Raw genomic sequence first — 106,367 nt, 5'->3', positions numbered from 1 at the left:
AAAGATGCATGATTAGCAAAGCTGATAATCACATCTATTCCTTGAAAACTCAAAACCCCATCCTCTGAGTGACTGGGGTACAATCTCTTCCAGTTGTGTTCCATTAATTGCATATTCTCTCTTTCCTGCTGGTTCTTTCTCTCTCTGATGTACGAGAGAGATTCTCTCTCTCATTGCTCAGGCATGTAATTTAAGACTACCCCCCAAGTGTTTTCTGTGCAAAACCGGGAATTGTATGCTCCAATTTCTAAGACTTTGATTTTTAATTAGTTCCAATGTGTTATTCCCAATGAATTCTCCCTCCTTCCCTTGTGGCTCTCCTAATTGTTACAACCCAGCTGGATGAATATTGATTTCTCTAACTTCAAGTTACCCTTGCATCCCCCCTCTCTCTCTCTCTCTCTCTCTCTCTGTCCCTCCCCATCCTAGTTGTACTAGTTTCACTGTTGTGTTTGTATTACTCATGATCACCTTTCCCACAACCAACAATGGTCCATTATGGTCTCCACCTTTCCTTGATCATACTGGCTTTTTTCATATCTTTCACTCATATGTTCTATTTACCTTCTTTTTCTCTTGCTAACCTCTGCCCTGACTCTCAGTCTGAAGAAGGAACTGGACCCGAAAAGTCACCCATTCCTTTTCTCCAGAGATGCTGACTGTCCCCCTGAGTTACTCCAGTATTTTGTGCCTAATTTTACATAGTCCTGTATCATCGGAACAATTAGGTAGCCCGAAGAGATTATTTGCTTATCCAAGTAATGTGGGAGTTGTTTCAGGCCAAGACCCTTCTTCAAACTGAGAGTCGGAGAAGAGGGAAACTAGAGATAAGGAAGGGTAAGGTGTGAATACAAGACATCAAAAGAGATGCTGTCCAAGGAATGGAAGAATGGTCTCAACCTTAAACGCTCCCCATTCCTTTTCTCCAGAGATGCTGCCTGTCCCGCTGAGTTACTCCAGCATTTGTGTCTATCTTCAGTATAAACTAGTTTCTGCAGTTCTTTCCTACACAGGGGAACCAGCGGCCTGGTATAGGTGAGTGGAAACCAGAGCACATAGAAACATAGAAAAATAGGTGCAGGAGTAGGCCATTTGGCCCTTCGAGCCAGCATCTCCATTCAATATACCCAATTGTAGGTAGGAAGGCAGGAACGGGGTACTGATTGTGGATGATCAGACATGATCACAGTGAATGGTGCGAAGGGCCGAATGGCCTACTCCTGCACCTTTTGTCTATTGTCATGGCTGATCGTCTAAAATTAGTACCTCGTTCCTGCTTTTTCCCCCATATCCCTCGACTCCCTTAGCTCTGAGCTAAATCTAACTCTAACTCTCTCTTGAAACTCTGTCGTGCAGCGTCTGTGGAGGGAAATGGAGAGTCTGAAGAAGGGTGTACGTGTAGGACGTAGCAGATGCTGGTTTACACCGAAGATAGACAAAATGCTGGGAGTAACTCAGTGGGTCAGGCAGCATCTCTGGAGAATAGGAATGGGCCTGTTCATCTCCCTGCACAGTCGCTTCCCGAACCGCTCAGTTCCTCCAGCACTTTGGTTTTCACTCACGAGTCGAGCACCTGCAGGTTCGAGTATTTAATTGGCAGCATCTCTTTTACCGGACAGGACTCTGGAGGTCACTCAGCAATCTCCCTGTAACACGAGGAATGAACGGCTTGTCAAGGACGTGTTGCTAAATCATACATTGTAGTGTGTGTTTTTGTATTGATTCTGTGTGTTTGCGTGAACGGACAGTATGGGTTTTTTTTCCACAAACAGCACCAACCAGTGGCAAGGAAGGATCTGTGGCATTTAAAAGCGTGCATTGCCTGATTTGCAGCGGCTGTGAGCAGATCTGACCGGAAAGTTGAAGGAGTTGGATAAAGCGACGGGGAATGTTGCACTCAAGTCTAAGGGATTGCAAGGTAAAGCGCAAATAATTATCTTTAAACTCAATTACAATCCCTTGAGCGGAGTTGTTTTGTAACACCAGCACAGAAAACCAACGTGGATGTGCTGGCGTCAGCAAAGTAACACCGCGAACTCGCGCGGTGGGTATTAAACCAAATGTGTGTTTTTCTAAGGCAGCGTCTCTGGATCGAGACCCTTCTTTAGACTTTTCTTTTGTTTCCGTCATGTTCCAGAGCAGAGTTTTTTTCCTTGTGTGGGTCGATTCTTATAAAGTGCAGTCCTGAGATAGCGCGTTGTTTCTGACTGGATCGGGCTCCAGATTCCCTAAACGTGGCAGGCAGTTTGTAGAAACAAGAGGTCTCAGATGCGGGGGAATCTAAAGTAACAGCACAAAAAACATAACAAACAGCTGCAGAGACTCAACCATGTTTTGCCAATCAGAAAACAAACATTCCGTTGGCAAACGAACTGGTTGGCAAGGGTACATCATGTTCCCACCAATAACGAGTTGTGCTGGCTTTCATCCAGACTGCACACATGTTGACAAATCATTGATGGGGCAGGTAGGAATTCGGCTCATCGAGTCTACTCCGCCATTCAATCATGGCTGTTTCTCTGCCTCCTAATCCCATTTTCCTGCCTTCTCCCCATAACTCTTGACACCCATTCTAATCAAGAATTTGTCTACCTCTGCCTTAAAAATATCCACTGACTTGGCCTCCACATCCCTCTGTGGCAATGGGTTCCACAGATTAACCACCCTCTGACTAAAGAAGTTCCTCCTCACTTTTCTAAAATGTGCCCTTTAATTCTGAGGCTATGACCTCTGGTCCTAGACTCCCCCACCAGGGAAAACATCCTTTCCACATCCATTTTATCTATGCCTTTCATTATTCAATGAGGTTCCCTTTTAACCTCCAGTGAGTAGAAGCTCAGTGAGTAGAAGCTCCAGTGAGTAGAAGCCCAGTGATGTCAAACAATCATCATATGCTAACCTCATTCCTGGAATCATTCTTCTAAACCTCCTCTGGACCCTCTCCAGAGACAGCACATCCTTCCTCAGATATGTGGCCCAAATTTGCTCACACTACTCCAAATGTGCACTTAAAAAGGACGCCACAGGGACGTTGGCAGGCATTCAGTGAAGCGCATACCTCCAAGCTCATCAGTGGAATGCAGGATAGGAGTGAGTGCAGGGATTAGCTGAGCAATTAAATTAGAAGTTTGGTCAATTTGTCCAATTAGTCAATTTAGTAACTGATATCTTCGGGTGTCGTCTTCTTGGGACGCCCACTTCGCGGCCTGTCTCTGACATCCCCCGCTAAATGGAACTTGGCCTTCACTTTGGAGATGGTACTAGGGCTCACTCCAAATAATGCCGCAACTTGGTTTTGCGGAACACCAGCTTGAAGTTGCCCTATCGCACGGGCCCTATCCAAATCAGTCAAACGTGGCATGCCGATTCTTGGAGCAGACACCTACTGACCACTGTAGCAGGGCCCATGCTCACAGATGCTGCCAATCAGGTGCCAATCAGGCACCTGATTGTCAGCACCTGGGGGTACCAGAAGCTCAAAACAAGAGTCAATAGCAACAGCAGAATAAGCTGTTTGGCATTGGCAGAGAAGATTTGGCAAATTTTTCATGGGCGCAACCCATATACTCAGCTCTGCTGCTCATCCCACAAATGCATGTTCCTTACAAATGTGACACCATTTAAAAGGGAAATAAACAGGCTTTCCAACGGTATAAGATTTATTGCCAAGAAGCATTGTTACAACAAAGAAATAATCTACCAAACACAAATTTCCTTACTTTTTGTGCTATGTTTAGATAAGCTAGGAGAGTGGGCAGCAACTTGGCAGATGAAATTTAATACTGATAAATGTGAAGTTATGCATTTTGGAGAAAAAAAATCATAAAGAAAGTTATTTTCTAAATGGGGAGGAGCTGCGTGGTAATACAACACAAAGGGACCTGGGGGTACTAGTACAGGAATCACAAAAAGTTAGTATGCATGTGCAGCAAGTGATTAGGAAGGCCAATGGAGTCTTAGCCTTTATTGCCAGGGGGATAGAGTATAAAAGTAGGGAGGTGTTGCTGCAGCTGTATACAGTATTGGTAAGACCGCATTTGGAATACTGTGTGCAGTTTCGGTGTCCATATTTAAGAAAGGATGTACTTTCTCTGGAGGCAGTGCAGAGAAGGTTTACACGGTTAATTCCAGGGATGAGGGGGTTGACATATGAGGAAAGGTTAAGTAGGTTGGGACTTTTCTCATTGGAGTTCAGAAGAATGAGAGGCGATCTTATTGAAACGTATAAGATCGTGAGGGGCCTTGATCGGGTGGATGCGCTAAAGATGTTTCCGATGATCGGGGAGACCAGAACTAGAGGGCATAGTCTTAGAATAAGAGGGGGCTCGTTTAAAACTGAGATGAGGAGAAACTTCTTCACTCAGAGGGTGGTTAGTCTGTGGAATTCGCTGCCTCAGGGAGCTGTGGATGCAGGAACGTTAAATAAATTAAAAACAGAAATAGATTGTTTTTTAATAGACAAGGGAATTAGGGGTTACGGGAAGCGGGCAGGGAAGTGGACATGAGCTATGGTTAGTATAGTAAGACCCGAGTAATCTCCTGGACGTTTCGATCGCCTAGCTTGGGGTCGGAGAGAAATTTCCCAGATTTTTTTCCCAAATTGGCCTGGGTTTTTGTCCGGTTTTTCGCCTCTCCCAGGAGATCACACGGTTCTTTTGGGTGGGAAGAAGGGCGATAGTGGGAAGGGGGTTGGGGTAGGATCAGCCATGATCGTATTGAATGGCGGAGCGGGCTCGAGGGGCCGGTTGGCCTGCTCCTGCTCCTATTTTCTTGTGTTCTTGTGAACAAAAGACCACACAGTGTAAGCTGAGCCGCTGAGTTACTCCAGCAATTTGTGTTTACCTTTGATGTAAACCAGCATCCGTGGTTCCTTCCTACACAGTGTGTGCTGCCCCTTGTGATCAGCAGAGGGATCAGCAGGCACGGTGGCATTCGTCATTCTTTACAGCAAAAGCAAATGCAGTAGCGCTGCACTCTGATTTATTGACAGGCTTGGCGGGATGCAGGACTTCCCCTCTCCACAGCCAGCAACGAGGCTTGCAAAATGTACGATGCTTTTCTAACTCAGGTAAGGCTTCATTCTAATGAAATGAATAAAATCCGTTGACTAATATTTTCCGCCTGCTGTCTTATTGCATCGTTATCATAATTCGGATGGCAAAAGTTTACCAAGGTAGGTCATCTTCTGGACTATTTCTTTACAGAAAGATTTGGCTTGTGCTTTAAACTTTATGGAAACATTATTTTTAATTCAAATACTTCGTGATGGCTCAGTTTATTGAAACACTGGTTTGGGAATGTAGGGCCAAGATGGCCAATGCCTGTGTTAGAAATGGTAGAACAGGTAAAGGAAGGATTTGGAAAAGCCCCAATCCTCCAGATTCTACAAATGCATCATGTATTGTCTTTCTGTTTAGTGCAAAGTAAAGCCAGCAAAGTCCGATCAAGGATAGTTCAAGAGTCACCAAAGTGGTAGTTAGTAGTTCAGCACTGCTCTCCGGTTGTGGTAGGATGAATCAGTTGCCTGATAACAGCTGGGAAGAAACTGTCCCTGAATCTGGAGGTGTCTGTTTTCACACTTCTGTACCTTTTGCCTGATGGAAGAGGGAGTGACCAGGGTGCGACTCGTCCTTGATTATGCTGCTGGCCCTGCTGAGGCAGCTTGAGGTATAAATGGAGTCAATAGAAGGGAGATTGGTCTGGGCTGCGTCCACAATTCGCTGCAATTTCTTGCGGAGAGCCTCAATCCATTCAAGGCAGTCATTGGAAGTGTTTTCTGACATAAACTCCGAAGAAGAATTGAATATGAAAATCCGAGTAATTCCCTGGTTTCTGGTTAGTCAATCCTGAACAAAAAAGGGCCAATTCTACTGGTTGTTCTCTTGCTTCACACAAAAAGAGTATTTCGCTGCTTATTCCACAGTGGGTGAGTTGGACCAACGATGCGAGTCTTGGAGGGATTGAGGGTTGCCAGTCTCGGCTAAAGGCCACAGATCCAGACTTTGGTGAGTCTATTTATCAGTTGAAGTCCAAACATATCGTGAGATTGAAGCAGTGCAACTGATGCTTTAAATTAAAAGTAAACTTGATGTATATTGTAAATAACTGGGGTCCCAGCACCGAGCCTTGCAGCACCCCACCAGTCACTGCCTGTTAATTCCTAATCTTTGCTTCCTGTCTGCCAACCAGTTCTCTATCCATGTCAATACCCAACCCCCAATACCATCTGCTCTAATTTTGCACACTAATCTCTTGAGTGGGACCTTGTCAAATGCTTTTTGAAAGTCCAGATACACCACATCCACTGGCTCTCCTTTATCCATTCTACTTGTTACTCCCTTAAAAAATTCCAGACTAGTCAAGCATGATTTTCCCTTCATAAATCCATGCTGACTTTGACCGATCCTGTCACTGCTTTCCAAATGCGCTGCGATAACATCTTTAACAATCGACTCCAGCATCTTCCCCACCACTGATGTAAGGCTGACTGGTCTATAATTCTCCGTTTTCACACTCCCTCTTTTCTTAAAAAGTGGGATTACTTTGGCTACCCTCCAGTCCACAGGAACTGATCCAGAGTCGAGAACATTGGAAAATGATCACCAATGCACCCATGATTTCTAGGGCCACCTCTTTGAGTACAAACAATCTTCCAGAAATACTAGGGGACCGAGGATTTAATGAGAGGGAGGAACTGAAGGAATCCACATTAGTCAGGAAATGGTGTTAGGTAAACTGTTGGGACTGAAGGCAGATAGGCCCTGGGGATTTATCTGCCTTCAGTCCCAACAGTTTACCTAACACCGTTTCCTGACTAATGTGGATTCCTTCAGTTCCTCCCTCCCATTAAATCCTCGGTCCCCTAGTATTTCTGGAAAATTGTTTGTGTTTCCTTAGTGAAGACAGAACCAAAGTACTCGTTTAACTGTTCTGCCATTTCCTTGTTTCCCATTATAAATTCAGCTGTCTCTGATTGTAAGGGACCTACATTTGTCTTCACTATTCTTTTCCTTTTTACATATCTGAAGAAGCTTTTAGAGTCAGTTTTTATATTCCCCGCAAGCTTTCTTTCATGCTCTTTTTACCCCCTCTTAATTAACCCCTTTGTCCTCCTCTGAATTCTAAATTTCTCCCAGTCCTCTGGTTTGCTGCTTCCTCTGGCCAATTTATATGCCTTTCCTTTGCCATTGCATCTCCACTGTCAACCCCTTAAGTATAATTTTCCAGTCTATTCCAGCCAATTCCCATCTCACACCTTCAAAGTCTCCTTTATTCAAGTTCAGGACCCTATTCTCTGAATTAACCGTGTCACTCTCCACCCTTTGTGTACAGGGGGAGGATGGCCTGCACGAAAGTCCTTTGAGAGATCTACTCAGGATAGCTGAAGATAGACACAACAAGCTGGAGTAACTCAGCGTGGCAGGCAGCATCTCTGGAGAAAAGGATACTGTCTGACCCGCTGAGTTACTCCAGCATTTTGTGTCCATCTTCGGTTTAAACCAACATCTGCATTTCCTTCCTACACTACTCAAGATAGCTGTCCACCCGAAACCTCCCCAGCCTGACTTCAACCCACAAAGTCTCCATTAAACCTGATGAAATGTTACCACAGTATTTGGAACAGAAGGAATAAACTGCCAGCAAAGATCAGGGATTTCTTCAGACATTTTCTCGAAGCTGGGCACCACATAATCAGATTGTTGCATATTTCCCACAGATTGAACACTTCCACTGTGTCTATTGCTCTGCTTTTCTTAACTAGTTCATTACTGATTGCCTTTTAGACTTTAGAGGCACATCAGGTCTACGCCAACCAGCGATCACCCCGTACACTATCATATCATATATATACAGCGCGGAAACAGGCCTTTTCGGCCCACCAAGTCCGCGCCGCCCAGTGATCCCCGCACACTAACACTATTAACACTATCTTACACACACTAGGGACAATTTTTTTTAACATTTACCCAGCCAATTAACCTACATACCTGTACGTCTTTGGAGTGTGGGAGGAAACCGAAGATCTCGGAGAAAACCCACGTCCCACTAGCACCGTCCCACACTCTAGGAGCAATTTATAATTGACCAAAGCCAATTAATCCACAAACCTGTTCATGTTTGGAGTGTGGGAGGAAACTGGAGCACCCAGAGAAAACCTACGCAGGTCACAGGGAGAACGTACAAAACTCTGTACAGCCAGCACCCATAGTCAGGTTTAAACCAGGGTCTCTGACACTCTAAGGCAGCAAGCAATTCCACCGCTGTGCCGTTATATTCAAAAGTATTGAATACAATATTTTTCACCTTCCTTTTCTCTCTCAGTGATGGGGCATGTCATCATCAACGGGCTGGAGCTGATTGGAACAGGGCGGTCGGTTTTACTGGATAAGGACCTGGCTGCCTCAGTCAAGAGGATGGTTGAACTCGCAAACACACAAGAGGTCACCGAGCGGGAACGTTTGCATGTGAGAGCACTGGAGATGTTTGCAAAGGGGTAGGAAGAGTTACTTTACCATTGTGAAATCATCAACAAATGTATTTAAGCACTCAATCAAGGTTCGCACTGGAATTCATTTGAATGTTTTGTTCAGGTCTCTTCTAAAAGCGTGTGATATCTGGGAACAGATCCTTCTGGACAAACCAACCGATCTGCTGGCGTTGAAATTAGCACACGACTCCTACTTCTATATGGGATACCAGCCGCAACTGAGAGACTCCATTGCCCGAGTCCTTCCTCACTGGACCCCAACAATCCCTCTCTATGGGTAGGTCATTGGTCTCCACGTCAAAAAACACCAAGACATGATCTTTTTAATAGTCTTTCATTTGTGGCTGTTATTAAACTGTGGGAAATGATAGAAATACATCTCCTAATGTTGCATTTCAATTTCAATTATTTGGGTTTTTGGGAAAATATTTGTAAATGTAAACTCCTCAAATCTGAGGAAAGAAATGTTTGAGATATGATTACAGCTGGGAGCAATTTCTGACGTACTGAAGAGGTTATTAAAGAGCTGATACACCAGAATTAAACATCATTGTTCTATATCAATGGCCTTGTGTTCTTTGTGTAGGAAGGAACTGCAGATGCGGGTTTACACCAAAGGTAGACACAAATTCCTCGAGTAACTAAGCGGGGTCAGGCAGCATCTCTGGAGAAAAGGAATAGGTGCTGTTTTGAGACGAGACCCTTCTTTAGGCTGAGAGTCAGGGGAGAGGGAAACTATATATATACTGTAGATATCTCTACAAACTACCTAGAGCGGCACGGTGGCGCAGCAAGAGTTGCTGCCTTACAGTAAATGCAGCGCCGGAGACCTGGGTTCGATCCCGAATATGGGTGCTGTCTGTACGGAGTTTGGACATTCTCCCCTTGACCTGCTTGGGTTTGCTCCGGGATCTTCAATTTCCTCCCACACTCCAAAGACGTACAGGTATGTAGGTTAATTGGATTGGTATTAATATAAATTGTCCCTAGTGGATGTAGGATATTGTTAATGTGCGGGGATCCGGTCGGCACAGACCCGCTGGGCCGAAAGGGCCTGTTTCCGCGCCATATATCTAAACTAAACTAAGATATTTGTGTTTTTTTCTCCGTGCAGTTACTTGAAAGGCATGTATTCGTTTGGATTGGTGGAGACAAACTTTTATGATCTGGCAGAAAAAGCAGCCAATGAGGTAAGTGATAACTAATTGCCAAACGTGAGATGGCATGGTGTAAAACTCGTGAGTTTTGTTCATCAACTCGTGAGTTTCTGTTGTGGTGCAACTGCCTGGTTGTTCTGCCTTCATGGTTCTGGCCACCACCATCTCACAGGGAGAGACCGTACGACCGGTAGTGATATATAGGAGAGGTTACTCGGTGAGTTGAAACGTCGGCTTAACGCCATCGGCTTAGTTCCTTCTTGCAATCCCCCTTTAGGTGGGGTGGAAGTTTTAAGATTATGTGATATAAAGTAGGCCACCTGGTGGCACTGTGGTAGAGCTGATGCCTCACAGCGCCAGAGACTCTGGTTCGATCCTGACTACGGGTGCTGTCTGTACGGAGTTTGTACGTTCTCCCTGTGACCATGTGGGTTGTCTCCGGTTGTTCCAGTTTCCTCCCACATTACAAAGACGTGCAGGTTTGATGGTTAATTGGTTTTGGTAAAATTGTAAATTGCCCCTAGTGTGTGTAGGATAATGCTCGTGCATGGGGATGATCGCTGGTCGGCACTGACTCGGTGGGCCGAAGGGCCTGTTTCCATGCTGTATCCATGCTGTATCTCTAAAGTCTAAAGTGATGACTTGTGCTGAAAGGCATGACGGTGTATTGATCAGATCCCGTTACTGAGAACTGAGTAGAAACGAGAGCTGCATCTTTGGGAATAAATCACCAGGATAACGTGTGTTTCTCCCTTCAAAGGGCTTGGCTTTGAACCCAGCCGATGCCTGGTCTGTCCACTCCCTGGCACACATACACGAGATGCGCGCAGACATGAAGGCTGGATTAAAGTTTATGAGGCAGACGGAGAAGAACTGGGTGGTAAGCATTAGAAAGCCGGGGGAAAAAACGTGAATCCTGATCCCGCTCATAAATATCACCTGGGCAACAAACAGTTGCGTCAGTACACGTCCATGCGAATGGGGGGTTGAAACTGGACACTGCTCTTGGTTGGTTGCTTCATTTGTCCGATCTTCCCAGTGATCGGGGACCTGAGGGAAAAACTGTCACCACTTCATCCCTGTAATAGACTTTCCAACACGTAGATTGGAAAAGGAGATTTGTCGGGAGAGAACTGCAGATGCTGGTTTAAACCGAAGATAGACACAAGAAGCTGGAGTATCTCAGCGGGCCAGGCAGCATCTCTGGAGAGAAGAAATGGGTGACGTATGGGGTCGAGACATCCCATCTGAAGAAGGGTCTCGACCCAAAACGTCACCTATTCCTTTTCTCCAGAGATGCTGTCTGACCCGCTGAGTTACTCCAGCTTTTTGTGTCCATCTTTGGAAAGGAGATGCCAGAGTCATGTTCTTGCTTTCCTTTATAACCAAATTGCTGATATTTTCAGCAACTGCTGCAATGAAAATCAAGAAGCAGGAATAAATTGTTATAATTTTAAGCAGCTACCCCTTTTCATTTGTATTAGTAAAAGGTTATTGTCATGATATCCTGACTCTCTTGTCAATATAATTACTAATAACGCTCAAATCTGAAAGTAAATAAAGCAGTGGCAATATTGTATTAGTGCTGGTTCAAGATGAAATCCTCCCACAAATGGGGACCGATGGCATTTATGTGATCATGTGGCAAATGGTGAAACAAAAAAGGTAGAAAATAGGTTTAATTTATGGACATGGCTTATCAGTTACTGTCTTTTCAATCTGTTCACAGAACTCTGACATGCTTGCCTGTCACAATTACTGGCACTGGGCACTCTACCATATTGAAAAGGTTTGTATGTGACTTGGACTTCTGATTCGTTTGAACGCTTGTTTCATCAGAAAAGAGGGATGTTTCTAAAACTCTGCTGACAAGAGTTCAAGTGTTAGAGTGAAGGGCAAGGCAGGCAAACTTAAGGAAGCCTGGATAACGACGGAAATTGAGGCTTTGGGCAGGTGTGGGACAGGTATGTATGTGATTTAAGGCAGTGGAGGCCAGTTCGTTGGATGCTTTCAAGAGAGAGCTGGATAAAGCTCTTAAGGATAGCGGAGTGAGGGGGTATGGGGAGAAGGCAGGAACGGGGTACTGATTGAGAGTGATCAGCCATGATCGCATTGAATGGCGGTGCTGGCTCGAAGGGCTGAATGGCCTACTCCTGCACCTATTCTCTATTGATTTGGACTCTTGCTTCTCAGGTTTGATTTTGCTTGTTTATCATAACCTTACAGCAACATCCACCTGAAAAAGAGAGAGAGAGAGAGAGAGAGACTTGCTTTATTTGTCGCCGAACGAAACTACATAGCAGTCATAGAAAAAAAAAGAAGAACACAAGACACATAACCCCAACACAAACGTCCATCACAGTGACTCCAAACACCCCCTCACTGTGATGGAGGCAACAAAACTTCCCCTCTCTTCCCCACGCCCACGGACAGACAGCTCGTCCCCGACCGACCCGCACAGTCCCCGCACCGGGCGCTGAAACGTCTCGCGGCCGAACCGGGCGATGAAAGGCCCGCGACCAAGCCTTGCGCAGCTAAGTCCCGCAGCCGAGCCGCACCAGCGGTGAAAAGTCCCGCAGCCGAGCCGCACCGGGCGGTGTTAAGCCCCGCAGCCGAGCTGCACCGGGCGGTGTTAAGCCCCGCAGCCGAGCCGCACCGGCCGGTGTAAAGTAAAGTCCCGCAGCCGAGTTGCACCGGGCGGTGTTAAGCCCCGCAGCCGAGCTGCACCGGGTGATGTAAAGTCCAGCGGCCGAGCCGCACCGGGGGATGTTAGGCCCCGCAGCCGAGCCGCACCCCGCGCCGTGAGGAAGAGAAAAGTTCCCCACACCCACCCCCCACACACCACCACCCCCTCCCACACATACACAACCAAAAAAATATATATAAAAATCATCCCAACACCGACACTCAACAAAAAAAAGACGGACAGACTGCTAGTCAGCCGCTGCCGTTAGGCGCCGCCACATTCATTCATTCATTCACTCACTCACTGACTCTGTCTGTCTGTCTGTCTGTCTGTCTGTCCGTCCGTCCTTGGTGGAATGACCATCCGTCCAGTTTTTCTTTGCTGCCCTTCCAGCTCAGCAACAGAGCCAGTGCGAGATTGATGTTGTTCATTGCTTATTGCAGTAGCTGGGTTTAAAGACAACACAAATTGGCAACAGGGAAAGCACAGGATGTGGGTTTGTTTCATCTCAAAGTCGGTTGTAATGCACATGAACTTATTTGGCCAAGATTATCCCACAATTATACCACAGCTGGGGAACAGTTCCATCGCAGCTGTTTTCAGGCCACTGAACCATCCTATCACCAGCCAGAGAGTGGTCCTGAGCTGCTATCTACATCATTGAAGACCCTTGGACTATCTTCAATCGGACTATACTGGACTTTATCTTGCTCTAAATGTTATTCCCTTTATCCTGTATCTGTACACTGTGGGCAGCTTGATTGTAATCCTGTTTGTCTTTCCACTGACTGGTTTGCAGGCCATAAAAAGCTTTTCACTGTACCTCAGTACACGTGACAATAAACTAAACCATATTAGTATGTGGGTGCGTAAACAGAGGTATACTTGGTGAGGAACAGATTATTCAATGTGAGATGCAGGGTAATGTTGAGCAACGGCTGCAAGTGCAGCATCTCACATACATAGAAGGTCTAGGAGGAGGCCATTCGGCCCTTTGAGCCAGCATTCAATATGATCATGGCTGATCATCCAAAATTAGTACCCCATTCCTGCTTTCTCCCTAAATCCCTTGATTCTGTTAGCCCGAAGAGCTATATCTAACTCTCTCTTGAATACATCCAGTAAATTGGCCACCACTGCCTTCTGTGACAGAGAATTTCACAGATTCACAACTTCTCTGGGTGAAAAAGGGTTTTCCTCATCTCAAGTCCTAAAAAAAGGTTTCACTCTGCCACAACACTATCTCGCTCTGCTGTTCTGGGACATGGTGGTTCAGGCTGTTAAGTGAGAGATCACTGGGTTAAGAGGTTCAACCATTAAGTCTCCACCCCAGCACTCCACCTGCCCAAGCCCATGGTCAGTGTCCCTGTTTGGACAGGCAGGACTTTGAGAACCAAGGGGATGGAGTTTGATTTGCTAGCCACATGGGCCCCTTGTTGCCCTGTGTAATACATGGTCTCCTGCTCTTGTGTTTCTTGTTCGTTTTGTTCTTCTGCACACCTCATTTGTGTTGTTCCCATAATCTGCAGTAACATTGATCTGCTCCTCCCACAGGGGGAATATGAAGCTGCACTCACCATCTATGATGATTACGTGAGTACAAACTAAAAGATGTGTCAAAATACTCCAGTATTGGTTTGTTTTTACATGGTGTACAGGTTTTATCATCGTTTTAATTTAATGTTTAACTGTGGCTCTCTCCCATGGTACACGTGACAATAATCTGAACTAAACGTTGAATATTTCAGCAGTTAGTGTGTAGTTTGGAGTTCAGGACTGTTCTATTATCAGTGGAAACCGCGATGAATTAAACTTGTCTGCCATTTTCATCCTCTTGTTATTTACGTGAGAACATATCATTACGTGAATGACGGTTCTCTCTGTGTTACCTGCATCTTTGTGTGTACTTGGTGCTGCCACTGGGGTCGGGTGGTGGGGTCCTGCAGGGAAGAGGAATGGGATAGAGGGGGTAACACATCCCTATGTGCCCTCCTCCCTTCACCTGGTTGTCCCAATTGAGCTGTTTCCTTTGTCTTTCCTTCCACAATGATTAACTTTTTTGAAGCATCTAAGTGACATTTGTTGCAACTTTTGATTTCCAAGCTGATTCCCAAATTACCATTGTTGGTATTCATTCAGCATTTCCCAGATTTTGTTTGGATGAGAATCATCTGAAAATCTGCCCCCAAAAGTTAATCAATCTGAAATGATAATCCAGCTTCTTTCTCCACTGATGTTGCCTATTATGCCAGTATTTCCTGCATGTCTGTTTGATTCAAAAACTTAAAATTAACCAAGAAGGTCAAGGTGGATTCAAGTACTTGAGCAATAATTTACCATGTTCAGTGCTCTAAATCTCTATATGTGTAAAAGTTATGAAACTATACCTGATTAAATATATTCACTGGAGGCACAAGGAACTGCAGATGTTGGGTGACAAAACAATAAGTGCTGGAATAACTCAGCGGGTCAGGCAGCATCTCCAGAGAGTGTGGATAGGAGACGTTTTGGGATTGGGACCCTTCTTCAGATATTCACTGCCTTTTCCAGTTTCTCGAATGGGCTTTAGCAGAATGATTGGGATGTGGATGAGATTTATCAACAATGGTGCTAGTGACGCACACACAAGTCAAATAATAATAATAATAATAATATGCCTTTATTGTCATTGTACGAACAGTACAACGAAATTAGAAGTGCTACATCTGAAACAGTGCGACAGTGCAAATCTTCCAAAAACAATTGCACAAACATAGGAACCAACACAATAAGTATCAATAAAAACCAATAAAAACTAATATAATAAATGAGTTTTGCACCTAAGATGCTGTATATATTTTAAAAAGTGCAAAGAAAGTGAGAGTCACATCAAGTCAAGTATTTCCATTCACAGTTCTTATGGCCCAGGGAAAGAAACAGTTTTTAATTGGGTTTGTTCTGGCCCTTAGGCTCCTGTAGCGCCTCCCAGAGGGCAGGAGAGCAAACAGTTCATATTCAACAGTTCAACAGTTCAACAGAGCTTTATTTGTCATTCGGTACCAAGGTACCGAACGAAACTACATAGCAGTCACACACAAAAAAGAACACAAGACACATGACCCCAACACATAACGTCCATCACAGTGACTCCAAACACCCCCTCACTGTGATGGAGGCAACAAAACTTCCACTCTCTTCCCCACGCCCACGGACAGACAGCTCGTCCCCGACCGACCCGCACAGTCCCCGCAAGGGGATGGAAGTCCCCGCGGCCGAGTCGCACTGGGCGCTGAGACGTCTCGCGGCCGAACTGGGCGGTGGAAGGCCCCGCGACCGAGCCGTACGCAGCTAAGTCCCGCGGCCGAGCCGCGCCGGGCAATGTTAGGCCCCGCGGCCCGGGCACTGTTAAGTCCAGCGGCCGAGCCGCACCAGCGATGTTAGGCCCCGCGGCCGAGCCGCACCGGGCACTGTTAAGTCCAGCGGCCGAGCCGCACCAGCGATGTTAGGCCCCGCGGCCGAGCCGCACCGGGCACTGTTAAGTCCCGCGGCCGAGCCGCACCGGGCGATGTTAAGTCCAGCGGCCGAGCCGCACCGGGCGATGTTAGGCCCCGCGGCCGAGCCGCACCGGGCGATGGAAGGCCCCGCGGCCAAGCCGCACCGGGCGATGTTAAGTCCAGCGGCCGAGCCGCACCAGCGATGAAAAGTCCCGCGGCCGAGCCGCGCCGGGCGATGTTAGACCCCGCGGCCGAGCCGCACCAGCGATGTTAGGCCCCGCGGCCGAGCCGCACCGGGCACTGTTAAGTCCAGCGGCCGAGCCGCACCAGCGATGTTAGGCCCCGCGGCCGAGTCGCACCGGGCACTGTTAAGTCCCGCGGCCGAGCCTCACCAGCGATGTTAGGCCCCGCGGCCGAGCCGCATCGGGCGATGGAAGGCCCCGCGGCCAAGCCGCACCGGGCACTGTTAAGTCCAGCGGCCGAGCAGCGCCGGGCGATGTTAAGTCCAGCGGCCGAGCCGCGCCGGGCGATGTTAGGCCCCGCAGCCGAGCCGCACCGGGCACTGTTAAGTCCCGCGGCCGAGCCGCACCAGCGATGTTAGGCCCCGCGGCCGAGCCGCACCCCGCGCCGTGAGGAAGAGACCTAAAAGAGAAAGGTTTCCCCCACCCCACACCACCACCACCCCCCACACATACACAACCAAAAAAAAAAAAAAACCATCCCAACACTGACACACAACAAAAAAAAAAGGAAAAAAGACGAACAGACTGCTAGCGAGCCGCAGCCGTTAGGCGCCGCCACTTCCACTTTCTGGGTGTGTGCTGTCCTTAATTATATTTCTGGCCCTGTTTAGACAACGCGACTAAGGTCCCACATAGGAGATTAGTGGGCAAAATTAGAGCACATGGTATTGGGGGTAGGGTACTGACATGGATAGAAAATTGGTTGACAGACAGAAAGCAAAGAGTGGGGATAAATGGGTCCCTTTCGGAATGGCAGGCAGTGACCAGTGAGTGGGGTACCGCAAGGTTCGGTGCTGGGACCCCAGCTATTTACGATATACATTAATGACTTAGATGAAGGGATGAAAAGTACCATTAGCAAATTTGCAGATGATACTAAGCTGGGGGGTAGTGTGAATTGTGAGGAAGATGCAATAAGGCTGCAGGGTGACTTGGACAGGTTGTGTGAGTGGGCGGATACATGGCAGATGCAGTTTAATGTAGATAAGTGTGAGGTTATTCACTTTGGAAGTAAGAATAGAAAGGCAGATTATTATCTGAATGGTGTCAAGTTAGGAAGAGGGGATGTTCAACGAGATCTGGGTGTCCTAGTGCATCAGTCACTGAAAGGAAGCATGCAGGTACAGCAGGCAGTGAAGAAAGCCAATGGAATGTTGGCCTTCGTAACAAGAGGAGTTGAGTATAGGAGCAAAGAGGTCCTTCTACAGTTGTACCGGGCCCTGGTGAGACTGCACCTGGAGTACTGTGTGCAGTTTTGGTCTCCAAATTTGAGGAAGGATATTCTTCCTATTGAGGGCGTGCAGCGTAGGTTCACTAGGTTGATTCCCGGAATGGCGGGACTGTCGTATGTTGAAAGGCTGGAGCAATTAGGCTTGTATACACTGGAATTTAGAAGGATGAGGGGGGATCTTATTGAAACATATAAGATAATTAGGGGATTGGACACATTAGAGGCAGGAAACATGTTCCCAATGTTGGGGGAGTCCAGAACAAGGGGCCACAGTTTAAGAATAAGGGGTAGGCCATTTAGAACGGAGATGAAGAAGAACTTTTTCAGGCAGAGAGTGGTGAAGGTGTGGAATTCTCTGCCTCAGAAGGCAGTGGAGGCCAGTTCGTTGGATGCTTTCAAGAGAGAGCTGGATAGAGCTCTTAAGGATAGCGGAATGTGGGGGTATGGGGAGAAGGCAGGAACGGGGTACTGATTGAGAGTGATCAGCCATGATCGCATTGAATGGCGGTGCTGGCTCGAAGGGCTGAATGGCCTACTCCTGCACCTATTGTCTATTGTCTATTGCGAGCTAATCCTATGTTTGCTTTCCTTACTTTCTCTCTTGCTTCACTCTTGTTCATCTCTTCATTTTTCTCTGCCTGAATCATTGTATGGGATACTCTGATGCAGATTTACAAAAAGTGCTTCACAGTTGGAACAATGCTGGATTTGGTGGATGCATCTTCTATGCTGTTTCGTCTCCAAATGGAAGGTACGTTCTTATTCTTATCAGCAACACAAAATTAAAAACATTTCTTCATGTGTACAAACTGTTCATAATATCAACCCCTTCCCACCTCCTGTAAACCCATCCAGTGTTCCAACCTCCCTTGTGGGACTATCAATCCTCTACCATAACCATGTGCCTTGTTACATTGTGAATAGCTGGGGCCCTGGCACTGAGTGTTTAGGGCACCTCACCTGCCACCAGCTGCCACCCAGAGAAAGATCCATTTGTTCTACGTAAAGGGGCAAGGTCATGGGTGTGATGTGGGGGGGAGGTGTGAACGGTCGGGAAAAGGAGATGGAAAAGGTGTCAGAGGGTGAACTTTAAAGTCAGGTAACATTGCAAGATTTTAGGAAATCTCAACATGAGAACTACTGTTCGGAGTTGCTGACTACAGAAAAGGATACTCTGTCAGCATCTGTTTTTTTAATTATCCACATGCAAAGGCATTACCGGGTCATGTAATGAAATGCTTAGAGAGAATCAAAGAATGAGTTGAATCGTAAGATTGGAGCAAAATTAGGCCCCTCAGCCCATCGAGTCTGCTATGCCATTCGATCATGGCTAATCTACTTTTCCCTCTCAACCCCATTCTCCTGCCTTCTCCCCATAACCTTCACTGCCCTTTCTAATCAAGAACCTATAATTCTCCACTTTAAAAATGCCCTTTATTTTACTGACGGCGCTCTCTCCCACAGGTATTAATGTTGATGATCGCTGGAAAGAAGTTGTCAGAGTTACAAAAAATCACTCCAAGGATCACATTCTCATCTTCAATGATGCCCACATATTGATGTCCCTCTGTGGAGCTAAAGACACGGAGACGGCAGCTCAGTTCATGGCATCACTGCAGGAACTCTCCCAGTAAGTAGCCTGATCAATCTGACAAAAATAACCCAGTGAGGGAGACACTCAGCGGGCCAGGCAGCATCTGTGGAGGGAAATGGGCAGATGGCATTTCAGGTCAGGATCCTTCTTCAAATTGATGAAGTCGGGGACAGAAAGCTGGTGAAGAAAGGTGAGGGGAAGGGGTGGGGCAAGGAGTTAGCAAGTGATGATTGGATTGGCGATTGGCAGATGGGTGGAGAAAGTGACATGAGTGAGAGGTTAAATGGAGATAAAAGGGAGCAGATGTGGAATCAGACAAGGAAGGAAATGGAGGAGTGAAGGTGTGATACCAGAGGGAGGGATATTGGGTGAAAGGGAAGTAGGAGGGGGAAAGAGAGGTGAGTAGAGAGGTGGGCAATGAGTGGAAGAGGAAGGGAAAGGAACGGGGTAATGGAGCAAAGGGAGAAAGGTATGCTCATGAGAGAGGGTGCAAACATGGTGGATGGGAAGGGTCATGGTGGATGAGAATGTTGTGTCAACCCCACCACAAACCCTGCCTTCTGATCCACACTGGTTTTCCTTCCCCCACACTCCAGAGATGTACATGTTTGCATCTGTAAAATTGTAAATTGTGGCAAGTGTGTACTAGTGTATGCGGTGATTACTAAATGGTTGGGACTTGGTCAAAGGCCTGTTTCTGCGCTGTATCTCTAAAGTCTAAAGAAGCACTCCAATAGTTCAAGAAGGTGAGGGTACACTTCCCTCTTTGTCAGGGTTGGGATTAGGGTTCCCACTGCCATCTTCCCCAGGAGTGCAGGGGTTGAGCAATCGGGGTTGGTCTTGTCAGTGATGCCCATATCTCAAAACAAAATAAAATTCTTGTGACAGATTTAAAACTTGCTCCTCCAGAAAATCTTTCTGGAAGAAAAAAGCATGTCAGCATTTTAGAAAGTAAATTGTTTTCAATTTCCTCAGTCATTATTAGGCAGTGAAGTGAACAGATACAAGCTCAGACATGAGAAAAGACTGATTGTGTTATTTTTAATTGCCAGAGCTCCTGGTGAGAATTATCAACACCAGCACTTTCAGGAGCTGGGAATCCCGATCTGTCAAGCTGTGGTGGAATTTGCAAATGGGAATTACAGCCAGGCTGTGGATCTGTTACATCCAGTTCGTTACCAGATCCAGAAGATTGGTGGAAGTAATGCACAGGTATTTCAGGAGAACTTTCAGAATGGCTCAGGTCAGCAGAAACCAAACTCTGCTGACAAAACTAAAGCAGGGTGACACTGAGCATGGTCTTCTCAAAGGAGACCAACGTGGCCTTGTGAGGAGGGAGTGGGCCAATGGGGTTGTTCCAACATTTGAAGCTTCACATCTACTCTGGAGCCATTCCTTTAAAATGATCTTGTTTCTTGCAGAGAGATCTCTTTAACCTGTTGCTGATCAATGCTGCTTTGAAATCAGACAACAAATCTCACCAGAAGCTGGCTCGGTAGGTGCCACTATGCATTGTATTTTTACATGGGGGGGGAAAGATGAAAATACACTCCAATTATGAAAAGAGACTGTTATAATTACTTGTCACCATTTTAGTTTCTGCATTTATACCAGGTAACTGGAATGAACGTTTATTAATTATTTATTAATTCGCATCGTTTATTAATTCTCATCAAGTACATATTGCATTCAGAAATTGGAATCCAATTTCCTTTTTAAAGTTACCATTGACACTGTTTCTACCAGCCTGTCTTCTCAAGTGAAACCAGCTGGGACAGGCTCTCACTGGCCTCTGCCACACGATACTTTCTTTGAAATAATTCTTTGGTCAGATAATTCTGTAATCTTTTACCCCAATATTATACCTCGGAGAATAGGATTGGAGATTCTGTGAGTGAGGGTGACTACATCCTTGACTTCCCGTGCATTTGAATATCCTTGAACTCGTCTGTTTAAGTTGTATTAGGTTGCCTAATTTCATTAAATTGGAGCACTATTCTAGTGAGGAAAATGGAGGCTTTATGATCAGACAGTTTCCCTGCTGACATTCTAAAATGTTTTACAAGGATGTTACCAGAATTTGAGGGCCTGAGCTAGAGGGAGAGGTTGGGCAGGCTAGGACTTTATTCCTTGGAGCGCAGGAGGTTGAGAACCTTATCTGAGAGGACATGGGGTTAAGGGGAAAGATTTAACAGGAACCTGATGGCACACATGGCAATTTGGGGCAGCACAGTGTCACAGCGGTAGAGTTATATAAGAAAATAACTGCAGATGCTGGTACAAATCGAAGGTATTTATTCACAAAATGCTGGAGTAACTCAGCAGGTCAGGCAGCATCTCGGGAGAGAAGGAATGGGTGACGTTTTGGGTCGAGACCCTTCTTCAGACTCACGCAGCGGTAGAGTTCCTGCCTTGCAGCACCAGAGACCCGGGTTCGATCCTGACTACAGGTGCTGTCAAAACAGAGTTTGTATGTTCTCCCTGTGACCGCGTGGGCTTTCTCCGGCTGCTCAAAACCATTTATAATTTTTAATTTAAATTGGAACATTTGAAACCCTCCATCCCAAAGATACAACTTCAAAAGTTATAATTTATAACGTAATTTCAAAGATTTTGCACATTGTATCTTTGCTAAGTAGAAGTTGTAGCTTCTGATTACCACTCGTCCCTGACCACCTACTGTGCAATCTACTGACCTTTATATTTTCCTTCTCACCACAGGTGCTTGCTGATAGAACGAGACGGTCTGAGACCAAACTCTCAAATGACTGAGAGACTGATCCGCAAAGCCATGTCGTTGCACAATATAGGGTAAATCAAGATAAAACACACACATTAATGTGAATAGATCCAGTCAAAATAATCCAATCTTGTTAGTAATTATTGATCACTGGGTGGCGCTGCGATGGCAGCCTCGCCTACAGTCTGTCTGTCCTTCTCGTTCTTTTTTTGTTATTTTTGGTGAGTTTTAAAAGTCTGTGTTAATGTTCTGTGGTTTGTTTTATTTGGGGTTGGGGGAAACTATTTCAATCTCTGGCCTTGCCGGAGATGCGATTGTTTTTCGGATCGTATCTCCGGTCGCTCTGCGGCCTAACATCATTGAACTGGAGGCCTTGCTCGAGACTGACTTTGAGCCCCTGCGGGGCATGGACTTACCATCTGAGCATGCAGTTCCTTGCCTGGGATCGACACTCCAACCGTGGCCTGCGGACTTTAACATCAAGGAGCTTGCAGTCTCCGGTTGAGACCGAAGTCGGGAATTCCATGCTGCATGAAGTTCGACAAGCCCTGACCCGGGGTAGATCGCCCAGCATGGGGGAGCTGAGATTCCCCCCCAATGCGGGAGCTTGATCGCCCCGACGAGGAAAGCCCACCGCCGGCTACGCGAGTCAAGATCATCCCGTCAACGGAAGGCTCGAGGCCCCCGACCAAGGGAGAACAAAGAAGGGAGAGATTGAACTTTTTTTTGCCTTCCATCACAGTGAGGAATGTGGAGGAGTCACTGTGGTGGATGTTCATGTTAAATTGTATTTTGTGTGTCCTGTTGCTTTTTACTGGTATGACTGTATGGCAAATGAAATTTCTCGTATGTTGCAAAACATACTTGACTAATAAACTATGATTGTGATTGATTATTGGGGGAGGTGGGGATGGGGAAGAAAACTCTTGGAAATTCTTTGGGATGAAGGGCAGGGGAGAAGTTTTGAATGTTCTTGTAGGAGAAGGGAATTATAGGGGACCAAATGAAAGTGTGCCTGGCAATTTCCATGTGGAGTTTTAACTTGGACCACAGACTGTTAGACTGGGCTGTTAATGCTTTCTGTGATTGGATTAGTGAAAGCAGAGGAGTGGGATGGGGTTGCCATTTGCCAAAGGCTTAATTTGATGAGTGATTTGCAAACCAAAATTTATGTACTGCCAAATGCCTTATAAAATCACTTGGTAGATATTTCATCCTGAAAAACACTTTGCTGCAAAGTGGAGGGGAGTAATACCTCTTTAAAATTATTTATATAGGTAAGCTCAGAAATTTGATAGGATCTAATTGTGGTGTTTTATAACATCATAATGTTCAGGACCAATGCCAAGTCAGAACACCCACACAAAAAACCTATCACAGAATTGGCCGAGCTTCTCCAGTCCCTGCCCAAACTATAACGCTCCATTCCACCTGTCTTACCTATCGACCGTGAGTTTAACAACATAATATTAAATTTGGACAATGCCATTAGCCGCGTGTGGTAGCATTGATTCTGGCAAATTTTAGACTTTAGAGAAACGGGCCCTTCGGCCCACCAAGTCCACGCCGACCAGTGATCCCCGTACACTAGCACTATCCTACACACTTGGGACAATTTGCAATTGTTACTGTAGCTAATTAAAGTGTAACTTTGTCAGTGCCCTTATGTGGTGACTATTTGCATTACTAGGGTATGCAAGCAAAGAATTTCCACTGTGACTTGTCAAATGTGACAATAATGCCATTCATAAATTGTTTAGAGGACTAGTAGATCTATTGGCTAACTCTGACTAGTCTTTCAGTGACTAATGGAAAGATACTGCACGAAAACAGACCCTTCAGTCAAGAAAGCTGACACGGACCACATCGACTACCTGTTCACACTAGTTCTATGTTATCCCACTTTCTTTTCCACTCCCTACACACTAAGGGCAATTAACCTACAAACCTGCACATCGTTGGGATGCGGGAGTAAACCTGAGCACCTGGAGGAGACCCACGCGGTCACAGGGAGAACGTGCAAACTCCACACAAACAGCACCCGAGGTCGGAATCAAACCCGGGTCTCTGGTGCTGTGAGGCAGCAGCTCTACCCGCTGCGCCACTATGTCGCCCGTTTGGAACGTATTGGGAAATCCACAGTAATGTGGTCGTCTTGTACTTTGTGCCTGATTTTAACAGTCTTTGTCCTTCTGATTCCCACTGCTCACGGGGTGCAAGAACTGCCTATTCTGCAATTACTAATAAATGCATGCGCATCGTTTTACTTGTTCTCTCGGGTTGCAGCTTCATGTTCAATTTACTTTTGCATTAAACGATGAAAGAAGAAAAACGTGCTTAAAATGTATCTTTTTTGTGCAGATACAATAATTCAAAAAGGCTATCTTTAAAAATAAAGACATTGTATGCAAAGCATCTCTTGTCAAGCAGTCTTTTATGCATTACATATCTTGAAGGGATCACAGTGATTAAAGAATCTGCCATTTATGGGGATTACTAGGTTTAAGTCTAACCTGCCACTAAATTGTACCCACTTTCGTTTCTCTGGATGTTCACTAAGTATTCAGTGTAATCTTTTGCAACCTAATGCGAGGCGATTGACCCGAAACATTCACTCTGCGCTTGCAACATGGATGCTGCCTGACCTGCAAATGTATTCTCAGCATTTTAGTCTGGACTTCCAGCGTTTGCACCTTTTCACTTTTGAATGAGAACGGTATTGAATTATTAAAAAAAATATTTACAATAAAAGAAAACAGAACCCACCACCATAGTACAAGACAAACAAATATACTAGATGAACTACTATACAACTGTTACAATCCTTGTCCAAGATGCATTCAACCCCCCACGGTACCCAGTAGTCCCAGAAATGCCCCCATCGTACCCGTGGACAGCGCGTAGTCCCTCTCTAACACCACCCGGGCACAGACGTAACCCCGGAAAACCAGCATTGCTTTGGCATGGTCTATCCTCTGTAAAATTTCCAGCAGTCTTACTCGTTCAAAAACAAAACTGTGGCAGCCAGGATTAGGGAGACGGACCAGGCTTAGACAATAGACAATAGGTGCAGGAGGAGGCCATTCGGTCCTTCGAGCCAGCACCAACATTCAATGTGATCATGGCTGAACATCCACAATCAGTACCCCGTTCCTGCCTTCTCCCCATACCCCCTGACTCCGCTATCTTTAAGAGCTCTATCTAGCTCTCTCTTGAAAGCATCCAGAGAATTGGCCTCCACTGCCTTCTGAGGCAGAGAATTCCACAGATTTACAACTCTCTGACTGAAAAAGTTTTTCCTCATTTCTGTTCTAAATGGCCTACCCCTTATTGTTAAACTGTGACCCCTGGTTCTGGACTCCCCCAACATTGGGAACATGTTTTCTGCCTCTAACGTGTCCAACCCCTTAATAATCTTATGTTTTGATAAGATCCCCTCTCATCCTTCTAAATTCCAGTGTATACAAGCCTAGTCGCTCCAGTCTTTCAACGTACGACAGTCCCGCCATTCCGGAAATTAACCTAGTAAACCTACGCTGCACGTGAACCTAGTGAACCTCCTCAAGTAGGACTGGAGAACTACGCTGGATGCCCTCAGGCCCTCTAGGCTTGTCTAGTTTGGGGAGATGCTGTCACAACCTGCAAATATAACACACAATGTTGTTTAGTATTCCGTCCTCCTAAAGAACTGTGGAAAATGTGGTCTAGTTTATTATTGTCAGTTCTGGACATAATAATAATATTCATAATAATATTCATTTATTGTCATTGCAACGAGTACAACGAAATTAAAAAATAGCCAATCCTGACGGTGCGTACAAACATATATGCAATAAATGCAAAAACAAATAAATACATAAATACAATTAAATACAATTATATTAAGTACAAGATTTTTTAACGGTGTTGCCTAGTGCAAAGGTAGTGTTCAGTTCTCGTATGGCCCTGGGGTAAAAACTGTTCTTAAGTCTGTTTGTTCGGGATTTGATCGACCTGAAACGTCGACCAGAGGGCAGATGAACAAACAGACGGTGGCCGGGGTGGGATGGATCTTTTATTATTTTGCCTGCTCTACTGAGGCAGCGTAGGCTGAACAGGTGCTCCAGGGAGGGCAGTGAGCAGCCGATGATCTTCTGGGCCGTCGTGATGACCCTCTGAAGGGCCTTCCTGTCCTTTTCTGAGCAGCTGGCATACCATGTGGTTATACAGTATGCCAGCACACTCTCGATGGAGCAGCGATAGAAGGACAACATGAGCTTCTCCTGCAGGTTGGTTTTCCTGAGGATCCTCAGGAAGTGGAGTCTCTGCTGTGCCTTCTTTACTGTGGTGATGGTGTTGGTAGACCAGGTAAGATCCTCTGCGATGTGCGTACCCAGGAACCTGAAAGCTGGTACCCTTTCCACACAGACCCCATTGATGTAGAGTGGGTCGTAATCTCCACTGGTTTTTCTAAAGTCAATTATAAGTTCCTTTGTTTTGGAGGAGTTCAGGACCAGATTGTTCACTGAACACCATGCTGCCAGCCTTTGGATTTCATCCCTATAGGCTGTCTCATCTCCTTCTGAGATGAGTCCAACCACAGTCGTGTCATCCGCGAACTTGATGATGGTGTTGGTGGGATGGGTGGGGGCGCAGTCGTGAGTGTAGAGGGAGTAAAGGATGGGGCTCAACACACAGCCCTGTGGTGAGCCGGTGCTCAGTGTAATGGTGGAGGAGAGGTGAGGGCCTATTTTGACGGTCTGGGGGCGGTTGGTCAGGAAGTCCTTGATCCATTGGCATATGGTTTGGGAAAATCCAAGGTCGGAAAGTTTGGTGAGCAGTCTGCTCGGGATGATCGTGTTAAAGGCAGAGCTGAAGTCGAGGAAGAGCATCCTCACATAGCTCCCCTGGTGTTCAAGGTGGGTCAGTGCAGTGTGAAGAGCAGTGTCGATGGCATCCCCTGTAGACCTATTTGCTCTGTAGGCAAACTGGTGTGGGTCGAAGGTGGGTGGGAGGCTGGCTTTGATGTGCTGCAGGACCAGTCTCTCGAAGCACTTTGTGATGACCGGTGTGAGTGCTACCGGACGGTAGTCGTTAAGACCGCTGATGACAGACTTTTTCGGCAGTGGGATGATTATGGCGGACTTCAGGCAGGGAGGGATGGTGGATTTTAAAAGGGACAGGTTGAAGATTTTTGTGAAGACCTCAGATAATTGGTCTGCACATTCCCTCAGCACTCTGCCCGTCACACCATCGGGGCCTGCAGCTTTCCTGGGATTCACTGCTCTGAGCACGCGCTTAACATCATACTCCTGCACAGTGAAGGTGTTGCTGTCAGGTGCTGGAGAGGGTGTTATGTCTGCCACTGTAGCTTTCACCTCGAAACGAGCAAAGAAACAGTTAAGTTCCTCTGTGTGTGCTGCATGTAAAAAGCTTTCCCCTCAATGGTTTCAGTAAAAGTAGCGAGCGCTTCACAATAGAAAGAAAGCAGAAGTGCTCAGTAGAAAGCCATTAAAATTCTAGCAATGGAATGGGAAGCAACAGGGAGTCTGCAAGCTCTGATCTCCCAAACTCACTAATCGACAGCAAAGTTACGCAAGAGCTGTAATTAATGTTTGCAAGTTTCTCGAAGAGAAGTGAGCAAGATTTTACAGATTTCAAACAAATTAAGACAATTTGGGATTGTGTGTGCTGAGAAAGAATGTATGTTTAAAGATACCTTATAATGGGTGAAAGCTTGTGTAATGCACACTTACTACCATCTGAGAAATGAATAAGGAACACTCAAAGATATACATGAGGCGATGACGCAGATTTTATATTGGCATGTTGCTACCAAAACTTACAACATACAAGTTCAGTATTTCATTATATTAACAAGAATGTGGCCAGGGTGCAAGGCTTTAGCTCATTTGGCATTGGTGAGAGAGTGGTGGGATGTGGGCATTGTATCCAGGTGACGGATTAAAGAGAACTCAATTTAGTCCAGTGAAAGTTTAGTTTATTGTCACGTGTACCGAGGTAGAATGAAAAGCTTTTTTTTTCGTGCTATCCAGTCAGCAGAAAGACTATACATAATTACAATCAAGCTATCCACAGTGTACAGATACAGGATAAAGGGAATAACATTTACTGCAAGATAAAGTCCAGTAAAGACAGTCCGAGGGTTTCAGGAGTCTGAGAATCGTCAGATCTGAGAGTTGATTAAGAAGAGCACGGTTAGAGTAAGAAATGCTGCTGTTGGAGTGGAGGTTTAAAAGAGTGGAGTGATTGTAATGAATGATTGCAGATCTGCTTCTGAGACCAGCACACAGAGTCGCCTGGGTTCAGCGCCATCTGTTTACTTGCAATAGTGTGTGATCAAGTCCACAGTTTATATGTCCAGTCAGAATCAGTAACTCGGGCTCTGTATCCACCTAGTCCTTGGCCATTCATTCCAGCCCTCAGTGATCTACATTTTGACCTTTTCTTGTCTTGGTCAATCACCAGTTTGTTCTTAATGTCACAGCATCACCACTCATAAGTGATAGGACCAGAATTAGGCCATTCGGCCCATCAAGTCTATTTCACCATTCAATCATGGCTGATCTATCTCTCCCTCCTAACTCAATTCTCCTGCCTTCTCCCCATAACCTCTGACACCTGTACTAATCAAGAATCTATCTATCTCTGCCTTGAAATATCCACTGACCTAACCTCCACAGCCTTCTGTGGCAAAGAATCCCACAGATTCACCACCCTCTGACCTTAGCTCAACAAGTGTAGCTTTCTGGTATTACCAGTTTCTTCAGTTTTCCCACACCCTTTATATATTTTCAAATATTTACCACTTTCCTTTTGCAAATTGTCATGCATTATTTATCTATCATTTTATGTATCTAAAAACTCTAAATGTTTTGTTTTCTCTTTTTCGGTTCTTTGCTTCCATGACATTTCTAAATTTTATTAATCAAATCACCTAATATGGAAAATAGATTACCCTCAACGGTTTCATCAAACTCTAAATCATTTTCCACAGCATTTTCAGCTCCTCTCTTAATCTTAAATTGGGATTCTTGGTTTCTCTTGCCAGTCCTCACAGAAATAAATTGGAATCTGAAGAATTCCTTGCCGCAGAAGCCTGTGGAAGCCAGGTCAATGGATATTTTTAAGGCAGAGTTTGATAGATTCTTGATTAGTGCGGGTGTCAGGGGTTATGGGGGGAAGGCAGGAGAATGGGGTTGAGCGGGAAAGATAGATCAGCCATGATTGAACAGCGGAGTAGACGAATGGCCTAATTCTGCTCCCATCAATTCTGAACATAAATCCTCAGGATATTACCGGCCTTGAAGGAATGTCTTTGTCACTCTTTCTGTGATGTGAACGGACACAAAATGCTGGAGTAACTCAGCGGGACAGGCATCATCTCTGGAGAAAAGGAAGAGGTGACTTTTCTGGTCGAGACCCTTCTTCAGACAGTTCTGCTCCAGCAAGTGTGTGTTATTAGATTAGTCGGGTCCTGGCCCAAGACGCCGCCTGTCCTTTCCCTCCACAGATGTTGCCTGACCTGCTGAGTTCCTCCAGCACTTGGTGCTTTGTGTTAGTCTATATTGCCTCTGTCGCCATCTGCGAGTGGGTGACTTGGGTAAAGCATTCACCTGGCTAACTTTCATGCGTTTCTCGAGATACGTCCCTCCGTCCTTTTACGCTTTGCACATCACACGGGAAATTAAAACAATGTGTTGTGTTAGACTCTTGGCTTCTCTCCACTGCCTCTCCCCCCTCTCTCTCTCTCTGGTGGGCCTCTTGCCAATCTCCTTCAGCCAGCTCCAGCAGACAGATGCACAGTGTGTGTGGGGGACAATCGCGGGCTCCGGCACTGGAAACAACAGTTTACATGGCAAAACACCCAGCTAACAGCTAACAGCACCCGCTCTCCACTCTGACCAGCGCACCCTCTGCCCAGTCGCTCTATTCGTGGGCAATAATGGAACACGCCGCAGAAAAGCAGAAAAGTCAACTCGAGCAGAAGCAAGAAGTGTTTCTGAGGAAGAAAGTAGGTTTGTTCCGAGCCATTTCCTTTTTAATTGGCACCATAATCGGCAGCGGGATATTCATCTCACCCAAGGGAGTGCTGGTCAATTCAGGCAGCGTCGGGGCATCGCTGGTAATCTGGTTGGCGTGCGGCATCCTCTCAATGCTGGGTATGTATATATTATTATTATTATTAAATTTTTATTAAGCAGACTCATGGTCCATTAGAATACACATACAGTACACAGTATATACATATAAAATTAAATTAAATTAGAAAAGGCAAGAATACCAATGTTTCCACACAGGTGCCAGGTATCTCACGGCACTGAAACCAGGATTTACCAGCAGCACAATGATGGAATTCTGAGAACCATTCAATCGGCATATAAATTTAAACATGAGATTCCTCAACAGGGCATGAAACGTATTGACTCCTGCACTACAAAACAGTTCACTTGCACTGCACCACCTTGGCTTTCTAAGCAATATGCGCATGCAGTCATTATAGGCAACCTTAAGTTTATGGATGCTTGACTTATTAAACTTTATCCACAAAGGAGCAGTGTAAAGAGGAGTACAGTACGCTCTAAACAGGTTTATCTTGACATTTCCTGAGCACCAGTGGAATTTCCTAACCAACATGTTAGCTTGTGCATACAACATGCAGCGCTGTCTTTTTTTCTTCAGAGAGACGTTCTATCTGGCAATGTTAGTGTTGAAACAGCTGGACAGCTGTTTTATTTGGGGAGAAGCCCTTGGTCATATTTAACGCCCTAACATTCCTTCTCCTTTAACAATGACTACATTTCAAAGGTTATAGAGGCATACAGCAGGGAAACAGGCCCTTCGGCCCCACTCGTCCATTCCTGCTAAGATGCCCCATTAGCCTGCGTGTGGCCCATATATATAACCTCTAAAGTTTAAAGTCTAAACCTTTCCTATCAGCCTCAGAAGGCAGTGGAGGCCTCAGAAGGCCTCTGTCTCAGAAGGCAGTGGAGGCCAATTCTCTGAATGCATTCAAGAGAGAGCTAGATAGAGCTCTTAAGGATAGTGGAGTCAGGGGGTATGGAGAGAAGGCAGGAACGGGGTACTGATTGAGAATGATCAGCCATGATCACATTGAATGGGGTTGCTGGCTCGAAGGGCCGAATGGCCTCCTCCTGCACCTATTGTCTATTGTCCATTGTCTCAACATGGTCTCAACTTCCACTGCTTCGCCGATGATATCCGATGATATCCAGCTCCTCATCTCCACCAAGTCAATCTCCACCACCACACACTCTACACTGACAAACTGCATCACTGAAATAAAATCTTGGCTTCAATCAAATTTCCTCAAACTCAACTGCAACAAATCTGAAATCATCATCATTGGTCCAAAAACGCTCACCAAATCCACCCAAAACTTCATCCTCAATATTGATGGTCTTCCAGTATCCACCTCCCCTCACATCCAGAATCTTGGAATCATCTTTGATCAAACCCTCTCCTTCGACAAACACATCAAACACATCACAAAGACAGCCTTCTTCCACCTCAAAAACATTGCCCGTCTCCGTCCATGCCTCTCCTCCACAGCTGCAGAAACCCTCATCCACGCCTTCATCACCTCCCGTCTGGACTACTGCAACAGCCTCCTCTATGGCGCACCCTCAAAAATCATCAGTAAACTTCAATACATTCAAAACTCCGCTGCCCGTCTACTCACCCACACCCCGATCCGTGACCATATCACCCCCGTCCTTTACAAACTCCACTGGCTCCCCATCCCCCAGAGAATCCAGTACAAAATCCTCCTCATGACCTACAAAGCCCTCCATAACCTGGCCCCATCCTACCTGACCGACCTCCTCCACAGGCACACTCCCACCTGCACCCTCCGCTCTGCTGCTGCCAATCTCCTATCCCCCCACATCCGGACCAAACTCAGATCCTGGGGGGACAGGGCTTTCTCCATCGCTGCTCCCACCCTATGGAACTCACTACCCCAAACCGTCAGAAACTCCTCCACACTCACCACATTCAAAACATCACTGAAGTCTCACCTGTTCAGTACTGCCTTCAACCACTGAAGGTCACCTCACCTTCTGTCTCCTTTCTCTGTTCGTTTACTTATTTATCTATTTATTCACTTCCCTATGTTCTCTAAATCCCTGTAAAGCGTCTTTGAGTATATGAAAAGCGCTATATAAATATAATGCATTATTATTATTATTATTATCAAAAATGCCCCTGTCCAAGTGTCTTTTAAATGTTGTTGTAGTACCTGACTCCACTACCTTCTCTGGCAGCTTCTTCCATATATCCACCACCCTCTGCTTGGAAAACGTTGCCTCTCAGGTTCCTACTACATCTCTCACCTTAAACCTGTGCCCTCTAGTTCTTGATTCCCCCACCCTGGGCAAAAATGAAACTTGTCCAAAATCAATCCTATCTTTGTCCTTGTTTTATAGAGGTTTTATTCACCTCTATAAGATCACCCCACAGGTTCCTGCACTCCAAGGGATAAATGTATCAGCTCATCACAGGAAAGGTATGAGGCTGAGGGAGTTTTAACTAGATCTGAAATGCCAAGTGTCGAGTAAACTTCAACACAATACCACAAAGTGCCAGGAGGTACCAAACGTACAATTTTTTATCAATGTGAAATAAAGAAATGTGTTGTGAAATATTAAAGCCAAGTAAACTCAGGCAGAGGAGATCGTAGAAGTTGATTTTGAGATATAAATGTTAAGCCAAAATGTCCTCAACGTTTAACTGAGATGGTTTGCAATAGGTGCTGTCTTCAGCTAAGTCGTATATTTGTACTCTGGACCTGAACTGCTAGTTCACTCACCCTTGTGTTCAGGTCCCATCCCAGAGACTCGGGGAAAATATTTAGCTGTATCTTTCATTCCACCCAAAGCATAAGAGAGCTGCTCTATTAGAAGGGTCTTTTGGACAGATTTCCAACTGTGAGCATCTCAAGGAGATGTAAAAGATGCCTTTCTGCTACTTTTGAAAACAAGCAATGTGTTAACCACTTTGGACTTGAGCAACATGCATCCACTGGCAACATCTCTAGAATATATCTGATAATTATCACATTGTGTCAGTGGAATCGACGGTTGCATTGGCTATTGCATTACCTCCCCTGCAACAATGACTGCACCTCAGTGGTCGCTGGCTCTAACGCACGTTGAAACAATATGAGGTGCTCAATGAGGGAACTCTCAGAACAACTTTCTGGGGCTCCCGTGGTCTGAAGCAAACAGTGAGACACATGGCATATTTTTTTTCAGAAGTCTGGTCTCCCCCTCTCATTCACTCATCAGTGCGATTGTGTTCAGCTGTTTGGAAATGATTATCTGTTGAGATTCAACTTCCCCAGCTGTTTCCAGTCCTCATGGTTTTATTTTACTCTGTCCTTTGAGTGTTTTATCCAGACTTTGAGGAACTGCACTGTGTTTAGTGTGCCGCATGCCCCATGTGTACAAGATTAGACTGGGTCCCTATGACAGTTGTAAATTCATGCAAAAAACATGAATTCAAGTCAAGTTTATTTGTCACATACACATACACGATGTGCAGTGAAATGAAAGTGGCAATGCCTGCGGATTGTGCACAAAAAAGAATTTCAGTTACAGTATATAAATAAAGTTAATAAAGTTACTATAGTGTAGACAAAATTTAGTCTCTGGAATAGTCCTCCGGTTGCGCTCGAGTTTAATTTTACGAGCGTTTCCCGGTCGTACATTGTTTGATGCTAGTGCTAGCGTGTTAGCACTTAGAGATAATTTTTAAGTAATCATACCAGTTTAAAAAACGCACAGTTCCCGCAGAGCTACCATGACGGCGACTGGACTGGACCGCGCCATCTTCCGGAATGGACCCAGCCTCTTGAAACCCAACAACCAGTCAAATTTAAACAGCCTCTTACACTGCCTTGAGGATATAAAATGTTGGATGGCACAGAACTTCCTCCAATTAAATGAGAGCAAGTCTGAGGTCATCCTATTCGGCCCCCCCCCGACTCCATCAAATTGATAACAGGCAGTCTTGGAAGTCTATCCTGCCAAGTCAAACCGCATGTCAAAAACCTCGGCATGATATTTGACTCTGCATTAAAATTTGATAAGCAAGTCAATGCTATGGTAAAAGCCAGCTTCTTCCAACTTCGAACCATAGCTAAAATCAAACCTTTCCTCCAATTCGACGACACAGAAAAAATCATTCATGCTTTCATTTCCTCCCGCCTAGACTACTGCAACTCCCTATACACTGGGATCAGCCAATCTTCCCTGTCCCGCCTGCAACTGGTCCAAAACACCGCAGCGAGACTCCTGACGGGTACCCGTAAAAGGGACCACATCACCCCGATTCTGGCCTCTCTCCACTGGCTCCCTGTACGGTACAGAATCAACTTCAAGCTCCTCCTATTCACGTATAAAGCCCTAAATGGACACTCCCCCCCCCACGTCAAAAATCTTCTAACCCCCCTCTCTAACTCCAGGTCCCTCAGGTCGGCCGACTTGGGGCTACTCACTATCCCGCGGTCTAGGCTTAAGCTCAGGGGTGACCGCGCTTTTGCGGTTGCAGCTCCTAGACTGTGGAACAGCATCCCTCTCCCAATCAGAACTGCCCCCTCCATCGACTCCTTTAAGTCCAGGCTCAAAACCTATTTCTACTCCCTAGCGTTTGAGGCTCATTGAGGAGGCGCTGTGAACTGTTTGCGTGCTACTGTATGTTTCATTTTTTTTCCATTGGAACCTAATCAGATGTACAGCACTTTGGTCAACGTGGGTTGTTTTTAAATGTGCTATACAAATAAAATTGACTTGACTTGACTTGACTTGACTTGTACATTTGGCACATGTATCAAACTAAATACGGTGCAGTATGTGTTGGAGATGCACATATGTGGCTTGAGAAGATGCCTCTCATGGGGAACATGAGGGAAAAGTGCTGCAAAATAGCCTGAATCACAACATTCGATATGAGTAAAACATTTGCATCCGCACATTGTCTGTATTGGAGAATGCTTGAGTAACTCAGCGGGACAGGCAGCATCTCTGGATAGAAGGAATGGGCGACGTTTCGAGTTGAGACCCTTCTTCAGACCTGAAGTCTTCATTCTCGAAACGTCGCCCATTCCTTCTCTCCAGAGATGCTACCTGTCCCGCTGAGTTATCCCAGCATTTTGTGTCTAGATTCGGCATAAACCAGCATCTGCAGTTCCTACCTACACATGTCTGTATTACAATATTCTTAACAAACAATGAAAAATGTAAGACCAAATTTACAGCAACGTAAACCTTCAATAGATTTATTGTGTTTTGGGATAACTCAATCATTTTACCATTAAAGAATTTGATCTTGAAATATATTAAAGTGTTACTTGAAGTTCAGATGAGCTAATTAAAGTGTGAAATTTGGATTGTGACCATGATTTAACAGTAAATGAATAGTCCCAAACAGAGGATTGGAAAATGGCAAGTTCACAACCTATTGGGATCTGGGAGGTTTACAAAGAGTGAAAAAAGGTGACAAGGTGCACAATAAAAGCTAAAAATCTGGATTATCAATGAATTTGCAAGGTCTACCACAAGAAACACAATTTCTCTACAATGGCATTGGAAACAAGAAGGTAATCACTTTGAAGAACAATGGCGTGACATGCAAAAGAAATGTAAGAAATGGTGAATATTTACTTTGCCTCTGTGTTGGCAGTGAAGGAAAATGATAACTTGCCAGATATTCGATGGGAAGAAATTTTGAATCAGGAATCATGGTCATCAAAGATAATGAAAACAAAATAGTAAAGTTGCAGAAAATGAATGCATGAAAGAGTGATTATTCCCAGGATAAAATGGATTCTAGCTCAGGGATGTTAATCTTTGTCTTTCATAATTCTCTCAATTTAGCAGCTACTTGGATTGTAAAAACTGCAAAATAAGACCAAATAATTCATTGTGTGTTGTTGGGAAATGAGCGGGGGCTGTGCGTGTCGGTTGCCTCGGTAGGGCTCGAGCTGCCTGTCCGTGGGCGCGGGGGGAAGAGAGTGGAAGTTTTGTTGCCTTCCATCACAGTGAGGGGGTGTTTGGAGTCACTGTGATGGATGTTTGTGTTGGGGTCGTGTGTCCTGTGTTCTTTTCTTTTTTGCTGTGTCTTGTGACTGCTGAAATTTCGTTCGGTATTTATACCGAATGACAATAAAGTTCTGTTATACTGTTATACTGTTATGTTATAGGCATGTTTGACACTGGTCAGGTGCCTGGATGACTGTAGCTGAATTGTGGGATGACTTGAACGCTAAGGTGGAAAGCAAAGCAGCAAATAATTCCCTCTGTTGGCCTTAATAAGTCCTCTTAATGTGTCCAAAACCTCACAAGTTAGCTGCCCCATCCCTAGGGTGGCTCCATCAATTTCTAGAATGAGATCCCAAGGTTAGCAAGTTACAAATAATGGGCCATTTAACAGATGTGTTGATAAAGAGGAGGCAATGTGATTATTTGGACAGGAGGCAGTCAGCAACTCATTCAATCATACCCAGACTGGAGGGGCTAAATTGCTAAATCCCCCTTCTTTATTCCTTTTAATCATATATGGTGGATGTGAAGAGGATGTTTCCACGAGTGGGAAAGTCTATGACCAGAGGCCACAGCTGCAGAACACAAGGACGTTCCTTTAGGAAGGAGATGAGGAGGAATTTCTTTAGTCAGAGGATGGTGAATCTGTGGAATCCATTGCCACAGAAGGCTGTGGAGGCCGAGTCAATGAATATTTTTTTACGGCAGAGATAGATTCTTGATTAGTACAGGTGTCTGGGGTTATGGGGAGAAGGCAGGAGAATGGGGTTAAGAGGGAGAGATAGATCAGCCATGATCGAATTATGGAGTAGACTTGATGGGCCGAATGGCCTAATTTTGCTCATGACATGAACATTTACTGACTCACAGCCATAGAAAATGGGAAAGATGGTGGGATGCTGGATATCATCAACCTCTCATCCCGTAAAGATTAGAACAAAAGTGTATGGGAATCCGAAGAACTGTAAATAAAGGGCAAAAGCAGGGGAAGAAGTGAATTAACCAAAGAGAAACACAAAAAGCTGGAGCAACTCAGCGGGACAGGTAGCATCTCTGGAAAGAAGGAATACGTGACGTTTCGGGTCGAGACCCTTCTTCAGACTGGTTAGGGATAAGGGAAATGGGAGATATAGACGATGATGTAGAGAGATAAAGAACAATGATGAAAGATATGGAAAAAAGTAACAATGTTAAAGGAAACAGGCCACTGTTAGCTGCTGTTGGGTGAAAACGAGAAGCTGGTGTGACTTGGGTGGGGAGGGAGAGAGAGAGAGAGGGAATGCCGGGGCTACCTGAAGTTAGAGAAATCAAAATCATACCACTGGGCTGTAAGCTGCCCAAGCGAAATATGAGATGCTGTTCCTCCAATTTGTGTTTAGCCTCACTCGGAAAATGGAGGAGACCTTGGACAGAAAGTGAATGGGAAGGAGAAATAGTGTTTAGTAAAGGGAGATCAGGTAAGTTCAGGCAGACTGAGCGAAGGTGTTCAGCGAAACGATCGCACAGCTTGTGATGGATTTGATGTGAGTCATGCTAACCGTGCTTGAAGACATTTTGTCTGTCTCCAGGAGCTCTCTCATACGCAGAGCTAGGGACAAGCATTAAGAAATCTGGTGGTCACTACACCTATCTTCTGGAGACTTTGGGCCCACTTCCAGCCTTCCTTCGATTATGGAGTGAAATCATCATCATCAGGTATGATCCAATGGTTACTGTTAATAAACTGAAAGTATACACTGGAATTTAGAAGGATGAGGGGGGATCTTATTGAAACGTATAAGATAATTAGGGGATTGGACACATTAGAGGCAGGAAACATGTTCCCAATGTTGGGGGAGTCCAGAACAAGGGGCCACAGTTTAAGAATAAGGGGTAGGCCATTTAGAACGGAGATGAAGAAGAACTTTTTCAGTCAGAGAGTGGTGAAGGTGTGGAATTCTCTGCCTCAGAAGGCAGTGGAGGCCAGTTCGTTGGATGCTTTCAAGAGAGAGCTGGATAGAGCTCTTAAGGATAGCGGAGTGAGGGGGTATGGGGAGAAGCCAGGAACGGGGTACTGATTGAGAGTGATCAGCCATGATCGCATTGAATGGCGGTGCTGGCTCGAAGGGCTGAATGGCCTACTCCTGCACCTATTGTCTATTGTCTATAGTACAGAGGGATCTTGATCAGCTGGGCAAGTGTGCTGAGGAATTGCTGGTGGAGTTTAATGCAGATAAGTGCGTGGTGTTGCATTTTGGGAGGTCAAACCAGGGCAGGACCTTTACAGTAAACCTGGGGGCCCTGGGGAGTGTTGTAGAGCACAGGCATCTAGGAGTGCAGGTACATCGTTCTATGAAAGTGTCGTCACAGGTAGATAGGGAGGTCAAAAAGACTTTCAGTGTATTGGCTTTCATCAGTCAGAATATTGAGTATAGAAGTTGGGATGTTATGTTACAGTTGAACAAGATGTTGGTGAGGCTGCATTTGGAGTATTGTGTTCAGTTTTGGTCACCCTGCTATGGGAAGGATGTCACGAAGCTGGAAAGTGTGCAGAGAAGACTTACAAGGATGTTGACAGGACTCGAGGGACTGAACCAGATTGAGCAGGCTAGGACTTTATTCCTTGGAGCGCAGGAGGATGATGGGTGATCTTATAGAGGTGTATAACATCATGAGAGGAATAGATAAGGTAAATGCACAGTCTTTTACCCATAGTAGGGCAATCAAGAGCCAGAGGACATAGGTTTAAGGTGAGGGGTGAAAGATTTAATAGGAACCCGAGGGGCAACTTTTTACAAAGAGTGGTGGGTGTATGGAACCAGCTGCCAGAGGAGGTAGTTGAGGTAGGTATTATCACAACGTTTAAGAAACATTTGGACAAGTGTATATATAGGATAGGTTTAGAGGGATGTGGGCCAAACGCAGGCAGGTGGGACTAGTATTCATGGGGAGTGTCAGTCAGCATGGGTAAGTTGGACTGAAGGGCTTGTTTGCATGCTGTATGATTCTATAAGTCCACAATAAGGCAGCGATAAGGCAGAGATACTGTAGACAGATTCTTGATTAGTACGGGTGTCAGGGATTATGGGGAGAAGGCAGGAGAATGGGGTTAGGAGAGACAGATCAGCCATGATTGAATGGCGGAGTAGACTTGATGGGCCGAATAGGCTAATTCTGCTCCTATCACTTATGACCTAATAACACGGCTGGACATATTATCCACGTGTCCTCTTTCCTTTGAGTAGACCAGCGATCACTTCCGTCGTTGGCCTGTCGTTCGGACGCTACATTGTTGAACCGTTCTTTGCCCCATGTCCCGCCCCGGCCCTGGCAGTGAAACTTCTCACAGCTGTTGGAGTCTGTAAGTAACATTGCTTTGCTTGAGTGTCGCGGAAAAGTGAATTGTTTGTCCCAAGGTGAAACACGCAGGGCTGCATTTCTCGTATTTCTATACCTTGTGAGCGGAGGTCCACAGTGTGGGTTGTACTGCTTATGTGGTGCAGCTGGGAGAGCTGCTGCCTCTCGACGCCAGAGACCCACGGTTTGGATTTACACCCAAAGTGATCATTCTTTAAGGCAATTATTCACAAAATGCTGGAGTAACTCAGCAGGTCAGGCAGCATCTCAGGGGAGAAGGAATGGGTGATGTTTCGGGTCGAGACCCTTCTTCAGACTGATGTCAGGGGGGTGGGACAAAGGAAGGATATAGGTGGAGACAGGAAGACAGTGGGAGATCTGGGAAGGGGAGGGGAAGAGAGGGACAGAGGAACTATCTAAAGTTGGAGAAGTCAACGTTCATACCACTGGGCTGTAAGGCAAAGCTGGGTAATGTGGAAACTCAGAGAGGAGCAAGGGAATGGAACTGATGGGAATTATTTGAAAGCTAGCATAGACGCAAGTGCCCGAATGGCCTTCCGTTAAATCATTAGGAAATATGAAAGGTGAGAACATTTTGGGGGTTCAGAAACAATATGTTTACAGCCATATTTCACTTGTCCTAGGCAGACACAAAATGCTGGAGTAACTTAGCGGGTCAGGCAGCATCTCGGGAGAGAAGGAATGGGTGACATTTTGGGTCGAGACCCTTCATCAGACTTATCCTATCCCACAGTCTAAGCTGGAGGCCTGTGATCTCACACTGAGGGACAGCTACAACTGGACAATAGATCTGGCTTTGACCTTTTGACGAAGGTCCTAAAAATAAAGACACAAGGAACTGCAGGTTCTGGTGTCCTGCGTAGAACTCAAAGCCTGAAGAAGGGTCAATAGACAATAAACAATAGACAATAGGTGCAGGAGGAGGCCATTCAGCCCTTCGAGCCAGCACCGCCATTCAATGCGATCATGGCTGATCACTCTCAATCAGTACCCCGTTCCTGCCTTCTCCCCATACCCCCTCACTCCGCTATCCTTAAGAGCTCTATCCAGCTCTCTCTTGAAAGCATCCAACGAACTGGCCTCCACTGCCTTCTGAGGCAGAGAATTCCACACCTTCACCACTCTCTGACTGAAAAAGTTCTTCCTCATCTCCGTTCTAAATGGCCTACCCCTTATTCTTAAACTGTGGCCCCTTGTTCTGGACTCCCCCAACATTGGGAACATGTTTCCTGCCTCTAATGTGTCCAATCCCCTAATTATCTTATATGTTTCAATAAGATCCCCCCTCATCCTTCTAAATTCCAGTGTATACAAGCCTAATTGCTCCAGCCTTTCAACATACGACAGTCCCGCCATTCCGGGAATCAACCTAGTGAACCTACGCTGCACGCCCTCAATAGCAAGAATATCCTTCCTCAAATTTGGAGACCAAAACTGCACACAGTACTCCAGGTGCGGTCTCACCAGGGCCCGGTACAACTGTAGAAGGTCCTCTTTGCTCCTATACTCAACTCCTCTTGTTACGAAGGCCAACATTCCATTGGCTTTCTTCACTGCCTGCTGTACCTGCATGCTTCCTTTCAGTGACTGATGCACTAGGACACCCAGATCTCGTTGAACATCCCCTCTTCCTAACTTGACACCATTCAGATAATAATCTGCCTTTCTATTCTTACTTCCAAAGTGAATAACCTCACACTTATCTACATTAAACTGCATCTGCCATGTATCCGCCCACTCACACAACCTGTCCAAGTCACCCTGCAGCCTTATTGCATCGTCCCGACATTAAAATGTCCCCTATCCATGTCCTCCAGAGATGCAGCCTGACCCGCTTAGTTACACCGGCACTCTGTGTCAATCTTTACAACACAAAGCGCTGGAGTAACTCAGCGGGTCAGGCAGCATCTCCGGCCATGTTTTAGGTCGGGATTAAACAGCTTATTCAAAATAAACTTGATTCCATTTGATTTGTAACACACACCTAACAAATGTTTTTGTGTTTTTTCACGCTCTGTAGCCTTGGTGGTGTTTATTAATTCTTGGAGTGTAAACTGGACTGCCCGCATTCAAATCATCCTGACGTTCTCCAAACTGGTGGCTCTGGGACTCATCATCATTCCCGGGATGATGGCTTTGGCCCAAGGTACCAATTATGGCCTTCCACACAAACTGTGTCCCTTCCAAGTCAGTCCCCCAGTCCCAACAGTTGCAGCTGGCTGCTTTATCCTTCTCTCCTTTTGAATGTAAGCGTTATCTTGCAATAACTTCCAAACTGTGGGATATCTCAAAGTTCCTGCCTTAGATTTAGATTTAGATTTAGAGATACAGCGCGGAAACAGGCCCTTCGGCCCACCGAGTCCGCGCCGGCCAGCGATCCCCGCACATTAACACTATCCTACACACACTAGGGACTATTTTTACATTTACCCAGTCAATTAACCTACATACCTGCACGTCTTTGGAGTGTGGGAGGAAACCGAAGATCTCGGAGAAAACCCACGCAGGTCATGGGGAGAACGTACAAACTCCATACAGACGGCGCCCGTAGTCAGGATCGAACCTGAGTCTCCGGCGCTGCATTCGCTGTAAGGCAGCAACTCTACTGCTGCGCCACCGTGCCACCTTGCACTTCATCCTCCAACACCTAGACCACAAGGGGACCTATGCCAGGATTCTGCTTGTGGACTTTAGCTCTGCTTTTAACACCATTGTGCCAGAGCTACTACACTACAAACTCTCCCAGCTGACTGTGCCTGAACCCCTCTGTCAGTGGATCATCTACTTCCTGACGGAGAGGAAGCAGCATGTGAGGCTGGGAAAGCACATCTCGGACCCGCAGACCCTCAGCATAGGAGCACCGCAAGGCTGCGTACTCTCCCCTCTCCTTTACTCTCTCTACACCAACGACTGCACCTCCACAGACTCCTCTGTCAAGCTCCTCAAGTTTGCAGACGGCACTACCCTGATTGGACTGATCCAGGATGGGGAGGAATCTGCCTACAGATGGGAAGTGACACAGCTGGCGTCCTGGTGCCATCGCAACAACCTGGAGCTCAATGCTCTCAAGACAGTGGAACTAATTGTAGACTTTCGAAGAGATCCCCCTCCCCTCCCCCCACTCAACAACACCATAGTCGCATCTGTGGAGTCATTTAAGTTCCTTGGAACCATCATCTCCAGGGACCTTAACTGGGGGCCACCATCGACTCCACAATCAAAAAGGTCCAACAGAGGATGTACTCCCTGGGGCAACTGAGGAAACACAATCTGCCACAGGCAATGATGGTCCAATTCTATACTGCTATCATTGAGTCCGTCCTCACCTTCTCCATCATGGTCTGGTTTGGCTCAGCCACCAAGCACCACATCCGGAGGCTGCAACGGATCGTTCGCACAGCTGAGAAGGTTGTTCGCTGCAACCTTCCCCCCCATTGACGAACTGTACACTGCAAGGGCCAGGAAGCGAGCGGGCAAGATCACCTCTGACCCCTCTCACCCTGGCCACAAACTCTTGGAAGCACTTCCCTCTGGAAGGTGACTCCGGACTGTCAAAACAGCCACAGCCAGACATAAAAACAGTGGATTTATCCAGGTGTTCCCAGCATTGCTGCACCACATCTAGCTCTTGGGGTGTATACAGTCTCCTGCCCGGCACTCTCATCTTCTCATGGAACAATCATCATTTTATTGTGCCATACCTTATTAGTAAATTTTGCCTTCCATTTCAGCTGAATTAATTCTTCTCTTTGATGCATTGTTGTCTTTCCAGTCATATTCATCGTGTGCGCCACTATTTCAAGGCCAATTATATAATTTGACACTTTAATACAGTCTACTTGGCCCATTTTATTACCGAGCAATAAATCACCTGAATATTTTCATGTGAGACTGTCACACAGGCAACATCATTGTTTGTACAAGAGGACAGTTTGTACAAGAGGACCTGTTTGTCCAAAGACGTACAGGTATGTAGGTTAATTGGCTGGGTAAATGTAAAAATTGTCCCTAGTGGGTGTAGGATAGTGTTAATGTACGGGGATCACTGGGCGGCACGGACTTGGAGGGCCGAAAAGGCCTGTTTCCGGCTGTATATATATGATATGATATGATATGAATAATTCTGTTCTGTACGCACATCTCACGATGTATTCCCCCCAAGAGCTAGATGTAATACGGCAATGTTGTGAACAAATTGATGAAGTCAGAGTTCATAACGGGCAGCACAGTGGCACAGCGGTACAGTTGCTGCCTTACAGAGCCAGAGACCCGGGTTCAATCCTGAATATGGGTGCTGTCTGTATGGAATTTGTACGTTCTCCCCGTGACCTGCGTGGGTTTTCTCCAGGATCTCCAGTTTCCTCCCACACTCCAAAGATGTACAGGTTTGTAGGCTGATTGGCTTGGTAAAATTGTACATTGTCCCTAGTATGTGTAGGATAGTGTTAGTGTGCAGGGATCGCTGGTCGGCACGGACTCAGTGCACCGAGGGGCCTGTTTCCGCACTGTAACTATAAACTAAACTAAACTAAATTACACATTTGTGCATGGGCCAATTCAATCGTGTCTGGTCAAATGCAGGGAGTTATAAATATAAAAGCAACACATGAGAGTTTTTTATTATATATAGTGGATTATTAGTTATTATATTGGTGATTACCTGAATGTTGGCACTGCCAAAGGACCAGCTGACTCCACTTATGGTACCTTCTATGAAAACTGAGGGCGGTGAATTTGAATTGAGTGCTGCTTCTCTTTTCACAGGTTGCAATGAAAACTTTCAAAATGCTTTTAACAGCAGTTCAGTCCCACTGGCCAAACTTCCACTGGCTTTTTATTCGGGCATGTTTGCTTATAGTGGCTGGTAAGTAAGCACTGATCATTTTCAACATGTGCAAGGCAAAGAGTTATTCAGAGTTAGATTTAGCTCTTAGGGCTAAGGGAATCAAGGGACATGGGGAAAAGCCGGAACAGGGTACTGATTTTGGATGATCAGCCATGATCATATTGAATGGCAGTGCTGGCTCGAAGGGCTGAATGGCCTACTCCTGCACCTATTTTCTATGTCTATGTTTCTATGTTTTGAAGGATAATTAAACTAAATGTGCTTTTTCTTCCTGCCGTTTCAAGTTAAACTTCACACAGTTCACCATCCCAGAGACATGTGGGTTTGCAGGTTAATTGGCCCTCTGTAAATTGACCCCAGTGTGTAGGGAGTGGATGAGAGAGTGGGATAACATAGATCTAGTATGAATGGGTGATCGGTGGTTGGCGTGGACTCAGTGGGCTGAAGGGCCTGTTTCCTTGTTGTATCTCTAAACAGTACGTGTGGGCCCTTAATGCACCAATATTGAAGGCATGGACAGCTGCCACTGACACATATTAAGGAAGGGTCCAGAGACCAGGGGATGGGGCAAATGTGGCTCAGGAACCCATGTGGGGACGCTGTTGTATGTTGTGTATCTACTGGAAGAACAAACCCATCTCACCCTCCATGCTCTCCCCCGACACAGTAGATGATGCCCAGTTTGAACTCACACCCACCTGTCCTTGTTCTGATCTGGGGAACATTATGGTTACTGTGTATTTACGTACAGTGAGATTCTGCACAAAGTACAGTGAAATTCTTAGTGTAGGAAAAAACTGCAGATGTGTAGGAAAGAACTGCAGAGGTGTAGGAAAGAACTGCAAATGCTGGTTTAAATCGAAGATAAAGACAAAATACTGGAGTAACTCAGCGGGGCAGGCAGCATCTCTGGAGAGAAAGAATGGGTGACGTTTCGGGTCAAGACTGAGGAAGGATCTCAACCCGTCACCCATTCCTTCTCTCCAGAGATGCTGCCTGTCTGACCGGATGAGTTACTCCAGCATTTTGCGTCTAACTACAGTGAAATTCTTTTTTTGCATACAGTTCAGTGCAATCCTACTATACATTTGGCACAATCATATTAAGAATAACAGGGTAAGACAATGGACCACACTAAGTCAGTACGCAAGAGAAGCCACATTTTAGGTTCCAGTCCATATCCGTCAAGTCCAAAATTTTAAATGTTGGAAACTTAACTTGGCCACAAAGACTGGTTGTCCTGAGGACGGCACTGGGTCGGCGTTGCAGGGGTGGTCCTGGCCAGGCGATGCATCCATGTCCTCCACCGCTGCTCCACCGCTCTGTGCCGCTGCAGGCTGCGTTACCCCAGTAATATCCCCAGGTCTAAACATTCCCAATCTCCTGGGGATCCAATAAGTGGAGTGGCCCAGCGCTAACTCCGAAGAAGGGTCCTGACCAGAAACATCGCCTGTCCACTCCCTTCACAGATGCTGCCCGACCAGCTAAGTTCCTCCAGCACTTTGTACTTTGCCTTACTTAAAGGACCTAATTAAAATTGTTAATGTAATTGGCTTCTCTTTGTTAATATGGGAAGAGCCAGCATTTGTAAATGTAAAAACTCTGAGTTGTGGCACATTTTAACATCCAAAGAACTTGAGAGTTGCAATCCGTATCGATGCGGGAGGTGCCTGTCTTTATACACATGGGATGTGTGAGTATTCTACATCATTTAACAAGGAACATGAGTTGGATGCATTTGTGAAAATTATGTTTGTCAATAGACAAGGGGTTCTGAAACGTTGCATGAAAAACAACTGGATTCAAATGCTTTCAGATCTGTATTTATTTGCCTTCTAGGTTTTATATGAACTTTGTCACAGAGGAGATTATTAACCCAGAAAGGTAAGCAATGGCATTGTGTCAGAATGTAAAACAATCGATTTAATATATAATCCTTTCCTCAGAAGGTCACGATCTTAAACTCGCACGAGGTACTTAAGTGTTTAATCTTCCCCCCATTGACGAACTGTACACTGCAAGGGCCAGGAAATGAGCGGGCAAGATCAACTCTGACCCCTCTCACCCTGGCCACAAACTCTTTGAAGCACTTCCCTCTGGAAGGTGACTCCAGACTGACATAAAACAGCCAGCCAGACATAAAAACAGCTATTTTCCACGAGTAGTAGCTCTACTCAATAACCAAAAGTCTGTAGTCTCTTTGTGCTCTGGTTTATTTCACTCACATGTTTAAACCGTAATGTTGTATTCTTAATGTTTTAATGTTTTATGCTTTATACTTAATTGCTTACTGTATGTTCGTGTTGTTACTTGCCAGCGGAGCACCAAGGCACATTCCTTGTATGCGCACATACTTGGCCAATAAACTTATTCATTCATAATTATCTTACTGTACTAATTCAGTAACTGAATTTAACGAATAATTTGTTAATGCTAAAGGCAACATTTAGCGTTTGATTCAGATTGAATGGGAAAAAAAATATTGACCCTGCTTTCAGTTACAGCTTCCTGTCGACACTGATTCCAAGATCCCTCCTTTCCTTTACACTTCCTAGAACCCTATTGTGTTTTGTACACACTGATGTAGAGTTTGCATGGCATTATTTGAAGAGCAGAGGATCAATCACTCTTCCTTTCAAATGAATTTTAAGCAAAACTAAATATATCAAGAAGACTGAGGCTACACATTGTTTTTTTTTTGTAGGACTATCCCTCTGGCAATTATCTCCACTCTGGTCATTATCACAGTCCTGTACCTGCTTGTAAATGTGGCTTACTACACTGTACTGACAGCAGAGGAGGTGATGGCATCTGGTGCAGTCGCTGTGGTAAGTCACCAACAACACCACGTCTATTGGTCTTCTCCAAACTGCTCTGCCTGTTGGAATTTTGGTCAACAACATGTTGAGATGTACAATTCAGAATGTTGGAAATGTAGCTCATGGTGTCTCTAATGCTCTCCCTGGAGGTCATGGTTTTCAGACTCTTTCTTCCCGATGGCAGGAGTGCAATGAGAGCGTAGCCAGGGTGGTGTGGGTCCTTGATGAAGCTATGATGAACATACAAGCAGGGAAGCTGCTGGCAAATACTGACACTATTCCTTCAATTAGACTTTTGCAGATCGGACTCTGGGAAGCTTTTCCTCGGTGATTCAAATCCTCGTGTCACTGTCGTGCCTTGGGGCATTGATGGGAGGACTATTTTCTGCTTCCAGGTAGTATTGGGGATGGGTAGTATTGGGGATGGGTAGTGTTGGGGATGGGTAGTATTGGGGAGGGGGAGTATTAGGAATGGGTAGTATTGGGGATGGGTAGTGTTGGGGATGGGTAGTATTGGGGAGAGGGAGTATTGGGGATGGGTAGTATTGGGGATGGGTAGTATTGGGGACAGGTAGTGGGGATGGGTAATATTGGGGATGGGTAGTATTGGGGATTGGTAGTATTGGGAACAGGTAGTGGGGATGGGTAGTGTTGGGGATGGGTATTGGGGATGGGAAGTATTGGGGATGGGTAGTATTGGGGATGGGTAGTGTTGGGGATGGGTAGTATTGGGGAGAGAGAGTATTGGGGATGGGTAGTATTGGGGATGGGTAGTATTGGGGACAGGTAGTGGGGATGGGTAATATTGGGGATGGGTAGTATTGGGGATTGGTAGTATTGGGAACAGGTAGTGGGGATGGGTAGTGTTGGGGATGGGTATTGGGGATGGGAAGTATTGGGGATGGGTAGTATTGGGGATGGGTAGTGTTGGGGATGGGTGGTATTGGGGAGAGGGAGTATTGGGGATGGGTAGTATTGGGGATGGGTAGTATTGGGGACAGGTAGTGGGGATGGGTAATATTGGGGATGGGTAGTATTGGGGGTTGGTAGTATTGGGAACAGGTAGTGGGGATGGGTAGTGTTGGAAATGGGTAGTGTTGGGGATGGGTATTTGGGATGGGAAGTATTGGGGATGGGTAGTATTGGAGATGGGTAGTGGGGATGGTTAGTATTGGGGATAGGTAGTATTGGGGATGGGTAGTATTGGGATGGGTAGTATTGGGGATGGGTAGTATTGGGGATGGGTAGTATTGGGGACAGGTAGTGTTGGGGATGGGTAGTAGTGGGGATGGGTATTGGGGATGGGTAGTATTGGGGATGGGTAGTGGGGATGGGTAGTATTGGGGATGGTATAGTATTGGGGATGGTATAGTATTGGGGATGGGTAATATTGGGGATGGGTAGTGTTGGGGATGGGTAGTATTGGGGATGGGTAGTGTTGGGGATGGGTAGTATTGGGGATGGGTAGTATTGGGTTTGGGTAGTGGGGATGGGTAGTATTGGGTTTGGGTAGTGGGGATGGGTAGTGTTGGGGATGGGTAGTATTGGGGATGGGTAATATTGGGGATGGGTAGTGTTGGGGATGGGTAGTATTGGGGATGGGTAGTTTTGGGGACAGGTAGTATTGGGCTATCTGACTGACTTGGTAAAGTCCTCTCTTTAAGATGTTAACCCCATCAAGCCAAAGGCAGCAAATACTGTGTTGATGAACTAAACTTCACATAATGGTTTGTGGCAAATACCAATATGGATTTAGCATCGCTAATAGAAGAAAATCCCAGACCTTGAATTATTTTTATATTTAACAAGGTAGAAAATAGTTGTTCTGTAATTAACTCGGCTGTGCTGAATTAATACGATTGTTATATTAATTTTTTTATAACTGGTGTCAGGTTTTATGCTCCATTCCATGCTGAAGAAATGTTTGTCCTTCCATTAACCGCAGATCAAACAGCACAGCACAGGAACAGGCCCTTCGGCCCACAATGTCCATTCTGCCCATGATGCCAAGTTAAACTAATCTCCTGTGCCTGCATATGATCCATCTCCCTCCATTCACTGCACATCCATGTGCCTATCTATAAGCCTCTCGAACACCACTATCGTATCTGCCTCCACCATCACATTCCAGGTACCCCACCAGCCTCTGTGTACAGAGGAAAATTGCCTCGCACGTCTCCTTTAAACTTTGCCCCTCTCACCTTATAGCAATGCCCTCTAATCTTTAACATTTCCACCCCGGCAGAAAAGATGGTGGCTGTCTACCCTTTCTATGACTCTCATAATTTTATATACTTCTATCAGGTCTCCCCTCAACCTCCGTTGTTCCAGAGAAAACAATCCAAGTTTGTCCAACCTATCCATGTAGCTAATACCCGCTAAAGAATGATCTAAATCACTGCAGTATAAATCAGAAGGAGACTCTGATAAGGGAGAAGGGAGGGAGAAGGGAGTAGGTCTTCTACTTTAGTTCCATCTGTCCACAATTGGCCCATAACCTCTTGGTGCTCTTTTGACGTGAATGCCAGCAGGATCACAGATATATTGTGCAATATTCTCCATAACGGTCTATTTTCTGTCCTTCCAAGAGTGTTCTTTGTGGCTTCGAGAGAAAACCAGTGGCCGGCGATCTTCTCCATGATCCACATCCGGCACCACACGCCACTTCCAGCGGTCATCCTGATAGTGAGTACCCACTACAGGTCTTGTCTGGACCTCTCTCACCACCGTCTCATCGGCGTGCTGACAAAATTCTTCTGCAACAAGTGACGATCTGCTCGTCCCCACTTGTGTAGATTTGCTTTACTATCTGTTGGATAAGTGGAACAGACTTCCTGCATTTTTATGTAGAGACAAGGATCTACAAATGCTGAAATCTTGAGTGTTGGAGGAACTCAACAGATCAGGGAGTTTCTGTGGAGGAAATGGACAGACGATGTTTCGGGTCCCGATCCAAACGTTGCCTGTCCATCCCACCCACAGATGCTGAGTTCCTCCAGCTCTTTGTGTTTTGCTCAAGATTCCAGCATCATGCAGTGTCTTCATTAAATAACTCACTCCAAATTATCAATTACTCTTCAAGTACTTTCCTCAAGGAATCTATTTAATTGTACGTGAACATTAACCTCTGGATACAGTTGTCAGTTTAGTTTATTGTCACGTGTACCGAGGTGCAGTGAAAAAGCTTTTATTGCGTGCTGACTGGTCAGTGGAAAGACAATACAAGGTTACAATCGAGCCATTTACTGTGTATGGATACATGACAAGGGAATAGCCCAATGGGGTGCCTGCAAGTTAAATATCCAGTGCATGTGGGGCACTGCTGGTAAACTGTTTCTGTGTCTTTCTCAGTATCCACTGGTCCTCCTGATGATTTGCATTGGCGATCTGTACGCTTTGCTGAATTTAAACAGCTTTCCCCGATGGTTGTTTATGGGGTTGGTAACCTTTGGACTCATCCGCCATCGATATAAAGAGCCTGACCTCCACCGTCCATTCAAGGTGCAGTATAATCCTCCAGCCCCAGCTCTCGCAATGTCATAAGGTCATAAGTGATAGGAGTAGAATTAGGCCATTCGACCCATCAAGTCTACTCCGCCATTCAATAATGGCTGATCTATCTCTCCCTCCTATCCCATTCTCCTGCCTTCTCCCCATAACACCTGTCCTCTGACACCTGTACTAATTGAAAATCTATTTATCTCTGCCTTAAAAATATCCAGTGACTTGATCTCTACAGCCTTCTGTGGCAAGGAATTCTACAGATTCACCACCCTCTGACTGAAGAAATTTCTCCTCATCGCAATAGATAATAGATAATAGACAATAGACAATAGGTGCAGGAGTAGGCCATTCGGCCCTTCGAGCCAGCACCACCATTCAATGTGATCAAGGCTGATCATTCACAATCAGTACCCTGTTCCTGTCCTCTCCCCATACCCCTTGACTCACCTATCATTAAGAGCTCTATCTAACTCTCTCTTGAAAGCATCCAGAGAATTAGCCTCCTTCCTAAAAGAACATCCTGTAAATCTGAGGCTATGACCTCTAGTCCCAGACTCTCCCACTAGTGGAAACATCCTCTCCACATCCACACTATCTTTCTTTCTTTCTTTCTTTCTATCATTTTATTTTGTACATGTTAAAAGACATCAATTAAAAAACAAAATAAACAAAAAAACAGAAGAAATACAAAGAATTTCATCCATTACTTAACGTCTTTACATGTGCGAAAAGGAGTAGGAAGAAGTGTGAACTTATTTAATCCTACCCCCATTCCCTAATCAATATTTATCAAGTATTATCTATAATAACTAATACCTAAAATACATATATAACTACATATATACTCACTCACCCCTACACTCATATGAATATACCTATTTACACAATAATGTCTATATTAACTACATCTGATATATATACATACATTAGGCCAATCATATATATACATATACCCGACCATTTACATACAAAATATAAATACAAATATAGTCACCCACCTGTATAATAAGTCAGATATTAATACAAAAATACTCATACACCCTTATATGTTCATATAGATATACTTATTTAAATAATGATGTGTTATTATATGTAGACTGTTAATCCCCCTCCTCACTGTACCTAGAAAAAATCATGTGTTTATATATTTTTTTATTAAACTGGATGATGTTTGAACATTGTTTTAATTCAAGATCAAATAGAATTTCTGCTTAGTGATCATTCATCCCAGAGAGATTAATCGTCCAATGTGCTTTGGGATGCCTTCTTATGTCAAAATAATGTGATCAAAAATGCCCTTCTATCTTTAGGTACCTATTATCATACCTGGACTCTTTAGTGCAATGTGCCTGTTCATCGTAGTCACGTCCCTTTATGCAGACCCTGTCAGCACTGGCATTGGCTGTGCTTTGACCCTCTCTGGTGTACCAGTCTACTACCTGATGATGAACAGAAACAGAGGGCCAGTCTGGTGCAGGAAAGCACTTTGTAAGTAACAAGACGCCATTTTACTTGCGTGACAAAGACAAAAAATAGGGATGCAAAGACCATGACTCATACAAAGTACAATAACAATTCAAAAACACAGGGCACTGGAAAATCTCAGCAGATCAAGTAGCATCTGTGGAGGCAAAAGATGCATGTTAACTTTTTGGGTTGAGACCCCGTGTCATGATTCTGATAGTTCCAGCAGGCTTCAACAATGAATGAGTTGACTTTATATACCAGTCCTGCAGCTTTCACTGTCATGTATTTCAGGTACAATCTCAAAATGGTTTAAGGTGAGAGGGGAAAGATTTAATAGGAAACTGTGGGGTAACTTTTTCACTCAGTGGGTGGTGGGTATATGGAATGAGCTGCCGGAGGAGGTAGTTGACACAGGTACTTTAACAGCATTTAAAAGATACTTGGACGGGTACATGAGTAGGAAACGTTTAGAGGGGATATGGACCAAATGGGACCAGTATAGATGGGGCATCTTGGTCGGTATGGATGAGTTGGGCCAAAAGGGCCTGTTTCCGTCCTGCATGACTCGACTAAGATTAATTAAACGAGTGGCTAATGTCAGCTATTCTGAATGAAACCGTCGTGTTTAACTGTTTAACAGTAGATGGCTTGGACTTGCAATACACTGTCAATGCTTAAGTCCCAGATTTGCAAACTCTTTGGAAGATGGAATTTGCAAATTTATTTTGTTGCTGGATTCTACAACTCCATCATCACTGAGAATAAATCTGATTATTTTTCCAGATCTCGTCACAGTCAAACTGCAAATTCTACTGGAAGTAGTGCAGCAGGAGATTGTAACCTACTGAAAATCTGCCAGAGAGCAAGCAACCTTTTCATCCTCTGTGTATTCACGATAGAATCACCGCAAGAGGTTTATCACAAAGCAGACGTCCCAAATGACGGCTGTAATCAGCATGTGAAAACTCCATCCTCACGAACCAAGTGTGTGAAATTGTTTTGTAAGAAAATCTATTAATCTCACTTGTTTAATCGATTCCTAACTACTCCCTTGAATTACAAATATAAATGCAAACTGGTGGTTAAACTATGTACACTGTCATGATTTGAATTTATAGATGTATTTCAACAAATTCAAGTGTGAGAACTAAAAATAAAATAAATGGGAAAACTTAAAGGTAGAGAAACAGCAGCTTATGTTTTTAATTTACATATACAGTAGTATGATAAATTTATCAGTGCTACCGTGACAGTAGTGTGTTTCAATTGATACACTGGTTGAAAATTGCCACAAAATTAGGAAACTTAATTTACACAAAGATTTATGAGTCCAGTAAAACAACTTCTAAAATCTCTCAATGCTCTTAATGGCATTGGACATTACTGGAGAATTTTACCAGTTAATATATATGACTAAAGTCACCAAGCATCTTACTAATCATGCCTATTGGGATGTGTAGTCAGAAATTAGCAATCAGGGCCAAATCAGTGAAACTTCTGTCATTCATGCGTTTTTAATAATATTTCACAAAGTAAAAAATGAACAGACCACAAGTATTATAGTGTGTAGGAAGGAACTGCAGATGTTTGTTTATACCGAAGATAGACACAAAGTGCTGGAGTAACTCAACAGATCAGATGGGTCAGCAGGTGAGATGAGTTACTTCGGCACTTTGTGTCTATCACAAATAATATAGATTACAATAATCACAAGTATTGTAGATTATTTTTCTGATGCCCTTGAGTCAATTCAAGAAAAGGTGATGCAGGATAGGGCAATAATGACTGGGAAACATACAGTAGAAACATAGGAAAATAGGTGCAGGAGGAGACCATTTAAAAACAGCTTTTTTCCACGAGTGATAGTTCTACTCAATAACCAAAGTCTGTAGTCTCTTTTTTGCCCTGGTTTATTTTCACCCACATGTTTAGACCGTAATGTTGTATCCTTATTGTGTTGATGTGGTTATGCATTATTCTTAATTGTTAACTGTATGTTTGTGTTGTCATTTGTGAGCGGAGCACCAAGGCACATTCCTTGTATATGTATACTTGGCCAATAAACTTATTCATTCATTCATTCATTCATTCATTCATTCATTCATTCATTTAGCCCTCCGAGCCAGCACCACCATTCATTGTGATCATGGCTGATTATCCACAATCAGTAACCTGTGCCTGCCTTCTCTCCATATCCCTTGAACTGTGTTGTGTTCTGCCATATTTCTGAGGTGTACTATATTAGTTACAAATTGTGAATGGAGGTACGTGTGTGTGAATAGTTTGTGTGTACATGATGAGAATGATTTGCGTGTACATGATTGTGTGTACATGATGAGATGCAGAGAGAGGCGTACACACTGGTGATTGAGAAACACAAAGATGAATTGTGTGGTAACATGCTCATTGTTTGTGGACCCATGCAGCTTCAAAGAACAAATCAAACGTCGAGAATAAAGATCTATGATCAGTACTAACAATGATACTCCAAGAGGCTTGTTAGAAACAAGGAACTGCAGGTGCTGGTTTACAAAAAAGGACACAAAGTGCTGGAGTTACTCAACAGCTCAGGCAGCATCGCTGGAGAAGAAGAGCCAACATTTCGGGTGTAAGCAGACAGTTGTAACAAAAGTTGCTAATTTATCGCAGGTCAGCTGCAATCTGTGGATTAACCTTCATTGGTTATCTGGTTGTCTCCATGTTATAGAATCACTTTTCTCATTCAACCCCAATTCTAGACACCACTCACCATGACTATTATTTGGTAATTTCATGCTGTTTGTGGATACAGGTTGGTCAAGTAGTGGCTCATGGAATTACTTAGAACAAGGCCTTTAATCCACAATGTCTGCTCCAAACTTGATGCTAAATGAAATTAGTCACCTCTGCCTGCATGTGATCCATATCCCTCCATTCCCAGCATATTTATGTGCCATTCTGAAAGCCTCCAAAATCCCATTAATGTATCTGCCCCCACCAACAACCCTGGCAGCATGTGCCAGGCACCCAAATTGTCACCTATCCATGTTCTCCAGGGACGCTGCCTGACCCACTGAGTTACTCCAGCATTTTGTGTCTATCTATGGTATGAACCAGCATCTGTAGTTCCTTTTTATTACATCAAAACCTCAGAACTGGTACAAAATTCACAATCCACCAGGCAGCAATGATCCCTTCTGAAACCTGGTCCACCAACAGCAAACAACTGAAGACATTGGAGAAATGCCAGTGGTGTCCCCACAACATAATAATCATAATAGTACTTTATTAGCCAAGTATGTTTTGCAACATACGAGGAATTTGATTTGCCATACAGTCATACCAATAAAGAGCAACAAGACACCCAAATAAGTTTTAAACATGAACATACACCATAGTGAGTCCCCCACATTCCTCACTGTGATGGAAGGCAAAAAAAGTTCAATCTTCATCCCTTCTTTGTTCTCCCGCGATCGGGGCACTCGAACCTTCCGTTGTCGGGGCGATCTTGGCTCCCGTAGCCGGCGGTCAAGCGCTCCACATCGAGGCGATCAAGCTCCCATATCGGGGGGGGAACTCAGCTCCCCCGCGCCGGGCGACCGGACCCCACGTCGGGGCTAGTCGAACCTCATGAGGCTTGGAGCCTCCCGACATCAGAAACGGCGAGCTCCTCGATGGTGAAATCCGCATGCCGCGGTTGGAGCATCGATCCCAGGCAAGGGATCGCAGGCTCCGATGGTAAGCCCACGGCCCTGCGGTGGGGCTCAAAGTCAGTCCTGAGCAAAGTCGCCAGCTCCATGATGTTAGGCCGCAGAGCGACCGGAGATACGATCCGGAAAACAATCGCATCTCCAGCAAGGTAAGAGATTGAAAAAAAGTTTTCCCCGACCCCCTCCCCCACATAAAACAAACCAGAGAACATTAACACGTACTTTTAAAACACACAAAAAAACAAAAAAAAAAGACAAAAAGACAGATAGACTGTTGGCGAGGCTGCCATTGCTGACCGTTGGCGAGGCTGCCATCCATCGCTGACCATTGGCGAGGCTGCCATCGCTGACCGTTGGTGAGGCTACCATCGCTGACAGTTGGCAAGGCTGCCCGTTGGCGAAGCTGCCATCGCTGACCGTTGGCGAGGCTGACTGTTGGCAAGGCTGCCTGCTGACAAGGCTGCCCTTTGGCGAGGCTGCCCGTTGGCGAGGCTGCCATCGCTGACTGTTGGCAAGGCTGCCCATTGGCGAGGCTGCCATCGCTGACTGTTGGCGAGGCTGCCATCGCTGACCGTTGGCAAAGCTGCCATCCATCGCTGACCATTGGCGAAGCTGCCCGTTGGCGAGGCTGCCATCGCTGACCATTGGCGAGGCTGCAATCGCTGACTGTTGGCGAGGCTGCCATCCATCGCTAACCATTGGCGAGGCTGCCATCGCTGACTGTTAGCAAGGCTGCCTTAGCTGACCCTTGGCAAGGCTGCCCATTGGCGAGGCTGCCATCGCTGACCTTTGGCGAGGCTGCCTTAGCTGACGGCGCCACCCGGTGGAATTGGCCTTTACATAGTTAAGACACTAAGAGACACATGGTTTGAGCACGCTTGGACAGCTGGCCAGTACAGAGTGTGTGCACCAGACGTTCAGCGACCTCTGCTGCAGGCACTTTCTACACTGCATGGCTGGGGAGGGGAACTTGATCGGATCAAAGTTCAGAGCCTGCATTTGGCGAGGCGTTAATAAGGTTGGTGTGGTGTGGTGGGGCGTGGCGGGGCAGTGCTTTGTGAAGGTGGGGTGGACATGGTGAGGGTGAGGAGTTGGGAGGGGGTCGGGTCGGGTCCCGGGCGGCGGCCGCACCCGCACCCGGCGACGGTCCATGTTAACGTCCCCGCTCCATGACTGACCTGCTGGGGGCACGGCTTTAAACCGTGGCGGCCGTGTGGGGTGGGCTAGTCCCAGGCACGACGGGCCGCAGGGAGTGGAGGGCGGGCGGGAGGAGTGGGGGAGAGGCGGCTGCTGGGCCCCGGGGATGGCGTGGGGAGTGTCCAGGCGCTGGGCCCTGGGCCCAGGATGTGGAGACGGGTGGGGTGCCGGGCCCGGGTGGAGCCGAGGCCTGGGGGTGGTGCGGGCGGTGTGTAGGCCCACAGGAGCCATGGTGTGAGGGGGTGGTATGTTCCGGGCCCCAGGGTGTGAGGGGGTGGTGTGTCCGGGCCCCAGGGTTGTGTCCAGGCCCCAGGGTGGGGTCCAGGCCCCAGGGTGGGGTCCAGGCCCCAGGGTGGTGTCCGGGCCCCAGGGTGTGAGGGGGTGGTGTGTGCTGGGCCCCAGGGAGATGTCCAGGCCCAGGATGGCGTCCGGGCCCCAGGGTGTGAGGGGGTGGTGTGTCCGGGCCCTAGAGTTGTGTCCAGGCCCCAGGGTGGTGTCCAGGCCCCAGGGTGGTGTCCAGGCCCCAGGGTGGTGTCCGGGCCCAGGATGGGGTCCGGGCCCAGGGTGGGGTCCAGGCCTCAAGGTGGTGTCCGGGCCCAGGTTGGGGTCCAGGCCCCAGGGTGGTGTCCGGGCACAGGGTGGTGTCTGGGCCCCTGGCCCTAGGTGTGGAGTGTGAGGGGAAAACAGGTGCTGGGCCCCGGGTGGAGACGGAGCCGGGCCGTGTCTCCCACATGGATGTCAGTGCCGTCAACTTCAGCTGAAGCTTCCACTCACCGCCCTCTGTCCCCCTCATCCGCCGCTAATGCCACCATCACTCTGTTCCACTCCTGGCTTCGCTCTCCCTGTCCCCCAGCACGGTCCTGGGTTACCTCACTAACCCAATACAACTTGTCTGGCATCTGCCCCCACTGAACCAGGCAGGTGGCAGGCATCACACCAGAGAACTGGGGCACTGTAGAAAATGGTGGCTAGGAAACTCTAAGATACCTGGGCACATGGTTTATTATTGTCACATATACCAAGGTACGCTCAAACCTTTTAGTTTGCCTCCTACCCACTCAAATCAGTTATTACTATACACAAATACTATCAAGCCAGGCACAAAGACTAACGGTAGAGCGAAGAGAAAGATAGTACAGTTAGAAATAAGGTCATAATGAATAGGAGTAGAATTAGGCTATTCGGCCCAACAAGTCTACTCCGCCATGCAGTCATGGCTGATCTATCTCTCCCTCCTAACCCCATTCTCCTGCCTTCCCCCCAGAACTTCTCACACATGTACTAATCAAGAATCTATCTATCTCTGCCTTAAAAATATCCACTGACTTGGCCTCCACTGCCTTCTGTGGCAAATAATTCCACAGATTCACCACACTCTGACTAAAGAAATTTCTCCTCATCTCCTTCCTAAAAGAAATCATTTTTTCAAATGCAGAGATTCAAAAGAGTGGGGTGATTATTTCAGATAATAGTAGATCCTCCTCAGAGACCAGTTGATACTGATTTATTATTGTCACCTAGACTGAGAGACTGACCTTTGGTTCCTGTGCTTTCCACTTAAGTCAAACCTTACTACAGATGGCTATAATCAAGCTAAACATAAATACAAGTGGTGGCGAAAAGAGAAAAATACCAGAGTGTAGAAGATAGTTTTTTTCAGAATTGTAGTAGAACAGTTCCAGAGAAAAATTGGATATCACTGATGATGCCTCTTGTCATCCTGGGATGGCAGGACTTTCATATGAAGAAAGACTGGATAGACTCGGCTTGTACTCGCTGGAATTTAGAAGATTGAGGGGGGATCTTACAGAAACTTACAAAATTCTTAAGGGGTTGGACAGGCTAGATGCAGGAAGATTGTTCCCGATGTTGGGGAAGTCCAGAACAAGGGGTCACAGTTTAAGGATAAGGGGGAAGTCTTTTAGGACCGAGATGAGAACGTTTTTTTTCACACAGAGAGTGGTGAATGTGGAATTCTCTGCCACAGAAGGTAGTTGAGGCCAGTTCATTGGCTATATTTAAGAGGGAGTTAGATGTGGCCCTTGTGGCTAAAGGGATCAGGGGGTATGGAGAGAAGGCAGGTACGGGATACTGAGTTGGATGATCAGCCATGATCATATTGAATGGCGGTGCAGGCTCGAAGAGCCGAATGGCCTACTCCTGCACCTATTTTCTATGTTTCTATCAATGTTCTTTAAAGTACTTTAACTCAGGAGTGAGTGGGATAGTGACCACTGCTTTGATTTTGTTTCCCCTTCAGTGTCTGTCTTCACCGGAGAATGTGGAGTCACATTTCCTTATTTCCACATGCCACGCACATGGAATGGGGCCGTGCCATTGCCCGAAGACTTCTCCATGGTTTGCAGTTTTCTCCACATAATTTTTCCTCTCCAGTTAAATTTCCTTCCATTGTACACAAGGAATGGGATGAGGCAAAGTCAATATAGCCCCTTGAACTGACTGTCAGTCACTGTGATCATGGAATATCTGTAATGTACCTCCATCTGCCTGCCTGCCTTTCCATAAGGTTATAGGTGATAGGAGCAGAATTAGGCCATTCGGCCCATCAAGTCTACTCCGCCATTCAATCATGGCCGATCTATCTCTCCTCACCCCATTCTCCTCCCTTCTCCCCATAACCCTTGATACCTCCTGCAATAATTTGACCAACCAAATATATTGGCTGCAAATTTAAAGTTACTATGTGACTCAGCACCAACTGTGGTTTGTGGGAGAAAGTTCTAAACTAACTCCTCCCTTTCCCTGTAGCTATGTCTCCTGTCTGTGCCTTTGAGTTCTGTTCCAAAACGTTACCAATCCATGTCCTCCAGAGATGCTGCCTGAGCTGCTGAGTTACTCCAGCACTTTGTTTTTTTCTCTTGCAAACAAGCATCTGCAGTTCCTTGTTTCTACCCCTGAGTTCTATATTCCTTTTATTTTAGTATTCTATTCAATCCTTTTATTTTACGTTTGCCTCTGCTTTCAGTATTTTGCAGGCTTTTTTTCCCTCTCAATTCCATTTATAATAATCAAACACTTTATTGTCTGAAGAAGGGTCTCGACCCGAAAAGTCACCCATTCCTTCTCTCCAAAGATGCTGCCTGCCTCGCTGAGTTACTCCTGCTTTTTGTGTCTATCTTCGGTTTAAACGAGCATCTGCAGTTCATTCCTACACATTTTATCGTTCAAGATGGAGCAGTTTTCTCAAGGGCACTGTACAATGTGACTGTGCAATTTTGCTCTGTGCTTTTTCACTCTCGTGCCTAATTATTTTTTAAGTTATGATACGATATGATAGAACTTTATTTATCCCAGGAGGGAAATTGATCTGCCAACAGTCATAAAAACACAAGATATATTAAACATGAAATTAAAGTGAGGAGTGGAAAGGATTGGGGATGTGCAAAGATTTGGGAGGGGGAGGGGAGTCAGTGTACCTCATGGCAGAAAGGGGAGGAGTTGTACCGTTTGATAATCATAGGGAAGAAGGATCTCCTGTGGCGTTGGTTCTGTGCTGCATCTTGGTGGGACCAGTCTGTTGCTGAAGGTGCTCCTCAGGTTGACCAGTGTGTCATGGAGGGGGTGAGTTGCTCCACAGTTTGAGGAGCACCCTTCCCTCTGACCACCTTTATCTTTATAACGTACAGGGAGAAAATTATGTGTTAAATACAAAATAGATTTGGGAGACAAGAGGAACGTGTTCCGATCCAAGAGCAACCCTTGCCAGATTTGAAGACCTAGACTTGACCTCTTCCCCCACTCACATGAATAAGACCTTAAAATCTCGTACAGCCCATAATTTACGTAGTTTATTCTCTCATTTTCTGGATGTGCTAAAGCATTTTAAGGAGAGCAGTTTTGCTTCTTTTTACACAACCCCCATTTTGCTGCTTTTTACACAAAAGGCTATTATTGGGTTATAGCTTGTGTGAATCACAAAATGGATCCTGAAAAAACTTAGAAGTCATAGATCTATACAGCATTGAAACAGGCCCTTCGGCCCACCTTGTGCATGCTGACCAAGTTGGCATTTTAGGCTTGACTCATCTGCCTGCATTTGATTCATATCCTTCTAAACCTTTCCTATCGATATATCTGTTTAAATGCCTTCTGTAAGTTGTAATTATTCAACTGGTAATTGTTCAGCATGTCGTAATTCTCAACTATTAACATTTTAATAACCAAATTAAGTAAACTTGCAGCTTAGCATTTGAGCTTCGTGGATCATTTGTGGTCATCTCTAGAGAGCAGGGGCTGATCATAGTAGGCCTGGGAGCAGGCTTCTGTTGTGTGAGGGGAATGGTCTAAATGACACTGAACAAAATACCGTGAATGAAGAATAAATGCTTGCTGTTCGCTTGTTGCAGATGGACTTCTTAAGCTGCACCCAGAGGTGACAAAAGCAATTGCCAGTCAGAAGGCGGTGGTGGCTTTGGAGAGCACCATCATCACACATGGCATGCCCTATCCTCAAAACCTGACGTAAGTGGATGGTGAGATGGAGACACAAAGAAATGCAGATGCTGGAATGTTGAGCAAAACACAAAGTGCTGGAGGAACTCAGCGAGTCAGGCAGCATCTGTGGCAGGAATGGACAGGCAACATTTAGGGACTGGACCCTTCTTCAGACTGATTGTAGTAGGGGGGGGGGGGAGAAAGCTGAAAGATAAGTGGGGGTAGGACAAGGCCTGGCAAGTGATAGGTGGATGCAGGTGAAGGGGGAGTAGATTGGAAGATGGGTGGAGTGAGTGACAAAGGCTGGAGACGTAAAAGGGTATCAGAAAAGAAAGAAGTGGAATGAAATGTAAAGCCAAAGAGAAGGATATAGGTGGAAGGGGGCAGGTGTGAGGGGGGGGGAAGAGGGGTAAAAAGGGGAGAGATGGGATGGGAGTGGTAGGGCACAGTAAAGAGAGAAGGGGCAGGGAGGGCTTACTTAAAATTGGCTAATTCAATTTTCATACCGTTGGGTCGTAAGCTACTCATGCAGAGTACGAGGTGCTATTCCTCCAGTTTGTGTGTGGCCTCACTCTGGCAATGGAGGAGGCCCAGGTCTGACAGCTTAGTATGGGGAGGGGGTTTAAAACGGTTAGCAACGGGGGAGATCCCACAGGCTCTGGTGGACTGAGCTCAAGTGTTTTCAACACAGTCGCCTAGTCTATGCTTGGATTGTGAGAAGGTACTGGATTGGGGAGTCTGAGAAGGCACTGATGTTCATGAACACAGTACAACCCAAACTCTCCTACAAAGAGGATCCCCCATCTGGAAAATGGGGTAGCTCAGTGCTATGAGGTTGCAGAGTGACCTGGACAGGTTGTGTGAGTGGGTGGATGCATGGCAGATGCAGTTTAATGTGGATAAGTGTGAGGTTATCCACTGATGGTAAGAATAGGAAGGCAGATTATTATCTAAATGGTGTCAAGTTAGGAAAAGGGGACGTACAACGGGAACTGGGAGTCCTAGTGCATCAGTCACTGAAAAGAAGCATGCTGGTACAGCAGGCAGTGAAGAAAGCCAATGGAATGTTGGCCTTCATAACAAGAGGAGTTGAGTATAGGAGCAAAGAGGTCCTTCTGCAGTTGTACAGGGCCCCAGTGAGACCGCACCTGGAGTACTATGTGCAGTTTTGGTCTCCAAATTTGAGGAAGGATATTCTTTCTATTGAGGGCGTGCAGCGTAGGTTTACTAGGTTAATTTCCGGAATGGCGGGACTATCGTATGTTGAAAGACTGGAGCGACTAGGCTTGTATACACTGGAATTTAGAAGGATGAGAGGGGATCTTATCGAAACATATAAGATTATTAAGGGGTTGGACATGTTAGAGGCAGGAAACATGTTCCCAATGTTGGGGGAGTCCAGAACCAGGGGCCACAGTTTAAGAATAAGGGGTAGGCCATTTAGAACAGAGATGAGGAAACACTTTTTCAGTCAGAGAGTTGTAAATCTGTGGAATTCTCTGCCTCATAAGGTAGTGGAGGCCAATTCTCTGAATGCATTCAAGAGAGAGCTAGATAGAGCTCTTAAGGATAGCGGAGTCAGGGGGTATGGGGAGAAGGCAGGAACGGGGTACTGATTGAGAATGATCAGCCATGTTCACATTGAATGGTGGTGCTGGCTCGAAGGGCTGAATGGCCTCCTCCTGCACCTATTGTCTATTGTCTATTGAAAAGCCAACTCCTGCCAAGAATTAAAACACCTTTTGTGAAATATGAACACTGGTTGTTGTGGTTACGAGGTAACTGATCGGAAGGGTTAGTGCCTTGTGCTAATATCCAAAGGTCATCACCATGGTTAGCCTGAAAAATAATGATTTGCAGAAAGTAATCCTACATTTCCAAATAAAGATTTTGGGAAATCCTATCTGATAAAAATGTAGTAGATGTTAGTCAGTTATTATAACCTGATGGAACTGGTTGGCACAGTAGTAGAGTTGCTGCCTTACAGCGCCAGTGACCTTGGATCCATCCTGACTATGAGTGCTGTCTGTAAGAAGTTTGCATGTTCTCCATGTGACCGTGAGGGTTTTCTCCGAGTGCTCTGGTTTCCTCCCACATTCCAAAGACGTGCAGGTTTGTAGGTTAATTGGCTTCTGTTCAAAAATGCTGCTCGAGCGCAGGCTCATTGAAATAAACACCGGCTATAGTTTGATCCACGGTTTCCCTAATCTGTTCCAGCACGGCGAAGGAGGTTGAACAGATAGTAAAAGAGCACGGTGTAGTTCCTGCAACTGTTGGCATCGTCAAAGGCAAGGTGCACGTGGGACTGTCGGAGAGTGACCTGGAGTACCTGGCAGAAAGCAAGGAAACTGTGAAAATATCTCGCAGGGACCTTCCCTATGTTCTTAGCAAGGTGAGAGCACGGTGGCACAGCGGTGGAGTTGCTGCCTTACAGCACTTGCAGCACCAAAGACCCGGGTTCCATCCCGACTAAGGGTGCTGTATGTACGGAGTTTGTACGTTCTCCCCGTGATCGTGTGGGTTTTCTCCGAGAACTTTGGTTTCCTCCCACACTCCAAAAACGTGCAGGTTTGTAGGTTAATTGGCTTGGTATAAGTGTCAATTGTCCCTAGCGTGTGTAGGGTAGTGTTAATGTGCGGGGATCGCTGGTCGGTGCGGACTCGCTGGGCCAAAGGGCCTGTTTCCAAGCTGTATCTCTGAAACAAAAAAAACTAAAATTAAAATTTAAAATAAATGTCTTCCGCGCAGTGGAGGAAGAGCGTGTACTGGGATACAGTGAGAAAGTTTGCGTACTATCCAGGCAGATCACACTATACATGATTACAATCAAGCCCTACACAACGACAGCATGTAGTCGTAACAAAGAGAAAAATAACCAGCATGCAGAATAAAGTGTTACAATGTTACAGCTACAGAGAAAGTGCAGACTGAAAAAATTGCAAGGGCTGCAATGAGGTAGATTGGGAGATCAGGAGGACTACTTCCTCAGCTGATGAGAGAGCCATTCAACAGCTCTTGACCATCTCCACTTCAGCACCATTGATGCTGACTAGGGAGTGGACACCACCTCGCGTCCTGGAGTCAATAACTAGCTCCTTCATCTTGATGACGTTGAGGAAGAGGTTGGACACAAAGTGCTGGAGTAGCTCAGCGGGTCAGGCAGCATCTCTGGAGAGAAGGAATAGGTAATGTTTTGGGCCTTCAGACTGAGAGTCAGGGGAAAGGGAAACAAGAGATACACATGGTGATGTAGAGAGATATCGAACAAATGAATGAAAGATATGCAAGAATGTAAGGATGATAAAGAAAACAGACCATTGTTAGCTGTTTGCTACGTGAGAATAAGCAGCTAATGCGACATGGGTGGGGGAGGGATGGAGAGAGAGGGAATGCCGGGGTTACTTGAAGTTAGAGAAATCAATATGTTCTTTTAACTCCATGTTGCCACACTCTCTCTCTCCTTCCTGCATTCTGTCTCGTCGTTGTTGGAGATCCAGCCCACAATGCCGGTGTCCACTGCAAACCTGTAAGTGGCGTTAGCACACAAGTGGACTGCCCTGTTGTGAGTGTATGGTAAGGGGCATTGTAGCAGTGCATTGGTGCTGGGAATTACCATGGAGGCTGTTGGCTCATATAAATGAGCAGAAATCTGTTTTAGTCACAAACACATGCAGAGAATACATTTTCCAGTGTTTGGATTTTATGCCAACTGTTTTGCACCTTATTGAGTTGTTAGAAATGTAAAGCGGAGGAGGCGGACTGATTGACCCCAGATGGATTATTCTCTGTCAGGGCCTGTCTGGTGGTGCGACCGTTTCTGCTACCATGGTAGCGGCTCACAAAGTCGGCATTCCTGTGCTCGTGACGGGCGGCATCGGGGGAGTCCATCGCGATGGACAAAACAGTAAGAACTTTGCAAGATCTTTCCCAAATATCCCAGGCATAATGAGTGATTAATTGGGTGAAATATTATGGCACAGATACAAGCAATCCAGGTGGGACGAGTGGTGAATCTGTGGGATTCTTTGCCACAGAAGTCTGTGGAGGTCAAGTCAGTGGATATTTTTAAGGCAGAGATAGATAGATTCTTGATTGGTCAGAGGTTATGGGGAAAAGGAAGGAGACTGGGGTTAGGAGGGAGAGATAGATCAGCCATGATTGAATGGCGGAGTAGACTTGATGGGCCGAAAGGCCCAATTCTACTCCTATCACTTATGACCTTTCGAGAGCTGGGGCTGGAGAATTACACTACATACTGTTTGCACTTGTTTCTTGAGACACATTAAAATTTAGGCTGGCGATGAAGTAACTGGCCGCGACCTGACAATTGCTGTTACCTTCTTATTTTTACAGCACTTGATATCAGTACGGATCTGACAGAATTGGGTCGCACTCCTATGGCCGTGGTTTCAGCCGGAGTCAAGTCCATCCTGGATATTGGACGAACATTGGAATACTTGGTAATATTCCTGAAGGCACATTGTCCCATTAACACCAACTTAGAGTTCTGCTGAAATTTATTGCAAGTATCTTTAATAAGATACATTAGAGGCAGATAACATGTTCCCAATGTTGGGGGAGTCCAGAACAAGGGGCCACAGTTTGAGAATAAGGGGTAGGCCATTTAGAACGGAGATGAGGAAGAACTTTTTCAGTCAGAGGGTGGTGAAGGTGTGGAATTCTCTGCCTCAGAAGGCAGTGGAGGCCAGTTCGTTGGATGCTTTCAAGAGAGAGCTGGATAGAGCTCTTAAGGATAGCGGAGTGAGGGGGTATGGGGAGAAGGCAGGAACGGGGTACTGATTGATAGTGATCAGCCATGATCGCATTGAATGGCGGTGCTGGCTCGAAGGGCTGAATGGCCTACTCCTGCACCTATTGTCTATTGTCTATTGTCTATAAACGTCTCGAAGGTACTTTCCTCAGAGCTAGGATTGGGAATGAAATTACAGTAGGATCGTTGGGTGGTGGTGGAACCTGGAAGAATACAGTTTAATCTGAAGAAGGTTCTCGACCCGAAACGTCACCCTTTCCTTCTCTCCAGAGATGCTGCCTGTCCCGCTGAGATACTCCAGCATTTTGTGTTTACCATCGATTTAAACCAGCATCTGCAGTTCTTTCCTACACATTCCAATTTGAACTTGCCCTGGGCAGCTAGTGATGGAGAAAGAAAAAAAGTTGTAGTAAACCAAAGAACACAAAGTGCTGGAGTAACTCAGCAGGTAAGGCAGCATCACCTGAGAACATGGACTAGGTGACGTTTCAGGTCGGGTCCCTTCTTCAGACCCCCTCCTTGTAGTGAACCACTCTCACTGTGGACAAACTAACATCCTATTTTGATTACTTTAGGAGACCAACGGGGTCTGTGTGGCCACATTTGGTGAAACGTGTGAATTCCCAGCGTTCTTTCTTCCAAAAAGTGGCTATCAATCTCCTTACAATGTCAAGGACGAAGAGGAAGCAGCCGAACTTATTGGTGAGGTTTGGTTTAGTTTAGAGGTACAGCACGGAAACAGGCTGTTCGGCCCACCGAGTCCGTGCCGACCAGTGATTCCCACACACTTGCACTATCCCACACACACTAGGGAAATTTTACAATTATACCAAGCCAATTAACCTACGTCATTGGAGTGTGGGAGGAAACCGGAGATCCCAGAGAAAACCCACACGGTCACAGGGAGAATATGTAAACTCCATATGGATACACCTACAGTGAGGACAGCACCTAATTTGAGGAAGGACATCCTTGCTATTGAGGCAGTGCAGCATAGGTTCACAAGGCTAATTACCGGGATGGCGGGACTGTCAAATGAGGAAAGATTGGAAAGACTGGGCATGTATTCACTGGAATTTAGAAGGATGAGAGGGGATCTTATAGAAATGTATAAAATTATAAAAGGACTGGGCAAGCTAGATGCAGGAAAAATGTTCCTAATGTTGGGGGAAGTCCAGAACCAGGGGCCACCGTGTAAGAATAAAGGGGAGGCCATTTAAAACTGAGGTGAGAAAAACCTTTTTCACCCAGAGAGATATGAATTTGTGGAATTCTCTACCACAGAAGGCAGTGGAGGCCAATTTACTGGATGAATTTAAAAGAGAGTTAGATCGAGCTCTAGGGGCTAGTGGAATCAAGGGATATGGGGAGAAGGCAGGCACGGGTTACTGATTGTGAATGATCAGCCATGATCACAATGAATGGCGGTGCTGGCTCGAAGGGCCAAATGGCCTCCTCCTGCACCTATTTTCTATGTTTCTATGTTAATGAGCACAGACAATGAGACTTAACAAGACGACTGAAGCTGGTACGACTTGGGTGAGGGAGGGATAGAGAGAGGGAATGCAAAGGTTAATTGAAGTTAGATAAATTAATATTCATATCACTGGGTTGTAAACTGCCCTAGCTGTTCCTCCAATTTGCATTTGGCCTCACTCTGACAATGGAGGAGACCCAGGACAGAAAGGTCAGTGTCGGAATGGGAAGGAGAATTAAAGTGTTTGGCAACCAGGAGATCAGGTAGGTCCAGGTGGACTGAGTGAAGGTGTTCAGAGAAACAATCGCCCAGTCTACGTTTGGTCTCACTGATGTATAAGAGTCCACATCTTGAACAACGGATGCAGCAGATGAGTTGAAGGAGGTGCAAGTGAACCACTGCCTCACCTGAAAGGGCTGTCGGGATCCCTGGACAATGTTGTTCTGTTTGTGGATATCTCAATGCAAAGAGGAGTCAAGAAATGCCTGTGTTGTCATGGCAATGATTACATATATAACCATATAACAATTACAGCACGGAAACAGGCCCATTCGGCCCTACCAGTCCACGCCGACCACTTTCTCTGACCTAGTCTCATCTACCTGCTCTCAGACCATAACCCCCCAATCCCCTCCCATCCATATACCTATCCAATTTACTCTTAAATAATATATGAATATATATTAATTTATTGATTTTGATCACAGTTATTTAAATCTTTCCATTAAGACCAAAACCCACAAACCATAGAACATATTGAACATGGAATAGTACAGGACAGGCATAGGCCCTTCGGCCCACAAAGTCTGTGCCGAAAATGATGCCATTAAACGAATCTCCTCTGTCGGCACCTGATCAATAGACCCTCTATTCCCTGCAAATCCAGGTGCCTATTTAAAAGCCTCTTAAATGCCACTATAGTATCTGCCTCCACCTCCACCCCTGGCAGTGTGTTATAGGCACCCACTATTCACAAAGTAGTCTATATATAAGACTGCCAACTTTAGAATCAGTTGTTTATTTGAAGATGTCACATTGTTTGGATCGTAAGGCATTCTGTTTCTATTTGTGCGGGCCAGTTCTCTCTCTTGATTCATAGATCTGCTCAGAACCTGGTCATCTTATTCTGCTCATCAGCTGTCACGGACACCTCCCCAGAGATTATTGGCAGATTGAGGATTCAGGTTTGAAAACCATGGATTTAATGAGTTTAGAATAGTGTGTGTCACATTATATCGAATCTTAGAAACAAGGAACTACAGATGCTGGCTTACAGAAAAAGGCACAAAGTGCTGGAGTAACTCAGCGGGTCTGGCAACGCCTCTGGAGAACATGATAGGCGATGTTTCGGGTCGGGGCCCCTCTTCAGTCTGAAGAAGGGTCCCGACCCAAAACATCACCTCCATGTTCTCCAGAGATGCTGCCTGACAAGCTGAGTTACTCCGGCACTTTGTATCTTTTTAGATGTAATCTTTCTCTACTTTAAATCAAGAGGAGTAGATGTAATTTGCATAACTAGATAGACACAAAGTGCTGAAGTAACTCAGCGGGTCAGGCAGCTTTCTCTTGAGATCCCACCTTCCCTGGCCAAAAATGGACCTACCAGGCCTGAGATCATTTGTGACCAGACCTGATTGGTCCTGGTTTCTTGCCACCAGGTCTTCACACCCACCCCCTACCATCCAACTGAAGAAGAGTCCCAACTCAAAACGTTGCCCTCTTTTATTATTCCAGAGATGCTGCCTGACTCACTGAGCTACCCCAGCACTTTGTGTCTACCTTTTTATATATACCAGCATCTGCAGTTCTTTGCTTCTACGTTTCTGTAATTCTGTATGACGGTTCCTTTTGGCTATGCAGACCAGCGATATGAAAGAGTTCCCCATGTCATCCATACCTGATGACTGGGACAATATAATCAATGTCAGGAGATGCAAATTGCTTGATATGAAGTGAAGGTCTTCGTTTTTATTTCCACAGCCAATGCCCAAGTAATTGGCCAGGACAGTGGAGTGCTGATTGCAGTCCCTATTCCAGAGGAACACGCAGCATCCAGCCTGGTTATTGACAACGCAATCCAGCAGGCCGTGACAGAGGCAAGGTAGGCCACATAGTGTAGCATCCAGCCTGGTTATTGACAACGCAATTCAGCAGGCCATGACAGGGGCAAGGTAGGCCACATAGTGTAGCATCCAGCCTGGTTATTGACAACACAATTCAGCAGGCCATGACAGGGGCAAGGTAGGCCACATAGTGTAGCATCCAGCCTGGTTATTGACAACGCAATTCAGCAGGCCATGACAGAGGCAAGGTAGGCCACATAACGATGCACGTGAGGAATAGTATTCTGGGTTGAAATTCCACGCTGATTTCCCAACTTAGCTGCGTCACCTCAGAGAAAGAGATACAGACGTAGGGCGGCACGGTGGCGCAGCGATAGAGTTGCTGCCTCACAGCGCCAGAGCCCCGGGTTCGATCCTGACTCGGGGTGCTGTCTGTACGGAGTTGGTACGTTCTCCCCGTGACCGCGTGGGTTTTTCCTGGGTGCTCCGGTTTGCTCCCACATTCCAAAGATATGCAGGTTTGTAGGTTAATTGACTTTAGTAAAGATTGTAAATTGTCCCTAGTGTGTAGGATGGTGTTAGTGTACGGGAAATGTTGGTCGGGGCAGACTCAGTGGGCCGAAAGGCCTGTTTCTGCGTTATTTCTCTAAACTAAACTAAAGATACGCGAGGACACAAGTACTGGAGTAACTCATTGGCTCAGGCAGTATCTCTGGTGACGTTTTGGGTCGGACACTTCCTTGTTTCCACAGAAATATCTGAGAACTTGTGTAAGTCATTTGTCCACGATTTATGCAGCCAAACCTACAGCAATCAGGGCATTTATCTCCTAAGTCGCACCTCTTGTCCAGATGGGTCTGTTGGTAAACGGCAAGCCAAGTGCTGATAGGTGAAGGTGCTGATCATGCAAGGAATCAAGGATTAACCTTGAGCAAAGCATCAGGATCAGTGAGCAAGTGAGGGTGGAGATAGGGTTGCCAACTGTCCCGTATTAGCCGGGACATCCCGTATTTTGGGCTAAATTAGTTTGACCCTATTAGTAGGGTTGCCAACTTCCTCACTCCCAAAGAAGGGACAAAGGGTGACGTCACTGCCCCGCGCCCCACGTGACCTCACCCAGCCAGCGGCCACATGCTCCCGCTCCACCAATGGCGGCCGCCCAGCCCGCTGGCTGGGTAAGGTCACGTGGGGCGCGGGGCGGTGACGTCACCTTGTCCCGTATTTGGGAGTGAGGAAGTTGGCAACCCTAGGTGGAAGTAAAGTACTGGAGGAACTCAGCTGGTCAGGCAGCATCTGTGGTGGGGCATGGACAGGTGACGATTCTTCAGACTAATTGAACCCACGGTAGGAATACACGGTGTGAGGCTGCCTGCTCTTACCAAACACCATCACCCATCCCTTCATAAGTTACAGGAGCAGAATTAGCCATTCGGCCCATCAAGACTACTCTGCAGAGTATGTATACAATCATGGCTGATCTACCTTACCCTCTCAACCCCATTCTCCTGCCTATACCCCATAACTCCTGACAGCCGTACTAATCACCGATCCCTCAGCATCTTTCCTGATGAGAATTAAAATGAGTGGTATGAGCTGCAACCTCAGTCTATAGTTCCAGGCCACTGAACAGATACAGCTGGTATCATCATAGCCATGATGTGAAACCCATCTGCAATGGAGGCAATGAGACTGCAATGGAGGCAACTCCCAAGGTGCATCGATCTGCCACAAAGCCCATGCATGCAAGACTCCCTTTTTTATATTTCTCATTCATTGGCTTGTCCTGATTAAATGGTCAGCCCGCTGGCTTTGAAAAAACTGCTGCCTCGTTGTTTGGTAAATCGTAAATTAGAGCGCTGGTATCTGTTTGAATTAGTGATTGAGAGAGAAGTTATTTAATGGGAGCATGAGGTTAATGTTCCACGTGTGGGACCAAGGGGCCACGTTTGGATTCATTGCACCATGCTGTCTTTGAGGCAAAGAGCTGCACATGTCGTGACTCTCCTTGTTTCTCCTCCACCAGGGATAAAGGGATCCGGGGCAAGGATGTCACGCCTTACATTCTTCAACGCATTTTTGAGATCACTGAAGGACTCTCCCTGGCCATGAGTATCCTTCCCATTTGGACCAATTTCCTACATGTAGCTTGTTGTAAACTGTGGTACGGTGAAAAGCTTTTGTTGCACTGACTGAATAGCACACAACAAAAGCTTTTCACTGTACCTCGGTACATATGACAATAAATCAAACTAAACTAAACAGGACTTATTTCAAACTGACAAGAATACGAGACCAGAGGAACTGAGCACATCCAGAGAGGCCAATTGAAGGTTTACAAGATAATAAATTCTGCTCTAGACCTCTGTTGCCAGAGACCGGGGGGGAGTATAGGTAGTACCGAAAACTCATGAGATCAAAGCACAATGAATTTAAACACGTTCTCTCTGGTGAAAACCTGTGTGGAGTTTGGTCACGGTGCCCATGTTGGTTTACTCCAGGTGCTCTGGTTTCCTCCGGGTGTTCCGGTTTCCTCCCACATCCCAAAGATGTGTGGATTTGTAGGTTAATTGGCCCTCTGTAAACTGCCCCGAGTGTGTAGCGAGTGGATATAAAAGCAGGACGGCAGAACTGGAGTGAACAGGTGATCGATGGTTGGTGTGGATTCGGTGGGCCGAGTTTAGATTTCCTTAATTCCACTTTAATCCTTAACTCCAATGAAGACATTGCTCTCATCAAGAACAATGCGAAGGTTGGCAGCCGGATAGCACGTGTACTAGCCAGGCAGAAAGCACCCAAATACAATCCCCTATCACAACTCTTTATGGGGAAGGACGGGGGTCCTACTAAGCCAGTGAGTGACTTTCATCGTGGGTTACTTTGGTTCTGATTGTGCATGTACAATACTGTAGCGAATACCATAATATCATGGTCTGGTCTGCATGATGGACTGGGCTCCATCCACAACTCTGCAATTTCTTGCAGTCTTTAGCAGAACTGTTGCCAAAACAAGCTCTGATGCACCTTGACAGGGTGCTTCCGACAGTGCATCTGGTGAAGTTGGTAAGTGCTGGTTTCTAACACAAGCTTCCTCTTGTGCCTGTCCCACCCATCCAGGGATCTCCAAATTTGCCAGCAACACTTTTGCCTCTTTGAGTTAAATAACCCACTTGAAGGGGGTAATTAAGCATTTTTTCTGTTATCATAGAGAGAACAAAAAAAACCCTAAACGTGTGAGGTTCTGGGGTGGTTTTTGCTGCTAATTTGGTATTGATTAGTATTATTGATTAGTATTATTGCAACAAAACATCTAATGTCACATAAAAATGTCAAAAACCGCAATATTGAAAATACAGCTGTTAGCAAACCAAGATCAAATTATTTTTATTTCCTGAATCAATCAATGACATTTAGCCCACCTGCTCACCATTTTGTATTTTCTGCTTCCACAGATAGTTATTGGCGGCTGCAATATTGATTTCATTGTAAAGTTGGAAAAAAGTGAAATGTTGGTATGTTTACATGGCAGTGCAATTGTATTAATGTTGAACAAACAGACTTTGTTATAGTTGGATAAGGCTCCATCTTTAAACCCAATGATCCTTTATAAAGTTTAAGAAAATAACTGCAGATGCTGGTACAAATCGAAGGTATTTACTCACAAAATGCTGGAGTAACTCAGCAGGTCAGGCAGCATCTCGGGAGAGAAGGAATGGGTTTAGTTCTTTAACCCAGGTTGATTACAATGGTTTTTAAAAGTAATGCTGAGATTACTGTGATATCTACCTCCTAAACCCCTTCCACAGATATATAATATGGGCAGATAGACATATACTTTTAATGGCAGAGTAAGATGCTCTCATAGCAAACCTTTTAAAGATACCAGCAAACGTTGTGCAGGATTAAAATATCTGCAAAGTTTCTCTGGAACATCAGAGGTTGCAGGGAGACCTGATAAAAGTGGATTCCATCGAGAGTGGCAGAGCGGTAGACTTGATGATTTCAGCGCCAGAGACCCAGGTTCGATCCTGACTACGGGTGCTGTCTGTACGGAGTTTGCACGTTCTCCCCGAGATCCCATGGGTTTTCTCCAACTTGTCTGCTTTCCTCCCACACTCTTTAAAACATACAGGTTAATTGGCTTCGGTAAAAATAGTAAATTGTCCCCAGTGTGTAGGATAGTGCTAGTGTACGGGGATCACTGGTCGACGTGGACTCTGTGGGCCAACTAAACTAAACTGAACTAGATAAAATGATGAGAGGCATAGATAGGGTGGAAAGTCCGAATATTTTACTCGGGGTGTAATACCAGAAAGCACAGCTTTAAGGTGAGAGGGGCAAAGTTTAAAGGAGTTGTGCTGGGCAAGTTTTTTTTTCACACAGAGGGTGATGGGTGCCTGGAATGCACTGCTGGGGATGGTGGAGGAGGCAGATACGCTAGTGGGTTTAAGAGATGTTTGGATGGGCACGTGGATATGTGGGGAATAGAGGGATATAGATAATGTGCAGGCATATAAGGGTTGTACGAAAAAGAACTGCAGATGCTGGTTTAAATCGAAGGTCGACACAAAATGCTGGAGTAACTCAGGGGGACAGGCAGCATCTCAGGAGAGAAGGAATGGGTGACATTTCGGGTCGTGACCCTTCTTCAGACTGATGTCAGGGGAGGGGGCGGGGCCCATTCCTCCTCTCCTGAGATGCTGCCTGACCCGCTGAGTTACTCCAGCATTGTATGTCTATCTTCCATATAAGGGTTGGCCTTGGCATGGTGTTGGGCACGGACATTGTGGGCTGAAGGGCCTGGGCTGTAATGCTCTGTATTCTGCGTTTTTAAAACAACTGAGAGCAAATTGCCCGTGACTACAAAGTGAGTGAATTCTGTAGCACCTTCCAAAGTTGGAGCCACACGGTGATAATTCCGTGTGTGGGGACTTGCCCAGAAAGCCACATGATGGACCTGGTGACCAATATATATATATATATATATAGCTACTTGAAATCAGTACCACCACTCACTCAAACTAAATACCTCACCACCAAATTAAAACATGGTCAGCCCCTGACCTGCTGAGTTACTCCAACATTTTGTGATACCTGAATGCAGCACAATATTGCCTCTGGAAATCAAATAAAAGTACTAAGTTTTCAGTGAATGGAATTTTGATTAATAGCTGCCCTAATCTTAATTGTTTTTAAATGAATCTAATCTGCACTCGAATTCTCTGGAGAGTTGATATCCACTCTGGGAAATGTGTGATTTCATCAGAGGGCGTGCAGGTTTAGGCTAAATCAGTCAGGCAGTCTAGCTGGCTGCAATGAGGAACAGGGTACAATCTCAAAATAGAGACTATCTAACTCGATGAACAGGATACAGTCTCACTCTGAATAAGGGGCAGGGTGTAATCTCATTGTTGTGTCATTGCTTATTCTCTTTAGATGAACAATAAAAGCAAGATAGAAACAAATAGCATCTAACTAGCAATTTTTCATCATGGCTTATAGCCAATGAAGTTCTTAATTATATAGTCCCTATCAGAAAATAACTTGATAATCCACCAGTAGTGTATTTTAAGTGATAAATATTGGTCGCTTCACTCAAAGATATCCTCTGCTCTTTGATGAACAATCAACTGAGTGATTTACTTTTGATACAGACACAAAATGCTGGAGTAACTCAGCGGGTCAGACAGCATCTATGGAAAGGCCCAAACCGAAACGTCTCGACCCTAAACGTCACCCATTCCTTTTCTCCAAAGATGCTGCCTGGCCCGCTGTGTTACTCCAGCATTTTGTGTCTGTCTATGGTGTAAACCAGCATCTGCAGTTCCTTCCTACAAATTATTTACTTCTGCTTGTTTTGGGATTCATCTACAAAGCCTCAGCTCGGGCAGTGTTGGTGCAGAGTTTGTGATGAGGTTGGGGAGCGGTGTGAGAGTTTAGTTTAGTTTAGAGAGACAGCGCAGAAACAGGCCCTTCAGCCCACTGAGTCTGCACCGACCAGTGATCCCCACACACTAACACTACCCTACACACACTAGGGACAATTTTCACAAAAACCAAGCCAATAAACCCACAAACCTGTACGTCTTTGGAGGAAACCGAAGATCTCGGAGAAAACCACGCAGGTCACGGAGAGATCGTACAAACGTGTAAAGACAGCGCCCGCAGTCAGGATGAAGTCTGGTCTCTGGTGCTGTAAGGCAGTAACTCTACCGCTGCGCATCATGCCACCAGAGTGTACAGACCACACTACCCCTGGGCGAGTTGTCACCCATGGAGCAAGAGATTGGTGTGACCTTTGTAAACGTGTCTGTGTTTCTCCCTTGTAGTTGGGTGGACCCACGAACAACAGCAACATGCGTCAGTCGATTGGGGGAGTTGGCAGAAACCTGGCTGGTATGTGGACTTTTCAGCACATGGTCATATAGGACTGGGAGCAATGAGACACAGAATGCAGCAGGTCTGATGTGCAGAGGGATCTTGTGGTCAAGTCCACAACACCCTGAAAGTGCAACACAAGGAGACACAAGGATTGGTAATGACTTCATTGGTCGGGGCATGAGTACAAGAGTCAGGAAGTCACAATGCAGCTTTATGTGGATTTGGTTAGGCCATATTTGGAGTATTGCCTGCAGTCCTGGGCGCCCCAGTACAGGAAGGATGGGGAGGCTTTGGAGAGGGTGCAGGTTTACTAGAATTGGGGGGTATTGAGTACAGGGAGAGATTGGGCAGACTTGGATTGTTTTCTCTGGAACGATGGAGGTTGAGGGGAGACCTGATAGAAATATATAAACTTATGAGAGGCATAGATAGGGTGGACAGTCAGAACAGGGTGGAAATATCAAATACCAGAGGGCATGGCTTTAAGTGAGAGGGGAAAAGATTAAAGGAGATGCCTGGGCAATTTTTTTATGCAGAGTGTGGTGGGAGTCTGGTGTTGGTAGTGGAGGCAGATATGATCAGAGAGTTAGAGGCTTTGGGATAGGGACATGGATACACAGGGAATGGAGACATATGGGTTATATGCAGGCGGATAGAGTGGTCTTGGACTCGTGTTCAGAGACATTGTGGGCCGAAGGGCCTGTTCTTGGGCTGCACTGTTCTATGTAAACATAATACATATAGATAATATACCACATCTAATGTTTCAGTGTATAGGTTTGCTGTACATTTACACGGGCGTGCGTGTTGATCTCTTCTACAGAATGCCTCAGCCGTCTGGGCATGAATCCGCTGTTCATCTCTGCCGTTGGGGCGGACCGAAACGGAGACGCAACACTACGCTACTGCTGCCACATGGTAGGCCATTGCCTTGTGTACTTAGCTCAAAGTGGGCATCCTCTGTCAATGTATGGCTCCAATAATCCGACTGTTCGGGGTTATCCTTTAAATGGAAAGTGTCCTGTTTGTTAAGGAGTCTTCCTCTACCTTCTACTTCACTTGTGCTTGGGCAAGACTCCACTGAGAAACTGGGCGGACAGTGGATTGAAATCACCAGCAGGTGGCGTGAAAGCACAGTGTTGTGTTCTGTGTGTGTATATGTGTGTGTGTGTACTGTAGTGTTGTGGCTCTGTGTGTGTGTGTGTGTGTACTGTAGTGTGGTGTGCGTGTATACTGCAGTGATGTGATTCTGTGTGTACTGTAGTGTTGTGGCTCTGTGTGTCTACTGTAGTGTTGTGTGAGTGTACTGTAGTGTGGTGTGCGTGTATACTGCAGTGATGTGATTCTGTGTGTGTACTGTAGTGTGTGTGTGTACTGTATTGTTGTGGCTCTGTGTGTGTGTACTGCAGTGATGTGATTCTGTGTGTGTACTGTAGAGTGGTGGCTCTGTGTGTGTACTGTAGAGTGGTGGCTCTGTGTGTATGTACTGTAGTGTGGCTCTGTGTGTATACTGTTGTGTTGTGGTTCTGTGTGTTTTGTTTAGTTTAGAGATTCTGCGTGGAACCGGGCCGTGCGGCCCACTGAGTCCGCACTGACCAGGGATCCCCGCACACTAGCACCATCCTGCACACACTAGGGAACATTTATAATTTTACTGAAGTCAATTAACCTACAAACCTATACGTCTTTGGAGTGTGGGAGGAAACCGGAGCACCCGGAGAAAATCCACACGGTCACAGGGAGAACGTACAAACTCCATACAGACAACGCGCATAGTCAGGATCGAACTCTGGTCTCTGGCGCTGCAATGCAGCTACTCTACTGCTGCGCCACCGTGCCACCCCAATATGATACCAACAAAAGGGGATATCGAGTAATGTGGAATGGCTGAGACGTGTGTTGTGGTTGTGTGTGTGTTGTGGTTGTGTGTGTGTTGTGGTTGTGTGTGTGTGTTGTGGTTGTGTGTGTTGTGGTTGTGTGTGTTGTGGTTGTGTGTGTGTTGTGGTTTGTGCGCGTGTGTGTTGCGGTGTGTGTGTTGTGGTTTGTGTGTTGTGGTTGTGTGTGTGTGTTGGTGTGTTGTGGTTGTGTGTGTTGTGGTTGTGTGTGTTGTGGGTATGTGTGTGTTGTGGTTGTGTGTGTGTTGGTGTGTGTTGTGGTTGTGGGTGTGTGTGTGTGTGTTGTGGTTTGTGCGCGTGTGTTGCGGTGTGTGTGTTGTGGTTGTGTGTGTTGTGGTTGTGTGTGTGTTGTGGTTGTGTGTGTGTTGTGGTTGTGTGTGTGTTGTGGTTGTGTGTGTGTGTTGTGGTTGTGTGTGTTGTGGTTGTGTGTGTGTTGGTGTTGTGTGTGTGTTGTGAGTGTGTGTGTGTGTGTTGTGGTTGTGTGTGTGTTGTGGTTGTGTGTGTGTTGTGGTTGTGTGTGTTGTGGAAATATCCCAGCAATGCTTTGGTAAACATTGTAGATTGTCCCTAGTATGCAGGATTGTGATGGCGTTCGTGGTGATTGCTGGTTGGCACGCCCTAGATGGGCTGCAGGGTCTGTTTGTACGCTGCATGTCTAAACTAAACTAAGACTGGAGTCTTGTGGCTGTTCCTAAGCAATAATTTATTTACCATTGTATTTAAAACAGGATCATTGCATAATGTGCATGTAATTGTTTATCGTGGAGTCACTGTATGTTGAATGCTGCTAGTTACCTGCTTTAAACCTCACTGAGCCATGGGGAAACGGGTACGTGAATAACTGCCCGATCTCTCCCTCGGAATTGATCAGTGATGGTCGTCCTGGCCACTGGTACCTCTGCTGGTCGGTACAGTACCAATGTGAACATAAAATAATGTGCAGGAAGGAACTGCAGATGCTGTTTAAACTGAAGATAAACACAAAGAGCTGGAGTAACTCAGCGAGACAGGCAGCATCTCTGGAGAAGGAATGGGTGACTCCATACAGAGTGAACCTTCACCTCCCCGACATCGAATTACCTCAAAAAAACATTGGCCACAAGTGCTGCCAATTGCCCATCGATGCGACCCTCATTCACACGGAGCTGTCTGAGACCCCTGCCCCATCCATTCACCACCCACTGAAGCTGCACCCGACCTGTGGACCCAACCCACACCCGACCTGTGGACCCACCCCACACCCGACCTGTGGACCCAACCCACACCCGACCTGTGGACCCAACCCACACCCGACCTGTGGACCCAACCCACACCCGACCTGTGGACCCACCCCACACCCGACCTGTGCCCTCTCCACCCACACCCGACCTGTGCCCTCTCCACCCACACCCGACCTGTGCCCTCTCCACCCACACCCGACCTGTGGACCCAACCCACACCCGACCTGTGCCCTCTCCACCCACACCCGACCTGTGCCCTCTCCACCCACACTTCACTCAGTGTGTCTTCACCATGATTCTCTCCCCCAGACCCACAGGGGTGGGGTTTGTGACAGGCCACTTGTGCCCACTGCCCACGGTGCCAGCTCTGAGTTACTGCCCACATCCAGCTTGCTGTTGAAGTTAGCCACAGGCTTTGCCCGCTGCACCAGGTTCACCCACCGGTGGCAACGTGGCAGACTGCTGCCGGCTCTGTTTGTAGAGAGGTGACAGACTGCTCTGTGATGAAGGAACTGCCTGCTTTTGCAGGACACCAGTGGGGTGGCGATGTTACGGGAGCAGCGCACAGCCATGTACTGTGCAGTGATCGCACGCACGGGAGAGCTCAACCTGGGGCTTGGAGACATGAACATTCACCTGCAGATCACAGCGCAGTATGTAAGCAAAACCGCACGCCTCACTCCCACTGCAGCCCCGCACCACAGCCCCGCACCCCCCCACCCCCGCATCCCCCCCCCCCGCATCCCCATCCCCACCCCCGCATCCCCCCACTGCAACGTGTAGATCACAGCGCAGTATGTAAGCAAAACCGCACGCCTCACTCCCACTGCAGCCCCGCACCACAGCCCCGCATCCCCCCCACCCCCGCATCCCCCCCCACTTCCCCCACCCCCCCCCCCCCGCATCCCCCCACTGCAACGTGTAGATCACAGCGCAGTATGTAAGCAAAACCGCACGCCTCGCTCCCACTGCAACCCCACACCACAGCCCTGCACCCCCCCACCCCGCATCCCCCCCCCAATCCCCACCCCGCTTCCCCCCCCCCGCATCCCCCCACTGCAACGTGTAGATCACAGCGCAGTATGTAAGCAAAACCGCACGCTACCACTGCAACCCCACACCACAGCCCTGCAATCCCCCCCGCCCGCATCCCCACACTGCAACCTGTAGATCACAGCGCAGTATATAAGCAAAACTGCACGCCTCACTCCCACTGTAACCGCCGCCCCACAACACCCCACCCCCCCGCATCCCCCACCCCCGCATCCCCGCCCCCCCCCCCCCCCCCCGCATCTCCACACTGCAACCTGTAGATCACAGCGCAGTATGTGAGCAAACCCACACGCCTTCATTTTCACTGCAGCCCTGCACTGAAACCTGACTCTTCAGCTGCCTATCCAGATAGAAAGAAAGGTGGGGTGTGAGGGACCTTTGCATAGGCATGTGGACATGCAGGGAATGGAGGGATATGAATCACATGCAGGCAGAGAAGAATTGATCTTGGCATGGTATTCAGCACAGATATTGTGGGCTGAAGGGCCTGTTCTCTTGCTGTACTGTTCTATGAAAATAATCGACCGAAGTGAGTGCTTAGTTAATGACACAGATGTGGTGTGGTATTGACCTGTAGAAGCTTAACGGACTTGATCTTGAGCAAACGCAAAGTTCTGCAACATCACAGCGGGTCAGGCAGCATCTGGCAGGGGCACACAAAGTGCTGGAGTAACTCAGCGGGTCAGGCAGCATCTGTGGAGAACACGGATAGGTGACGTTTCACAGAGTGCTGGAGTAACTCAGCGGGTCAGGCAGCATCTCTGGAGAACATGGACATGTGACGTTTCGGGCTGAGATTGTGCTTCAGACTGATGGAACTGGGAAGAGAAAGTTGGAAAAGAGAGGTAGTGGCGGGACAAAGGCTGGCAAGTGATGGGTGGATACAGGGAGGTTGATTGGCTGGTGGGGGAGTAGGAAGAGGCGAGAGGTGAATAGGAGACAAGAGGGTGTCAGATAGGGAGAGAAATGGAGGAGTGACATGTGAAGCTGGAGGGAGGGATATAGGGGAGAGAACATGTGCAGGAAGGAACTGCAGATGCTGGTTTAAATCGAAGATAGACACAAAGAGCTGGAGTAACTCAGCGGGACTGGCTGTTTCGGGTCGAGACCCTGCTATCATATCATATCATATATATACAGCCGGAAACAGGCCTTTTCGGCCCACCAAGTCCGTGCCGCCCAGTGATCCCCGTACATTAACACTATCCTACACCCACTAGGGACAATTTTTACATTTACCCAGCCAATTAACCTACATACCTGTACGTCTTTGGAGTGTGGGAGGAAACCGAAGATCTCGGAGAAAACCCACGCAGGTCACGGGGAGAACGTACAAACTCCTTACAGTGCAGCACCCGTAGTCAGGATCGAACCTGAGTCTCCGGCGCTGCATTCGCTGTAAAGCAGCAACTCTACCGCTGCGCTACCGTGCTATGTTCTATTGTTCTACCTGGGACAGATGGCAATAAAACACTCTTGAGTCTTGAGGGGGGGACGAGAGGGGAGATGAAAGGGAAATGGCAATCTCCAAGATGGGAGATGTGTGGGAAAGGGGAGAAGGAGCAGGTGGGAGATGGTGGATGATGGTGTGTACGGGGCGGGAGCAAGGGACAGAGAAGGGGGGGAGAGATGGTGGATGATGGTGTGTACAGGGTGGGAACAAGGGACAGAGAGCGGGGGGAGATGGTGGATGATGGTGTGTACAGGGTGGGAACAAGGGACAGAGAGGGGGGAGATGGTGGATGATAGTGTGTATGGGGCGGGAGCAAGGGACAGAGAGGGGGGGGAGGAACGGGAATACTTGAAATTGGAGAATTTCCATTCAAACATTGAGTGCTGCAATGTTCTGTGCCTCCAGCCTTGTTCTTGCTTGATTTTGTGCAATGAGGTCTGTTCAGTTAAGCAGAAAGTAATGAGGGTATCTGGCGTGATTCACCTTGTTACCACCAGTGGGGTTAGGGTAAAACCAGGAGCAGGGTGTGAGCTGTGGGCTTGGCCTCGTGATACATCGCGTAGCAGGTGGAACTGCAATGCTATGTGTGAGATTTCCATCCTTTCACCTTTCCCGTGTAGAGCCCCCTCCTATCACCCTGTGTACATCTCGGCTGCTTGTCCTTTGTTAGGTTTCCAGGTTTGAGGAGCAGATCCGATCAGCCTCCGTGATCTGTCTGGATGGGAACATTCCCGCGACCACCATCAATTACATCTGCAACTTTGCAAAAGAGCACCGCGTTCCAGGTAACGAACTGCGTCTGATTTTAGCCTCTGTGCAGGAAGGCTAACTCCCTGCTTGCAACAGGGGGACGAGGTATTCAAGGAAAGGTACTCACATACTTTGTCCTTTGGCTTCTCCGCAGTATTGTTCGAGCCCACAGATTCCAACAGCGCTCGCAAACCATTTGTGACGGATGGCTGGAAAGCCCTTGCCTACACGACCCCCAACCTGATGGAACTAAGGGCCATGAACCAGGCATTGGGACTCCCAGTAATGGCAGGTAATCCATGGACCAGGCATTGGGACTCCCAGTAATGGCAGGGAATCCCTGGACCAGGCACTGACGCTCCCAGTAATGGCAGGTAATCCATGGACCAGGCATTGGGACTCCCAGTAATGGCAGCTAATCCATGGACCAGACACTGACCCTCCCAGTAATGGCAGGTCATCCATGGACCATGCTAAATGTGCCATTACACTGGGAACTGAGCTCCATGTGTGTGCATTTTGAATGAAAGATTCAACATGGAAACAGGCCCTTCAGCCCACCGAGCCCCGTGACCACTCATTCACACTAGTTCCATGTTATCCAAAGATAGACACAGAATGCTGTGGTAACTCAGCGGATCAGGTAGCATTTCTGGAGAAAAGTAATAGGTGACGTTTCGGGTCGAGACCCTTCTTTCTCTAGAGATGCTGCCTGTCCCGCTGAGTTACTGCAGCATTTTGTGTCTATCTTCGCTGTAAACCAGCATCTGCAGTTCCTTCCTACATATTCTATGTTATCTACTTATTCTGAGCACCAGGGACAATTTACAGACGCCAATTTAACTACAAACCCACACATCTTTATAATGTGGGAGGAATCCGGAGCCCCCAGGGGAACCCACGTGGTTACAGGGAGAACATGCAAACTCCACACAGTTAGCACCCGGGGTCAGTATCCAACCCGGGTCTCTGGTACAGTGAAACAGCAGCTCTACCAGCTGCGCCTCTGTGCCACAGCGCTTTGTAAAATAAGGAGAACAATGTAGCAGCTCAGGAGGAACGAAGACTAATAAATTAACGATTATAGGTGAACCAAATGGACTGTAAAAGCTTGCACAGATATTTGTGTCTTGAATCCCCAACACCAACGCTGGCCCTCAGCAACCCCCTCCCCCCCCAACCCCCCCCCCCCCCACCCTGCCTCACCCCTGCCTCACTGGTGGCACTGCAGGTCGCACAGAGCAGATGAAGACAACCTTACCCTCAAAACCGGGAACGTTCTGCCTCATCATGTAATAACAAGCAACTGCAGATACTGGTTTACCAAAAAAAAACAAAGTGCTGGAGTAACCCAGTGGGTCAGGCAGCATCTCTAGAGAACGTTGTAGGAGCCATTTTGCAGTTATTAGTTATTTTTGCTTATTAATATCACTAGCTTGTATTCTGCTGTAGTTTGGACACTATAGAGTTAATGCAATGCTTACGTAGGGGCTGGGCGGAGCCAGAGTACGGGCAGTTGGGTACGTGCGGGCATAGTGTGTGAGCTGGGAGGTGCTGACAGAGGGTCAGCTAGAAGCTCCACCATAAGATTTATCAGCCATGATGTAATCGCCTGTAAGTTTTATTAACTAGTAGATTAATACAAACTGTGTCGAAGTTATATCTGGCAATTCGTAATGATCGCATAGACTGTGGTAAGATATGGGATTTTACCTAGCAATTAATAACCAGTCGATGACAAGAGATATGCCAATATGTTTATTGCACCTTCAAATAAAGAAGACTAACTATTAAACGTCTGGGAGGATCTCTGTTATTAGTTGTTCGAGTTATTACGCTTATCGCTGACCCGGTCTATGCAAGTGGCAGCTTGGGAGCTAATTGAGATAGACGAGAAGCTGGCCGCTACCAACGTGGATAAGTGATGTTTCAAGGTGGCTCTGAGGAAGTGTCCGACCTGAAATGTCACCTATCCATGGTCTCCAAAGATGCTGCAGCACATTATGTGGCTTTTACTTTTTATCACATATGTGAATATCCATTCCAGACCCAGGAGGCAGTGCAGCATTCATAGGTGATAGCAGAATTAGGCCATTCAGCCCACCGTTATCCACCATTCAATCATGGCTGATCTATCTATCCCTTTCAACCCCATTCTCCTGCCTTCTCCAAATAACCCCTGAACCCCATAATAATCAATAATCTATCAATCTCTGCCTTAACAATATCCATTGACTTGGCCTCCTCATCCGTCTGTGCCAATGAATCCCTGCCGCTGTGCTTCTGAGGAGCATCTGTATCTGACAGGACAAGTTGCTGGAGCAGGGGCCAGAATACCGTTCCATTTCTGCATCAATGCAGCTGGGTAGTGTGAGGGGCCTGGCGCTGTGTGTGAGGGGCCTGGCGCTGTGTGTCAGTGTGAGGGGCCTGGCGCTGTGTGTGAGGGGCCTGGCGCTGTGTGTGAGGGGCCTGGCGCTGTGTGTCCGTGTGAGGGGCCTGGCGCTGTGTGTGAGGGGCCTGGAGCTGTGTGTCAGTGTGAGGGGCCTGGCGCTGTGTGTGAGGGGCCTGGCGCTGTGTGTGAGGGGCCTGGCGCTGTGTGTGAGGGGCCTGGCGCTGTGTGTGAGGGGCCTGGCACTGTGTGAGGGGCCTGGCGCTGTGTGTGAGGGGCCTGGCACTGTGTGTGAGGGGCCTGGCGCTGTGTGTGAGGGGCCTGGCGCTGTGTGTGAGGGGCCTGGCGGTGTGTGTGAGGGGCCTGGCGCTGTGTGTGAGGGGCCTGGCACTGTGTGTGAGGGGCCTGGCGCTGTGTGTCCGTGTGAGGGGCCTGGTGCTGTGTGTGAGGGGCCTGGCACTGTGCCTTAGTGTGAGGTGATGGCCATGAGGGCCAGAGGCTGCAGCAACAGCCTGCAGCAACTCGGCCTGATGACTGCCAAACTCACCCGGCTTTCCTTCTCCGCAGAGCTGCCGCGAGAAGTGGACAGAGTCATAGACGTGGCCCTGGAGATGTCGCGGCCGTTGCTGAGGCACCTGCAGTGTGTGATCGTCACCCTGGGGCGTGAAGGTGTGCTCCTGTGTGGCACAAGTGAGGACGGACACATCTCTCTTCAGCCGAGGAAAGCCCCTCAGGTCAGCGTGGCCCCCCTGACTGGTCAGCAAGGACCCCCCTGACTGGTCAGCAAGGACCCCCCCGACTGGTCAGCAAGGACCCTCCCGACTGGTCAGCGTGGACCCTCAGATCAGCGTGGACCCTCAGGTCAGCGTGGACCCCCCCGACCTGTCAGCGTGGACCCTCAGGTCAGCGTGGACCCCCCCCGACCTGTCAGCGTGGACGCCCCCCCCCCCCCGACCTGTCAGCGTGGACCCTCAGGTCAGCATGGACCCTCAGGTCAGCGTGGACCCCCCCCGACCTGTCAGCGTGGACGGCCCCCCCCCCGACCTGTCAGCGTGGACCCTCAGGTCAGCATGGACCCTCAGGTCAGCGTGGACCCTCAGGTCAGCGTGGACCCCCCCCGACCGGTCAGCATGGACCCTCAGGTCAGCGTGGACCCTCAGGTCAGCGTGGACCCCCCCCGACCTGTCAGCGTGGACGCCCCACCCCCCCGACCTGTCAGCGTGGACCCTCAGGTCAGCGTGGACCCTCAGGTCAGCCAGCGTCCACCCTCGGGCCCCATCCACCCAAGGGCCCCATCCACCCAAGGGCCCCATCCACCCAAGGGCCCCATCCACCCAAGGGCCCCATCCACCCAAGGGCCCCATCCACCCCTGCTCTGACTCTCTGGGTCCTAGTTCACATTGAGGTGCTCGCTCACAGTGGCCCGCACTCTGTGTTTCTCACACGCTCCGTGTTTCAGCTGTTGTCCCTCTTTCACACGGCCCGGCTCACTCCACATTCCCACTTGTTCTGGATTCCTGTTCCCACCGACAGGCACCTCCTTACTCAGCCACGCTTACAGTGGAGGCATTTCCCTTCCCTTCCGACTTATGCCAGTGTAACATTGGAGCAGGCAGGGAAATGCCAGGTCAGGAATGGGAGTGTGGGAGCAGTGGGGGGTTGGGCTCTGACCACTCAGTGACGTCCTGCGTGGGTGTAGATGGTCACGGCTGCCCCTTGCCCCAACGGGTGGTCGAGGGACTCTATGCCGAGCGTGTCTGGTTATTGACTCAGTTCTGTTCTGTGGCAGACGTCAGCGGGTCAGCTCTGTGCCATCCATTACCCAGCCATCGCTGTGGGAGCGGAGGAGGTGCTGAACGTCTCTGGAGCTGGTGACAGGTAGGAGAGTTCACCGTTCCCCCACAGCTCTGCACCTGACAGTCACAACACATTTACCCCACACGCCCGACATTCACCCCACCCACCCAACATTCACCCGACATTCACCCGACATTCACCCAACATTCCCCCCACCCACCCAACATTCCCCCCACCCGCCCAACATTCACCCGACATTCCCCCCACCCGCCCAACATTCACCCGACATTCCCCCCACCCGCCCAACATCTACCCCACCCGCCCAACATTCACCCCACAGCTCAGCACCTTACGGTCACCCCACATTCACCCGACCCGCCCAACATTCCCCCCACAGCTCAGCACCTGACACTAACCTCTCGTTCACCCCACACAACCTGACCCGCTCGACATTCTCTGCACACCTCAGCACCCGACACTGACTGCTTGTTCACCCCACACCTGTACACCGAGTCACCCCACATCCACCCGGCCCGAGCCGCCCGCTGTTCACCCCACACTTCTGCACCCACAGTGGCACTGTGCCAGGGTCTGGCCGGTGAACACATCTACAAACGCTTGTCGAGTGCAGCACAGGGAGGTAAAGGCTCGTGCTCACACCACTCGTGTTGGTCAGCTTGCGTTGGTTGGGTTTGCTCCTGTCAATACCAACTCAAAAGCTGGTAAAACCACTGCCTCACAACACCAGAGACACGGGTTTGATCCTGACCTCAGATGCTATCTGTGTGGAGTTTGCACGTTCTCCCTGTGACCGTGTGGGTTTCCTCCAGGTGCTCTGGTTTTTTCCCACATCCCAGAGACATGTGGGTTTGTAGATTAATTGGCCCTCTGTAAATTGCTCCCTAGTGTGTAGGGATTGGGTGCCAAAGTGGGATAACATAGAACTAGTGCGAACGGGTGGTCGGTGGTTGGCGTGGACTCGGTGGGCCGCAGGGGCAGTTTCCATGCTGTATCTTTCAATCAATCAATCGGGGGTTCAGAGAGTCAACTGACAACTGAGCAATGAAATTCCTACTGGCATCAGCATAACAAGCTTGTAAACACAATGCACACAGATAATATATAATCATTTTTAAAATTCAATAACCTGAATACTATTGCAAAAACCAAAGTCCTCAGTGCAACCAAAGACAGTCCATTGAAGTTCTTAGTTGCTGAGGTTAGAGTTGTGCGTTTCCAGAGCCTGGTGGTTGTTAGGATGAAGCTGTTCCTGAACCTGGACGTTACAGTTTTCAGGCTCCTGTACCTTCTTCCTGATGGGCTGAGTGAAATGAAAGTGTGGCCAGGGTGGTGTGGGTCTCTGATGATGCTGGCTGCCTTTTTGAATCAGCGCCTCCTATAGATCCCTTCAATGGTGGCAAGGTCAGTACCTGTGATGGACAATTATAACGGGCAGAGGCTGCTGATGCATCGTGCTGCAGTGTTGACTTGCAGATGCAGGAAGCAATTTCACAACATGGCTACCTCCCAGTGACCATCACAGTGTAACCACATCTCTCCAAGAGACAATCAACCTAAAGGTACAAGTATTTACCTCTCCTGCTAAGATAACGGAACCATATTTGGGGGAATCTTTGAGTTAATCTCTTGTCTCTGCTGGTCAAACTGATGGCTGTTGGCAGCAGAGAGAATTGTCAATGGTTCTACACTCTCTCTTCTGTGATCGGTAGCTTGTTTGATCATCAGATGGAGTGCAGGAGGCTGAAGGATAATCTTGTAGTGTTGTGTGAAATCAGGAGGGAAATAGATCGGGTGAATGCACAGTTTATTTCCGCTGGGTGGGGGAATGTTAAACATAGGTTCAAGGTGAGAGGGGAAAAGACATAGCAACCTGAGGGCTATATTTTCCACACAGGATATATGGAACGGGCTGCCAGAGGAGGTAGTTGAAGTAGGTACAGAACAATAACAACGGTAGACACAAAATGCTGGAGTAACTCAGCAGGTCAGGCAGCATCTCGGGAGAGAAGGAATGGGCGACGTTTTGGGTCGAGACCCTTCTTCAGAAGAGTGTTGATCCGAAACGTCACCCATTCCTTCTCTCCCGAGATGCTGCCTGACCCATTGAGTTACTCCAGCACTTTGTGTCTACCTTTGATTTTAACCAGCAGCTGCAGTTTTTTTCCTACACAGTACGATAACAACATTTAAAAGACTTTAGGACAGATGCATGGATTGGAAAGATTTGGAGGAATACAGGTCAAACGCAGGCAAATGAGACTAGCTTAGATGGACTGGACGAGTTGGGCAGAAGGGCCTGTTTCTGTATGACTATGATTTGTCATGGTGCACAGACAGAGAGAGGAGCATCTTTGATCAGTTGTGCACGCTGACTGAACGACCACTCGGAGATCTGCCAGATCCGTGGGACCCGCACTGTCAAGTCCCCAGACTCCCATGGGATTCTCCACACTCCTTGTGAACGGGACCCAGTTGCAACCACACACTGATGCACAATTTCTAAATTTGTCATTTGCAGAAACTCCTTGAAGTGTGAAAAGATACACTGGGAATAAATGCGCTCAAAGGCCAAGGTGAAATACCCTTAAACCTGCCATCTAATCTCACCTCATTCTGTCGTAACTGCATCCATCACCTGCCCACCCTAATGACACAATGGCACCAGTTTGAACGGATTAGTGCTAAAAGACATGGCATTTCCTTTGATGGTGCAGATTAGTGCAGAAGGAGTGAATTAACAAACTATGCGAAGGATGATACTGTACAGAAATAAATGATGATTTAATTACTTACATTGTCAATCATAAGCGTCAAACAGCCTGACCAAGCCAAAGGTGGTTTTCTTCCACATTTCTGGATTAGTTGTCTTCAAAAGGGCGAAGCCGCCGTCGCCGCGGATGGTGAAAGGGTAAAATTCCTTCGTGTTAAGCTCGCGTGCGTGGGATCTCCCATCCTGGCCACAGACCTGTTCCCTCACGCCTGCCGCTCACATCCAAGGAGGTTGCACAGCCAGCCGCTGCTTTGATCACGGGCCGCTCACACTCCCTCGCCAGAAATCCACTTCTTGCTCAATGCACCCTGGCTGGGGCATCTTCAACACAACGTGGGGTTACCTCCCCCCAACCTCAGCGGTTCAGTGGTGCTTCATTGTCGCCTATACCCCGATACCATCAAATTCTTTGTTTTGCGAACAATCCAGTAAAATATTGTAACAGCACAATCAGGGCGGCACGGCAGTGGGGTGGCAGCCTTACAGCGCCAGAGACCCGGTTCGATCCTGACTAAAGGTGCTGTCTTTACAGAGTTTGTACGTTCTCCCCGTGACCGCGTGGATTTTTTCTCGGACAGCAGACTGTTTTAGGATCTGAAGAAGGGTCCAGACCCGAGACGTCACCCATTCCTTTTCTCCAGAGATGCTGCCCGTCCCGTTGAGTTACTCCAGCTGTTTGTGTTTGTCATCGGTGTGAGAATATGCCAGACTCACTAACTTGATTTGTGCCTGATCAGGAATGGCCACAGCACAGAACCAGAGTAGGCAGCATCAGATCAGATTGCATTTGTTTGTCAGCCTCACACACCATTCACCATCAGTGAGGCCAAACGCTGGAGTCTTTGCCATTCCCACCCTGGCATGAAGGTTCTGACTATCTACCCTATCTATGCTTCTCATCATTTTATACACTTCTATCGTCTCCCCTCATTCCCCAATGTTCCAGAGAAAACAATCTAAGTCTCTCCAACCTCTCCCTGCAGCCGCAACCCTCTAATCCAGGCAGCGTTCTGTTAAGACAATACGGTAATTACAGGAACTGCAGATGCTGGTTTACACCGAAGGTAGATACAAAATGCTGGAGTAACTCAGCAGGACAGGTAGCATCGCTGGATAGAAGAAATGCACTATATCCAGAGATGCTGCCTGTCCGCTGAGCATTTTGTGTCTATCTTCAGTGTAAACCAGCATCTGCAGTTCCTTCCTACAGCATTCTGGTAAACTCGTGATGCATGTAAAGTCTTACCATTAATTTGTGTGAAATAGAATTAAACACTTGACCTGTGTTGGAATGACTCCACGTCTACGTGTTAGCCGTTGGGTAGAGTGAGGCAGTGGTGGCAAGTCATAAGGCAGGAGGATTTGTGTCCGTGCCCCTAGTATTCTTCTGCCTCCTTGTCACATTTGTCCTCTTTAATTCCCTCAAAGCCATGTTGCGGTGCTTCCTTGCTTACCATGGCCAATACTCCGATCCACACCAACCCATTCATTGGAACCTAGTGGTTTCAAAAGTATGAAAGTCAGTGAGTTATGCGTGCATTTGTTCAATCTTTCCACAATAACCTGAGATCAATGGCCTCCGAGCCACAGTGGAGCGCGATCTGTATATCCCTCGTGATGCTGACCAGACACCGTTCTCTCTCGTTTTCAGCCCTCACATGTCTTGTAATTATTATTCAAGTAGTATTCTGTGACATACGCTGGAGAACATTTATACAATCTTTCTGTCACGGCTCCCAAATCTGTAAAATCAAACATCAAAACTGTGTGAGAAATAGCCAAAGCAATGGCTTTTTATTTCATTAAATAAATGTGTGGTTTGTATTCATGGGGTGGGTGAATGTACAGATAGTTACTTCAACACCCCATCCTTTCCACCCCAGGAACCCAAGGATCAGTGCCAGGATCTTTGTGTTTTATAATATATTTAAATGACTTGGTTGAGAATGCAGGTGGACTGATTAGTAAGTTTGGAGATGACGTGAAAATTGGTTGAGACATAGATGGAAACATAGAAAATAGGTGAGGGGAGGGGGCCATTCGGCCCTTTGAGCCAGCACCACCATTCAATATGATCATGGCTGATCATCCAGAATCATTACCCTGTTCCTGCTTTCTCCCCATATCCCTTGATTCCATTAGCCCTAAGAGCTAAATCTAACTCTCTCTTGAAAACATTCAGTGAATATTGAAGAAGGATACAGCAATGGAGTAACCTTAGTGGGCTGAATGGCCTCATTCTGCTCCTATAACTCAAGAACATTTGACATGATCGGCTTGGGGAGCAGTGGCAAATGGAATTTAATTCAGATTAGTGAGAGGTAATGCTCTTTAGGAGGGCAAGTTTTGTGAGGACAAGGAGAGTAAATGCCAGGGACCTTAGGAGTGTTGGTTTGCAGAGGGATCTTGGGGTGCATGTTCATAGCTCCCTGAGAGTGGCAACACAGGTGGACAGGGTGGTGAAGTAAGCATTCGGCATGCGTGCCTTCATAGGCTGAGGGATTATGCGCAAGTGTTGTGGATATTGTGTTGCTGCTGCACTAAACATCGGTCAGGCCACACCTGAGCATTGGTCACCCCTCAATGGGAAGGATGGCGGAGCAAAAGAGAGAGTGCAGTAAATATTCACAAGGACGTTGCCTGGAATGGAAGTCTATAGTTATAAGAAGAGATTGGATAGACCGGGGTTAATCAATCTGGATTGAAGGAGGCCAAGAGATGTCCAACCAAAAGTTCAGTAACTTCTGAGGGCATAGATAGGGAAGACAGGCAGAATCTTTGATGAGGCCAGCGGTGTCTAGAACTAGGTGGCAAAGGCTTAATGTGAGTGGGGAGAAGGTGGCAAGGGATATGGGGAGGAAGCAGGAGAATGGGGTTGAAAGGGAAAGTTAAATAGACAATAGGTGCAGGAGGAGGCCATTCGGCCCTTCGAGCCAGCACCGCCATTCAATGTGATCATGGATGATCATTCTCAATCAGTACCCCGTTCCTGCTTTCTCCCCATACCCCCTGACTCCGCTATCCTTAAGAGCTCTATCTAGCTCTCTCTTGAATGTATTCAGAGAATTGGCCTCCACTGCCCTCTGAGGCAGAGAATTCCACAGATTCACAACTCTCTGACTAAAAAAGTTTTTCCTCATCTCTGTTCTAAATGGCCTACCCCTTATTCTTAAACTGTGGCCCCTGGTTCTGGACTCCCCCAACAATGGGAACATGTTTCCTGCCTCTAACATGTCCAACCCCTTAATAATTTTATACGTTTCGATAAGATCCCCTCTCATCCTTCTAAATTCCAGTGTAAATCAGCCATGATGGAATGGCGGAGTAGACTTGATGGGCTGAATAGCCCAATTCTGCTCCTAGAACTTATGAAGGTTTTGGTGGATAGCTAGAATCCATGAACCAGATCCTAAAGAGCTACCATCACAAAGTCAAGAAGCAGGTGAAACCAAAGTTAATAACATTGTTGTTACATCTTAGTGAGGAAATGGATGCATTTTCTCATAGTGGGGAAGATTTTCCTGGCAATGAGCTGAGAAATGGAAGCAGGTATTCCCTGGCTCAGGGGGAAGCGTGCATTCATTCATTGATATCAGAATTGGTTGCTATGTTTATTGGTAAACATTGAGATAACAAAAATTAAATACAATATCCCATCGTAATGTCCTTAACTACAGAGGCAGCATCAATATGATTATTATACATACACTGATGTCATACTTTCCATTCTCTCAATGCTTCTTGTGCAGTCTTGCAAAGATCAGAAGGTTCCCAAAATGTAGAGGCAAGAAATTACAAAACTGTGGTAACAAATTAAATCTCTTGCCTTTGATTCTGCTAATTCCGCATTATAAGTTTAAATCCATGTAGAAATAGCTGCCTCGTTTGTACCTGGGTAAGCTTAATTGTGTATGAAATAGGAATGGGCTCAATTAGAGGTTAAAATGCCGAGAAGTCATGGTGCATCAGTTGAATGATGTCCTTCCACCTCATGAACCTGGTGATCAAGCATCTCGACCCGAAATGTAACATCCCTACTCTCCAGAGATGCTGCCTGTCCCGCTGAGTTACTCCGCCTTTTTGTGTCTATCTTCGGTTTAAACCAGCATCTGCAGTTCCTTCCTACACAATATGTTCCTTTGATTAGGTCTTGCTGCTGGTCCCCTGTTACCACGGCAACAAGTGAATAAACCTGCTCTATTACTGAAATGGCCGGGGTTGAGTTTTGCACCAGTTTTGTGCTCGCTTTCATTAGTTTGTAAAATCCAAATGCAGAAGGTTGGTTCTTCTCCATGAAGACTGCAGACTGTTTCGCAACCATGGCCTTCCTCGTCTCTGTCGTGTTGAAGTATTACGATCCTGTGGTGCTGGAGAGGGCACAATTGTGACCCGGTACAGGCGGGACATCTTATCCTGAATGTGTATCACAGCCTAGGGTAAGGAGATGGTGAAGGAGTTAATGGTACGTGTGTGACGTGGATGGAATAACATGTTGTGTGCATATATGGGTAAGAGGAGGCATGAAAAGACAGTGTTTATATTGATGGAGAGATCCCTGACTTATCTAACCAGCTCGTGATGTCTCTTGCCCCATTGCTGAATGGTCTGGGGTCTGCAGATACTCCATAAGCGCTTCTGATGGTGACCAAGTGGATCTGCAGGAGTGTTGATGTTAATTTAGTTTATTGTTGCGTGTACTGAGGTACAGTGAAAAGCTTTTGTTGGGTGCTGACCATCTAACAGAAAGACAATACATGGCTGCAGTCGAGTCATTTACTGTGTGCAGATACATGATAAAGGGAATAACGTTTAGTGCAAGGTAAAGCCAGTAAAGTCCGATCAAAGTTAGTCCGAGGGTCACCAAGATCGTAGTTCAGGAGTGCTCTACAGATGTGGTAGGATGATTCCGTTGACTGATAACAAGTTTGCACCGAAGATAGACACAAATATGCTGGAGTAACTCAGCGGGTCAGGCAGCATCTGTAGAGAAGAGGAATAGGTGATGTTTCGGGTCACAACCCGAGCTCAGGATGTCCCTGCTGGCCCGTCTCCCACTAGGGAACACCTCTCTCTCTCTCTCCCTGTCCTGAGCGGTCATCACCCCAGCTAGCAGCCATTCTCCAGGGTGCAGGCTGGAGCACCACCAACTCAGGAACAGCTTCTTCCCCTCTGTTATCACTCTCCTGGACAGTCCTTCCATAAGCCAGGGTACTGTCCGATTCACCTCCGCCCCATTGTGGACATTGGACTTTGTCTGTGGACACTGGTGAGCTACGATGCTGAGGGCTAGATTCTGCACTCCATCTTCCCCTTAGTTCCGCCTATTTTGAGTTTGGTTTGATTGCGTTTAGATAAAGTATATCAGACCTAATTGGATAGCATGCAAAGCAAAGCTTCTCGCTGTACCTCGCTACACGTGACAATAATAAACCTGAACCCATTGACACATGATACAGAACATGAGTAGTTTCCTGGAGATGTCCGGGTCTTCGTTGCTCAGTAACATTGGGCTTGTCTTTACAGTCTGGCCGCGGGAATCGTCGCTGGGCTGTTGTCGGGGCAGGAGACCCACACTTGTATGAGGATGGGGCTGTTGGCTGCCAGCTACTCGGTCAGGTCCCAGGAAGCCATCTCCACGTCGATCAGCGCCGACAGCGTGAATCCGCAGCGGGTCCTGGAGAACACGTGGCAGAAGCCCCAGTACCACACGGAAAGCAACGCTCCCAGCAGCAGAGGACCATAACGCCCAGCACACCTGCTCCCAGGTACCTGCACCACCATGCTAACTGACCACCATAACGTCCAGCACACCTGCTCCCAAGTACCTGCACCACCATGCTAACAGCACCATAACGCCCAGCACACCGGCTCCCAGGTACCTGCACCACCATGATAACTGACCACCATAACGCCCAGCACACTGGCTCCCAGGTACCTGCACCACCATGCCAACTGAGCCCCGGCTCCCAGGTACTTACACCACCATGCTAACAGCACCGTGACACCCAGCACACCAGCTCCCAGGTACCTGCACCACCATGCTAACTGACCACCATAACGCCCAGCACACCAGCTCCTAGGTACCTGCACCACCATACTAACTGACCACCATAACGCCCAGCACACCTGCTCCCATGTACCTGCACCACCATGCCATCTGAGCAGGGCTACAGTCTGGCACAGTCACCCATCCACCATCTCCTGTACAGTTAAAATCAATAGGTTGTAAATCAGGAAGGTTGTGAAATAAGTGGTCTGCACACTATAAAACGTTTTTACAGTCCATTTGGTTCACCTGAAATTGTTAAAATAACACTTTTGACCCTCCTGAGCTGCCACATTATTCTCCTGCTGGTTTTATAACCATTTGAGGCACAGCTGGTAGAGCCGCTGGCTCACAGCACCAGAGACGCGCGTTCCGTCCTGACCTCAGGTGCTGTCTGTGTGGAGTTTGCACGTTCTCCCTGTGACCAAGTGGGTTTCATCCCAAAGACACGTAGGTTTGCAGGTTAATCGGCCCCCTAGTGTGTAGAGAGTGGATGAGAAAGTGGGATAACTAGGAGCTAGTGTGAACGGGTTATCTGTGGTTGGTGTGTACTCGATAGGCCGAAGGGCCTTTCCATGCTGTGTCTTTCATTCAATTAATCATTTGAAGTGGGCACATTAAATCAGTCAAGACTGGAAATATCTCCTTCTGTTCAAACGACTAAATTAGCCTCGATGTGGGTTCGTGACAAATAGAATCAGAGGAAGGTTGATGAATATGTGTGGATAAGTTGTACTTCTACAGGTTGGGAGAGGGGAAATGGGATTGGGAGAGGGGAAATGGGATTGGGAAAGGGGAAATGGGATTGGGAGAGGGGAAATGGGACCAATGGGTTTGCTCCCCCGTGAACTACAATGGATCAAATTGGGTGATGGGCCTCTGTGTACAATCAAGTGGTATGGGGAGAATGCAGGAATGGGGTACTGATTCTGGATGATCAGCCATGATCATATTGAATGGCGGTGCTGGCTTGAAGGGCCGAATGGCCTATTCTTGCACCTATTTTCGATGTTTCTATGCATGTTTTAAGTATAAAACAGGATGATAATTATCATGGGATTGTCTCTGTAGGAAGTATTCATGATGTATTGGCACCGTAGACCTGGAAAAATAAACCTGATCTTGGAACAAGGACATCTGAAGAAATCCCGTCATTCTGTTGGTGACCACAAAGAATAAATTCAGAATCCACCGTTATCTGCGCGACTTAATCTCGTGTGAAGAAATTACCACCGGAACAGCTGACAACAAGGACTACCCACCCAACAACCTCATTATCAACCTTGGCTCAAAGTTCTAAAAGGCATTATAATAAATACAACAGGCAGAATTGCTCAGATTTATACCATTAGTTCCAATATGCTACTTTTATCCTTCGCGTTGCTGGATAATGTTATTTCAATGATCAATTAATTCAATGTTATTTTAATGTTATTATTGTGCCCTGGTGGAGAGGGTGCTGAGTTAAAGACGATGCTACTGAAATGAACTAACGATTTGGGAAGACAGTTCACTAACCGTGTGGGCGGAAGGCACCGTTTCTATTTGCAGAACTCTCCGCCAAGCTTCCACGTGTGATTGCTCTCCAGGGAAGTGAGAAATGTCCCGTGTGTGAGGGTCTCGAGTCCCCCTGACCAACCGCACACCATCGCTAGCAGCTCTTGATAAAACCACCAGAACCATAGGCATCATGACAATAGACAATAGGTGCAGGAGTAGGCCATTCAGCCCTTCGAGCCAGCACCGCCATTCAATGCGATCATGGCTGATCACTCTCAATCAGTACCCCGTTCCTGCCTTCTCCCCATACCCCCTCACTCCGCTATCCTTAAGAGCTCTATCCAGCTCTCTCTTGAAAGCATCCAACGAACTGGCCTCCACTGCCTTCTGAGGCAGAGAATTCCACACCTTCACCACTCTCTGACTGAAAAAGTTCTTCCTCATCTCCGTTCTAAATGGCCTACCCCTTATTTTTAAACTGTGGCCCCTTGTTCTGGACTCCCCCAACATTGGGAACATGTTTCCTGCCTCTAATGTGTCCAATCCCCTAATTATCTTATATGTTTCAATAAGATCCCCCCTCATCCTTCTAAATTCCAGTGTATACAAGCCCAATCGCTCCAGCCTTTCAACATACGACAGTCACGCCATTCCGGGAATTAACCTAGTGAACCTACGCTGCACTCCCTCCATAGCAAGAATATCCTTCCTCAAATTTGGAGACCAAAACTGCACACAGTACTCCAGGTGCGGTCTCACCAGGGCCCGGTACAACTGTAGAAGGACCTCTTTGCTCCTATACTCAACTCCTCTTGTTATGAAGGCCAACATTCCATTGGCTTTCTTCACTGCCTGCTGTACCTGCATGCTTCCTTTCATTGACTGATGCACTAGGACACCCAGATCTCGTTGAACTCCCCCTCCTCCTAACTTGACACCATTCAGATAATAATCTGCCTTTCTATTCTTACTTCCAAAGTGAATAACCTCACACTTATCTACATTAAACTGCATCTGCCATGTATCCGCCCACTCACACAACCTGTCCAAGTCACCCTGCAGCCTTATTGCATCTTCCTCACAATTCACACTACCCCCCAGCTTAGTATCATCTGCAAATTTGCTAATGGTACTTTTAATCCCTTCGTCTAAGTCATTAATGTATATTGTAAATAGCTGGGGTCCCAGCACCGAACCTTGCGGTACCCCACTGGTCACTGCCTGCCATTCCGAAAGGGCCCCATTTATCCCCACTCTTTGCTTTCTGTCTGTCAACCAATTTTCTATCCATGTCAGTACCCTACACCCAATACCATGTGCCCTAATTTTGCCCACTAATCTATGTGGGACCTTGTCGAAGGCTTTCTGAAAGTCGAGGTACACCACATCCACTGACTCTCCCCTGTCAATTTTCCTAGTTACATCCTCAAAAAATTCCAGTAGATTTGTCAAGCATGATTTCCCCTTCGTAAATCCATGCTGACTCGGAATGATCCCGTTACTGCTATCCAAATGCTTAGCAATTTCGTCTTTTATAATTGACTCCAGCATCTTCCCCACCACTGATGTCAGACTAACTGGTCTATAATTACCCGTTTTCTCTCTCCCTCCTTTCTTAAAAAGTGGGATAACATTTGCTATCCTCCAATCCACAGGAACTGATCCTGAATCTATAGAACATTGAAAAATGATCTCCAATGCTTCCACTATTTCTAGAGCCACCTCCTTAAGTACCCTGGATGCAGACCATCAGGCCCTGGGGATTTATCAGCCTTCAGTCCCATCAGTCTACCCAAAACCATTTCCTGCCTAATGTGGATTTCCTTCAGTTCCTCCATCACCCTAGGTTCTCCGGCCCCTAGAACATTTGGGAGATTGTGTGTATCTTCCTCAGTGAAGACAGATCCAAAGTAACGGTTTAACTCGTCTGCCATTTCTTTGTTCCCCATAATAAATTCCCCTGTTTCTGTCTTCAAGGGACCCACATTTGCCTTGACTATTTTTTTCCTCTTCACGTACCTAAAAAGACTTTTGCTATCCTCCTTTATATTATTGGCTAGTTTACCCTCGTACCTCATCTTTTCTCCCCGTATTGCCTTTTTAGTTAACTTTTGTTGCTCTTTAAAAGAGTTCCAATCCTCTGTCTTCCCACTCTTCTTTGCTATGTTATACTTCCTCTCCTTAATTTTATGCTGTCCCTGACTTCCCTTGTCAGCCACAGGTGTCTCTTACTCCCCTTAGAGTCTTTCCACCTCTGCATTTCTCATTTCTATCCATACTGACCTGTCTTCATTGGTTCATTCACACCCAGGTGTAAAGCCGAATAAAGAGTGTACATTGAAAACAAAATTCTCCACTCTTCCCCTTCAGAAAAGATGTATTTGTAAACTTCCAGACTAAAGTCGGAGCTTTTCCACAGGGATGGATGTAAATGATCCATATGCTGCTTGTAGATAATCCGCCTGCGCTGGTTTAGGTGGCATTGGATGCACCCAACATTGTAACCTCTCGGCGGGATTGGAAAGGGAGACACCCTGGAACATTGTGGACATCTCTTGCTTCATCTAATGTAGAAACAAGGAACTGCAACTGCTGCTTTACAAAAGAAGACACCGTGTGCTGGAGTAACTCAGGGTAATCTGGTTACAACAGGGGCAAGGGCTGGGGTGGAGGGAGGTTGCTGTGTGTGGGGGAGGGATAATGGGCCTCAGAGGGTTTAGTCTTTTTACAACTGGTGAGGGCTGGGGTAAGTCTGAAGAAGGGTTCCGACCCGAAACGTTGCCTATCCGTGCTCTCCAGCGATCCTGCCTGACCTGCTGAGTTACTCCAGCACTATGTGTCTTCCTTCTCTCGCTCCATCTCCTGTTGATCTCAGGCTCCAGTGCTTCCCCGCTGGTGATCAAGTCTGTTTCTAGGCACTGCTCACCACACGTACAGAAGTCTCTTTAAATGCCGACCCTCTGCGAAACCCCCTCCCGCAGCAAAGTGGATAATCAACGATGCTCAAAGGGCAAGAAATGCTCGCCTTGTCCCGGAACTAACGAGCTGGAATGCCAGGTGTTATTCTGCTGAAGTGAGTCGTGTTTCCAACGTGTTGCTGGGAAGGCAGTGGAGGCCAGTTCGTTGGATGCTTTCAAGAGAGAGCTGGATAGAGCTCTTAAGGATAGCGGAGTGAGGGGGTATGGGGAGAAGGCAGGAACGGGGTACTGATTGAGAGTGATCAGCCATGATCGCATTGAACGGCGGTGCTGGCTCGAAGGGCTGAATGGCCTACTCCTGCACCTATTGTCTATTGATATTGGACCCCAGGAAAATGAGTTTGTGGAGAGCCTCCGAGATGGATTCTTAGAGCAGTTTGTACTGGAGCCGACCAGGGAGAAGGCAATTCTGAATTTAGTGTTGTGTAATGAATCTGATTTGATAAGGGAACTCAAGGTAAAAGAGCCATTAGGAGGCAGTGATCATAATATGATGTTTTAATCTACAAATTGAGAGGGAGAAGGGAAAATCGGAAGTGGATAGCAAAGGGGATTACAGAGGCATGAGGCAGGAGCTGGCCAGATTTGACTGGAAGGACGCCCTAGCAGGGAAGACGGTGGAACAACAATGGCAGGTATTCCTGGGAATAATGTAGAAGTTGCAGGATCAATTCATCCTAAAGAGGAGGAAAGATTCTAAGGGGGGGAAGAGGCACCCGTGGCTGACAAGGGAAGTCAAGGACAGCATAAAAATAAAAGAGAAGAAGTATAACATAGCAAAGAAGAGTGGGATGCCAGAGGATTGGGAGTCTTTTAAAGAGCAACAGAAGATAACTAAAAAGGCAATACGGGGAGAAAAGAAGAGGTTCGAAGGTAAGCTAGCCAATAATATAAAGGAAGATAGTAAAAGTTTCTTTGGTATGTGAAAAGCAAAAAAAAAAGTTAAGGCAAATGTGGGCCCCTTGAAGACAGAAGCAGGGGAAATTATTATGGGAACAAGGAAATGGCAGACGAGTTGGATCTGTCTTCACTAAGGAAGATACAAACAATCTCTCAGATGTTCTAGTGGCCAGAGATCCTAGGGTGACGGAGGAACTGAAGGAGATTCACATTAGGCAGGAAATGGTGTTGGGTAGACTGATGGGACTGAAGGCTGATAAATCCCTAGGGCCTGATGGTCTGCATCCCAGGGTACTTAAGGAGGTGGCTCCAGATATCGTGGATGCATTGGTGATCATTTTCCAATGTTCTATAGATTCAGGATCAGTTCATGTGGATTGGAGGGTAGCTAATGTTATCCCATTTTTTAAGAAAGGAGGGAGAGAGAAAACAGGAAATTATAGACCAGTTAGTCTTACATCAGTGGTGGGGAAGATGCTGGAGTCAATTATAAAAGTCAAAATTGCTGAGCATTTGGATAGCAGTAACAGGATCGTTCCGAGTCAGCATGGATTTACGAAGGGGAAATCATGCTTGACTAATCTTCTGGAATTTTTTGAGGATGTGACTAGGAAAATGGACTGGGGAGATCCGGTGGATGTGGTGTACCTCGACTTTCAGAAAGCATTCGACAAGGTCCCACATAAGAGATTAGTAGGCAAAATTAGAGCAAATGGTAGTTGGGGTAGGGTACTGACATGGATAGAAAATTGGATGACAGACAGAAAGCAAAGAGTGGGGATAAATGGGTCCCTTTCAGAATGGCAGGCAGTGACTAGTGGGGTACCGCAAGGCTCGGTGCTGGGACCGCAGCTATTTACAATATACATTAATCACTTGGGGATTAAAAGTAACATTAGGAAATTTGCAGATGACACAAAGCTGGGTGGCAGTGTGAACTGTGAGGAAGATGCTATGAGGTTGCAGGGTGACTTGGACAGGTTGTGTGAGTGGGCGGATGCATGGCAGATGCAGTTTAATGTGGATAAGTGTGAGGTTATCCACTTTGGTGGTAAGAATAGGAAGGCAGATTATTATCTAAATGGTGTCAAGTTAGGAAAAGGGGATGTACAACGAGATCTGGGTGTCCTAGTGCATCAGTCACTGAAAAGAAGCATGCAGGTACAGCAGGCTGTGAAGAAAGCCAATGGAATGTTGGCCTTCATAACAAGAGGAGTAGAGTATAGGAGCAAAGAGGTCCTTCTGCAGTTGTACAGGGCCCTAGTGAGACCGCACCTGGAGTACTGTGTGCAGTTTTGGTCTAAATTTGAGGAAGGATATTCTTGTTATTGAGGGCGTACAGCGTAGGTTTACTAGGTTAATTCCCGGAATGGTGGGACTGTCGTGTGTGAAAGACTGGAGCGACTAGACTTGTATACACTGGAATTTAGAAGGATGAGAGGGGATATTATTGAAACATAGAAGATTATTAAGGGGTTGGACACGTTAGTGGCAGGAAACATGTTCCCAATGTTGGGGGAGTCCGGAACCAGGGGCCACTGTTTAAGAATAAGGGGTAGGCCATTTAGAACGGAGATGAGGAAAAACCTTTTCAGTCAGAGAGTTGTAAATCTGTGGAATTCTCTGCCTCAGAAGGCAGTGGAGGCCAATCCTCTGAATGCATTCAAGAGAGAGCTAGATAGAGCTCTTCAGGATAGCGGAGTCAGGGTGTATGGAGAGAAGGCAGGAACGGGGTACTGATTGGGAATGATCAGCCATGATCACATTGAATGGCGGTGCTGGCTCGAAGGGCTGAATGGCCTCCTCCTGCACCTATTGTCTATTGAAATAATTATCAACGGGCTGACCAAATGGTAACCGACTCGCTGCTGAGGGGAATGCAGAGGCCGAGGGTCGCGTTGGAGAGGTCATAAGTGATAGGAGTAGAATTAGACCATTCGGCCCATCAAGTCTGCTCCGCCATTCGATCATGGCAGATCTATCTCTCCCTCTCAACCCCATTCTCCTGCCTTCTCCTCATAACCCCTGAAACATGAGAGGAATGGATCGGATAGATGCACAGAATCTCTTGCCCAGAGTAGGGGAATCGAGGACCAGAGGACATAGGTTTGAGGTGAAGGGGAAAAGATTTTGTGGGGTATGTGGGGTAACGTGTGGAATATGTGGGGTAACTTTTTCCACACAAAGGGTGGTGGGTGTATGGAACGAGGAGCTAGTTGAGGCAGAGACCATCCCAGCATAACGTTGGAATACCTGATACAGTTACCTAAGAAACAGTTAGACAGATACAGGGTTGGAGGGATATGGGCCAAACGCAGGCAGGTGGGACGAGTGCAGCTGGGACATGTTGGGCCGAAGAGCCTATTTCCACGCTGTGTCGCAATTACTCTACGATCTATACTTATCAACAATCTATCTCTGCCTTTCAAATATCCAGACTTGACCTCCACCTGTCTGTGGCGATGATTTGCACAGATTCACCAGCCGGAGGACGGCAGATGCCGGGTGAGGTTGAGGTGGGTCTGTCAGTAGGTGACTGGGAGGAGCGGTGCCTCCACTATATCACGGACACTCCTGAGCCACCGCCTCACAGCCTCGCCGCACAGCCCGAGCAGAAGGAGCCTCGCCGGCCGGGTGGCTCCGCTCCGCTCCGCTGCGAGATGCACAGAGTCAGGGTGAAGCCTTGCACCTTTGCACTGCTTCTGCTGTGGCTGGGCAGCGCCCCGGCCGCTCCCCCCATCCCCCCCATCCCCATCACCCCCTCCACCCCCTCCACCCCTACCAACCCCACCACCCTCTCTATCCTCACCACCCCCTCCATCCCCACCACCCCCTCCATCCCCACCACCCCCTCCATCCCCACCACCCCCTCCATCCCCACCACCCCCTCCATCCCCACCACCCCCTCCATCCCCACCACCCCCTCCATCCCCACCACCCCCTCCATCCCCACCACCCCCTCCATCCCCACCACCCCCTCCATCCCCACCACCCCCTCCATCCCCACCACCCCCTCCATCCCCACCACCCCCTCCATCCCCACCACCCCCTCCATCCCCACCACCCCCTCCACCCCCTCCATCCCCACCACCCCCTCCATCCCCACCACCCCCTCCATCCCCACCACCCCCTCCATCCCCACCACCCTCTCTATCCTCACCACCCCCTCCATCCTCACCACCCCCTCCATCCCCACCACCCCCTCCATCCCCACCACCCCCTCCATCCCCACCACCCCCTCCACCATCCCCACCACCCCCTCCACAGGCGGCTGGAGCCGGGCCGGGAGACGGGCAGTCGGCATCGCTGAACCGTCTCATCTCAACAGGACGGAACGGAACGGGAGCCCCGAACATCATCAACTGCGAGTCCTCGCCTACCTGAGGGGTCACGGCTCGTTCAACTCGGACACGGTAATAACCAACTCGGAGATATTGCTCCTCATATTTCACTTGGGCATCTTACAGTGTAGGGGAAATGTTGGCCCATATCCCTCCAAACCTGTATCTGTCTAACTGTTTCTTAGGTAACTGTATCAGGTATTCCAACGTTATGCTGGGATGGTCTCTGCCTCAACTACCTCCTCGTTCCATCCACCCACCACTCTTTGTGTGGAAAAAGTTACCCCACATATTCCAGCGGCGTGAACATTGCCGGCTCTAACCTCAAGCAACCCTGACTTTGCTTCTCTCTCCATCCCTCCCCCATCCGAGTTCTCCAGCTAGTTTGACTGCCCTGATTAAATCTTCGTTGGCATCTTCCACAAGCGAACGACGATCTATTGTACATCTCCTTCAACCCCGTCCCCTTTGATCTGTGTTTTCACACCTTGCCCCTCCCTATCTCTGTGTCTCCCTCTCCCCTGACTCTCAGTCTGAAGAAGGATCTCAACCCGAATCGTCACCCATTCCTTCTCTCCAGAGACGCTGCCTGTCCCGCTGAGTTACTCCAGCATTTTGTGTCTCTCCGAGATATTGGAGTTAGCATTGACTTCTAAAACATACGAATATATTTCTACCGTTAGAAGAGTAACATCCGTCGAGATGGTGAGTTATTTTATGCAATAACTGAACCTCCGTGCACTTTCTCTTCATGTCTAACATCCTCCTCTCTGGCCAGGGGTCACCTGCGGTTGGTTGGTCGCCGTTAGATTTCCCACGCGATTTATTGGCCCCGGGAATTGTAAAGTCCAGGATCGCGTGCAGTTGTTGCTGTAATATCTCAAACTGCCCCAATCATCACCAACCTCCACATCCATCTGTTCCTGGGGCCCTGTTAGAATCGAGTCCCCATCAGTCTGAAGAAGGGTCCCGACCTGAAACGTCACCTATCCGTTCTCCAGAGGTGCTGGCTGACTCACTGAGTTACTCCAGCACCTTCTGTTTTTCGCATTAACCAGCATCTACACCTTGTTTCTACCCCCCACCAACCCCCACCCCCCCCCCCACCCCACCCCACCACCTCGATGTTGCATCTGAAGAAGGGCCCCGACATGAAACGTCACCCATTCCTTCTCTCCAGAGATGCTGCCTGACCCGCTGAGTTACTCCAGCATTTTGTGACTATCCTCGGTGTAAACCAGCGTCTGCAGTTCCTTCCCACACTAATCCAAGCTAAAGTTGCTCCAGCACTTTGTGTGTTTGTTCCATCCACGCTTCCTTCTACGGGGTTCAGTATTGAGGACACGGTCGCGGGGAGCCAAGTCTCTCATGTTCCAGTGAGCGGAGCTCCCCTCTGAATGTGATGTTATCATCCTTTCTCAGAGCCAGTGTGCTGGTGTTGACTCGAGGCCGTGCAGCGACGCCTCTCAGTGTCGAGGCTGCCTGGGCCTCTACTCCTGCAACATCCCGCTGGCAAAGTGCCAACTGAAAAGCGTCACAAGGAAGTCAGGTAGAGTTCATGCCGGACACGTACCCACAACTGTAATGGCCCACAGAAAGCTGGAGTAACTCAGCGGGTCAGGCAGCATCTCTGGAGAGAAGGAATGGGTGATGTTCCGGGTCGAGACCCTTCTTCACCCATTCCTTCTCTCCAGAGATGCTGCCTGACCCGCTGAGTTACTCCAGCACTTTGTGTCTACCTTCGATTTTACCAGCATCTGCATTGTTTTCCCTGCACTGTAATGGCCCATCTCATGCTGTTCCACACAGATTAAGCGGCGTTATTTTACCTTGTTCCACACGGTTTCATCTGACCTTCCTCTCGCCGTCTCGCAATTTAATCACTTATCTCACACTGCCTCGGTTTAATTAGACCCCTCACGTTGTCCCACAGAGTTTAATGGCACCTTACTCACATTGTCCCGCACGGTTTCATCAGACCCGTCTCACCCTGTCCCATCTCACCCTGTCCCATCTCACCCTGTCCCACACGGGTTAATGAGCGCTACTCACCCTGTCCCATCTCACCCTGTCCCATCTCACCCTGTCCCATCTCACCCTGTCCCATCTCACCCTGTCCCATCTCACCCTGTCCCATCTCACCCTGTCCCATCTCACCCTGTCCCATCTCACCCTGTCCCATCTCACCCTGTCCCATCTCACCCTGTCCCACACGGGTTAACTGTTCCTGTTCCACCCACAGATGGGTTCATGGAGACTCTGCAGCAACACTGGGTGAGCGCTTGGCCCAATTGAGCGCCGGTGACGGACTCCGTGAAGAGATTGGTTCCAGGGCAAGGAGGTTTCTTGTTTGTAAACAGGGGCAAACTGCTTCTGGGAGTGAACATGATATTGGGAGCTCTGGACCAGGCAATGAACGTTTGGCAGCGAAGTGGCGGCGATTCCTGCTCACCCCGGTCCGCACACACACGAGCAACGACCTGTCCGGCGACAACAGTCCCCGCGGCCGCCTGGCAGCAGCTCAATATCGGCCCCGCACCCTGGATACTCACGCTGC

General features: G+C 47.1%; 3 protein-coding genes across 7 annotated transcripts; all 3 read left to right on the top strand.

The window, feature by feature from the left end:
- The first annotated feature begins 1,740 nt into the window (after positions 1–1,740).
- Positions 1,741–24,019, top strand: ttc38 (tetratricopeptide repeat domain 38). Its single transcript, XM_078416790.1, has 14 exons — positions 1,741–1,918; positions 4,991–5,068; positions 5,924–6,005; positions 8,323–8,494; positions 8,592–8,765; positions 9,603–9,678; positions 10,406–10,525; positions 11,375–11,434; positions 13,886–13,924; positions 17,947–18,028; positions 18,742–18,907; positions 19,924–20,083; positions 20,293–20,366; positions 21,593–24,019. The coding sequence occupies exons 1-14, from the start codon at positions 1,889–1,891 to the stop codon at positions 21,684–21,686; spliced, it is 1,407 nt and encodes a 468-aa protein (XP_078272916.1). The 5' UTR covers positions 1,741–1,888; the 3' UTR covers positions 21,687–24,019.
- Positions 24,020–29,408: 5,389 nt separating this feature from the next.
- Positions 29,409–53,744, top strand: LOC144603509 (cystine/glutamate transporter-like). 2 transcript variants are annotated; one of them, XM_078416787.1, is made up of 12 exons: positions 29,409–29,773; positions 37,243–37,369; positions 38,899–39,014; positions 41,052–41,177; positions 43,796–43,895; positions 45,717–45,761; positions 46,582–46,705; positions 46,988–47,091; positions 49,285–49,381; positions 50,048–50,197; positions 51,511–51,688; positions 52,451–53,742. In XM_078416787.1, exons 1-12 carry the CDS (start codon positions 29,557–29,559, stop codon positions 52,513–52,515), a joined length of 1,449 nt encoding a protein of 482 aa, XP_078272913.1. In that variant the 5' UTR covers positions 29,409–29,556; the 3' UTR covers positions 52,516–53,742. The 2 variants fall into 2 exon arrangements, with proteins under 2 accessions (XP_078272913.1, XP_078272914.1); XM_078416788.1 differs by lacking the exon at positions 41,052–41,177 and having other exon boundaries at positions 52,451–53,744.
- A 2,515-nt stretch (positions 53,745–56,259) lies between these two features.
- LOC144603344 (uncharacterized) lies at positions 56,260–96,593 on the top strand. Of its 4 annotated transcripts, XM_078416484.1 has the most exons (20): positions 56,260–56,374; positions 58,814–58,911; positions 60,921–61,035; positions 63,226–63,400; positions 64,801–64,912; positions 65,362–65,468; positions 66,355–66,481; positions 69,237–69,357; positions 71,343–71,428; positions 72,040–72,170; positions 72,769–72,828; positions 75,646–75,712; positions 76,521–76,615; positions 79,341–79,469; positions 81,989–82,103; positions 82,223–82,360; positions 85,025–85,191; positions 86,247–86,335; positions 94,569–94,810; positions 96,163–96,592. In XM_078416484.1, the coding sequence occupies exons 2-19, from the start codon at positions 58,833–58,835 to the stop codon at positions 94,786–94,788; spliced, it is 2,133 nt and encodes a 710-aa protein (XP_078272610.1). In that variant the 5' UTR covers positions 56,260–56,374; positions 58,814–58,832; the 3' UTR covers positions 94,789–94,810; positions 96,163–96,592. The 4 variants fall into 4 exon arrangements, with proteins under 4 accessions (XP_078272610.1, XP_078272611.1, XP_078272613.1 ...); XM_078416485.1 differs by lacking the exon at positions 72,769–72,828 and having other exon boundaries at positions 96,163–96,593; XM_078416487.1 differs by lacking the exon at positions 63,226–63,400 and having other exon boundaries at positions 96,163–96,590.
- The last annotated feature ends 9,774 nt before the right edge of the window (positions 96,594–106,367 follow it).

Source organism: Rhinoraja longicauda, chromosome 20 (genome assembly GCF_053455715.1).
Source record: "Rhinoraja longicauda isolate Sanriku21f chromosome 20, sRhiLon1.1, whole genome shotgun sequence".
In the NCBI taxonomy this organism is placed as follows: Eukaryota; Metazoa; Chordata; class Chondrichthyes; order Rajiformes; family Arhynchobatidae; genus Rhinoraja; species Rhinoraja longicauda.
This window is presented reverse-complemented; position numbering and strand designations above follow the sequence as displayed.

Excerpts from the sequence above, each read along its gene's own strand:
- ttc38 (XM_078416790.1), top strand. The coding sequence starts at position 1,889 with ATGTTGCACTCAAGTCTAAGGGATTGCAAG. Across the intron at positions 6,006-8,322 it reads GGCCACAGATCCAGACTTTG|TGATGGGGCATGTCATCATC; the intron begins GTGAGTCTATTT and ends TTTCTCTCTCAG. Across the intron at positions 8,495-8,591 it reads CTGGAGATGTTTGCAAAGGG|GTCTCTTCTAAAAGCGTGTG; the intron begins GTAGGAAGAGTT and ends TGTTTTGTTCAG.
- LOC144603509 (XM_078416787.1), top strand. The coding sequence starts at position 29,557 with ATGGAACACGCCGCAGAAAAGCAGAAAAGTCAACTCGAGCAGAAGCAA. Across the intron at positions 41,178-43,795 it reads GATGATGGCTTTGGCCCAAG|GTTGCAATGAAAACTTTCAA; the intron begins GTACCAATTATG and ends CTCTTTTCACAG. Across the intron at positions 47,092-49,284 it reads GGACTATTTTCTGCTTCCAG|AGTGTTCTTTGTGGCTTCGA; the intron begins GTAGTATTGGGG and ends TGTCCTTCCAAG.
- LOC144603344 (XM_078416484.1), top strand. The coding sequence starts at position 58,833 with ATGTGGAGTCACATTTCCTTATTTCCACATGCCACGCACATGGAATGG. Across the intron at positions 72,829-75,645 it reads TGGAAAAAAGTGAAATGTTG|TTGGGTGGACCCACGAACAA; the intron begins GTATGTTTACAT and ends TCTCCCTTGTAG. Across the intron at positions 82,104-82,222 it reads AAAAGAGCACCGCGTTCCAG|TATTGTTCGAGCCCACAGAT; the intron begins GTAACGAACTGC and ends GCTTCTCCGCAG.